The sequence below is a fragment of the Rousettus aegyptiacus genome, unplaced genomic scaffold (genome assembly GCF_014176215.1).
Source record: "Rousettus aegyptiacus isolate mRouAeg1 unplaced genomic scaffold, mRouAeg1.p scaffold_m13_p_8, whole genome shotgun sequence".
Lineage (NCBI taxonomy): Eukaryota > Metazoa > Chordata > Mammalia > Chiroptera > Pteropodidae > Rousettus > Rousettus aegyptiacus.
This window is the reverse complement of record NW_023416311.1, coordinates 71,868,188-71,990,083: the sequence shown is the minus strand read 5'-3', so window position 1 is coordinate 71,990,083 and position 121,896 is coordinate 71,868,188. Positions and strand designations below refer to the sequence as shown.

General features: G+C 38.1%; 2 protein-coding genes and 1 pseudogene across 2 annotated transcripts; 2 read left to right on the top strand and 1 right to left on the bottom strand.

The window, feature by feature from the left end:
* Window positions 1–514: 514 nt before the first annotated feature.
* Window positions 515–52,424, top strand: MCCC2 (methylcrotonoyl-CoA carboxylase 2). Its single transcript, XM_016122202.2, has 17 exons — window positions 515–784; window positions 2,481–2,547; window positions 10,006–10,090; window positions 11,597–11,698; window positions 13,885–14,012; window positions 15,829–15,941; window positions 22,419–22,532; window positions 24,168–24,232; window positions 34,272–34,371; window positions 34,479–34,574; window positions 37,287–37,359; window positions 40,121–40,197; window positions 42,536–42,602; window positions 45,010–45,166; window positions 45,854–45,968; window positions 47,759–47,844; window positions 50,466–52,424. Exons 1-17 carry the CDS (start codon window positions 656–658, stop codon window positions 50,581–50,583), a joined length of 1,692 nt encoding a protein of 563 aa, XP_015977688.2. The 5' UTR covers window positions 515–655; the 3' UTR covers window positions 50,584–52,424.
* LOC118607590 lies at window positions 36,067–36,186 on the bottom strand (annotated as a pseudogene).
* Window positions 52,425–82,899: 30,475 nt separating the features above from the next.
* CARTPT (CART prepropeptide) lies at window positions 82,900–85,128 on the top strand. The gene is made up of 3 exons (XM_016122092.2): window positions 82,900–83,243; window positions 83,681–83,764; window positions 84,599–85,128. Exons 1-3 carry the CDS (start codon window positions 83,085–83,087, stop codon window positions 84,704–84,706), a joined length of 351 nt encoding a protein of 116 aa, XP_015977578.2. The 5' UTR covers window positions 82,900–83,084; the 3' UTR covers window positions 84,707–85,128.
* Window positions 85,129–121,896: the final 36,768 nt, after the last annotated feature.

Genomic DNA, 121,896 nt, shown 5'->3' with positions numbered 1-121,896 from the left:
ATTTATCCACTATTAGAATTTTTATTTTTGCTCTTCCTGCTTTATAAAAGAAGACACTGTTCATTGTACCCCCAGCATCAGACGAGCAGCTGACACAGGAGATATTAAGGAAATATTTGCTTAATGAATAAATGTGCTCTTAAAGGTTTTATTTCTTAGGGCAGCTTAATATGTGTTCAATATCCAGCTCTCATATAAGCATAAGCTTTTCCAAGTCCTGGAATACCCTTTTTATTAGCAGGGGAAGAAGTTAGCACAATAGAAAATGAATTGAGTCCTATTCCAAAGAAATTGAATGGCAGTTCATCAAACCAGAGCCCCGGGAAGCAGGACGGCCACGAAACTGTCGTTCAGCATCGGGACTCACAGGGCTCTTGGGCTGGCGATGACACAGGACCTCACGGGGTTAAACCCTGTCCCTTAATGGCTGAATTGGGGCGGGAGGGCGGTCGTTGCGTGTAACGTCGACCAATCACGGGCGACGTTTGGAGGCACGTACCGGGATTGAGTATCCTGACGTTTCAGGCATTGGGTTGCGGGGCAAGAAAGCCTGTTGAGCCCTAACCCCAAGCGGGTAAGCGGGAGGTGAAAGCACCAATTCTGTCCCGGCTCAGGCAGCTCTCTCGTTCTTCTCCCTTGTTCTGTGCCTGCTGCCATGTGGGCCATCCGGAGGTTAGCCCTGTGTCGGTGCGCCCGTGCTGTTGTCCTTGGGCCGCGTACCTATCACGGGGGCTCGGCGGACACGGTGGGCACGCAGCCGGACAAGGGCTCCGCCATCTACCAGGTATGCTGGGTGAGCAGCCCAAGCCTGCAGCCCCTGGGCGCAGTCTGTGATTCTCCTATTATGTCTCCGCTAGTGCCAGACCCACGGGACTAGGCGCTGGCTGGACTGGGAAGTAGGTGGAGGGCCGGCGCACTTGAACAGCTGTTGTTCTTTTCTCTGGAGCCGCAGCCATGATTCTGGGATGTACTAAGTGATCGTGAAGTTCGAAAAAAAAGTTTTTCAAATTAAATTGATTTTAGTTCACTTTTAGCATTAGCACTATACTTTGCATCTTTGAAATTAGTGCATCTCAAAACCGAGCTTAGCAATGTCACCCTGGGAGCTCGTTGAATATACAGCTGCTTTAAACCTCATCCTGGATCTTTTGGGTCCGTGAGGTGGGGTCCTGGTGTTTACATGTTTAATGAAGTATTGAGAGCATGGTGGCAACCAGTTTTGGGAACCACTAGCCTAAGAGAGCCAACCTTAAACCTTAAAAGTTGTGCTTATCAGACTTTAAATATTTGTTTATATTAATAGAAAATACGTGTCCCACTATAGCTTTGAATGGCTTTTCTTGACCCTGAGAGCTATTACAAGGCCAAAGAAGCTACTTGCAGCTTGTGAAATATAAGCTGGAAAATTTCAGTCTGTCTCAATGATTTCCAAGCTTTTACTGACAACATTTAAATTGCGCAAATAATTTTCAGAGAAGACATTTTAAAGAATTCCTGCCTTTGGCAAAACAAAATTGAAAGAAAATAAGCGATTGAAACAAACAATATCCAATGAGAGGCTTCCAAAAGTCTTTGGATTTCCTGGGGTTAGGAGAGAATGTTTAATTCAGAAACATTAAGTGGTTACTTTGGTCTAGGCACTATTTTAGGTATTTGGATAGATGAATAGGAATGGAATTATAATTCTGTGGGGAAGGTGAACAAGAAAGGAGGTAACTATAGTGCATTATGGTAAGTGTTGTCGAAAGCTTGAAAAGGTGTTTGCGGAAAACCACATAGGAGGAAATAATGAGTGCTTTGAATCTTGATGGTTGGAAAAGAGGTGGCCAGGTTCAGTAGAAGATGAGAGGCAAGACTGTACAAACTAAAGGAGCTACATGAACATAGGTACCAAGTTGTGAAAGTGTATAGTGGGTACGAGGACTTGGAAATCATGGCTAGGATGTGGAATTCATGGAGTAGATGAAATTGTGTGGCCAGATAAAGGAGCTTTGAGTGCAGAAGCCACAGGTAGATTTTATTTTTTAAGTATAATTTGTCAGTATTTCTGCATTGGGTAGAATCTCAGGATAGTGATAAATGGAACAGAAAAAATAAGATGTCATTCTAACCCTTTAAACTTAAGGAATATACAGCTTATAATCCTTATGATACAAAAGAAATAGAGATCAATTAAGTTCAGTAGATGTTTAAAGAAGAAAGTTGTTAAAATGAGTAAAAGTGGCCATAAAATGGTATTGGAGATGAGATGGAACACACAAAATTGGATAGATGGACAGAGAGGAGTGGTGGTAGTAAAGAACTTGAGCAAAGAGAGGGGCAGAAATTAATCTTTTCCATACAATGGAATGGCGATCACATAGGTGGGCGCGCGGCCTAGTGTGGACCCACATGGGTTGGCACATGATTTTCTCCATAACCCTTATTTTGGTACAAAAAATAATTGCTTTCTAATATTGCTCTCTTTGTTTCTGTTTTAGGAAAACTATGAACAAATGAAAGCACTAGTAAATCAACTCCGTGAACGAGCACAGAATATAAAACTAGGTAAACACTCATTTATTCTCCAGTTTATGCTTTTATTAACCTAAAAATAAAGAGTCAAAGTAAGAGGCAGCAAGCATTTGAGATCCAAAAGAATAGCCATTCTGGAAGCACTGATTCAGGCCAAAACCCAAATAGTGTTTCAATTAGGAGGTGAAGATGAGGAGTATTTATTAGAAAGTTAATGGGAATAATTACACAAATAGAAGGCATTTCTCTGGATGTTAATAAGCTAAGGAAGGAATTTCTATAGATGCTGATAAACTAACATAGAGATGATAATTCTAAAGAATGTCTTTAATTTTCAGTCCAGTAGTCATGTCTGCTTTCCTATTAGCTTTGCAAATAGTTACTTAGCAAACAATTCTGTTTTATGCCCAAGTCTAAAGGTAACTTGGGCCAGTTTTAACATTCCAAAGGTTTGAAGAATTGTATGCGCAGGGCAGTTTGTCTGAAATTGTAGTTCTGACTTCTTTTTGAATTGGCTCCATTTATGTTTTTCACACTTTTAATTAAAATATACCTTTACAAATTATTGGTTTTAGGAAAAACTAAACTTTTAACTCTTCAAGACTGTATTTGTTGGTATGCAGCTATTTTATTTTTTTCCTATTACTTGGCCAGATTTTCTGCTCATATAGCACCTCTACCATTTGGGGAAAAGTAGAAATTCAGGTTCATCAATTTTTAAACTATTGCTTCTTAAGGTTTCTTTCATCCACAGCATTACACTGAAATTTTTGTTTCACTTGAGGCAATTAAAATGTTTTTGGTTCATTAGTCATAGTCATACTGTTGTGCCCCGATTCGGAACCCCATTATCCGCGAAGGAAACAACAGGCGATGCAGTCACACAAGGGAGTTTATTAGCGAGCTCGGACCCAACTCCACACACAGCCAAAGCAGTGTGCAGGAGAAGGGCCCCTTCCTTAATCTTACAGACATATTTAAAGGGAAAAACTACAGAATGGGGTGACAGGTCTTGGCGTTGCAGGATTGGTGGGCAGGTAGCTGCAGGGGAGGTCTAACTAGCAAACAGTAGAAGGGGAATTCCAGGGCCATCCTTACAGGTTGACTAGGGGGTGGCTACCGTTTCCATAGCGTCCCTATAGTGATGGTCACACATGCAGTCTCACGGTAATTTCCAGGAATGGCTAAAACGGAGGCCCGTCACAAAATGGAGTCACTTTGGTTCTTCAATACTATATACTCAGTTTTTTAGTAATTATGCATTTTCTGCTGTCATATAATTTGGAAATAATTTATGGGTTTATTGCTAATTAAATAAATGAGAGTTCCTAACAACTAAATTGTCATTATTTTCTTTTCTCTGATTTTTATTTATTTATTTATTTATTAAATTCCAGTTCATTTTTTTCATACTCTCTCTCTCTTGCGCGCGCTCTCTCTCTCTCTCTCTCTCTCTCTCTCTCTCTCTCTCTCTATATATATATATATAATTTTTTTTTAACATTTTATTTTCCCCCACCCCTCTATTTTCTATTTTTAAATTGTGTACATACCAGGCACTCATTTGCTTAGAAGAAATAGCATCACAGAGAGGAATGTAAAATATTAACATGTAAACAAATACCACATTGTATGCTGTTGTACTGTTATTGCTCTATACTGCATTTTGAAGACTATGTGACTTGAAACTAAAGGCCATTTCCAAAATATATTACAAATACCTAACTTGAAAGGAGCTATATGAATTTTATAGCCTTCATTTAAAAAGAATTCTTCCTAATATCCTTATAGATAAAATCCATTTTATCTGTAAACCCGTGGTTTCGGAGTATTATTGCATTCTTAGGTATGAACTTATCACATTCAGAGGACATTCCCAGTAGAAGTCATTAGGGAAATAATTTAGATAAGTCTTGATGGGGTTTTCTTTAAATAAAAAAATATTTCTTATATTATTTTTTTTCTTCTGAGGACTTTAAGAATGGAGGCGAGATAATTGATTAATGGCAGATGAACAGAGCCCATCTAAAGTTGTCTATTCATTTGTTTAGTGTATTAGAGAAGAAATAAACTCAGTATTTTGGTCCTTTGTAGAATTTTGAGAGTGGTGGGCTAGATTAGTTTATTATTCTAATAATTAAATATCCTTGGTCTAATTATTTAATCCCTCTCAAAAATTTCAGTACCTCATGTATAACCTGGAGAATGGGTTCATGAATTACAGGCATTATTCACTTCAAACATGTATTTCTGTCTTCTTTTGACTTAACAGATTAATCAAATTTGATTGACAAGACCAGAAAATAGAGCCATTTGAAATAACTTGGTTTCTTGGTTCTTTATAGAGTAATTTAGTGTCAAATCAGTTAAATCCTCTAACAGTTACCATGACATGAACAAACAGATAGGAAACTCAGTGTGGGACCAGTTAAAGCAAAGACCTCATTCAGATGGCAGTAATTGCTCCCATTCTATCTATAAGGGTATTGGGGAGAAATTTTATTTTATTTTATATCTTATTATTTTATTTTTTTGTATTTATTTAGGTGAGGCAACCTTTGGTTGTCCTCACAGATCGCAAGGACCTTGTCAGTTTACAATCCCTTGTTTTTTTTGTTTTTTATGCCTACCACACCTGGTCTTCCTAGGTGGTCTTCCATCTAAGTACTAACCAGACCCGGCCCTACTTAGCTTCTGAGAGCAGATGGGATTAGGCTTGTTCAGGGCGGCATGGCCTTAAATAAGGGTAGACTTTTTAAAAAAATAAAGGCTGTAAATTTCACATGGCTCCTTCCAGGATAGGTACTCAAAACATATTAAGAATGTTATTTTGAAAGTGGATGTCGTGTTCGGTCTCTGGTTTCATGTCATAGAAATCCAAACCAAACTTGTTTAATCCAGAAGGCAGCATTTAGTGGTTATTGTAACCATGTCTTGGAAAGGCAGTGTTGACTGGACCCAGGGGCTCCCGCATTCCAGGACACACTGTTTCTGCCACCATCTCTCATCTCAGGATGTGTACATGTAGGTGTGGACCTCATGCTCTTCAGGCTTCTCCTTGAGGTGGGGACTAGGATGTTGACAAGGCCAGCGATTACATCCTTATAGTTTATGACCTGAAAAAGAGCAAGTTATCCTTTCATCTCCAATTTGGAAAATTCTTATCGTTTCACTTGTGTTCCATGTTCGCTTCTTGGCCCAGTCACTATGTTCACGGGTTGTGGTACTTAACTATGCCAGCCTGGACCCAGGCTCATCCAGGGCTTTAGGATGCTGCGACTGGCAGCTCTTAGAACTTACTGGTGGTGGCAGTACCATTTTCAGGAGAAGCAAGCAGTCATAAGCAATGAATGTCAGTTATACTGGCCCCAGCCAACCTTAATTTACCTTCTCTAGCTAGGTAAATAGGAGAATTACTTATAGAAACAGCATTAGTGGACATTTGTCATTCTTTTTGACCAGACAGCTCTTGAACACCTATTCTAGTGTGGAGAGATTATGTTCAAAAGTGACTTGAGTTTTGGTTGTAATTTGAGGGGGGCAAGATAACCTGCTGGTAGGCTTCTCTGAAAGATAATTGTAATCATACTCTTGAAGCCATTTTGGACGTTCAGATGAGTGGGTTTGAATAAGAGGAGATAAAGAGTCTTCTGGTACTGAGCACCTGCTGAGGATGGGGTGAGGAAGGATAGGGGGTTGATGAATCTAGGTCTGAGTAGGACTCTTTGGGGGAAGGAAGAGGGAAAGAAGGCGGAGAGGACAAACTCAGACTTCTTCACAATTTTGCCTAGAATCGGTCTTGTTATGCCATGAAAATGGATGTTACATCAACAAGTATAATTTAAAAGTATATATTTACAGAAATTTTGGAAATTAGAGAAAAACATAAAGAAGAAAAGGAAATAATTACCCATAAACAATTCCTCCATACATATATTTTTTTATGTAATTCTGGTCAGTCTTATAATAACTTTAACAACAAAATGTGTGTACGTGTCTGCGTTTGTGTTTTGGGGGGGTTTGTGCACTTTGTTCTAGATAGTTATGATTTTACTATGCGAATGCTCATTGGCTAGCCTTGCAGTTATTGTGTTGATCAAGAGTTGGGAATATTATTCATTTTCCTATTTTTCCCCCCTTGTGCCATTGTAGAATTTGGACATTCTGACATTTAAATTAATAAAATTTCTTAAATTTCAGACAGGAGGAAGGGACAGTGTTTCAAGTTACTTCGCAAGTTAACCCCTGAGATTTTCATTTGAGAGAACTTGTGATAAATAAGTTGACAAAAATTAGTGGACTTTTTGCTCTCCTTTTTGTTTTGTCCTTTCTTACTGCCTCACTTCTGCCTTTGTTTCAGGTCGTTTTCTCAGGGCACTATCTTTAATCTCCCCTTTGTTGCTGATTGAGCATGCATGTAAGATTGCTCCAGGAGTGGCTTAGTCATTTCTGTAGGTGGAAAAGGATTACCCCTGCTGTGTTATTTATAATAGCCAGAACTAAGTGCTTTGATTAACACAAGTTAATTGAAGGGTTGTGTTGTGATAGAGTCAGAATTGCTTAGTTTTTATAAAGCTGAGTGAGAACTTTAATGATAGAGTAAAATCACAAGCAGTTTTGGTGGTTGAAACAGGGGTCTTTTAAGGACCTAAAGATAAGGCTTGTGTAGTTTTTGAAAACATTTTAAAGTGGAAGTTAAATTTTAGGCATGTAGTTCCAACAATGCAGGTAGAACAGCTTAAGTGACTATAATTAGACACTTGTGCTGTGCATGCCAACACAGATAGTTGTGTGGTGACTGTCCCCTGGTGACAGCGACTGAAAGATGCTACAAACTCTAAAATGATTCCTAGCTTCGAGGATCTTAAAAAGTGAACAAAATGTATGTCTTAGAAATGATGCAGTATGATAAATGGAGATGCAATATGGTAAATGAGATAGAAGGAAACAGGCTTATCTGGCTCAGGGTATGTGGGAATGGAGATAATTAACACAAAATCTTTAAGAGTAATCCTTGGAAAACTAAGATGCTTTGTCTTCCTCTCTTTTTGTTGGTGGTCACATACCTTTGGCTAGTTTAAATGCCAGAGGAGCTTAATTCTGTCATCTGAGAATCTGCATCAGAATAGCCCTCTTTCTGGTTTTTCTTAATAAAACCAGAATTTACTAGCTGTTCCAAACTGCAAATTCAAACTCTAGGCAGAATTAAGAAAGATGATGTCTAAGTACTTAAAAAATTTTATCACTTCTTTGTCATCCCAGCCTCTCTTGCCACCCCTTCCACTGCTAGCCCCTTAGTAGGTACTTATGTTACCTGACTCTCCAAAGACCCTCACCAAGACCTGGTCTTCCTTGTAGCGTTTTAGGTTCATTTTTCTTTTACCATTTATTTTTAAACAGATTCGGTAAGGTATAATTTACACAAAATGAACCATATCATCTAAAGAGTACACTTTCAGTTTTGACATATGTGTATATACCCATGAAACTATCGCTGCAATCAGCGGAATGAATGTTTTACTCCCAGAAGTTTCCTCTGCTCCTTTGTAACGCCTCTGACCTCCCTTACTTCTTATATCCCTAAACCCACCTCAGCAGGGAACTTCCCTGTGGTTGGGAGAAAAGAGAAGAGATTTGGTTTAATTACACTACATTGCAACTAAATCTTTCCTTCTCAATTATTTTCATTTAAAAATAAGATTACGAGTATGATTTTCTTATAAACTTAAGGCAGATTTAATCTTAAAAATATACTATCCACCACTTAAGAAGAAAAAAAAATTCCTTTAGATACAGGGAAGGGTCCTGGTGTGAAACATAAGGCCATATACTTGGAAATAGTGTGAAATAGTTTGAAATAGTTTGAACTTATTTTCTCACCTAAAAAAAAAAAAAACAAAGAAATAGCTTTCTTAAACAGCTGAATATTTTATTAGACAGAGTATGTTAAGATGAAATTCTTGAGCAGCAGTCAAAATAAGCGTATTAAGGTACAATTTGATTCTTCTGATCTGTTAGCTTGGTTTCCTGTGAGTGGGTTATAGATATTTCCAAGACCCAGAGCCCAGTAGCCCTCAGGCTGAGTGAGGTTTGGTGGGCCTCTCACCTCAAAGGAGCCTCATCAGGTTACCACAGTGGACTTTTAAATTATTGTAATTTTCTTTGTCTGGAATAACATCAGGAAACACCAAAGACCAACCAACCTCTGAGTCAAGATACTAACAAAAGGAGACTTTTAATTGCTGTGTGAATTGTTTAATTGTCTACTATTTGGAGACAGCCTAAAAAATTATGGGTTACTAATGGCACCTTTACGTTTTGCTCTAATCATGGAAGTCATTTCTAAAATAATGCTCATTCTCATTAGATACAGAGAGTATTTTGATTGTTGACACCTTGGGGGTGGAGGAATGAGTGAGGGATGGGAGAGGGTATTAAGAGGTACAAATTGCTGGTTACAAAATAGCCATGGAGAGGTATAACATGGGAATACAATCAGCTGTATCATAATGACAATGTATGGTGACAGATGGGTACTGGATTTATCGGGGTGCTGGAGCCAGCCGGCTGAAGTCTATCAGTACCTGAAAGAGGGGGGTGAAGCCTAAGGGAAAAAAGAGAAGACAGGAAAGATCTTTCCGGGAGGGCATACAGTCAGAGCTGCAGCCCTGAGTTTATTTAGCATAGCCTTTTTATGTGATTTTTGAATACCATAATCAATCACCACGTTGCCATAGCAAAGCACACCATAAATATCTAAAACAATGCTTGTCAATTACATAAGATCCTACATGTTCTTGTTTCCATGGTAGGATAACATTCCATTACCTTAAAAGGTGACTTTATGAGGCTTACCGAGGTGACCATTGTTTTAAACTCATCAGCCATACCATGGCTTTTAGCTACGTGACTTCTTCAGTGCCTCATAATGGCTTCTCAAAATGGCTCCAGACTTCGGGGTGATCGCTTTGTAAGTTATGTAAATGTCCAATCACTGTGTTGTATACCCACAAGTAATATAGTATTGTTTGTCAACTATAATTGAAAAAATATATATATATAAATTAAAAATAAAAGAAAATACAATAGTTCTTTTTACCTGGTACAAAGGAAGGTAGCAATTTTTTAAATTTTATTTAACACAGTGCTCTATATTTGTAGTAGGTATTTAATAAATGCGATGAGGATGAGGCAGTATTTGCAATGCATGAGTTGCAGAGAAAGTACTGTGTTATTTCATTAAATACTGATGAATTCAGAAAATGTATGATATGCTGTGAAATCCCGGATAGATTGACACCAGTTTAATTATTTACTTCACAAAATTGACAGCTTGTAAATTGAGCCATCTGAAAAATTAGCTATTTCTCATGATATGTTGAAATTTTCAAAGCTCTATATTTTGGATTAAGTGTCTTATGGTTTTTTGGCATTACGTTAAATGGATACCTTGTATCATGTTAACCTAATCTGATTTTGTTGTCATCCTAGGAGGTAGCAAGGAAGCCCGAGAACTCCACAAATCAAGAGGAAAACTATTAGCCAGAGAAAGAGTCGATTGCCTTGTGGACCCAGGGTTAGTATATACCCAAGTGCTAACTCAGTGTTCTCTATTCCATGGCACTTTCTTAGATAGTTTTTTGTTTGTTTGTTTTTAGACACTTTTATAAATCAGCGATTTTAACTTCTGGTTCTTATGGTAAGATTTTCAATACCAAATGTTTATCAAGAGGCTACTGTATGTCATGCACTGTTCTAGGTGCTAGTGATAACATCAGTCAGCAAAATAGACAAAGATCCTTGTCCAACTGGAGTTTACATTGTAGCAGGAGATCGAAAATAAATGATAAATGTTGTAAATTATATAGTATATTAGAAGCTGGGAAATGGGAAGAAGAAAAAGTAGACTAGAGTAAGGGAGCAGAAAATGAGGGTCAAATTGTAGTTTAAAATAAGATCGTTAGGGTAGGCCTCGTTGAGAAGGTGACATATTTAGAGAAAGTTCTGTAAATATATGGGGAAAAATGGTTTCAGGCAGAGGAAATGGCAAGTACGAGGGCCCTGAGGTGGGAATGTGCTGGATATGCTGATAGGCTCAGGGAGCCAGGAGGCCAGTGTGGTTGGGGTAGAGGGTATGAAGGAGAGAATACTAGGAAATGGGGTCAAATTCCACAAGATCTTGTAGGCCAGTATAAGAGTTTTGGCTCTTCCTGTGAGAGAAATGGGGAGCTTTTGTGGGGTTTTGAACAGGAGACTATTTGACCTAGCTGATTTATGTTTGAAAAGAGTTATTCTGGCTTCTGTGTTGTAAGTAGACTGCGGGCAGCAAGGGTGGGAGCACCGAGACCAGTTGGAGGGCTATCGCAGTGATTCAAGAGAGACGTGATGGTGACTTGGACTATGTTACTAGTAGTGGAGGTGAAGAGAATGTCAGGTTCTGGATGTGTTGTCAAGACAGAGCTAACCCAACAGGATTTCCTGAAGGATTGGATTTGGGAGGCGGGGGAGGTGGAGAGAAGGAAATGAATATTCCAAAAGTATTTTTTATGACATCCACACACACACCCAACCGAGAAACAAACACTTCTAACACTTACCATATGTCCTTCTAGACCATATATATTCGTATGTGTAAGTTAGAGCTAGAATAATATAGTGGTTAAGAGCCTGGTCCCAGATTACTTATTATAATCCAGCTCTGTCACTTACTAGCTGTGTGACCTTAGACAAACGACTTAATCTCTGTGTTTTAATTTCCTCATCAGTCAATAGAGATCATAATGGGATCCATCACAGAAGGTAGTTCTTAGGAATAAATGACTTAGATTTTCAAAAGTCCTAGAAGAGAGCCTGGCACCTGGTAAATTTTAGGTGCTATTCTTTTTCTATATTAATAAACATATTTGTACAACAGCTTTTAAAGTAAGTACCTGGTTTTCTGTTGAATGTCTATGCCTTATAAATCCTGAAAGTATTCATACTAGATTTTGTTTTAGTTATTCTTTTTGCAGATTTTATATACAACATGCATATTTGAAACACTGACTCATTAAAGAAAAAAAAATCATTTTTCCCCCCTCAGGTCTCCATTTCTGGAATTATCCCAGTTTGCAGGTTACCAGTTGTATGACAATGAGGAGATTCCTGCAGGTGGCATTATTACAGGCATTGGGAGAGTATCAGGGTGAGTATTCTCCTTACACTCCACATTGTGGGGCAGGGAAAAGAAGTAATTCTACCACTGCGGCTGCTAAATTTAAACAAGAGAAACCAGGAATGCCTGCAGCCAGCTCTGCATGAATGGTGATAGCTGATCTCCTGAAGGCACAGAGCTCAGGGAGATGGTAGAGAAACACCATACCAGCATCTAAGGGAATAGACCTGAGGCCTGAGCCCATTGCTGAGTCACAGTGTGGACTCTTGAGTAGAAAGGCCTGGTTCTGTGCCCACCTTTGAAGGCAGGCTTTAGGGTTAGTCCCACTTGAACCATGTGGATTAAAAATATAGAAGAGCCAGTTTCTGAAAGAAAGTTTAGTTCTGTTTGTCAACATAAGAGATACTGGGTAGGCAAACAAATGTACAATACAGTCTTTTGTGGACTGATTTTCTTTCTCATTCTGTAACATGTTTGTGACCTTTTAATAGATGAATAAAAGTGGCTGTGTCTCTTTTCCAAGGTCAGATATCTAGCAAGTGGCAGAGCCAGAATTTCAGCCTGGCTTTGTCTCACTCCACAGCCTGGCCTCTCTCCATTCCTGTGCAGCATGACCAGGGCAGGGAAGTGTGAACACACTCTAGAGGTACTGGGTTATGGCCCAACCATCTGCTCAGAGCCTAAAATCCCTTTGACGTCTAGTTTGTTTAATGTTAAAGTCATTAAACATTTTCATTCCACTTGTGGAAAAAGACTTTATATTTCCTGTCCACGTAAGAAATTCCCAAACCTGAAGAGAGTTTTTCTAAGAGTTTATTTGAGCCAAACTGAGGATATATGTTGGGGAGCAAGATATCAAATACTCGTCAGAATAACAATTTTGCAGCTTTTTTTATGCATTTGAAATTAAGGAGCTAACGAAGATTACATGGAGATGGGAGAAAGCAAGGCGAGGATTGGGTTACAGGGTAGTTAACAAGATTATGTGAGCTCTTGAGGGTGGTTTCACTTATTTCAAAGGGGTGTTAACCTAGATGCACAGAAACTGTGGACAGGGCTTGCTTAAGGCAAAGATAAACCTTTTACTAAAAAAGTTATATGCCTGGGGTGTGACTACCCACCTTGACCTGGCCAGTTAGAAATTTATGATGAGATCACCCTGTGAGGTTACTGTCCCTAAAGCTCCTTTCTTTTTTCATCCACAGAGCTAGTGAATAAAATTGATGCTCAAAGGAGAGGAGCCCTGTTAGTTGTGGTGAGAGCACTGCTGACCACATACCCTAGAATGATAAGCACAGCACTACCTGAGGCTGTGTGCTCATGTCCTGTTCTCTACTTTGTTTTCAGTAGGGATTTAATGAGTTACTTTTTAGAATTCTAGAGAACGAAAAGTGAGAAAACAGGAAAATCATAAATATAAAGAAAATTAAATTTTGTAAAGAACATTTTATTGTTCTCTCAAGCTTCAAGTGAACCTCTGATCTTCAGATTTCCTGGCAGTGTTAAGGAGTTTCCCTAACCGACTTTCTGCATTCACCACCCTGCTCTTTGTGTGTTACTTGTGGGCTGAGGTACCCAGCAAATTGATTTTGGTGAGATAGGGCACCACCATTGACTCATTATAGTATTTGTTTTCAATATACTATTTTAAAGTTTGCATCTATTGTTACATTAAGCAAAATAAATGTTGTATTTTAAAATTCTTTTTGTTTTGTAGAAAAGCAAATGGCAATAATGTTGAACTTCCGAAAACATGAAAAATAAATACTCTTGATGCGTCAGCTTTCATTTTTGCAAATTACCTTCCTTAAAGGAAACTTTAAGGAAGGTTTATTAAGAGGGATTTTCTCACCCTTGAGACTTGGATTTTAAAAATATTATTATTATTATCTTGTTAGGACCCTTTCATTCAAATAGTTATTATGAAATGTGGCTTAAGTTACTAATTCTTCACTGCTAATATAGGATTGATGATTTTAAAAATCAAGTACGCATTTGTAATCTTGTTCAAAGTGATCATTTTATGTTATATAAATGAATATGTGAACTATGATTAAAGCTTGCTTTTATATCATATGACTGTCTCCTAATGATTGTTATTGGTGATATGTACTAGAAGTTGAAGGTGGCATTAGAATGTCTTAGAAAGCGATATAATTGGTCTAACTTTGAAGAAATCTCTCATATTCTCTTCTTGTGAACTTTCTGCCTTTCAGAGTAGAATGCATGATTGTTGCCAATGATGCCACTGTCAAAGGAGGCAGCTACTACCCAGTGACTGTGAAAAAACATGTACGGGCACTAGAAATTGCATTGCAAAACAAGCTCCACTGCATCTACTTGGGCAAGTGACAGTGTTATAAAATAAACTATTTTTAGCTGGTAAGATATAAGACTGTTTAAACAGCGGTCCCCAACCTTTTCGGCACCAGGGACCAGTGCTCCTATGACAATCTAACGCCTGATGGTCTGGGGCGGGGCTGAGGCCATGATGCTAGCGCTGGGAAGTGGCTGCAAATAAGATGAAGCTTCACTCGCTCACCACTGCTCATCTCCTGCTGTGTGGCCCTGTTCCTAACAGGCCATGTACTGGTACCAGTCCATAGTCCAGGGGTTGGGGACCCCTGGTTTGGAAGGCTATATACATAACGTTATCAATTTGTAGTTGTAACTATTAGTTTCTCCCATAATTACAAAAAAAAGCATGTTTTTTGCTGGAAACTTGGAGAAAAAGTAAACTAGATCTACAATAATATCACTGAGAAATAGAATTCCTAACAGTATTTTGGCATACCAGTTTTTTCTCTACAAATGTGTGTTTTTTTTCCTTCTATGTGTTTTGTTTTTCTATTAACCACAGTGGGTTCAAACTGTGAAAAACTAGTAGCTAATATTAGTTTATGGATCTGTTGAATGCCAGGTACTATGTTAAATGCTTGAGTATGTATATAATCTGAGTAGATATAATTTGAATAAATTTAATTTTAATTAAATAAGTTTTTTTCAATTATAATTGACATACAATATTATGTTAGTTTCAGGTATAAAACAGTCATTAAACATATACTTTATGAATGATAACCCCAATAAGTCTAGTAAGAAAATTTAATTTTCAATGAAAACAAATTTATATTTAAAATTAAAAGACATTTAAATCTAAGGATATTTTGAAAAGAACATAAAAGCAAGGCAATATAAAATTGTTGCTTCCTGAATACTGGTTTAATTTGATAAAATACCAACATATATTGTTCATTTATGTGGATATTTGAACAGATACTGATATAGAGATTTTTTTTTTCTATAAAAGTGACTTTACCTGGTGACTTACAGTGTAAACTGCTTTGCATATATAGAATAGAGCAAATAAGGACCTATTGCTAGCAGGTGCTGTGCAAATACTGCAGGGAATGCAGCGAAGAGTATTATGTTGTTCCTATCTCGACTGGAGACAAGATATAATATACCATATGACAAAAAAAGACTTATGGTTGTAGGCAAGAGCGATAGGTATAGGACTAGCTTCCTTATTGTGGCATTAATATGTGTGCTTACAGTATGTGCTGAACTAAGTACTTTACACACATTATTTTATGTCCTCCCAATAACAACTCTATGAGATAGCTTCTGTTGTTATCTTCATTTCCGAGGTGAGGGGACGGAGGCATAGAATGACTAGGAAACACAGCTCTGTAGTAACCACATAATGTTTTGAACTCAACTGACATTCTAATTCACCACTCTAATCTGCAGTAAAAACAGTACCAGAAGGTAATATGTGATAAATTGCCACATGAATTCTGTAGAGAGTATTTGTATTGGCTTTAAAGAGGGAAAGATACTTTTTGTTTAGCTGAACTGGTTAACATTTACGGTGTTTTGGGGACTTTCGCTGATCCTCAAAGGAGAGAATGTCCTACACATGTCAAGTAAATTTTTGCATAGGGGTAGGAAAGCCTATTGGATTTGAGGAAAATTGTGAATCCTTTTGGCTGTATTGGGGGATTGGAGAAAGATGCTGCAGAATAGATTAGAGAGATAGGGCAAATTTTTTGTGAATGTGATTAAGAACTGATGCTGTCATTGATAGAAGCCTTCTTACGTGTAGCATATTTTGTTCATAGAGATGTACTTATTTCTGTCATTTCCCTTGTTTTCAGTTGACTCAGGAGGGGCAAACTTATCTCGACAAGGAGATATGTTTTTAGATCGAGACCACTTTGGCCGAATATTCTATTATCAGGCAATTCTGTCTTCTGAAGGTCTCGCACAGGTAATTTCTCATTTAATGAGATGTTTTGCCTTTTGCCCTAAATGACTTTGATAATTAGGTACTCTGAGTGACTTAAAACAGAAGTTAATTCAGAATTTAGTTTTTTTCCCACAGAAAGTAATTTAAAGTTGTCTCCAGACAGATTCTTTGTTAATTATAGGAATACACTTATACTGTTTTAATGGGTATTAACCAAAAACAGTTGTTGTTTTTTTACAAAAGAGTGGGCACTGAGTAATTGTATTTTTTTTTCAGGGCTATACCCTGAGGAAAATCTAGTATATGTCTGAGGAGACATGTGCAAGAAAGTAGCTGTTGTGTTTATTACAGCAAAAATTGAAGAGCAACTTAAATGATCATTAATGGGGGATTAATAATACAAATTTTAGCTGTTACAGTGAATGAATAGAATTGCATACATCAGTATAAATAAATCTAAAAAATATGTTGAGTAAAAAATAATGGAATAAATAGACAGCCAATGCTATGTATGTAAAGCTTAAATATGTCAAATAATACTATTATATATCTAAACATGTACGTGTGAACAATACACTTAGCTTTAAAGCAGTGGTTACCTTTGAGGTGGGAGAGAGGAGAAAGGAGTCAGGTAGGAGGTATGTAGAGACATTAATTATATCTGAAATGTTTTATTCCTTAAAAAAAAATTTGAAGTAAATTTGGCCAAATGTCAAGATTTATTAAGAGTTGGTATTAGGTTGAAGGATATTTATTTTTTCATTCTCTAATCTTTTTTGCATGTTTGAAATACTTATAATACTGATGCAACTCCTTCGTTTATATTTTATTATTGGATTTTAAGTTTTTATTAATATTCTAATTAGTTTTCACTTGCAATTATTATATCTCTTATTTTTTATTTTCTATTAATAGAATGTTATTATGTATTTTACTGTTCTGTAGTGACCTTGCCCATCTCTGTGCTTTATTTATCTTAATAAGAACTTCAGCTTTGCTCAGTTTTGCATGATGGCTCTTCCATTAGCTGATGTGAAATTCTTATTGTGATCTCTTGTTTTATAGGGGAAATTAGCCCATTTAGTCTGGTATTATAATTTATATAGCTGTACTGACCTTACATGGGCTTCCTAGGGCTTCCGTAACAAATTACCACAAAGGGTGACTTAAAATAATAAAAATACTCCCTCAAATTCTGGAGGCTAGAAGTCTGAAATCAAGGGGGTGGCAAGGCTGTGCTCCCTCAGACTGCTTTAAGGAAAATTCTGTTCCTTGCTTCTTCCAGCTTCTGGTGGCTCCAGACGTTCCTTTACCTTGGGGGTACATGACTCCAGTCTCTCCTTTGGTCTTCACACAGCCTTCTCCTCAGTGTGTCTGCGTCTTCTCTTCTCTCATAAGGACACTTGTCATTGGGATTAGGGCCCACCCAGGTAATCCAGAATAATCTTATCTCAAGATCCTTAATTACATCTGGGACTTTTTCCAAATAAAGTCACATTCCTAGGTTCTGGGGATTTGAGTGTGGACATTTCTTTTGGGGGCTACTATTCAACCGACCGTAAACTGTCACCTTGCAATCTCATTCTTTCTCTTTTTGTTCGTGTAGCTTTTGTGGAAACTGTATAAAACATTAACTAACACTGTTTTTTTAAATTTTATGGAAAGTCTATTGTAAACCAGGCACTATGCTGGTCAATGAAACCAGGTATGGTTTCTGCTCCTGTGGAACATAAAGGTTGAAGTGCTTTAGAAACCAGGTCGTCTTAAAATTAAAAGGGTCCATATATTTTTGAATAAGCGGTACCTCCCTGTGATAAAAAAAAATCTAAAATGTCTAAAAGGCGTTTGACTGAATGTACTTTCCTTTTGCCTATTTTATTTTTGTTTCCTAAACATGTTCACATCAGTATTTCTTTAACAGAGCCAGTTCTCTTAGCATTTTTTTTTCTTTTTCACTCCAGTAGGAAGTTTATGGTTGAGGTTTGCCTTTCAATATTTTTATGAACCTCTTGGAATTAAAAAAAAAATTAATTGTTATTACATACTAGTCTCTATAGTACCTGTTCAGTATGTGATCTTTTCAGTATATGAACTCTAAACCTGGTATCTGCACTGAAGCTATTGCTACATGCTTTACTAAAAAAGTTAGGCTATGTGTGAGCCATGTTTAGTTGCAGCTCCTCAAGCCTTTCACTTTTTTGTTTGTTTGTTTCTGCCTATTATTTGTTCTTCTCTTTGGAGATGTACTTATAATATTCTCGGGTGTTCCTCTTTCCCACCTTGGCTTAGCTCATTATTTTTGAAATTATTTTCTTCGCTTTAGATCTTGTTAATTGCTTTGAGGGGCTTAGTTAGGACAGGCACTGTATATCATTATTTTTAAAATGCATTTCAACCTGTTCATGAGGATATATAGAGTCTGAGGGGGACAAGTTACTCTGTTTGACTGCTTTGAGGCTCTCTGATAAAAAGATTAAGGAAGAGACACAACATTCTGTGTAAAACAGACTTTTTGTTTTCTGTATACATTTCAACCTATCCAGTTAACACGGATAAGCATGAGTATTCTAGAATCAGCAGTGTGATCAGTCACAATAGTTGATAATGTTCTTTATTCTGGACAGCTCTATAATTGACGTGTATTTTGTGGCTTTTATTTTGTAATGGTTCCTCAAGTACAGTAGGAAAAAAATGTGATACAGCCAGTATTTGCTTTCCACAATTACTTTGAAATACAAAAGATGTAAAATTAGAGATTTAAAAAACATTATTATGTTTTTAATGGCTTTTCCATCCAGCAACTGAAACTTTTTTCCCCTCCAAGTTGTAATACATTTATTTAGCACCATATGCTTTTGAACTGTTGGTAGTCTTCTGCCATTTTTCAGTGGAAGGATAGAGATCTAGAGTTCACACAGCTTTTCAGAATTAGATATAAAACCTCTTGACTTCCTTTCAGAGACCCTTTCCATAGGGCAGGCTGCTGCTGAGTGACCTACAATTTGTAATTTGTTTTGGGTGCGTGAGAACCAGTCTCTATTTGTTCAGGCAAGACATGGAGGATAATGAAATTTTGTCTAAAGATTTTTAACGACTATTATCTCTCTTTTGTAGCATCTCATTTCCGTTTGCTCAAAATTTTGCTTGTGCCTTTTGTGATAGTGGTGACAATTATCGTTCCTCTCGGGCACACATCATCCTTAGCCTTCTTGCAGCAGTGGACTCAGTGGCAAAGCTCGTCTTGGTCTACATGCATGCTGTTTTGTGAGAGAGTAAATGGCTTCGAATTAAATGGTGACATTGTGTGACAGTGGCAATTTATCTGTGTTCTTTTATTTAATTTTTATTCCTATTATTAGAATTTGCTTTAGCAATATTAAGTTTTGTTCCCGTTAGATACATGTGACTGGAAGAGCCTTTCTTATAGATGGAAAATTTGAGAATTTTTATTTTCGTGTACTTAGTAACTCTAGCTTTTGCTTTAAAAAATTTTGTTATAGCAGTTTGTAAGATGTAATTTACATACCATACAATTTACCCATTTAATATGTACAATTTAATTGTTTTTAGGATATTCAGAGTTGAATCAATTTTAGAACATTTTTATCACCCCTGAAGGAAATGCCTGTTCATTAGCAATTATTCTCCATTTCTTTCCAGTGTCTCCAGCCTCTGCCAACCACTAATTCATTTTCTGTCTCTGTGGATTTGTCTGTTCTAGACATTTTATATAAACGGAATCATATAATAAGTGATCTTTTGTGACTGGTTTCTCTCAGCATAGTGGTTTCAAGGTTTACCTATGTCTTTCTCTTGATTTTTTTTTATCATTCTCTGGGATGGTATGGAATCCTGTTTATGGCTTGAGTCACCTCTCTGGAATAGAGGAGTGGTTTACGGATAGATCGAAGAGTAACAACAAAGTATTTGTAAATGAAGACTGTCCCAAGTCTTCAGGTATGCTTTGGTTATAGTCACTTAGGGTAGATGGTTTTGATCTCTGTGTTAGCTATCTACTGCTGCAGAACAAATTACCCCAAAACTGAGCAGTTCAAAACAACAGCATTTATTATCTGCAGTTCCTATGGGTTATGAGTCTGAGCACAGCCTAGCTGGATCCTCTATCTCTGGGTCTCTTACATGACTGCAGTCATCTCAAGGTTCAGCTAGGAAGGATCCACCCCCTAGCTCACAGGATTCAGTCGCTGGCAGGATTTAGTTCTTTGCAGGCCTCACTCAGTTCCTTATGAGCTGCTGGCTGGAGGTCTTTCTAAGTTCTTTCTAATGCGGGCCTCTCTGTAGAGCATCTCACCATGTGTCAACTGCCTACATCAAGGGCAAGAGAGAGGGCCAGCAAGGTGGAAGAGACAGTCTCTTATAACTTGATCACAGAAGTAACATCTGCCATTTGATAAAAGGACATCACCAGATCTACCACACACTCAAGGGGTCAAGATTACACAGGACTTGAATACCAAGAGTTAAAAATTATTGGGGGCCATTATCAGCTGGTCTCAGAGAGGTGGATTGTTGATTTCCTTGGCTGCAGAAATACTGTGGAGAAAACACATCTGAAGTGCCCTTAGGAATATAATAAAATTCTCTGATGTCGATGTGCTAATAATTTGTCAGCTATTCATTTGTGAGATCTTTCTATTAAATTGGTAGATCTTTTCTCTCCCCTGAGATGGCATTCAGTTTTATTTCCCTCGTTTTTTAAAATATATATATTTTTATTGACATATAGCTGACATATAGTCATTTCTCTCATTTTTGTCTTAACTACATTTTGATAAATTAACCCCTCTTTCTTTGTCTCTTCTATCTCCTACCCCCATGTCCACGTCCACCCTTGGTCTCTGAATACTTGCTGACAGGGCTTAATTTTTCTCCTTTTGTTCTCTGGTTGTTTTCATGGAACCCTGCTATGCCTATTTAGTTCTTTACGTATTACTTTTGAAAATTGTCCCCTTTAAGATTCTTGCATCATTGTGACTCCTCTACTTCCTGGATATGTGTGTGTGTGTGTGTGTGTGTGTGTGTGTGTGTGTATTTTTTTTTTTTTTTTGAGTACCAAAGTAGTTTGAGCAGAATCTGGTATTCTAGTACAGAGAACTACAGGCTGATAAGGTGAAATTATGTCTTTTTCTACTGACAGAACCTTAAAGAAAAAGCCCATAAAATATTTCAGACATGCAAAAAATACAGAGAATTATAGAACAGAAGATTTGTACCATTCACTCAGATTTATGAAGTATTAACATTTCATTTGTTATTTTTGCCTCAGATTTTTAAAGAACTTATTTATTAATGTCATTTATCCATTTGAAATGTTGTATTGATGGACATGTTGGTTATTTGCATATTTTCTCTATTATGAATACTGCTATAATAATGTATTTTGTGCTCATGATCAAGAGTTTTTCTAGCCATAGATATTTTGAAAACAAACTTCTGGGTGATTGATGAGCCAAAATAATACGTGATAAACATTTCTGTAATATGTTGATAGAGAAATACTACAGCCATTAAAAAAATGTTTTTATGTTTCAGGTACAGTCATTTTTAGTAACATACATGAAATAGGGAGAAATGTTTTTTTGGCAGCGTTTATATGTAAAAATGTTAACTCGTGCTGAATTCCATTTTTGGATTAATACTAGTGTGACATTTTTTTTCTCAAAACAAATATTTGTATGACCATAAGAAAATCTATTGGAATATTGGGATTAGTAGCAAAAACTGTTTTAAGGTGATAATTTAAGAAAATATCCATTACATTCTTCTTTCCTTTTTCTTTGCGGTATTATTTATTCCTGTCTAGGGGTTATCTGCCAAACCCATATTTATTGTTCTTTGTGTCATATTAATCCCTAAGTCAGAATATTTTTTAAGCTTTTATTATGGAAAATTTTGAACACACACAAAAGTAGAGAAAATGGTACTGTGAACCCTCCTGTGTGCATCACCCAGCTTCAACACAATTGACTTTCTTTTGAGCAAAATTTTCAACTGTGAGGCTAACGTTAGTTTTATATTTAGAACATATCATATTTGGGATTACACAGAGTATTAACAACACTGATCTGGAGAATTATTTCAGTATTCCTATGAAGTAGGTGGCAGTTGTTTACAGGATTTATTATTATTAGATTTAAAAGTTATCCTTTTAATACAGTTTAACTAATTTATGTGTGGATCGTGAGTTTCTTCTCTCCATTAGTTGCTCAGGCTCACGGTCTGTCTAGCCAGTCTTCTCTTTCATAGGGAAATTGCCCATAAACTTTGTGAAAGTGTGACAGAAGCCCTTCAAAACGTTTTGATACAAGAAGTTAAACTATTTCAGAAGTTTAGAGGGCTGCATTTTTTAAATGAAGTACAGGGACTAGCTAGTAATATCTCCTGGTACTGCAACATTTATGGCATTGTAGATCCAGAGTATGTATAATTCACAGTGTGAGCTGTACCTCATGGGTTTCTTGTATGCTTGGATTCCAGATAGCGGTGATCATGGGCACCAGTGTGGCAGGAAGTGCTTATGTGTCTGCAATGTGTGATGAAAGCATCATTGTACACAAGCAGGGTACCATTTTCTTGGGAGGACCCCCCTTGGTAAGAACATAGTCTTCATCGATTGAAGAAAAATATACACAAAATAAAATTTACCATTCTAACTATTTTTAATTATATAGGAGCAGCAGCAGCCTCATCTGCTTAAAAATTCTAAATTTTGACACTTGTTTTGCTGAAAATTGAGGAAAGGCTTTGTAGGTTTTCCACATAATATGGGGTTGAATTGTCATAGGTAAGACAAGTTTTTGAAGGAGCTTTTTGTTCTTCTATCTTTTGTTTGTCTTCTGAACTTGTTATTTAGTAGAATGAACTATTTTAATTTTCTCTTTGACTTTTATCATCTTTGCATTTGTTACAGTATCAAACATGTTGTGGGTGTTCAATAAATATTAGCCTATGACAAATCCTTATTTTTTTAGTCAGATCCCTGAAAATAAATACAGTATATTGGTTGTTTATTCCCTTTTACAACTTAAATATCCAGACATCTGTTTTAATTAGTTATTGTCTGGATCGCATGCTATTATACACTGAATTTTTGGGGGAAGAAGAGACCCAAAAATTTAGTTCTAGGTGTGGAACAATTTGAGATGAAAATTTTAATTACTTCTCCCCATGGAATAATTTTTTATTTATGACATAGCTTTCTATCTAGTGAATAATAAGTCATTTCTGTGCTGTATTTTAGGTTAATGTTCATTATTCTAATTAAAGATTTTCCTGTTTGAAGAAAAAGAAACCAATCAATCAACTCAAAGAGTAGGAATCAATGTGCAATTCCTAAGGGATCTTGTTAGCATTTAGCACTAAATGATTTCTCTTTTTCCTGTTAGAAATTCTCAGGCTGTAATTAAGACATTCTTAATTTATTTCTTGAGGTTTCTTTCTTTTTGGTCCTATTCTCCTGAATCTTAGATGCGAGTAATCTTAGATATTTTTTCCCATCTTAAAGGTACACCTTTAAGAGTTCGTAATAATCGCTGGAGTTTTTCAGCACAGGTTAAAAAAAGTCATTACTTCAGTACATTTTTGAGTATTCAAAGATGAATAAATCACAATTCCTGCCATCAAGGAACTCACAGAGTAGAGGAGATGACAGAGACACATGCAAATTACTGAAATGTAGTCTGGCAAGTGCCATATTAGAAGTGTAAGTGGAATACTCTTGGATTAGGATAAACAAGCATAGCTCTGTTAATACTGTGCAATACCATTAATGATGAAAAGACCTGAGTAGGTCAGGGAAAACCACACAGGGCAGGTGGATCTTGAAGGATAAGCAGGGATTCACCTGGTGAGTGAGAGGGAGAAGGGAGCCTAGGCAGTGGGAACAGCATGTGCACAAACACAAAGGCTTTGACGAGTGTCAAAGGTAGAATAACATCTGGAAGAGAGGCTTTCAGGCCAGAAATGCCTGGGTTCAAATCAAGTTCCATCACTTGCTCAAGGGCTGTGGGCAAGTTCTTTGTGATACTGGGTTCAGATTTTTCATCTGTAGTCTAGAGACAGTATTATCTAGGTTTGCTAGGTGGGTGGAATTAGAAAACAAAATGTTCTTTAACTCTATGGTAGAAAGAGTTGTAGATATAGACAGGTTGGGAGATGTGCATGTTAGGAAAGAATTATATATTTCAGATGGGCAAATCTCACCACTGACTTTTCTCCTTGCTGTAGGTTAAAGCAGCAACTGGACAAGATGTATCAGCTGAGGAACTTGGAGGTGCTGATCTTCATTGCAGGTGAAAAAGAAGCAATTGTTTCTTTCCAAGTGTTAAAGTTGCCAGATCAAACCACGGTTTATTTGTTCTCGATCTGCTATTTTAGGGTTCAATTCTTTGAACTGTAGAGTTGCATTTCTAAACTAGAACATCAGTTTTTTCATTATAGAAAGACTGGAGAGACAGGTTTCTCATTTAACAAACATCCATAAGCACCTGTCGTGTCACAGGCACTGTTCTAGATATTTAGGATAAGACATTCCCTTTGACCTAATTTATACCCTAGGTCAGGGTGGCCAATAAACAAATAAGACCCCAAAAATTTTATAAATGTGTATATGTGGTAAGGCCAACGAAGGAGAAATATAGGGAGAGAATATAGGAAGTGGATTGGATCTAGTGGTGTGTAACTATTATGACTTTGTTAAATTAATATTTTTAAGTGGAGCACAGGATGCCAGATGGTGAACCACAAATCAGGAACAGCCAATAGAAAAATAGAAATAGAGAAGTTTAATACTCAAAGGTTTTGGAGGAGGTACATGGCATGCTTTGAGGGACCACACAGAGAGCTCAGGGCAGAGTACAGAAAGACAAAAAGAGAAACACAGAGAGACAGGACTTGGGGCACATTTTTTTAATAGGGTCTTAGGTTGAAGTGCTTTGGGGTTCCTTGGCTAGGGCCAGAATGTTCAGTTCAAACCAAAAGAGTGGAATTTTGATAAGCCCCGTGGGGTCTTATCTAAGGGGTACATAAGGCATAAACATGCTGGGAGGCAGGGGAGACTGTTGAACACAAGGGCTGTTAGGAAAGTCATATCAGAATTTACATTCGCTTGTGACTCTGCAGTTGCTCTTTAGGGCTTGCACTTGTATGGAGGGAGCTAGTGTTGGTTTAAGGTCCCTGCAGGCCCCTTGGTCAAGCAAAATGGATGTTGAGGAGCAACTAGGAAACCATTAAAAGCTTTAAAAAAAAAAACTCTTCTGGCTGCACGGAGAATGCTTGGAGTGTTGGAAAGTGTCTACAGGTGTCTACATGGGGGACCAGTTGGATGGTTGTATCAATAGCATAGGTGAGAGATGTGCTGGTGGCTTAGAGGGTTATGGTGGTAATGAAAGTTGGGGGAAGTGAACAGACTTGAGCTCTATTTTAGATGTGGAATTGAGAGACTTGTTGATGGATTTTATATAAAGAGTTCAGGAAAGTGAGGTGACAAAGATGATGACATGAAATTGTTTTATTTCTTGAGATTGGGAAGATAGAAGGAGGAGCATATTTGGGGATGGCCAGGGAGATTGAGCATTCTTTTTGTACTTGATAAATTAGATATGCTTGAGACATCCCCAACTTTTTGTACTCGATAAATTAAACATGCTTGAGACATCCAACTAGAGATGCTGAGAAAACAGTTAACTATAAGGGTCTGAGGCCTACGTCAGGGTGGAGATCTTTACTAGGGAGTCCTCAGCATAGAGGTGGACTTTAAACCATGGGACAAGGTGAGCTCACCTTGGGGTGAATGTAGATAAAAAACAGGGCCCAGGACCATACCGTCAAGAACCCAGACATAAATGGCAAGTATCTAAGCATCGACCTCAGTGGCCTGGCAGGTGCAGTAAACCTCTCTTTGATGTGCCAGACTGCAAAGCGAGGGAGGCAGATGGCTATGGGAGCAGGCTGGTAGATGGGAGAAGAAAGATAGGTATATTTCTACTCTCCTATCAAAGAACAGTGCCTGTGTTTTGAAGAGTTGGTTAAGGGACCTACTTTTGCTTCAATTTTTCATTTATTTCTTTTTCATCGAATACTTATTATGAATAGATTGATTATACTAGTGTTATGAGTAATAGAGAAGAATTTTAGGCCTAATCCCTACCCTCAGGATTTATAATTTAATTAGGCGGATAAGAGAAATAATTAAAAGTAATTAGAAAATAAATATGCTAGCATGCTTTCAGTTTTACAACTAGAGACAAAAGGAGGAATGATTAAGGGAATGACTGGAGTGGATTTGAGGTAAGCATAGGAACGCTTAGAGGGAAAGCTTGAGTTTCTGCCTGAGTTTGAACAGAATGTTAGTTTATTTAGGTAAGCACAACTGTGTGAGCAGAGATGGAGCGTCACTCTGGTATCTGGCCACTTACTAACCTTTACCAGGGGTACATTGGAGTCAGTTTTTCAACACGGAGAGAAAGAGGACACAGGTAGAAGTGGGTGAGTGGGATGCAGGATAGAGTAGGTTGCCATTGTTCGTAGGTGCCTGATCGGGGAAAATAGATGAAGATAACATTTGAGGATCATGAAGTTTTTAAAATTTTGACTGTTTAAAAAAAAATAATCTGGTGTCCATGAAAGCTGTAGGCAGTATATCAGTTTAGGATGTAGGTCCTAAAATTCATCTTTCATTTGCTGCACTCATTGTCTTTGTGACTAGACAAACTACTTAACCTCTTCTAGTCTTATTTTATCATATGTAAAATAAAGATGAAAACAGTTCCTACCTTGCAGCACAGTGTCTGGTAGATACTAAGCATTCTATTAATAAGCACCCTGCTTAAAATTATGGCAGTGATTAGGTGGTGATGGCTTTTCTTGGAACAATGTCACAAATTGTTTTGGGTTCTGTCTTTATAAATACATATTTATAACTGATGAGTCATCCTTAGGAGTTAATTTGACACAAAGACTTAGATAAAATAGTGCTTCATCAAAGGTTTCTCTTTCCTGCTGTTATGGTAAATACCAGGAAGTTTTTATTTATTTATTTATTTATTTAAAAAATTGTTCTATTTTTTATTAGTTTCAGGTATATAGTACATTGGTTAGACATTTATATAGTTTATGAAATGATTCCCCCGATTACTCTATTACCCATCTGGCTCTGCACATAGCCATTACAGTACTATTGACTGTACTCCACAACCTCATACTACTTTTTAACTACTAATTTGTACTTCTTCAACCTGTCACCCTTTTGTTCCAGCTCCCACCCTCACTCCCCTCTGACGGTGATCAGATTGTCCTCTGTATATGTGAGTCTGTTTTTATTTAGTTTGTTCCTTAGATTCCACATGTAAGTGAAATCATATGGTATTTATCCCTCTTTGTTTGACTTATTTCACACAGCATAATAAACTCTAGGTTCATCCATGCTGTTGCAAATGATAAGATTTCATTTTTCAATGGTTGAGTAATATTCCATTATATATATGAATCATAACTTCTTTATCTAATTATCTGTTGATGGGCATTTAGGTTATTTTCATATCTTAGCTACTATAAATTGTGCTGCTGTGAACAGAGGGGTGCATAGATCTTTACAAGTTATCATTTTGGTTTTCTTTGGATAAATACCTAGAAGAAAAATTGCTGGATCAAAAGGTAGTTCCATTTTTAATTTCTTGAGGAACCTCCAGACTGTTTTCCATAGTGATGTACCAATTTGCATTCCTACCAACAGTGTATGAGGGTTCTCTTTTCTCCACATCTTCGCCATCACTTGTTTTTTATTTATTGGTGATAGCCATTCCTATAGATGTGAGGTGATATCTAATAGTGGTTTTAATTCCATTTCTCTGATGATTTGTTATCTTGAGCATTTTTTCATATTTCTATTGGCTGTCTGTATTTCCTCTTTGGAGAAATATCTATTCAGGTCTTCTGTCCATTTTTTAATTGGATTGTTTGTTTTTATGTTATTGTTGTTGAGTTGTATTACTTTTTATAAATTTTGGTTATTAACCCCTTATCAGATGTATCATAGGCAGATATCTTCACCCATTCTGTGGGTTGCCTTTTCATTTTGTTGATGGTTTCCTTTGCTGTGTAGTCCCTTTAGTTTGATGTAGTCCCATTTGTTTATTATTATTTTTTTGTTTCCCTTGCCCATGGAGATAGAAAAGAAATTACTAATAGCAATATCGGAGGGTTTACTGCCTATGTTTTCTTCTAGAAGTTGTATGGTTTCCAGTCTTACTTTTAAGTCTTTAATTCATTTTGAGTTTATTCTTGTATATGATGTAAGAAGGTGGTCAAGTTTCATTTTTTTGCATGTATCTGTCCAGTTTTCCTAACACCATTTATTGAGTAGACTATCTTTACCCCACTGTATATTCTTGCCTCCTTTATTGTATATTAAATGAATGTATAGTTGTGGATTTATTTTTGTTCTCTCTATTCTGTTCCATTGATCTATGTATCTGTTTTTATGCCAGTACCATGCCATTTTGATCACAATAGTCTTGTAGTATAGTTTGATATCAGGTAGTGTGATACCTCCAACTTTGTTCTTTCTCAAGATTGGTGTGGCTATTTGAGATCTTTTATGGTTCCATGTAAATTTTGGATTATTTCTTTTTTTTTTAATTTATTTTTTAATTTAAGTATAGTTGGTACGCAGTCTTATATTGGTTATATTAGTTTCAGGTGTACAATATAGTGATTCGACATTTTTATACCTTACAATGTGATCACCCCACTAATTCTAGTAATTATCTGTCACTTTGAAAATTTATGAAAATATTATTGACTATAGTCCCCTTTTCATTTTCACCCATCCCCTTACTCCCTTACTCTGGTGACCATCCCTTTGGTCTCTATTTCCATGAGTTTGTTTTTATTTTATTTGTTTTATTTTGTTTTTAGATTTCATATATAAGTGAAACCATACAGTATTTGTCTTTCTCTGTCTAAGTTATTTCACTTTGCATAATAACCTTTAGATCCATTTATCCATGCTGTCACCAATGGCAAGATTTTATTCTTTTTAATTGCTGCATAAAATTCCATGGTATGTATATATATATATATATCACATCTTCTTTATACTTTCATCTATTGATGGACACTTAGATTACTTCTATATCTTAGCTAATGTAGAAAATGCTGCAGTGAACATAGGGGTGCATATATCTTTTTGAATTAGTGTTCTCATTTTCTTTGGATAAATACCCAGAAGCGGAATTGCTGGGATGTATGGTATATCTATTTTCAGTTTTTTGAGGAATCTCCATAATGTTTTGGCTACACCAGTTTGTAGTACCACCAACAGTGCACAAGGGTTCTCCTTTCTCCGCATCCTCATGAACACATATTATTTGTTGACTTTTTCATAAAGCCATTCTGACTGGTATGAGGTGGTATCTCATTGTAGTTTTGATGTACATTTCTGTAATGATTAGTGAGTGATGTTGGGTGTCTTTTCATGTCTTTTGGCCATCTGTATATCTTCTTTAGAGAAATGTCTTATGTCCTCTGCTCATTTTTCTATTGGATTGTTTATTTTTTTGTTATTGAGTTGTATGAGTTTCTTATATATTTTGGATATATCAATCCTTATGAGATATATCATTTGTGAGTATGTTCTCTCATTCATTAGGTTGTCTTTTTTGTTGTTGAAGGTTTCCTTCGCTGTGCAGAAGATTTTTAGTTTGATGTAATCCCATTCGTTTACTTTTTCTTTTGTTTCCCTTGCTTGAAGGAATGTGTCCAAAAAGATATTATACAGATCGATATCAGATAGTTTACTTCCTATGTTTTCTTCCAGGAGTTTTATGGTTTTAGGCCTTATATTTAAATCTTTAATCTATTTTGAGTTTATTTTTTATATGGTGTAAGAGAAGTGGTCCAGTTTCAGTTTTTTTTTTTTTTGCATATATCTGTCCAGTTTTTTCACTACCACTTGTTGAAGAGACTGTTATTACTCCAGTGTATATTTTCACCTCCTTTCTCATAGATTAGTTGACCATATAAGTGAGGACTTATTTCTGGGCTCTCTATCCTGTTTCATAGATCTTTGTGCTGTCTTTTTGTATCAGTACCATACAGTTTTGATTATTATAGCTTTGTAGTATAGTTTGAGATCAGGGAGTGTGATACCTCCAACTTTGTTCTTCTTATCAAGATTGCTTTAGCTATTCAGGGTCTCTTGGGATTCCATAAAAATTTTAGGATTATTAGTTTTAGTTCTAAGAAAAATGACATTGGAATTTTGATAGGAATTGCATTGAATCTGTACATTGCTATGGATAGTATGGTCATTTTAACATTAATCCTTCCCATCCACGAGCATGGCATATCCTCCTATTTATTTGTGTCCTCTTAATTTTTTTCTTCAGTGTCTTACAGTTTTCAGAGTAGAGGTCTTTCACCTCTTTGGTTAAGTTTATTTCTAGGTATTTTATTCATTTTGATGCAATTGTAAATGGGATTGTTTTCTTTTTTAAAAAATTAGTTAATTTATTTTTATGGTAACATTGGTTAACAAAATCCAGTTTCAGCTGTACACTGTAACAGTAAGGCATATATATATATATACTGTATGTTCACTTCCCATAGTTAGATTTCTTTCTGTAACCACATATTTGACCCCCTTTACCCTGTCTACCTCCCCCCTCTTTCTCTCCCCTCTGGTAAACACTAGTCTATTGTCCATGTGTCTCCATTTGTTTGTTCTGTTCATGTGTTGCTTTTAGGTTTATATCCCACATGTAAGTGATATCATGTGATTTTCAACTTTTTCTGTCTGGCTTATTTCGCTTAGCATGATTATCTCAAGGCCTATCCAGGTTGTCACAAAGGGCAGTATTTTATCTCTTCTTATGGCTGAGTAATATTCCATTGTATTTTTGTACCATAGCTTCTTTACCCAATCATCTATTATAGGACACTTCAATTGCTTCCATGTCCTGGCCACTGTGAATAATGCTGCTGTGAACATCGGTGTGCAAATATCGTTTTGGATACACGTTTTTAAGTCTTTGGGGTAAATACCCAGTAGAAGGATTGCTGAATCATATGGTAGATCAATTATTAGTTTTTCAAAGAACCTCCATACTGTTTTCCATAGTGGCTGTACCAATTTTCAATTCCACCAGTGTAGAGGGTTCCTTTTTCTCTGCATCCTCTCCAACATTTGTTATTACTTGTCCCGTTGATTATAGCTATTCTAACAGGTGTGAGATGGTATCTCATTGTGGTTTTGATTTGCATTTCCCTAATAGCGGATGATGTTGAGCATCTTTTCAAATATTTGTTGGCCATTTCTATGTCCTCTATGGAGAAGTGTCTGTTCGGGTCTTCTGCCCATTTTTTGATTGGATCATGTGTGTTTTTATTGTTATTGAGTTGTATGAGTTCTTTGTATATTTTGGATATTAGGCCCTTATCGGAGGTGTTGCTTCCAAATATGTTTTCCCATTCGGATGGTTATCTCTTTACCTTGTTGATTTCTTTTACTGAGCAGAAGCTTTTTAGTTTGACGTAGTCCCATTCATTTATTTAACTTTTACTTCCCTTGCTTATGAGGTCAAATTCATAAAATCCTCTTTAAATCCAAGGTCCTTGAGGGGATTGTTTTCATTTCTCTTTCTGATTGTTATTAGTGTATAGGAATGTGACAGATTTCTGTATATTAATTCCATATCCTATTTTATCGAAGTCATTTATTCTATTAATTTTTTAATATTTTCTATATATAGTATCATGTCATCTGCAAATAGTGACAGTTTTACTTCTTCTTTTCCTGTTTGGATGCCTTTTATTTCTTTTTCTTGTCTGATTGCTGCAGCTAAGACTTCTAGTACTATGTAGAATAATAGTAGTGAAAATGGACATTCTTATCTTGTTCCTGATCTTAGAGGAAAAGTTTTCAGCTTTTCACCATTAAGTATGATGTTAGCTGTGGGCTTGTCCTATATAACATTTATCAAATTAAGGTAAGATCCTTTTATACCTACTTTGTTGACAGTTTTTTTTTTTTTATCATAAATGGATGTCAAATTTTGTCAAATGCTTTTTTTGCATCTATTGAAATAATCATAAGATTTTTATCCTTGGTTTTGTTGGTGCGATGAATCACAGTAATTATTTTGTGGATGTTGAACCACCTTGCATCCCTGATATAAATCCCACTTGATCACGGTGTACAGTCCTCTTAATGTACTATTGAATTCAGTTTGCTAGTATTTTGTTGTTGAGAATTTTGGCATCTATGTTCATCAAGGATATTGGCCTGTAGTTTTCTTTCTTTGTAGTTAGTGTCTTTGTCTGGTTTTGGGATCACAGTAATACTGGCCTCATTGAATAAGTTTGAAAGTTTTTTTTCCTGTTCAATTTTTTGGACTAGTCTGAGAAGGATAGGTACTAATTCTTCTTTAAATGTTAGGTAGTATTCACCTGTGAAGTCATCTAGTCCTGGTTTTTTGTTTGTGGGAGTTTTTTTTTTTTTTTTTTTAAATTACTGCTTAAATTTTATTGCTAGTAATTGGTCTGTTCAGATTCTCTGTTTCTTCCTGGTTTAGTCTTGGAAAGTTATATATTTCTTTTTCATTCATTTATTCGAGATTGTCAAATTTGTTGGCATATAATTGTTCATGGTATTCTTTAATGACTGTATTTCTGTGGTGTCAATTGTAATCTCTGCTCTTTCATTTCTGATTTTATTTGTGTTCGTTCTCTTTTCTGCTTTATAAGTCCCTCTAGAGGAGTGTCAATTTTATTTATCCTCTCACAGAACCAGTTCTTAGTTTCCTTAATATTTTCTATTATTTTTCTATTTCATTTATTTCTCCTCTAATCTTTACTATTTTCTTCCTTCTGCTTTGGGTTTTGTTTGTTCCTCTTTTTTCTGTTTCTTTAGGTTTAAATTTATATTGTTTATCTGGGATTTTTCCTACTTCTTAGGTAGACATTTATAATTATAAACTTTTCTCTTATAACTGCTTTTACTGCATCTCATAGATTTTGTAGGGTTGTGTTTTCATTTTTTTTTTTTTTTTGTCTCAAGCTAGGTTTTGATTTTCTATTTGATTTCCTCTTTGACCATTGGTTTAGAAGCATGTTGTTTAATCTCCATGCATTTGTGTTTTCTTTAGGCCCAATAATAGGTAGTTTTTAAAGGAAAGCATTTTATTTTAAATATTTACTGATTTGGAAGCAGTTTCTTCTTTTATTTGCTTAGTGAATTGCTATAGTGTAGCCAGAAATGAGCAGTTGTAGCTAGTATTATATATGAAGCATTTAAAAGATATAGTCAGTTGTGAAATGTCATATTAAATTACAGAAATGGAAGGATTTTCCATTTGCAAAGTCATTGGAGGGTCCTAATGAGGAATAACTATGGTCTCTGTTCTTATTTGGGGACACCCAGTCCAGAAAGTGACACAAAACCACTGCGTGGGCCCAGTTCTAAGAAATGTCTCCCAAAGATTTGGCGTTTTCCCTAGACAGGACATCAAAATTTAGATAGCAGCAGCTTAGTCCTTATTCATAAAATGAACCAAATTCTATTTTTTTAAATGTATATTTTTGCCTGACTTTATAGTTTTTTTATACTTTATTAGAAAGTCATAGTATATCTACACTTGAAATAACAAACCATCTACTCAGAACAGAACTAATAACCAGAGCAAGCCCATGCCTTCATTCATACTGAACCCGAAGTTGAACAGGAACTTCCATGGCCCTTAACACGGAACCACTTTATCAACACCTACTTTTATCGTGATCCGAGGGACAGTGTCTACAAGCCTTTGTGTTTGTTACCCTATTTTGTCTTACTCTGTACCTATGTAAGAAGGGGACTCGGCAGTCTCTCATAAATTAGAGGCCATCGCTGGCATTAGGAGCTCAGTTAGGTACACTTTTTGTTGTTACCAACAGCATCACAAAAGTGTGCCATCTGTGATTGAACTTTATCGATAGAGTTTTGTTAGAGGTACGTAAGATGAACATTAAATAGAAGTCCTCATCAGCAAGGCCCTGTCGTCTAGTAGAAGGAATTCAGACTTGAGAAATAGAAGGCATGGATTCTTATGCAGCCACTGGTGGTCCTAGGGCAAGGTTCTTATGTGTGTCTTCGTTTTTCCTGTTTGTAAGATAAGAATCATACCAGGGACATTACCATGTTGGCAAGAACATTATCAAAATCAATTAGATGACATTTATGAAAGTGTCTTGGAAGTAAAAATGATGTCATCCTTAGATGAAAGAATATATTTGGGTTTAAGATATTTAATTATTTTCCTTTTCCTGTTCTGATTATTGTGTTTTACTCTGTAGAAAGTCTGGAGTCTCTGACTACTATGCTTTGGATGATAATCATGCCCTTTACTTAACTAGGAAGATTGTGAGGAATCTAAATTATCAGAAGAAAGTGGATGTGAGTGCGATATGTTCTTTTATTTTTTTTTCCTGAACAGCATTTTAGCTTATGTTGTCTTAAAATAATGTCTTAGATTGATTAAGATGATTTTTCTATTCCTGCAGGTTACCATTGAGCCCTCTGAAGATCCTTTATTTCCTGCTGATGAATTGTATGGAATAGTTGGTACTAACCTGAAGAGGATTTTTGATATCCGAGAGGTATTTAAACCTTGAAGTGTAAACCTTTCTGTCAATTTCTTTATATGTGTGTCCATTTTCAAAACTGAAATCTGTTTAGGTAAGTTCATGTCTAGGAACTGTTGGGGCTCTCAGTGAGGAGTGACATTTAAGGGAAAGATAACTTTCCATAGTGTAGATATCATTGGTACACAGTAAATACTAAACGAGAGAGGGGGGAGAAAACCCTTTATTATTGGAGAGCTTTCATTGCACAGTGACAAAGCTTGGTTTGTTCATAAATTGTACTTCGTATTCCTATGGACATTATCAATGACGTAGTGCAACGTCAGCTATTTCTTTTCTATGTTTTCATTTCAGAAAATGGATGAAATGTCAGTAAGTTATTGAAAGAAAAAACATACCCTTTTGGTTCAATACTATATTAGCAAAGATTAGAATTTTGATTACATTAGATGTTGCTTTGGTTACAAATTGTTGGCATAGTCTTCTGTAGTCTAGATGGACAGTTTTTAGTGTTTACATATAGAATGTAGTATCCATATCTGGCAGAGTACTTTTTAAATTAAGAAATTATCATAATACCAGATTCTCTGCCTTAATATTTTGTTACTTTTCCTGTTGACTATAAAACTATTATCGTACTAATTGTGAAAAATGTAAAAAATATAGAAAAACATACAATTGCTTATAATTCCACCATTCATAGAAAGCTAATATTTTGGTATTTGACTTAATGTGTATATATACATTTTTTCTGTAGTTGAGATATATATGTATGTGTGTGTGTATGTAAATAAAATTCTGCTTTTTCCAGTTTAAACTATAAACATTCCTCATTTAGAAGTTTTTCATAAAATACTTTTCATGGCTAGGTCCTAATTCCTATACTAGTACCTGGCAACAAGGTAGGCACTTAATAAATATTATTTTGAATGAATCGATGAATATAATATTTCACTTATGAATGTACACAATTACTTATTTAGGCAGTACCCTATTATTGGTATAGGGTCTTAAATCCTGGTTTTTTGTGGAGCTTAACTTTAGCAAGGTGACTTAGTAACTCTAAGTTTTAGAATTAGGATTTTAATTTGTCTTCGCAATTGATTACAGGCATAGAAAAAATGGTACTTGCAATCTGATGTGCTTGAAAAATGAGTTTTTTGAGATAGCCAAGTTTTCTAGATGGCTAAGAATTCATTCTTTTAAGCATAACCACTTTTACATTTATTCAACAGTATTTATTGAGTACTTACTTTTATTAAATACAACAAAACTTTATTGAAGGAGTAGAGGTGGAAGAAACTTGACCCATCCAGGTTCTTTGGGTTGATTCAGTAATTACATCTACATGAGGCAGATTAGATTAACGAGAGACAATAACCAAATTTATTTATTTATTTATTTATTTATGTTTTTTTAATTTTTTTTTTAAGGCGAGGCAATCCTTGTTTGACCTCACAGATTGCAAGGACCCTGTCAGCTTACAGTCCCTTCTTTTTCATTTTTATGCCTACAGCACCTGGTTTTCCTAGGTGGTTTCTCATCCAAGTACTAATCCAGGCCCGACCCTGCTTAGCTTCCGAGATCAGATGGGATTAGGCTTGTCGAGGGTGACATGGCCATAGACGACAATAACCAAATTTAATGGCATGGCCATAGATGACAATAACCAAATTTAATTACATCTGTACATAGGGAAACCCAACATACATGAGAGAATCAGAGATGTCATATGTATGAGAGGTTCAGAGACAGAAAGTTAAAATGAGATATGTATAGCATTCTCAGGTAAGGATGAGTAAGGTACTTTGGGGCTTCAGAAGGGAGGAAGGTCATTTGCAGGATGATAAGAAGAGCAGATGTTCAGTAATTAGAAGTTTGCCTTCCCTTATAGATAGGTCATAAAAAGTTATTTCTGGTGATTACTCTTATTACGGGCAAAGCCCCAATTTAAATTCTTTAAAGGAGAGATAAAAGTTTTTCGTGAGCCTGCAGAGTCTCGGTTGTCTTCAGCTTAAAATAATCCGCATGCCAAAGTAGCACATCTTGAGGAGGTCTGTTCTGAACCCCTTCAAAGACTTAATAATAATAGCTACATTTTAACGAACAGCCAGGAAGTATGCTATAGTTAGCACTTTTTAAGTATTATCACTTTTGAAAAAAAAACAATGAAGAAACTGAGGCTTAGAGGATTTTAGGTAACCAGCCTGTGACTCCAGTTCCTCAGTGGTAGAGCTGGGAGTCAGAGTTGGTTCTATATCTCAACATTATTTTCTTAGGTTCCTTTACTACTAGGTCATTACATCCGCACAACTTTATCTCATCCTTTTGGAAGTGAGAACTTACTCCAGGACATGTAAAGCATATGTGATACCTTAGGTTGGAGCTTAAGTCTTCTGACTCTGAGCTCTGCTCTGTACCTTGCTTTCTGATCTAATTCCCGACCTTTGGCAGATACATTTGAACAGCCACCAAAACTTTGAGTCTAGCAACCAGACCATGGAGGCTCTCTGCTTCTCTGGTCTGCAACAAAATAAGGGCTCAGAATGACTTCAGGGCATTAACCATGCATGTAAAGTGAAACTCTAGTGGGAAGATTTTCTTTGGAGGGTGATATTTTGTGAAAGGGACAACTTCGCTATGAATTTGTTTTTCTTATAAATAACTTAAATTCAACAATTTTTTTGTAATACAATTTCTCAGAGACATTGTTGTTTTTCCTCCTAGGTCATTGCTAGAATCGTGGATGGAAGCAAATTCAGTGAGTTCAAATCCTTATATGGAGACACATTAGTTACAGGTATGAAGAATGAAAATGTGAACATTTTTGGAAAATAAGTGATATCTTTTCTCAGGGTTTGATGCACTGGCATGAGCTTTGTTATTTGGAGCAGTTCAAATTTGCGAGTCAATATTCCAAGGATGCTGCTTTCTAAAGATATTTGTAGCTGAATGGTTTCATGGATCCACATTTTAGATAATATTTAGATGCTGTGGTATAAGCCCATTGTGGCTGTGTGGCATCAGTTGTACAAAAGGTTCTTATCATAGCAAAATTAACAGGAAGATTTATAGTTCTTTTTGTTCCTCTGGATAACTATACTTATTTCGAAAATTTCGGTACTGTCTCCTTTATTCTTTAGTCTTCAATTCAACTGGGAAGTTTTGTATGATGTTTAAGCTTCCCAGAGGGATGCAGATTGAGTTAAGCCTTCTCACTGGCCTCTGTGTAGGTTGTATGTTGATTTATGCAAATACTAGATTAGAATACAGAACAGAATAAGGATGTTTATAAAAGTTAATTCATTCATCTGAAATGGTAAGTTTGTAGGTCTTTGAAGAAAAGTATTTGAAACATAGATGCTAGACCCATAATACGTTTTGGTCAAATGGCAAAATAAATGTGGGTCTTATAAAAGCTCGAAAATGTAGCAGTTAGTGTGAAGACAACATATCAGAGTAGAAAACATAACTAGCTGCAAAAATCCAAATTGCAAACATACATTGAGGCTTAAGGATAAGTCACAACACTCTTCCTGGTCTGATATATGATCAAGAGAAAGGTTCACACTGGAAGTGGAATTTGTATTTTTGTAGTTAGGTGATTAAATGATTAAGGGCTTTTGGTTGATATATAGATGGGATTTGTCACTAAGTAGTTCAGGATGTAATATTCATTGCGCAGCAGTTTCAAACAAGTCAAGGCTGTTACTGCTTATTTTTCAAAGATGGATATACAGTCCTTGTCATTTATTTTTATTTGTTTGTCTTGCATTTGTTAGAAGACTTGTGGCACCTTTGCCCCTGTGAATAGTAAGGATATATCCAATTTCCTCCATCTTTTTTTGACTGTACTGGAATTCAAATAAGTTTGGGAAAAGGGGAGGGGAATGAGAAGAAGAGAGGAAATGAGAGGGTGAGGAGGAGAATTAGTGGGGCCATCAGCAGGGAGTGAGTGAGGAGCGAGAAAAAGAGATTTTTCTGAGGATCAGGTATCCCTGGCAGCTCTTCAGGGTCTCCTCCTGCCTCTGCACTTGCCATATATCACCCTAGTAGTTTCTTGGATATTTTGCTTTCCTGTTTGGCCCGTAGTAAGCTGGTGAATGTATATCCCTCGATGGTTGTCCCTAGTTTAGTGTCTTACTCAGTAGGGCCCTGTGCCTAGAGAGCCCAGGCAGGGCTAAAGAAAGTTTGAAAGTCCAAATAGCTAAGAGGACAGTATACCTTCAGGGGTAGCACCTTACTGCGATTCCCAGGTCTTTTTGTGGGTGAGGCAGGACTCAGAATGGATTGCTAGGCCTTTTGGGAAGTTCATTCCTCTCTGCATTGCCTCTGAAAGTGGCAGTGATACTTAGGGTATGTAGCATAGACTTTAGGGTGGGATTTTAGGACTGAAAGAGTAAAGAAATCTAGGTGACCATCAAATCAGTGTTTTATTTTATCACATTAAATAAACAGAATGTGACAATTAAAAAAAAAATCAAGACAAGGCCAAAATAAAGAACAAATCTTTAAAAATTCAGTGTTCTGACTTGTCCATAGGTTGACATTCTCCCGTATCCGTTAATTTTTCGAGCTCCTGCTTCGTGTCAGGCATCACACTGTGAGTGTCTTAGTGGCACGCTTTGACGGCATGCTTTCTTTGACCTGCGTTAGCCAGCACAGCTTGCTGACTCTTGGGTTCCAAGTATTTAACATCTATATAGATGTCATTGAAAAATCATCAAAAATTAATGAAAATCATTTTTGGGAAGGTCTGTCTAGTCAAGTTCTTTAGGTGCACAAAATAATTAGCCTCCTGAAATCATCCGAAGTGTCTACCTCATAAAATAACAGCTTTTCCTCTTTTTCTTCTCTTTTATTTCCCGTGTGTGTGTATGTGTGTGTGTGTGTAGAGTGGGGATTTGGAATGAGCGTAAAAGTGGTGGCAAGGTATAAATGAAACTTGTGGAAAAGAGAAAGAAAAAGATACAGACAGAAAACAGAGAAAATGAAAGCGGAGTGATTTATTCTTCTAAGTGTCGTGGGATTTCTTTAAACTTGGTTACCACCAGGCTTGATGGTGTTCTTGCTTTAAAAAAAAAAAAAAATTTGTCTTTGCTAAGTGTATCCCCTTTATTTCAAAGGCCTGTCGTTACCAGAGGCATTTATTTTCAGGCAAGCTAGTCACCTGAAACTGGCCAACAGCTCTGAACATTGAGCTTTAAAGGGCTCTGCATCTTTGTTTTGTTCTATTTCAGAATATCCTTTGTGTCTGGTACGTAGTAGGGACTCAGATATATGTTACAGGAATGAATGCATGATGCACTAAGTGAATAATCCAGCCAAACTAACCAGTCAGACAAGTAGATAATTTTACGTCTAACACATCCCTTGAGAAAGCAGAAAACCCAGACTATGGTACCTTAGAAATAGAATGTGATGTGAGCTGTTTTGTACCATAGACAAAATTTCTACATTTTAAACTTTGATTTGAAATTAAAGAATGTTAAATATGTCTGTTCACTGTGAATTAAAAGCCCATTGAAATAAATAAATATTTTTTTCAATTTTCTTTTGAGGATTTGCTAGAATATTTGGATACCCAGTTGGTATCCTTGGAAATAATGGAGTTCTCTTTTCTGAATCTGCACGAAAGGCAAGTACTGTTTGACATGTTTCAAGATTTTCTGTTTTAATTTAAACATAATGAACTTTCAAGATCAAGTAATACATGAAAATGTATTACATAAAATATTTAATCTTGTTCCTTAGCAAATGGACAACTGTATGTGTGTGCACATGAACATGTATACATATGTGTGTGTTAGTGTTTGTAATAGCTTTTGTCAAGATTTACATGAATAGGATGAACTCTCTTGTGCACTATGAAAAGTTCAATTTTTTTTTGAAAGTTCTTATAAGATGCTTGAATTATAATTGTTATAGATGACATGTACATATTCTAAGAATTCAGGAATAATTGTCTTGAAAGTTTCACTCTAGTGCTTCATGCTCTTGGGGAATTCAAAGATACTTTCCTGGTAGTTTTGAGACATGATCTGTTTATTCTGTTCTATCCTGTCATCACTTTAATTTGATACTGTTTTCATTTTTTTTTTTTTTTTTTTGCAGCAAATGGGAAAATAGTAGGTCTTGTTACTGAAGCTCTGGTTTTAAGGGAAGGAATTCATGAATATTTTTTGGCTTTGCATTCAATTTCATACATCATTGTCTCAGATTTACCTATACGTGGATAAATGTAATTTATGTACTTATTTGATAAAATATTTTCTTAAGGAAAAAAAAGTCTAACCTTGTTTTTCTTCTTCAAATGATAGAATAAATAACAAGGTTAAGGGTGTTTTATTGATGTAGATAATAAACAGTTAAGCTCTTTCAGACTCTAATTGAGGAAGAATTTGTCTTCAGTGGAATGTTTTACCAGTCAGGTTAGTTTCTATATTCTGCTGTTCATTATTGTTCCTCCACTGAGATTAAAAGATGAAAACAAGAAAGGAAAAATAAGGGAAAAAAAAATCACCTACGTTCATACCAGAAATAACGTTGTGTGAAATTTTATTATGGTTCTTTAGTTTTTTACTGTCTCCCCCTAGCCTTTTTAAAAATAAAATTAATGCTATCATATGCAAGTTGTCTCTCAGTATCTGTTGGAAGGAATTGGTTCCACAACCCAGCATGAGTACCAAAATCTTCGGTTGCTTAAGTTTCTATATAAAGTAGTGTAGTGTTTGCATATAACCTGCACACATGCTCCCTTATATTTAAATCATCTCTATGTTACTCAGAATACTTAATAGAATGTAAATAGTATGTAAATAGTTGCTATACTGTATTGTTCAGGAAATAATTACAAGAAAAAGAAGTCTGTATATGTTCAGTGTACTGTAGGCCTAACTACATAGTACAGCAACAAAGTAAAAAAAAAAATTTTTTTTAATATTTTGGATCCATAGTTGTTTGAATCCATGAATGTAGAACTCATAGATTCAGAGGGCCAACTGTATATAGAGGTTTCTTGTTTTCATTTAGTAGTATATATAGTGAGTATTTCCTAAAATGTTAAATATTCTTGAAATAATGACTTTTAATGAATATATAATACACTATGTCAATAGAGGAAGTGTCAGACTGAGGCCAAAAACTCCACCTAGTTTCGTTTGGTGGCTTGGCACAAATAAACCCTGAGGAGTTATGTTTGGCCTCACTCTGACATTTCATTTGCAGAAGTAAGCCCCAAAGGTCTATGTGAATTCCTTATTCTTATATTTGAGGTCGAACAATTCCTTTGCAATTTTGTTGTTCTCACAGAGGGATCTGCAGCTAGAGAGTAAAATATAGAGGAAATAGTTTATAAGTGTTTTCTTACTCATATAATCTTCAGAAGATAGAGAAAAGAATAGTTATATTTTTGTCAATGAATTTCCTAAACTCAAGGTTCAAAGGTCTCTAGCACTCATCTATAAAATCCCATTTGTAGTATGTTGGTAAGAAAGAGATATTTCACTATAACCTTGGTGCATGAAAGAACTTCAGATGATCAACAAAACATAAATGTCATCATAGATCTCCTTGAAGGGTTTATAGTCTATATTTTTTTAAATTAGAGAACAAGAGAATTATTTTATAGTAAGTCTCAGAAATTCTTATTGACAGCAATCCTTTTTTCTCTGTTACTTAAATTTCACTTGCTGTTTGGAAAGTTAGTGATTGACTTTACCCTTGACACAGCAGTTGTTCACAGCTGTGTGCCAGTGATCACACAGATGACTATGCGAAACAAGTGCTGCACAAATGACAGTCACATGCCCCATTGATAATGGGTCCACACAGTAGTGTTGTTGTTACTGCTGCTGTAAGGTCAGACTAGGGTATTTTTTCTTTCCTTTGACCCAAGTGTGGTATTTGTTTGATGCATGATGATTACAGATTTGTTACCCCCACTTTAAAAAGATTTTTATCGTATTTGCTTATAGGGGGTTCACTTCATCCAGCTATGCTGTCAAAGGAAAATCCCTCTGCTGTTCCTTCAAAACATTACTGGTGAGAAAATAAGTTAATCAGTTTGTTTGCATTTGTTCTAAAGCTGTACTGTCCAGTAAGGCCCGTGTATTAGGCAGGGCAGATATAGAACACTTCCGTTCTATTGGACGTACTCTTTCTAGAGTCTCCATAAGAGTTAATGTTTCATGAATCTTAAATATTTTGGGGAGTTTATCCACATTTTTAAGTGAAGCAGTTTCTGAGTTACGGGCATCACAAACATTTGAGTGCCTGCCTTTATTTCTGAACATGCATACCCACAAACCTAGGAAGCAGCACCACTGTCCTCGGCCAGTAGCACTCTGAGCACTGCCAGATGGTATTGTCTGACCCATCGTTTCTTTCTCAGTACTTTGTTTTCCTTAAAGGATTTTAAGCACATACTATGGTCCTTCCCTTTCCTCATCTTTTATTATGCAATTAACTCTACTTGAAGGAATATCTTTTAAAAGTGTAAATGCACATCCTGAACCAAAGTCTGGGGGTTTAACTTTGACTCCAAAGAATGATATGACTAGTGTCGACCCTCTGGATTTCATGTTCTGTAGATGATCTTAACATAGTGGATGGAGTGATTTTTAAGGTCTCTTATGGATCTAGAGTTATTTTTCCTAGATGTCCATGATTCTGTTATTTATACTTTGAATGTTGCATGGTGCCTGACATATTGGAGGCACACAAATATATAGGGTAGCTGAAAATGTCCTTTTTTACGCAGTCTTCTAAGTCGTCCATGGTTATCTCAGGTTTGAAGGAAGGAGAGGCTCTTAATTAGTTGTTGGGATCAGGCAAAGCTTCATAAGAAGGAGTTTGGCTCTTGACAGGCAGCAAGGCTATAAATAGTACTGGTGCTAAAGCGTTTTCATCTTAAGTTTAAGATACTTGGTTAGATGAGTTTTGCGAGAAGTTATATCCAGACAGAAGCCTGAGAGGGCCCTTTGCGGCAAACCTCATAAAAGGGCAGATAAAAATTACTCTGAAGCTTCACTAGTGTAGCAGCCTTGTTTCTAACAATGATTCATAATTTATGAACCACCAGTAAGTTAAAATATGTGCTGGGAAGAGTCCTACATTTTTGTTATAATTTAGTTAGTTAGTTTTTCATTCATTCATTCATTCCTTTATTCATAGGTCGAGTTTGGATTTGCAACATTGCATTTGAGGGACCTGTGTGACATCCATTTGGAAATACATATAATAGGCGGTTGAAAATTTTTGAGCACAGAGAGGTAGGTTAGTCAGAGGTGAAAGTGCAGATATCATTAGAATATGGAGGTAGAATTTAAGGCTATGCGAAGAGATAAGAATGCCCTGAGAAGAGGGCTCAGGGACAATCTGTGAGTGTCTCTAATTTCTTCCATAGAGATGAGAGTAAAGGAAGAAATGGAATATGATTATGTTTGTTTTTTTTTTTTTTAAGGTGGGAAGGAGGAGGACTAGAAAAAGCGAAGTAAGATGGCCTCAGTCTTTTTTTTTTGTTTTAAAGGCAAAATCATCTGCAGGAACTAGAGGGGCAACAGGGTGGTGGGTGAGAGCTTAGTCAATATTTGAGATAGCCATTGTGAGAATATTATAGGCAGTCAAGATAAGGTAGATAAAGGAGTTCTGAGCTATTCTGATGGCCCTGCTCAGAGGGGTAGCTGGAGGAAGCAGGTGGTGCCTGGTAAGGGTAAGGGCTACCCTGTCACTACTTTTATATCCATAGCAAGTACACGTGCTTTATAAAAACTGGTTGAATTCATTTGGATGGTCTACTGATGGAGATCTGCCAAGCGAGAACAGTGATAGTCAAGTAGGGAGACACTTGAAGCCTGACTTAGTGTTTATTAGGTGAAGAGGAAGGAGCCCAAGGCCTGGAGGGCCCAGTGTGGCTGCAGACCAGTTGTAACAGAACTGGGAACTTAAAGAAGTAAAGAGATCCCTAATGATAATGAATTTTTTTTTTTTTACCTTGCTATTGAGTCACTGACAGGGACTCTTAACATCTGTATGAAACATTAATCTTATTTCATCAGCATTTTAAAGCAGCACTTCAGAAGGAACAGTCTGTATTTTTAAACCAGGTCAGTGAATACTGAAGCCCTCACAGTTTGGCTTGCCATGTCATGTTCTTTCATCACCAGGCTATTTTAAGATAATTTCTTGAAGATAAATTGCATCCTTATCTTGTTTGAAGATCTTTGTGTGGGCATCCAGATAAACTGTTTTAAGAAAAAATCTAAAGTGATTAAATTTTATCTTTTAAAGCAAAATTTGGGAGATGTATTTCACAGATAAATATTTGGTTAGGATAGGAGACCTGTAGAAAAATAGAATTTGGCAAAATGTCCTTCTCATACCTTGGTGGAATTGACCTCTGCACATTAATCCTGTCCCCCAGAGACTCTCTGTCTGTTCTTTCTCATAGGCTTTATGGTTGGTACAGAATATGAAGCTGGAGGAATTGCCAAGGATGGCGCCAAGTTGGTGGGTGCCTTATCCTGTGCCAACGTACCTAAGATAACTGTCATTATTGGGTCATCTTATGGGGCTGGATACTTTGCGATGTGTGGCAGAGCATTTAGGTAGGTGATTGTCATGATTTTCTCTGAAAGAATCATACTTCAATTCAGGTTTATTCAAAATATAGAATGGCATTCACAAGTTTTGATCAGTTTTACTGTAGTCTGTATCATCGAGAGCAGTGGAATAAAGTTTAATATTAAGGGTACTACTTGGAAGAAGTCCACAGCAGGAATCAGGAAATATTTTGAAATGGCCGATAATGAAAATACTAGATATCATAACTTGTGTGATATGGCTAAAGTCCTGCTTTAAGAAAGGTGTGTAGACTTAAATATACATCATGGGAAAGAAGTAAGGTTGAAAATCAATGAGCCAAGTAGCCAGCTCAAGAAAGCACATATAATCAATATCAGGAATGGAAAATAGACATGACCATACATAATAAGAGGATACTTTGAATACTTTTATATCCAGTAAATTTAGATAAAATGTAAAGACACAATTTGTCAAAACAGATCTCTGAATTGCCTGGAGAACTTAAAAACCCTAACCATGTTCAGGCACCACCTCTGGAGATTAGTCTGGGGTGGGTTCTAGGCATTGGTGTATTTTCTTAATCCCCAGATGATTGTAATGTGCAGCTAGAATGAAGAACCACTAATTTAAAAAGTAAACATGGGCCTCTGAAAATCCCCGTGTTGTGCAATGAATTAATTTGATCATTCTTTCTTTTTATTCCTCTGTAGCCCAAGATTTCTTTACCTGTGGCCAAATGCTACTCTCTCAGTGATGGGAGGAGAGCAGGCAGCCACTGTGTTGGCAACAGTAGCAAAGGCCCAAAGAGCAAGGGAAGGGAAACAGGTAAATGCCATTTCTCCTCAGTCTCTGAGTTTGGCTTTCAGATACTCTGAAGCCAGTGAGCAATGCACCCAGACCTATTGGAGGTGCACTGCTCGTTGGCTTCATGGGTCAGGAGTCCAATGTGCAGGGCCTGGCTTTTTGGAAGATGCTGACCTGGAGGTTGTTTCAGGAATTTGGATTCTTTTTCTCTTTTTAAGAGCCATTTCATTTGAGGTACCTTTTTGCCATAATTTACAAAATTTTCAGAATCCCAAGAAAACACTTCAAGAAACTGCCTGCAAGTGCCTGAGGCATAAAGATGTTTGATTCTTAGTCATTCGCAGTCAGCGAGCTTTAAATAAATCTGATTTACTTCTTTGATTTTATGACCTAAAGCAGAAGAATTTTGTTTTTTCTATTTTACTTTTAGATTCTTATTAAGGGTACCTTGAGTGGGCAGGCTCAGTCATCTAATGTGAATAGATTAACATTATTATACAGTGAAAGTATAAATGAAGAAAAATGGAAAGGGCTCTCTGGAAGCTTCATGAAAGGCACATCAGCACGTCATATTTTTAAAATGAATTCCTTTGTGTTTCTGTTAGTCTTCTGACATTTTGCATTAATTTTTATTGGTTATAGCTTTTAACTATTTGCATAAGCCTCAAGTCTTAAAATGATGTTGTATGTTGCTGAAATTGTTATGTGTACTGTTTCATCATAACAAGACAGAAAATGGAGGAGGCCCTGTCTCCTCAGGCTCTCAGTCTTGCCATTTAGGTAGCAGCTGGTCAATCGCCTAGTTTGTGGAATGGAAATAATATAAAGCTGGAGGCTGGTTCCTGCCTCTCTGAGTACATTTCACGTATGCCTCACATCCCCAGTCATCCTTTCCAAGTAGCAGGCACTTTGCAGACTTAAATTGAAGGTTCAGATTCACTTTAGAGCCCAAGCAAAAAGAAAGCTTTACTTGTGTGTGTGTGTGTGTGTGTATGTGGGTGGGGAGTCTAATATTTTGGAGATATGTTTGTTTTAAACTCTAGCCTAGTATGGTAATCTCTTGTTAAATAATTGTTCTTTGATTAATTTGATATACATATGTATAAGTTCATCTTTTTCTATATACGAAATGAAAGTACAGGATTTTAATGGTTCTCTCTGAAATCTTGACTTATGAATGATAATTAAACTGTGAAACTAGATAAAAGAAGGTTGGATTTATTTGAAATAAGTTGAAAATAGTTTTCAGGGTTTTAGAATTAATATGCATCAAGTTTTTACATCTGAGTTAATAATCACTTGTTTCTGGCAATACTCATGGACAAGCCATTAAATTTTTAATTAGAGAAAAATATCTCAGCTATCTGGGAAATTAAAGAGGTTACTCAAAGTGTGGTTGAGGTTTTACCCTTTTAAGCTTTAAAATGTTTAAAATTTTGGCTATTTTGGCTGAAAATTTCCTCCTTTGCCACTTTTTTAAACAGAAGCTACTAAATGTAATCTAACCCTTTTGTTATATTGGATAATTCACATCCATGTTTTACCCTGCTAGAATACATGATACCCTTGTTTTTAACCTTACATTAAACAGCCTCAGTTGTCTCTGATAAGGACGATAGAAGGGTGCACTATTTGATCCTTATAGCTCAGATGAGAATTATGTATGTTAAAGCAGCACTTGTTATCTATACACCTCTGTGCAGATGCGGTTGTGATATTATTCGTGATACCGGTTGCTCCTTTTTTCTCGAGGTTCTTTTGAGTGGTCTGTTCTACTGCAACAGACTTACTCGTGGCCCCTTTTCTTGCAGTTCTCCAGTGCTGATGAAGCTGCTTTAAAAGAGCCCATTATTAAGAAGTTTGAAGAGGAAGGAAGCCCTTACTATTCCAGCGCAAGGTGGGAGCCAGAGAGAATAACTAACTCCTTGACGGGTGCATGTTGGCAGTCAGGGAAGCAGCTTTACAGGGATCTGGGTGTCGGGCTGGAACTAAAAATAATGTTTAGACAATTTTGTACTGTTGTCCCTATCATGGGAATGCCTGCTGTGAAACACAGTCCCTCCTCCTACCGTTGGTTTGATTCTGCCATCCTTCACTCCTCTTCCTTTATCCCATTCCTCTTTTAGGTGGGCCACAAGGGGGTGGGAAGTTAAGACTTATAATTCTGACTGTGTCATTTTCAGGAATTCGTTGTTATAATTTTTGTTAAACCCATGGATTCCTGGCATCCCCCTCTCTTTGATTATTTTGTTTCTACCTCATTTTAAGCATGAGATTGGTTGATTGATTGAATACTTTTGGGCACTTGTTAACAAGTATGCTCGTGCATTAGTCACAGTGAAGGTCCCTGTGTCAGTATCAAGTAATTACCTCTTACACCTGTGCAGCTCTTGGTTTTGTTTGTTTCTTATCTCACTTAATAAAGTTATAAATGATCAATACCTGTCCCAGCTGGAAACTTGCTGGCATGTGCTTTTGGACCTCTTTTTCCAATAACTTTAATGTTCTTCATTCTGAAGAGTAAGCTTCATGGGTTCCTTTTATCCCTTAGGCAGATGGAAAAGAGGAAATAACTATTTTTGTCTTTTGAAATTAGGCTATGCTGTGATTTATGCCATTTAATGGTGAAGGCAAACTGGAGAGGAGGGAGAAAAGAAAATCAAAGTTAGGATCCATTTCAGTCTTTTGAACCTATGTTCAAAGACCAAACATACTTATTTTCAAGAGTATAACTAGTTTCAGAATTCAAATAATACCATTTGAGATTCTTTAAAAGCCTGTTTCTCTTCTTGTTAATATCTTTTTTAATAACCAATTTTGTTGAGGTGGGTCATTGATTCATTGAATTAAGGACAAAATATTTTATAGCCTCTGATTTGAGAAATAAACATGTGTTTCTTTTTTTATGGTAGCCAGTAGAAGCAAAGAAGAAATAGAAAATCATACAAAAGGTTTAAGAGAAAATATGTATTGTAAATACACCGACAGTTTTTATAACATAAGATTTTAACCGAAACTCACGACAGCTGAAATAGTAAACTTTGAAAAATAGCATACTTTGTGTGAGCCATCAATTTATTTTTCAGCCCCGGCTAAGCTGTTTTTTTTTGAGAAAGACTGAATCCATTATTATTTTCATACTTACATTATTTTTTTAATGGATTATATTTAAAGCAGGAGAACAAATGGCCCAGATAGACTTATCTTTGGAAATAAATATTGAAAGACAATTATAGTTTTCTGTTACTATCTGTGGATGCTTAACCCTTCCATTGTAACAATTGGTAGCACGGAGACAGCAACTTTCAAAGATGAAAGGATTTTCAAGCCAGTTTATGGTACCTTCCTTGGGTTTAATAAATCTCAATTTAACAGAAAAATTCTCTGGTCTGTTTAGGCTTCCACATAGCTTGATCTGTCTTTTCAGAGAGTGCTGTCATCGTCTGCCACTGTAACTTCCTGTGCTTTTCGTAATCTTTACATGTTACATATGTAGCATGCCAGTTTTATTCTCAGTTTTTATAATTACACTTTTTAGGCATTGGATTAAAGCCTCTAATCTGGAGCAGTCTTTTTAATGACTGTCATGAAGCAGTACCTCCACCATACCTCTGCATCACTGTTTTTGCTGTGTTACTCCGCTGTAGGCTTCAGAAGGGATTGTAATCAATTGACCTGGTTACAAATTACATGAGTGGCCTTTTTTTAATTGGCTGTTGATACCGCAGGGTCCCTATTATGAATGTTTTATGAGCAGAGATTTGATTCATGGTCTGTCAATGTTAAGTATGGTTTAATAATTGATATTGAAGACAGTTTGTTTAAAAAAAGCAAGACTGCCACTAACTAATGACCTTTAAAAAAGCAGTATTTCTCATTCATATTTCTTTGTAAATTTGAGGTTGTTAGTGAAAAGTAAACTAAAATTTCTACTTAAAAGTTTCTTTTGAAAGCAATTTAAAACTATTACTTGTATTTCCTAATGTAGCAAAAAATAAAGGACTACATATGATGGTATTTTATTAATAAAGTATACTGAAGTCTATTCGATAATTTTAATAGTTTCTTAAGAGATGGGGGAATTTGGGGGAATATACCTTTTGCAGTAGAGACTATTGTCTGGATTTATGTGGCTCTTCATATTAACAGGAATACATCAATTAGACTTATATGTTTGTGTGGGCAGAAGAGGGACAGGAAAGTTTTTCGTCAAATAAGTAAAAATATTTTTAAACTTGGGATTATTTTGTGGTTTCTTGTAGCAAACTGTTCTTAAAGCCATAAACTTGATTTGACATTCTGTTGGGATCTGGGTTGAAAGTCTTTTCATTTTTCTTTCTCCCTTTTTCCCTTTTCTTAAATATGGTTTCAGCTGCAAGATTATAATACACAGAAGCAAATCAGTAAATCTATATCTATATGAAGGAAAACCCTCTGAGCTTCTGGGTAGGGATTGTATAAATGATAGTTTAGGGGTGGGTTCCTACTCACTCGTGTTTTGTTTTGTTTTTTTATCAGGCTGTGCGATGATGGGATTATTGATCCAGTGGATACCAGACTGGTCTTGGGTCTCAGTCTTAGTGCAGCCCTCAATGCACCAATCCAGAAGACTGACTTTGCTGTCTTCAGGATGTAACTGGAATATCAAGACTCTCCATTGGACATTTAGAGAGGTTTTTCTGTGGCTCAGCTTTACCACCCATAAAATGAAAAGAATACCTACCATTATTCTTTCTAAACCACAAGTAGTATGAAAAGTTCTGTAAGTTTTAAATTCTAAGTATTATCAAGACTATTAAGATAAAGTTGTATTTCTACTGAAATGATTGTTTTGCTGATTATGTACAATATTTTAACATACTTATTATTTTTAAGTACCTATTTTCCCTCCATCCACCGTGCTACTCCTTCCCATAATAGGCTTTTTTGCTGTCTGCTCTCAGGGCTCTGTCTCCTACCCATTCTGTCCTCACCTGACCCCTTGCTGGCTTCCACTGCAGGCAGCCCTCTCCAGGGCCACCATTGACCTCCATGTTGCCGAAACCAGTGGGTTCTTTTCTGACTTTATCTGACTTAATTCTGTGTACATTCAAATCATTTGAACACTTCCTCCTACAAATGCTATTTTTAGCTTCCATGTTGTAACATTCTAGGTTTTCAACTAACCTCTGTCCATTCTTGTTCAGGTTCCTTTGCAGGCCCCTCTTCCTCTGCTGATTCTTTCACCCCTTCACCATTTGTCCTGATTTTTCATTAGTAATAATGAATACATTCTTATTCTAAAAGATACAAATAACACAAAAGTATCTTTTTAAAAAAATTGTGGTAAATATACATAACAACACTTCCCATTTCAGTCATTTTTAAGTGCACAGTTCTGTGTCAGTAAGTACATTTACGCTGTCGTGCAATCATCACCACCATCCATCTCCAGAACTTTTCAGCCTCCCAAACTAAAACTGTTACTAAACACTAACTCCCCATTCCTTCTCTCCCAGCTCCTAGCACATCATATTCTTAAATGTACGTATTTCTCATGGTTTGATTTAGTCTTGCTGAGCCATTTCAGCCCTTCTTATGGCTTCTGTTGCCATCTAAATGTGGATGATTCTTATGTCAGCAATTCTTAACACAGTTCATCCCTGAGCTTCAGACCTGCACCTCTAACAGGTCTACTGGATACCTGCACTGATTATCTTACAGGAACTGCAGATTCAGTTAGCAGGTTCATTTGATTTTGCCCTTATCGCTCGAATTCCCCCAATTATTTTTGTCTGTAAATAACACAGGCATTAGAAGTGGTCTATTTGCATGCAGTCTTACTACTATAATTTCTCCATCACTCTTGAATTAGGATGGCCATTCTAAATACACATCTGGTCATGTTGCTTCCTTACCCAAATCTTTCACTGGTTCTCTGTAGAATTGCCAGGCCCCTAGTGCCCTCTGTGATCTTGATCTTCATCTCTTCAGTCTCATTTCTTTGACTCCTTTTTACACTCGGTGCTTTAGTCATTCTAAACTTCTAGTTCCTTAAACTTGTAAAGTCCTCTCACCTCAGGGTCTACAAAGTTCCTTCTGCTTGAACTGTTCTACTCTTCCTTCTTCTTAAACACTTACCTTTTTGTCTCTGTGACTTCCCCAGGCTGGGTAGGTCACCTACAATGTGCTCTTGTAAAGTGCCATCTATTCCTTCTATTACTTCTCTGCCTCATATGTTTCTAAAAAATACAAACATTTCTTCAATACTGTCCTCCTGCTAGAATGTAAACTCTGTGAGAGCAGGGATCCTCTTGTTTTGCCTGTATCTCCAGTGTTTGGCACTTGTAGGTGCTCAAATATTTGTTGAATGAATTTTAAAAAATCCATATTTTAATTGATATCGTCAGTCTATGTCATTTTAAAATTAAGTAATTGGTCACTTGAGCTAATGCAAATATAAAGTGCTTTTAAAATAAAATTAGTATTTTAAACATTTGTGTGTGATGTTCCATTTAGGCTGCATTTGCATATGTATCAGAAGTCAATTTAGTTTGAGGGTGTTTTGAGATGTGCACCAATAGATGATATCAGTTCAGATGTAATTTGCATTCTTAGAAGAATGTCGGAGGCGGTCATCAAGGGGACTTTAACTGTTTCCACTTCAGTCAGCAGGGCCGCATTCCTTCCGGAGCCTTTGAGGGGAAAATCCATTTTTTCTGTTGTTTGTTTGTTTTTTAGCTTCTAGAGGCCTCCTGCTTGCTTTGTAACTTTTATGGATTTCAGTATGTTATCAAACACATATATGAGCATTCCAGAGAGCCATTTAATTGACTCAAGAGAAGAGTTTACCATAGTACAGGGGCAATTTTATTTTCTGTAGCACCCAGCATTCCAGTATGTCTGGCAGTTTTTTCTTTGACAGAGGTGCTACTCCTTCCTGTTATAGAATAGAAGTATCTCAGGGAGAACAAAGTTTTAGAAGGTGGGGATTTAATAGAGAATTTACTGGAGAGAAAACATGAGCAGAACTAATTGTTAGAAGTAGGGTGGAAAAACATTTTTTAATGTGTAATTCAGTGATAAGACATGAACAGGTAGAATTTTGGAATATAGCAGTCCCTCAAATGACGGCGTTTTACGTCATGTCATTTGTTGTTTCGTTCAGCATCATTTTGTTATGACACTGATGGGGGAAAAATGGATTCTGGGCAAGAGCCACTGCGTGTATTTTCTCCTGAGACTCTGGGGGTTTCTTCCCATGTCTGAAAGATGTGGGCATCAGGTGAATTGGCATGTCTCAGTGTCTCAGTCTGAGAGAGAGAGAATGGCACCTGACTCTGGTCACCTGTGATCCTGAACTAGATAAGTGGGTAAGAAAAGAATCATCTCTTGTTTTTGTTAATCTTTTGTAAATGTATGGATAGCTCACACTTCTTTCAGTGTTGAATATTAGAAGTGTTTTGGGTCTTTATTAGAAGTTTGGCGATGTTTCATTTTAAGTCCTTTGCTTCGAGTCAAAGTTTCTGATAACATATCTATGACATTCAAAGGACTTACTGTACCAAGAGATTTCTACAGAAAACATATTTGACATTTTTTTCAACCATAGCTCTATTCATCACATTCCTACAGCTATAATTAAAAATTAGTTTATTTAAAAATTATTTATAATTTAAAAGCCAGCAATGTTATTTATAGAAAAATTAGAATAAAGAAAATAAAGTAAAAATTTTCCATAATCCCACCATCCAGAGATAACTTTTTGGCAAAAGTTGTTCTGTAATCTGCAATGTAGTGTAAACGTATTAACATGTTACATGTCTTTTAATACTTTATAATAATTTTGATGTTGCATGATGTCACATTGTATGGCCACCCTATTTGATTTCCCTACTTCCCTATTGTTGGTCATTTAGGTTATTTTGGGTTTCACACTATTATCATTAATGCTGCAGTAAATACCCTATGATTTCTTTACATAACTGATTATTTTATTAGTACAAATTCTGAGAAGTAGAAGTGTTGAATCAAAGTATATGTAGATTTTTAAGGCATGTTGCTAAATTCTGCTCTATAAATGTACTTTTATGCTACAAATATTGCTGGATATAATGATGACCCTGATTCTTTGATATACTGAAATAACTTCCAGTGGAGTTAAACTGTTTAGTTGTGTCTAAGTGATAATGTTACATTAGTAACAAGTTGTGAAAACTCAGCACAAATGCATGGGAGGCACCATGGTCACGGAAAGAGCCCTGGACTGGGAGAAAGAACTGGGAGAAGACCAGTTCAGCCCTAGTTCTGCTACTAAAAAGTTAGGCGAACTTGAGGAAGGTGGGAGGGGAAAATCGGCCTCTCTGACCCAGCAGTTGTTTTCCTTCTGTCTTTTCAGATGTCTAAGTTCTTTTTCTACGTCCCTGAGTTTCCTTTATTTCTACCAGTACTGGGGCCAGTGTACTGAGGGGGTGAGAATTAGAGGGATGGAAGGTTTTTGAAGGTGGATGTTTAAAAGAGAACTTAATGAAGAGGAAACATGACCAGAACTACTTGTTAGAAGTAAGCTGGAGGAAAAAAAAAAATAGGGCATGCTAACGGCTTTTTATTCTACGTATAAGTGTGCACCAGATGACTTGGCAGGACTGATGGTGGAGACCATTCGCCAGGATGATGCATTCTTCATCTTTGTCAGAGTTCATTTTATTCAGTTGAACTAATATCTACTAAAGGTCTACTCTGTGTCTGGCTTTGGGGTGGGATACATTGATTAGGGATTAGTGTAGCATTGTGCCTGTCCTTGAGCAGCAGCGAGCCAAGTGACTTGAGAGAGTATTTTCACCTGCACAGTAACCCTCCGTTTTTTGGGAACTACCCCTCCCCTGTTCTGTGAAGTCTTGGTGAGTGTTGAGCAAAGAGCCCTGGTCCACAGCCGAGAGCTGGACACCACACTGAACTTCGGCCAGGCTAACTCCAGTGCTTGACTCTTGAGCAGAGGGACAAAGATGAAAGACAACTGGCCACAAGTTGTTCCAGGGCACTGTTACAGGCTGTTCGTTCATTCTTGCTCTGGGCTCCCTGGCGCTCTCTTTACTGAGCTTCTGTGAGCCCGAGGTATCCTGGCATCCTGCGTTTTTCCAACAATCTTAAAAAGAAAATTGCCAGAGTCAGGCTCCAGTGCTTATAGTCTAACTAACTGGTAGAATGTCCTTCAAGTCAAAAATTAAAATAAGTTTCTCTGTATTTTCAAACTTAATGAAAGCTTTACTGCTGCCTGAATTATATAAAACTCTTCAGAAATGAAACTACTGGAACATTGAAACAAAGTCAAAAAGATAAAGGCGACAAAAGAGTAAACCGAGGGTATTGGCCGTCTGGTACACAGGGCATTCAAAGGAGGCTGTGACTTCACACTACTGTCAATAGTGAGGATGGATCAAGTATTTTAATTGTCATAAGGGAAACTTGATTTATTGCAACCTTTTGATCACTGAAATATGTCACTGAGCAAGATTTTAAGTTACTCTTAATTGGAAACCTGGCTAAAAAATCTGACAATCTTTCACTGGGAATAATAAAGACAGCCATACCAAGAGACAGAAGATAAAACTAAGTGACTTCTTAGATAGCCTTAAGTGATCTTTTGGGCAGTCTTAAGACCACAGTGCTGGCCTTTTATGAATGGTGAAGAAATTGTCCATAATTCTCTTGAAATGTTAATACTTTGCAAATATTCATGAGGCTCCTGTTCTTATTTTGGAACTATTGATGTTTTTCTTTTAACTTTGTCTCAATTTTAATATGGCATGTCTTCTAGCCTCTTTCCACTATGAGGGATAGAGGAAAAGTAACTTGAGGATCAAGTTCCTAGAGCTAAACATTTTAAGTAAAGAAACAGTAGAGTCTTTGAACTGAAGCTTAATTTAAATCTATAACCAGAATGGATTTCACATTCTGAGTAAGAGAACCAGAATTTCTTTCTGGACAGAGGGCTCAATTTCAAATCAAGGATTTGGTTTTTGTCTAGGTGGTGGTACTAGCTAGCTGCCTAACCTTGGGCTAGTCTTTCCTTATCTCTTAATACAGGGTGGGACTAGATTAGTGGTTTTCTCCTCTGGTTTCACATTAGAATAAACCGAGGCGTTAAAAAAACAAAACAAAACACAACAAAACAAAAAACTTCTGCAATCAGAATCTTTGGAAGAAGCAACAGGATATTTTTTAAGGCTCCCTATAAACTGCTTTATAACAATGGTTCTTGAAATTCAACTGGCATCAGAATTGCCTAGAGAGCTTCTTGAAACACGGATTGTTGGGCTCCATCCCAGGTTCTGATTCTATAGGTCAGGAGTGGGCCCCACAATCTCTATTTCTAACATGTTTCCAGCTGATGTTACTGGTCGAGGGATCACCCCTGACTGCTCTAGATGATCTTGAAGTTCCTTCCTAGCTCTAAAATTTTAGGATTCTGAGATCGATTTCTGCTTTGGTGATGTTATCACTCTTGTGTATTTTTGGTTAGGTCATCGCACATTTATTTCCCTTTCTTTCCCTTCCCATTTTCAGGGTAGGGTGAATCTATCTTAACTTCTTGGTCAGTGATTCATAGCCCCACTGAAGACTAGATTCACCTGAGGAACTTCGCTTATGAAATATCCTGATGCCTAGGCTGGGCTCCAGATGACTAAATTATACTCTTTGAAGGTAGGTTGCAGGTATCAGTTTTTAAAGCTCCCTGAGATGATTCCAATGAGAGGCCAAAGCTGAGTCATTTCACAGGATAAGGCTAGATCAGAAGACTTCAAAATGGAGTAATTGGTAATTTCGAGACACTTCTATGAATTTAAAATCTTAAGTTGTATATACATTTTTTAGGGACAGCTGATGGCCTAGATAAAAGTTTACCTTATTTAACTTCTGTATGTTCCTCATTTCTGGCTACTGAAAGTGGTTACCAAGAGCTGAAAGTTTCCAATGAGATTCATCCAAGGCGATGGAAAGAAATAAGATCAGAGCAAAAACAAACAAGCAAAAACAGAAGTATTTTACATAATGGGCCATAATGGCAGCTGACATTTTGTTTCCACTAAATTATTTTCTGAGTCATTTCTTTATGCCCTGGTGCCTTTGTTGTAACTTCTCAGTGGATTTTAAAGAGTTCTTAAATCTCTTAGGACTTCTGTCAGTTCCTCACTACCAACCAACCATAACTAGATAAAAAAATATATATCAGCTCAGGTGGTTGATAATTAAAGATGACATTTAAATATTCTTATTATGGCAAACTATACATAACAAAATATATCATTTTAACCATTTTTAAGTGTTCAGTTCCGTATATTCACAATGTATAGCCATCATCACAATCCATCTCCAGAACTTTATTATCTTCCCCAATTGAAACTCTGTATTCATTAAACAATAATTCCCCACTTTTCCCTTCCCGCCACCCCCCCCCCCCGCCAATGAGTTTGCCTATTCTAGGTATCTTATGTAAGTGGGATAATACAATATTTGTACTTTTTATGTCCGGCTTATTTCACCTGACATAATGTCTTCAAGGTTCATGGAGATCTTTTTGGTCAAATGTATCCATGTCACTATTGAATTAGGTTCTTAAAGGTGTCAGTCTTATTTCAGTTAAACAAACATACAAGAAATAGAGAGTGCTTCTATTTCCCCAGAGCATTTAGGCAACCCTGTGGGATAGGCCGCGGTGGTGTGCGTTAGTCCTGCTTTCAGCAGCAGCATCCACCGGAAACATGGATGTCACTGTGATTCTTTCCTCTTCCTTACCCTGACATTCAATTGCTTGACAAATCTTATTGATTCTACCTCTCATATTCCTCCCCAAATCGTCTTTTTTTTTTTTTTTAAGTCCCTGAACTAGCCTAAATCAGATTTCCAGCTAATCTCACTTGAGTGAATATCAAAAACCTCCTACTCAGTGTTCCTGGTTATCACTGCCATTAGTCATTATTTCATTAATTTATCCAACAAATGTTGTATTGCACAATACTTCTTGCCAGGCACTAAGCCGACCTTGTAAGTTACAGGGTCTTCTACATAGGCATTTGAGCCATTTGTCTCAAATAAATCTGATTTTACCCATGTACATCTGATTCAAGAGCCCAATTTTTCCCAGTCCACTCACTACCTTCCAATAGAGGATGGAATAAAGATTCAGAACTCTTGGCAGGAGAAATTAAGGGTTCAAAACAACAGGAAATTTAAGAGTAATAAGTACAGAGTTCTACATCTAAATTCAAGAAAATGAAGATTTATGTACAGAACTAGGGAAATCTGGCTTTGTAGCAGTTCATATGGAAAAAAAAAAGACCCTGGAATTTTGGTGATCAGAAGGTTGATATAGGTTAAAGTGTGATGGGACTCTATAAGAGCTAGGCTAGCCACATTCTAGGCTGCACTAATTTAAAGAATGTCCTAATCATGGGCTATAATAATCCCTATACTTTAGTCTGATTATTGTCTTCAGTGCTATAAGCCATATTTTATAAAGAATATTATTGAACTAGAGGAAGACATGCAGGGAGGTGTTTCTGAGGCCTGAGAAGTCTCCTTGGCTATACTTAGGAACTATGAAAAAAACACAGATTCCTGGGATCTACCCCTGGGTATTTTCAGGTGATTTTAATGCACATCTTAGTTTGGGTGCCACTGATATGAACAATGTGATCAGGAAAATATTGAAGGAAGTGGATATTTAGCTTCAAGAGAGGACCAGCAATAGATGTAATATACTTGGAAAAGGTATTTCCAAGATCTGGAGGTCTGTCATTTGTAAGTTGAGATGGCAGAATGAGGGGAAGGTGTAGAAGATTAAAGAGAAGCCTGGATGTCAGGGATGCTGTAAGGCAGTACATTATTATTGACTAAAGTCACAATTCTATACATTTGGTCTCCAGCATGTATTCATCTTCTAAATGAAAATTTATACCCTCTGACCAAAATCTCTCTATTTCCCCACCACTCAGTCCCTGGTAACCACCATTCTGCTTTCAGTATTGATGAGTTTGACAATTTTAGATTCCACATATAAGTGAGACCATGCAGTACATTCTTCAATTGCAGACCTCCCGGACCTTCCTTAAAAACATTTTTTGATCATGCCATTCTCTTGCTTAAATACTCGTTTTGGCTCCCTATCACTTAGGGATAAAATTTAAATATCTTTTCTTGTTAACCTTGAGTGTTCTGGGCCTGGCTTAAATTCTTTAAAATTAAAAAAAAAAATCAAATAATACTTACCAATAGTTAAAAAGATAAATAGAACAGATAGGCTCATAACAGTCCCCTGATCCACCTTTCTTGTCCATTCTTTATCCACAGAGGCAACTGCTTTTAACCGTTTCTATTTTGTTCTTTTGGTGATATATATATATATATAGCTTTTCAGCTCTAGAAATTATTTAATTCTTGATATAATAAATCAAAATTTTAGCTGACTTACACAGCTATTTTCTTCTCCCCTTGATATGGTTATATTACCACAGGTTCATAATCTTTAGTCTAAAGTTTCAAAATTCAAAAAGCCATGAAATCCAAATGCTTTTGCTTTTGTTGTTGGAAGTTTGATGTCAAAATCTGTTTGGTGGCACATTCAATTTCTAAACTATCACATGTGGTTAATGGTGATGAAGCATCTACTGAAGCAAGCATCTTTGGGGGAGGCTGCTGCACTTGACCATTGTGGCAGTAATGATGACTACAAAGGACAACAGCCTGAGATGGATCCTTCTGGGCACTTTGGAGCATGTAGAGAAAGAAAATGTCAAGAGTAGACTTTCAAATTTTCAGCTCTAGTTACTGAGAACCAGAGAGCTTCTATGGCATCCCTAAAATTATCTTATTTTTTATAGCCACAGAGCCAATCTTGCTAAAAATGAAACACAGAATTTAACTGAATTCACAGCATTATCATGTCTCTCCTGTGAAAGTTAGGACATTGACTAAGAAAGAATGAGACTTTACAGACTTGCAATGGGGATATCTGATGGGATCAGATGAAGCCGAGAATTTTGAATCCCCAAGTCACTCTGAGTTTTATTATTGCTTTGGGATATAAGGACTTACGTATGGCCCCATAATGCACTGAGACACAATATGGATGATTAGAGGAAAAAATCTTCCACTAAAAACCAAAGAGGGTGAATGCCTGGAGTTTAATGACCATGGGATAAAATGTAAAAACAAGAGTGAGTCGGAGGCCTACAGGAGAAGTGGGGCATAAGATCGTATTGAGGCTTGTCAGAGGGAACTTTCCACACCCATGGTGAGCTTCCACCATCTTGGGGAAGTTATCTTATAAGAAGATGCCTATGCCCTCAAGACCCACTCCAATCTCCCTAGATCCATAATTAGAGAGACAAGCACAAAGTCTGACATGGGAATAAATAGCTAATACCATAGAAGAACTACCGTGGTGCTGTTGAGTACATAGAAGATGTAAGGTGCTGATACTTACTGCATCTTCATTTGACTCACCTTTTTGGCTTTTGCAGAAAGCAGAAGAATCTTGGAGAATGACCTTAGATGATTACAAACTTGACTTTAGTTTTGCTTGCTCTTTCAGGTATGGTGTATATACAGTCTTGTTTCAGGACCATACCACCTGTCTTGCTCTCTGTCATAATAATAGTCCACAAAAACCTTGGATATTTTGACATCCCATATAACATTATAATGGACCACTGTTTTGATGACTATGTTTATTAGATCTGATGAACAGGAAGTAGCATGCTGCCTACTTAAGATACCTTAATAAGACATATGTGAACCACAGGGGTGGGACATAGAGCCTATGACCATTTAGGGGTCTTTTTGTGAGGTTTCTGTAAGGTGAAAGACACGTTTTTATACCTTTCATTTTCTACCAATAAAGGAAGGCATACTTGGTAGGCTGTTTTGGATTTTGGAGGAAACATAGTTGAGTGTGGTATTTCCACCCTTTTACTTTGTGATCTTTCAATTTCGGGTGAATAACGGAGTAAGAGAAGAGTAATCATCTGGCTGCAGACTACCATGCGTGGGGTTCTGGGAAAGTGTGAATTGGTTTGGTGAGCTGAGTTTCAGCTAATTTCCAGTAAATTCCTGTTTCATCCTGCTATCCTTCACACGTATCATTCATCGGGTCTGGAGCCTATCAGAGCAGAATCTTTCGATGCCTGGAACCACATCCCCACAGCCTGGCTTTGCTCCTGCCACAGTTCCAGTTCCTGTAGATACTGGCAATTTCCTTTCTCAGGTACCTGCCTCTCTCTGCATGAAGGCTTTCTCCCAGGAGAGCTTTGCTCAGCATATAGGGCAGTAGATTTAGTGCCCCAGGGACAACCCTCTACCAGGGAGGGATGGACTCTGTTGCTCTGAGGTCTGTTCTACATCCGTACTGGGATCCAGTCCCAGCTGCTCACAGCAGTAACCTTCATATCAACATGTACTTTATTGGATTTTTCTTACCTTCTTTCCCATCTTACTTTGTCCACTCCATGCTTTGGGGGGATTACCTCCCAAATAAACTACCTATAAACAAGTCTTTGTCTCAGGGTCAACTTTCGGGAAACTCCAAACTTGAATGACTGTCAAGCATTCTGAACTTGGTTTTGTAATTTAGGGGCAGGTTACTCAAATTCTCTCAGCCTCAGTTTCATTATATGTCATAAGGATTAAGTGAATATATATTATTTTATTTATCTATAATATATATGTATATGTGTGTGTAAATATATGTTGTTATTAGAGTCCACAGAAGGCACATACTAAGCCCTAAGCATTAGGTATTATTAATATAATAACTACCAGGTGACTGATACAAGATTTCAGGAGGTCAGGTGGCTTGCCCAAAGCCACGAAGGAAGTCTAAGGTGAGTCTAGAAAGATAAATACATATTTTGAGATTCAAGGACTATTTAAAAAATTCCAGCTCCAAGATCCCTGTAGCCACTGGCTTGCCTCACTAAGTAAGAGGACTTGTCAGAGACACAGTGCTGTGCCTGGGTCCAGGCAACAGGATGGGATGATTCAGAAAGTCTGTTTGATTTCTGTCACCAGAGCTCTGATATATATTTGGCACCCAAAGCTGAATGTTTCCTGAAAGGCTCGTTCAAGCCCAAGTCACTGTGTGTTCGTCTCTGTGGACACAAAGATGCCAAAAGAAACTGAACCTTAGAAAAACCGATCTCTCGATATTGGAAATGCCAGCATGGTTCCACTTTAGTTATTATACATCAAACTGTATTAGGAAGTGAATCTAAAAATATTTCTTCAGTGGTGATGCTATTGTTAAAACTGAAATACAGGTGATTAATGTCAAAGCTTCAGATTCCAAGCTTCTCTGTTTAGGCCATGGGTTTATGACAAGAATATCTGGAGTTCATCTAGTTTATTTCTCTCCGTGGGTCCCTCTGGGCTATTTGTTTATGTCCAATTTTCTTAGGTATTTGCTCAAGTGGTTGCTTGCAAATTCTGAATTGAAAGGTGGGATTAAGGAATTAGAGTCCAGTTGTTAGAGGACGTTTTTATTTCCGGGAGAGCAGCAAGTGAAAATAGTGAAATCAGCCTACATCTTTCAGTGAAACATCCTTCCTTTTCTTAAATTCCACTGTTGCTTTGAATCATGTGTTTATCATCTTATTTCATATTTTTTGTTTTAATTATTTAGTAGTTGCTCTAGGGGTTGCAATGGGCATCTTAACACATTTTTTTTTCAAATAATATTATATCACTTCATGAATAGTGTAAGAATCTCACAACAGATTGCTTCCATTGTCCCTGCCATCATTTGTGCTATTATTGTCATACCTTTTAATTTTACATTTTATAAAACCCATAATACATTGTTAATAATTTTTGCTTTAAATTGTAAATTATCTTTTGTAGAAATGTAAAACAACCAATAAAAGAGTTATTTGTCCACATATTTACCATCTGATGATGTTCCTTCAGTCCTAAGAACTTCCTTTAACATTTTTAAAGGAGTAGTGTAGGTCAGCTAGCAGCAAATTTGCCTGGCTTTCTTGTCTCTGAAAATGTCTTTATTTAGCCTTCTTTTTATTTTTATTTTTTTTGTGTGGGACAGGGCAAATAATAGTTAAATATATACATTTATAGAATGAAATGTATGCAAGCGTTTAATGTAAAAATAGATTTAAAGACATTTGCTATATAGTAAGTGGAAAATAGTTTATAGAAATGGCTATATAATACAATGATGTCATTTTTGTGTTAAAGTTATATGTGTATATTTAATCGTAGAAAATCTCTGGAATAATAAATATGGGAACGAAAACAGTGGCATATCAGTTCAGTGTCTTCTCTTTTCATATTGGAATTCTCTAAAGTTTCTAAAATGAACCTGCATCACTTTTATTATAAGAAAGTAAAATTTGTTTTAACCTATTTGGTTTTTTCTTCTAATCTTTTCGCACTGTTACTATGCATAGCTTAATAAAATTTGTTTAAAAGTTAATGTTATTTAAGTGCTCTCCTAATAATGCAAATATTAATTGATAGGATTAAAATTAAAGCATGGTTCTGAATTCTGGGCTTTGCATATATAAGTAATAGGGAGAAAATGTGCACATTTTATAAAAGTATTGGGAAAACCAAAAAGGTAGAATATTGACCTCATATACTCATTGAAGTTGAGGAAATCTTCAAGAGATAAAAGAGACATTTAATCTTTTCTCTCCTTCCCCATATCTTATTTCCCTCTCTTTCCCTAATGAACCACTCTCAGGAGCCAGGTGTAGCTTCTTCCAGTCCACTTAAAAATATTTTTACATAATACATTTATATATTAATAGCTAATGCACAGTATTATTAGAATACATATGTGTTTATAAAGTTTCCATAAACAATATTTTATATAAAATTCTGCACTCTCCTCTTTTCCTACTCATTTTATTTTGACATCTATCCATTTTTATTCCAATAGAGAAACAGACAGCTAAGTGGTTAGGATGACGGGACCTAGAGTCAGGCTGCCTGGGTCGAATTCCAGTCCTACCATTGCCAGTTGAGTGACCTTGGCAAATTCCCCATCTTCTTTGTGTTTAATTTCTTTATCTGTGAAACGTGGGTTCTAATAGGCTTTATTAGGTTGTTGGGAGCATAAACTGAGTTGAAACATGTAAAGCTCTTGGGACAGTGCCTGACAAAGGAAGTGCTCAGTTAACTGCCGTTTGTGTTGCTGCTGTTATTAAAGATGCCCCTGGCTGTTCATCCCTAAGACTAAGATGTTGAATTGTTTATTTATTGTGGAGATATAGAACTCTACTGAATCCCTTTTGTGCTTTCAAGCAAGTATTACCAACATTGCTGCATGGGGGTGGACTTGAAATTGTAGAACAGAAACTTGTCCAGTTATTCCATTGTAAGCACTTAATAAATGTGAGCTATTGTGTATATCTAGATCACTTCTTTTAATTCTTGTATAATATTACATTGTATCAATGCATTTCCTTAGGGAGGGACATTTAGGTTTTCTGTTTTTCTGTTAAAAACAATGCTGTAATATTTATCCGTGTACATGGTTCATTATGCACATGTGGCAGAATAGAATTGCTGGGCTGGAATTGAACCCAGGCCTGCTTAATGCCAAAACACTACGTTATGCTTCTCTCACTTACAGAGTCATATGTAGAGACAAATTTAATAAATGTCGAAAGTGGTGATGATCCATGGCTAATGGAAAAATTCCCAGAGATGAACACTGTCTTTGAGAGGTAGCAGTCGTCTAGAGGGCCTTTCATAGGGGAGACATTAAAAGTCTCCTCACTCCATAAATAAATCTACTGTGAGCTTTTAGCTGAATGTGATACATGTGAGACCAACAGGGGAAAAAAATCACTGGAGTGTTGTCAGCGTAAACAGTTTTTGTTGCTCCAGGAATTAGGGTTTATTAGAAAAAAAATTAATTTTATTCATTCAATGAACACTTAATCGTAGACATTTGTTGCAGGATTAAAAGTGTAGTGATTTGTGGGGACAAACAGATATGAAACATTATTTCTTTTTTAGTCTGACATAGTATTATTACTGAGCCGAGAACTATTTAATTGTCTGTGTATCAAGGAGCTCAAGGAATTATTGGATGATGTGACTAAGTTTTAGACAAGTGGTGGAATATTTCAAAATGTCAAATTAGCGAAGAATTGTAGAGAAGGAGAAAGAAACAAGCAGACAGGAGAAAAGAAAAGAGGGCTTCACTGGTGGTGGGGCTGGAGCAACAGCAGAATGTCCTGATGTGCTGTAAGCAAGTCCAGTGCCCGGGAGAGAGAACCATCTAAAGTTCATTTCCAGAGACAGACTCAACAATTTTCCTCAAGCCAACCTTTCTTAACTTTCAGCAGGGTCCCCGCACCCCAGCACCCCCTCCAAAATTTTGAAAATTTATTTCCTCTTCTTCAGGCCTCTGAGGACCCAGCTCGTAGCCCTAAAGTTGGGTCTTGTATATGCCTCTTGAGGCCCAGAGGGCCTTTTCTGTGGCCTTTAGTCCCCTGCTCTGTCCCAAGTCCCTGGCCTTCTTACTCCTCATTATTCTACCTGGTATGCCCAGACACCGCCTGCGGTGCTCTGCTGGCAGAACTGTGTCCTTGGTCATGGGCTCTGGAGCCAGCTTCCCTGAGTTTGCAGTGCCACTCTATGCCTCCTTTTCCTCATCTGGGTAAAGGTGCAAATGACAATGTCAACTCCATAGAGTTGCCAGGTAATGCTGGTAAGGCTCAGCATGGTGTCCAGAAAATGCTGCACCATTACGGTTTCATGAGACACAAGAAGAATATTTCAATATGATTGTAGAGGAAGAAGGGGAGTAGACTCAGCCTGTGAAAATTTGGGGCATTGCTTTGGCTCATTCCTATCCTAGTCCTAATCTTACCCCAAGTCTCTGAAGTGGCTGGAGAGACACACACACAGACAACAGGGAATAGAGCAGGCCTTCCCACTGAGTGGGTCCCTCCCTCCTTCAAGATGGTGGCGGCCTGGGACAGCCAGACACCCCACTCCAGGCAGGTCAGTTATGGTCAGGAACAGCCTGAACCTCTAACCTTACAGCCATATCCTTTTCTGTGTGTGCCTGACATTATTAAGGAAGCTGTTCTGAATAACCTTGGAGTTAGCTAGCTAACTGAAGCAGAGGGGAAGGTAGAAACTTGCCTCAAAATGTGATTAAAGGCAAAGAAAAACAAATCATGCTTTTTAATGAAGCATTTGAAGGAAGGAACACAGCTTACAGGCATTTTGTTCTGTTGGTGTGACCCAACTGTGTGAAGTCTAACCATTTTCCTCCTCCCTCCCCTTTCTCCCTTGTCTTCTTTGTAGACTATGTCTTATCCAGAAGTCTGCTGTGATTTCAATCACTAACAAAAGACAATAAATTAATAACAATATCCATAGATATGTTTCTCACAAATCCCCTTGGTTTCTATCGTTATATATTTTGGTTTAAAACAAGCCATTTAGAAAAAAGGGAAAAAGGAACAATTAGTCTATGGTAAACTAAAAAGAAATACTGCAAAACGTGAATTCCAAGCTTATGGCAAAATTACTTCACAGGATTTCACACTAAAACCAATCATTTAGACAATCCTTTTTAATTATAACCAATATGATTATAATTTATGTGATTTATAATTATAAAGACCCCGGGAATACAAAATTTTGAAGGATAGAAAACTAAAGATCAAACAATGGCAAATAAATCATACTTTATGAATGTTAGGTCTGTTTATCCTCTCTTGATTAATAGCTTTTAACATAGATTCAAGGTTTAAGAGGAAAACAAGTGAAATCCTCTCTCGTCCTATTCTTGCGGAAAGGCAATGTAGTGAGTAGAAAGCAAGTGGGCTTTGGATCACATCTGCTTCGAATCCTGCCTCTACCACGTGCCCAAATGTGTGACAGTGGAAGCATGCATTCTGCCCGAGTGTCCTATGTCCCATTAATAAACCTTGGAGGCTGATGTATGTTTCATACACACACATACACACACACACACGTAATTTTGGTGTATTTTTCCGGAAATCACGTACGTGTGGGTTTCACCTGATCATCCGCTGACTGCGCAAACATCCAGTGACTAGATTATAAACCATTCTTGTTAACGTATGAATGGTAACACTAACAAATTACAGTTAGAAATGCTTATAAGTGTTGTAGACATTTCTAAGTCTTTATTTACTTAATATTAAAATATTAGAATCTCTATAATATATAACATTAAACATTTATTTATTTCGATCTCAACATTGTGTGTTTCTACAGATTGTATGCGATTCTGGCTCTGTGACAGGGCGGACTCTTGCCTGAATCTGCTAAACCCTTTTTTTTAAAGAAAACAATTATTAGTTTCATGCAATTATCATTTGCTCTCTCAAGTGTTCAGCCATTAGGATCATTAAGCATTTGAAATAGCACAACATAGTTTGGATCCCAAAATCAGACTGTCAGGGTTTTAATCTCAGTTCTAATCTCAGTGATCTTAGAAAAATTACTTACTTTCATTTAGGAGAACTAAATGAATTAATCTTTATAGGGCTAAATGAATTCAATTATAATTGCTATAAAAGTCTGAAAGAATGAAATTGTTAATTTTGCAAATGATTTAAAATGGATAGTGTATTCATACTGTTAAGATACTATTAATAACTATCAAATTAATAGCCGTTAAAACTAATTTAGTGTATATTATTTTTGATACCGCTACTTAAGAGAAATACCTATATAAAGCATCTGACACATAGTAGATCTTCAATAAACAGCAATTTATTATTATTATTATTATTACTACTATTATTATTCTATTGGGAAAGAAACCAATGCTAGATTTTACTTAAAGGGCACCCATTAGATTCAGCTCTGTCTATAGAGTTTTGAGAAAGAGCAGCTTTTTAAAAGGGTATTATTTTCAATTAGCAGAATTGTGGTGACTAATATTGAGTACTATTAATGTTTCAAAGCCAAGTCATCAGTGTCCTGGGTGGCAGGGGGCTCTGGGTGTGGGCGATCGGTGCAGTGTAAGCAGGTGGCAGGTCAGGATCTTGTGGCTTTTGCCCTCTTGCGCTCTGTGCTCCTCACTGGTCCTGTAGATCTTATTTCAAAGTGTCGGCCTAGGCTTATTTCAAAGAGCTATCTGCTTAGGGTGGCTAATGATGAAGTGACCTAGATGGAAGCAGGGAAGGACTACAGTGAATGATGGATTTCAAGCTGGTTACCTCCCCTGGCTTTCTTGCTGACCCCCTTCAAAAGCACAGAGATGGCGGCAGGAAGAACAGATGGAGCCATGTGGCAAAGGGCTGATACTCACCACTCACGAGATGTGCGACTGCTTAACCTCTCTGAGCCTTAATTTCCACATGTGAAAATGGGGGAATAATTCCTGATGCTCATTTTAAGTGAGAGCTGCCTGTCAGGTGCTTTGCTCAATGTCTGGCCCAAAGTCAGGGCTCTATTAGCATCTGTTATTGGCATACCTGGCAGGGCTCTGATGTCAAAATCTATTGAGTGTGTTTCCCAAGAGTGCTAATGCATTTTTTTTCTTAAAGACTGCTGTTCGATAAGAGGCTGTATGGTATCTTAATTAATTAGATGATTATTCTCCCCACTTCTTCACTATACAAAATTGTAAAAGGTTTCTTTCCATTTTCCTAATGCTCTATATTTCAGAACTAAAATTTCCCCAGTGAATGCAGCTATAAAGGAATAAGCTCTCTGAGAGCAAGACCCAGGCTTAGTGCAGGAAAATGGTCCTTGAGATGCAATCAGTGGGTATTATCAACACCCATTTCAGTTCAATTTGATCCCAAGAAAAAGAGATCTTAGCTATTTCATTCTGGAGACATCAAATATGTAGTTTCCGGTTCTTATTATGAAGCCAGTGCTGGGTCATGTACAATGTCACTCAGTGGTACACAGTCACTCACTAGCGCTGTTGGGAACCATGGTCATACTTGATGTTTTGGGTGGCAGCCATAAGACTGTCCCTAAGCCTGAATTGTGGGTTTCCACAGGAGCCCTAGAGCAAAGGTCCAGCATAGACTCCCTTGAGAAACAACTTGGAGGAACCAGGGGTTTAAGATCTTAGAACAAAGCCATAATTGCACCTCGCAGGAGATGCTCTTGGGAAGTTTATGTTTTCCGTCAGTGGAACCCTAGGCATGCTTCTCCAGAATGAGTGTGTGTGTGTTTGTGTGTGTGTGTGTGTGTGTGTGTGTGTGTGTGTGTGTGAGACTGTCATCATGGGAGGTGGTATGAGGAGGGAGGGGGAAGCTTCTATTTCCATCCAGTTGGCTTTCCAAAAGCTTTTCTGGGGAGGGGAGAGAAACCAGGAATGCACTTGCAAAGGAGATTGAGACATTGCTGAACATGCCAGGCATCTGTGGGAGTTATCTGTACTTGCCTGGTCATGACTAGGTGTGAAGATGGCTGGCTGCAGAGAATATCAGCCCATTATGTCAGGGTAGGAGGTGCAGTGGCCCCGAAGGCTGAACTTCCGCTCATTTCCTCATGAAGAACTGTTCATTCCCCGGACACTCTGTACCTGGCATTGTTCTACTCAGACAAGACCCTCACCCACACTGAGTTTACAGTCTAAGGAACAAGATAAACATTTTACGAGGAAACAGTCAATTATAGACAATGATAAGTGTTCTGCAGGACGTGCAGTTCTGTGGTAAAGAGTAACAAAGGGTAACTATTTTGAGTGGCTAGAAAAGGACCCTTTGAGGTGACATCAGAGCAAAAGTCCTAGAAAATGAGAAGAAACCATCCTGGAGTAGGTGGGGGTTAAGGGGAGTGGCATGAAATAAAACAAATGAAGGCCTACAGCCTTGTAGATACTCAAAAAGCCAGTAAATGAGGGTAGAGAGAGAGGCGAGGACCAGATTATCTCACATCTCGGAGACCATGAAAGGAGTTAAAAGTTCATTCTAAGTGCAGAGGTAAGTTTTCAAGAGATCTAAGCAGGGGAACAAGACTCAATTTATGTTTAAAAAGAACACTATGGCTTCTATGTTGAAAAATGGGATTTGAAAAGGCTAGATGCACAGCTTGTGAGTTCTGCTGTGGAGCGTTCTGTGTTTTCCTCTTTTATAGCTTATCTCACACTGTGCTATAAGTTGTTGGATGTCCCCTTGCTCCTCCCCCAATAGCCTAGCTATTACTTAAGGGCAAATAAGTGTTCATTATTATCTGTCAGCAGCCCTGTATGCATAAAGGCTCAATAATTATTTGCTAATAAGATAAACTGCAATGAACCTTCCAAGAAAGGGGTGCAGGTTTTTAGGTTTTAAGTGTACATATACTTTTTCTGAAAACATTTGCTTTGAAAGAGATCGTTAGGGAGAAAAGACTTTTCTTCCACTCTCTTAGGTTCTGTGACTGGGACCTGTGAATTTGATTGACATTAGGCAGATGAACAGGAGAAAAGGTACACAATTTTTATTAATACTTACATGCATGTGTTTCACAGAAAAATTGTAAAACTCAAAGAAGGAGTTAGACTCAGGAGCCTATGTACCCTCCTTAACAAAGGAAAGAGCATTTGGGCTTCAAGGGAGGATAAATTGTGAGGAAGTGACTAGGAAATATATGCAGGAAGCTAATGGAAGATAAGAGCTATTTTACTAAGCTTTGTTTCTGCACACTTATCTTGGTGCCAGGCTCTTCATCTTTGGTAATAAAGTCGTCCTCCTCTTCCTTGTACAGGAGAGGAGGACACCCCCATGAAGGGAAATGTATGTCCTGCTTTTAGGCTGATAAGGGGAAGGCAGGTAACTTTCTGCCTTATCCAAATAATCCTTATGCTAAGGTGTCATATTCTGGGGTAGCATATCCTGATCTCCTTCAAAATCCATTTGGACACAAAAGCTCTTTATTTACAAATAATCACTTATATTATTGAATAGTCCTACTCATTCTTCTTCTGGGCCTGGGAATCTAAATCAGAGATGGATGGCTTGGTGAAGAGGTACAGAACAGAAAAATATTAATAAAAAGCTGCCTAACCACTGAAGGATTGTCATTCCCTCAAGCAAACTTGATATATAATCTTAATACTGTGGGAGCTCAGGCAAAGGGCTGTATATTGTTCAGCTTTTCCTCCTCAGGTCTTGAGTAGAGTGGTTAGAGATAGAGAAGTCACCGCATGTTTGTGGACTTAAATTGGACATAAATAGATGTTCTGGCAGACAGTGAGCCATGACTGTAGCTGCTTTTCAGAATACAGAGCCCACCAAGATGGGAAATGTGATTTCAGAACTTGTAGTGGGTGCTGGAAGCAAGATGGGACTTTGCAGAAAGAGGCTGGGTGCCTTGGGTGACATTTCCCTCTTCTGGGTGACATTTTTCTATCTAAAGAGGATGAAAAGATGAACAACACACAGTCTCTTCCCTAAGTGTAATGTCAGGCGACTATATGCAGATTGCTAAATTGTGGTGTTTCATATCCTAGTGTGCTGAGTGCCAGATGATAGATTAATACTGCGATATACTTGAGGTATGTGGAAGGTGGACAGAATTCAGAGGGCAACAGAATCACTAGAGCCTCAGAAAAACACTGGAAGGAAGAAACAGCTATGATGGATGAAGAATTTGTTACCTGTGCTCAATACATGGAAGGAACGTGTAAGTGTCAGCTGTTGCAGATAAACAAAAGTAATTTAGAATTAAATTGCATATTTGTAAGAGCTCTCTACGTATGGGGTTTAATTAAATTACCAAAGAATGAAAATGTCTTTCCCGATAGGGAATTTATGGGATGCATTTGGTGTGCCAGGCACTGTGCTGGGTGTTCTATATGCGTTATTTCCAATCGTTGCAGCTCTCCAGGAAAGGCACGTTTATGCTCATTTTACTAACGTGGAGTCTGATGCTCACGAGATGATTCAGTTTGCCCAGTGCTGTACGGTGGTGTCCAGCTTCAATGCCTGTGCCCTTTCCCATGTACCATACTCTTAGACTTGTGAGCTTAACAGAAAGGTTCAACAATGATCTTTTGGGGGTTCAGTTATTCCCCTTATTTTTAGTGGGTTTTCTCTGAAGTCCTGGACCCAGTGGCACATCCTTGTCTAAGGCCTGATGAGGCTCCTTCAGGTCAGGGTCACCCATCTTGGTTATGGGGATATTCTTTTGCCTTCCCTGTAACCACAGTCCTATTGAATGTCACTTAAAAATACATGAGTATAAATGAGAACCACACCTACCCCCTGACTGATGGGGGCCAGTGTTTCCCAGGTCACACAGCCATGCTCTGCAGATGTGCTCTGTCTTTCCTCAACTTTATTCCTGAGAGAGATACCCAGGTCAGCTGAGGACCCAGTGTAGGAAACACTATGAGTGAGAACCAAGGGTGTTGTCTTGTGAACCTTCAGAGTTTCGTTTTAAATCAGTTGTCAACGTTTTAAAATCAGAAAGTTTCATGTACACATCAAATTTCTATCTCCTATTGAAAAAATTCTACTACTTGGTTGCCTTATATCTGGCCCTCTTCAACCCTCGCCTTGCTTGCTGGCCTCCATAGATGTTGGAGTTTGAAACCCCTAGGTGAGAACAAAGCTAACAAAGTCAAATGGCCAGTTCAGTGTGTAGGTACCAGGAGGACCATACTGATCATTGAAAGAGGGAGATACTTCCACCTGAGGAGCTTTTAAATCAGCAATCCCCAACTTTTTTGGAACCAGAGACCAGTACACCTATGAGAATCTAATGCCTGATGATCTGAGGTGGAGCTGAGGTGGTGATGCTAGCGCTGGGGAGCGGCTGCAAATACAGATGAAGCTTCACTAGTTGGCCTGCTTCTCACCTCCTGCTGTGCGTCCTGGTTCCTAACAGGCCACGGATGGGTACAGGTCCATGGCCCAGGGGTTGGGTTTCCCTGGTTTAAATGACCCTGGCCTGGGTACCACTCCAGGCTGATTGAATCAGAATCTATCAGGTGGGCAATGTTTGCAAAGCTCCCCAGGTGGTTCCAATCTGCAGCCAATTTAGAAACCTCTGCTTAGGGTTTTCCCATAACCAGCACCTCAGCCTCTGGTCTCTGTATCAGAGAAATGGGTTTATGAAGTTTTGCATGCAACATTGCTGTTTTAATTTGTCTCCCAGCACCTCTTGGGCAGCCCCATTCACCTCATCCTGATTTACTGACATGTAACTGGGCTCTTATGACATTTATGTCCACACTTCCAGAGCTAAGATATATTTTTACAGCATTCTGAAGGAGAACAGATGAGAAAGGAACAAGGAATTATTTCAAAGATTCCCTTTGAAATGCTTGAACATCGATACTATCTTAGGGCAAATGTTAATATCCTTAGAAAACAGATAATGACATTTAGAAGCTACTTGCTCTTATGTGCACTCTTGCTTCAGAAATAAAACATAATAATAAAAAAATAAAACAAACTTGACAGGTTTCTGTGAAATCTTTTTCATCACCTCAGGGGAAACTTTATTAGCAAGCACAGGGAGGGCTTGGTCTCTGTGGGTATCTGACAGCTGCTGTGGGCAAAGCTATAGTTATAGTCCATTTCAAACCCTGCTGCAGGGCTTTGGGCAAAGGTCGTGTCCATCAGTGATGTCTTCATCCAGGTCTACCCTGGTCAAGAGTGCAAATGGCAGAAATGACATTAGCATCTGGGCAAAAGCATCATAAATGCTTGTAGCTGTGGCTCCTCAGGTCTCTCCTCGCCAGTCAGGCATGGTGGGTTTTTGTCGGCACAGGGTGAAATCTTTACCCTTTCATCAGCCAAAAGGCCCCTTAGGGCCTCTCCAGCCTACCTGGGGGATCTCCAAGGTGACATCAAGGTGGATCTCGGCCCAGAATTTAAGGTCTCGGTTGTAAAACATAGTTTCATTTCACATTTGGAAAGTCAGAGCTTGCACTTGGAGACTCACTCTAACATTTTTGCAGCTTTCAATGGGAAAGGAGTTGGTTTTTCAGGGAGCAATGGGGATCTTAATCATTAGGGAATATTTTTTACAATATTTAAAATTATTTTAAAATTTAGATTTTAGTTTTCTTACCTTTTAAAAATGATAAAGTTGATAAAATGGGACAATATAAATAAGATAACACAAGATTTTCAAAAGATCTGGGTCCAACTTTCTACCTGCCTGGGGACATGGATCCAGTTACTTAAATGATTAGTTTTATCACCTACAGAACTGGGAACACAATATCTACTCAAGAGGGTATAAATAAGTCTTTTATTTTTTTTAATCAAGTTTTAACTACTTATTACTATCTTGGGGGCTTATATTTGCATGTTAGGTGCTCTTGGAAGGCCCCTTGGGGTATGTTCGTGACCTTTTAAATGAGGGGACAATGGAGATTCCTGTTGAACTGAAAGTAACTTGACTTCATCCATCCATACTATGTTAGCGATCGAGCTATTTCTGTTTTAGGAGGGAAGGGTATTGGAATACTGAGAAGACTCGGCCTTGGAGATCTTTTAGGGCGCAGTGTGCTCCTCGACACCTCACTGGATGGTGCAAAGATCTCCTAAGCAGTGCTTCTCAACCAGAGGGTTAAATCAGTCAGGTTATATCAGAGTCACTTGGGGAAACTTATTCCAGTGACATGACCTAGATAGACTGCCCCCTTCTGCAGAGATTCTGGTACCCCAGATTATGGGGGCGAGATATAAGCATGTGCAGTTCGGTGAACAGAAATTTCCAGTTGATCCTGATACTCCCGCCTCAGGCTGGGAACCTCTTCTTTAGAGGTAAATTGAAGGGTCTCTCTATCTAGCCTCTCCTCTGTTGCTCGATGTGCCAGAGATTGCCTGTTTAGAAAATGTCATCTGGTGAATTGAGATGGAAGAGAGAAGGGTAACATCCCATGTGATTCTCGGCAGTAGTCCTGAAGAAGCCTCAGCTTGGCCAGTCCCTTGCCAAAAAGACTTTTCCCTTCTTTTCTGCTCAGATAATTCCACCCTTCAAAGCCTAGCTCATGTCATAACCTACATTTTTGGCTGCCCCAGCCTAAAGAGCTGGCCTTCTCTGCACTCTTAATTCACTCATTGTCTGGATGATTTATTTGAAAATTCAATTAGCAATTGATGGTCTAGCTTCTGTCTCAGTTGAATGCAATTTGTTTTATATCGCTATTTAATTTTTCGCTTATCTGTCCAGAGAAAATAGCGCTGACCTGAATTTTAGTTCTGGCTTTACTTCTAACCATATATCCTAGGCAAGGTAGTTAACCTTTCTGGGTCTCAGAGCCCCAGTTATAAATTTCCAGATTTCTTTTCTTTATCTCGTCACTTAAGTTTAGGTTCTTGCACAATTCTTGTCCATTTAATTTTATTTTTTTTTGACAGACTCATTGTGGTAGACAGTTCTAAGACGATTCCCAGAGATCCTTGTATCCAGATATTCACATTCTCATGAAATCCCCCATGCTGGAGTGTAGGCAGGACCCAGTGAATATAATATGGCAAAATAATGGGATGTCACTTTTGTGATTAGGTTAGAAGAGACTGTGACTTCTGATTTGCTAATAGCCTCTCTCAGACTCTTCTCACATGCTTGCTCTGATGGAGAGTGCCACCAGGGAGGATTAGCTTCTGGTCAAGAGCCAGCAAGTAACTGAGGCCCTGGTCCGACAGCCTTCGAGGAAATGAATCTTGTTAAGAATGACTGAGTTGTCTTGCAAATGATCCTGCCTCAGTTGAACGTTGAGGTGACTACAACCCCAGTCAGCAGCACCTTTTGACTCCAGCCTTGTGAGAGACCTTGGCCTGACACATTGATTGTAGACTCTGACAGACTCTGAAGCAGGGACCTAGCTAAGCCATGCCTGGATTCTTGACCCACAGAAATAGTGAGATAATAAATACATGTTGTTTTAAGCCACTAAATTTTGGGGATAATTCATTATGCAGCAATAGGTTACTAACACTTTCTATGATATAGGTTGATGGACAAGGTAGTCTGTCTGCCTGAATTGGTTGGAATAAGCTAAATTAGGCTGCAGTAATAATCTCAGTGGCTTACATCCACAAAAGTTGATTCCTTGCTCACACTATATGTCCACTGAAGGCTGATCGTAGTTGTGCTCGACATTGTTTCTCCAGAACCCTCTATAATCCAGGCCAACAGAGCTGCCTCTCTCTGGAACATTGCCAGTCATCATGGAAGAGGAAAAAGAGAACAGGGAAAAGTATGCGCTGGCTTTTTAGAGCTTCACCATGGAAACAGTGCGTCATACTTTTGCTTGTATTTAATTGGCCAAAGCGTGTAATATGGCCACATAGTTGTATAATCCTCCTCCAGGGAGGGGCACTAAATATTTGTGAACTGTAACACAGTGTGTATACCATTGTAGAGTGGGTCAAGGGGAACGGTAGCCACAAACTGCCATGGTATGCAGAAAAAAAGAAGGAATAGTTTACATCCTCAGATGAATGGGTGTAGTGGCCCCAGAGCCTAAGAGAGGAGAGTACAAGTGAATGGCTATCTTTCCTAGAGATGAGTGAAAGTTAAGGGGATTTGGGGCACTGAGGATAGTTGAGGGTTTTTTTTAGTGTCTTCAAAATCTCCATTGTTACCTCCCTAAGGTCCTTCTAAAACACAGACTCTATATGGCAAATGAAACTTTAAGACATGCATTCTCACACCCTCTTGGAATTGGATTGCCTTCCCTAAGCTCTTGAAGCTTCTTCTGTTTAGAAATATAAGAGCCTCCCTTATCTCTTAATTCTGTTTATAAGGTTAAACTGGGTTTCCAAATAATTGTCTTCCGGCAGTCAGTTAATAGGAGAGGAAAACTTGATACATGACCTTGGGCAAGCCTGCCATTCTGTGGATTTCAGTCTTCTCAAAGGCTCACTCTAATCTCACCTTCCTGAGTAATAAGCAAAGTCCCTGTGGACTTCCTGCAAATGTTGGAGGAGCTTAAGGAATGGTTGCTAGCCATCCATCTTAGAGGCCTTGCGAGGCTGGCTTTAGAGAGGCAGTTTGATGGGAAGTGCAGAGATCTGAATACATCTAACGTGCAGAGCAGAAGTTGGGCCTGACTTAGCTGGCAAGCCAAGCAAACATGATGGATCTGCCATTAAAACCAGAACCAGATTAAACTTTGCCTGACACACAGTAGAGAAATGTCAGGGCCAGAGATCCCCTAAAAAGTAAAGGAGAGTCTTGTTGAGGATCCTTCTTCCTATAAAATATACGTTTGCCCTCAGGCGCCCTGCCTTTTTGGATCTTGCCAGATGGTATTCTCTTTCTCCTGAGGTTAGAGTTTATGTCAAAAGAAATAGACTTCACTTCGATGAATTCTGAAGGAGGCATAGAAGAATCCCAGAATTGTGGTTTTAAATGTGACCTTAGATGCCATCTAAGCCAAACCTCTGCCCAGCACGGGAGTCACTTCTTCGCGTCTCCGGGCCGGAGATTGGTGATCAGGAAAGGGGTTTTAAATTTCCCAGAATTTCTCAGGATGTGATCCAGTCCCAGTTTTCTTCCCATATTGTACTGCAGAGAGTGGGAGGAAAGGAGTGAAGTAGAAGTCTGTGACAGGAGTGTGGAGACGATACCCTTCTCCTTAGTGACCCAAGTTTTGCACTAGGGAAAATTTTTCCATTTTGCAACTAAAATGCCCTTAGCTGTTGGAGGAAATGTTGAGAGAGGCCATAGTCTGTACCTCAAAGATCCTATTTTCAAACTGACTACCTGTGAAACAATTTTATACCTCTCTGGCACATTTTCCCCAAAACAAGGGTGATAATGGTGTTTCTAGATAATAAATCGGCAGTGCCTATAAACTGCCTAATTAATCTATTCTGTAATAAATTGTATACTTTATTGAAAAGTCACCTAGTTAGTATCTAAATGCTATCTTCATTTTATAGCAACTAACTTTCCCTTCCTTGTCTGTGTATCAGGCACCAAACTAAATACCGGAAATAGAAAGGTGATTCAATACATTCCTTGTCCTCAAGAATCTCCTTGTCTAGCAAGTGTGACAGACACACAATAAGGCGGTATCATACATGTTAGGTGTTTTAATAAGTCTATGTATAAAGTGTATGTATGAAGCTTCATGGAAACAAAGGCAAGGCAAACACGGTAGTGTGATGAGGCAGTGGATGAGGAAGGCTTCAGATGGGGTATGTCTGTGTGTTTTGAAGCACAAGCTTTTTAGATGTTCAAGGTATGTTTCATAAGAAAAGTCACAGACAAAGGCAGAGTTATAAACATGTAGAGTGCATGTGGTAGTCATTGATGCATTCCTGGTACATGATAACACCACACTTTGTAATCCTTTTTATTTGGGAACCATGTGACTAGTTTGGGCCAATGACTGGGAAGCAAAAGGGAAGTATCATTTCTGGACCAAAGCTATTGAATAGCTTGTTCAACGCTGTCCAGAGATTTTTTTTGTCCCGTTGAAGCACAGCCAGCAACATCAGACACAATGGCTGTTTGGCCAGTCTGGGCCCTTGAACGACTACGAATAACACAACACTCCATCAACCCTTAACACACTAGTGACATGAGTGAGAAATGTATCTCTTTTTTTTTCAAGTCATTGAGATTTTGAGGTTGTTTGATATAGCAATATAACCTTGTCTATTCCTCTAATAGTGCAAAATTAAGAAAAAAATATTGTATAACTGCAACTTAGATATGAGATATCTGACAGAACTGGTTGAAGTTAGAGGAAAATGAGATTGGAAATATGGGTCAAGACCAAACTATGAGAACTTTAACATGATGCTGAGAAATTAACTTGAAACTATAGACATTGAATAAACAACTGAAGGATTCAAATTGCTCTTTCTTACGTCATATAATTCCTCTCTTGGGACATCCTAGTCTGCTCTTTTAGTGTGAATCCTACTCTTCTTAAGCTCAGGAGATATGGATCCAGTTATAGGAGTTATAGGAGAAGATAGGATAGATGTGGCAGAAGGAATATGGTTAGGTGTGTCACTCCTGCTGTACTCTAGGTATGCCAAAAGAAACCAGAGAAAACTTTCTTCCTACTGGGGCAAGTATTTCTTCATCAGTGATAACTCTCTATATCTGACATAGACTACTTTTCTTAGGCTAAACGTTATAGTTCAAAAAGCTTGCTTCTAGTATTCGTATTTGAAAAAATGAATTCTCAGCAGCTTATATGCCATTTTTTTCATGAAGCTTCCTCTCTTTAGAGAGAGTTACTCTCTGACTTCTCTGGTTTTCCCTTTTCTATTAGGACTTTCACCTCACTGAGTTGTTGTATTATAGGTATTTTGGGGCATGACCAGGTGCAAAGTTCACGGACAAGAACTGTGTCTTGAATATCTCAGTAGTCTTCATAGTACTTAGCAGTGTTGTGAATGTATCGGGCATTCAGATTCTTTTTAATTGAAAAACTTGAAATTGAAAACCTTTTAATCAAGAGCTTTAAAAAATTAAAGGAAAGTTTTATCTAACGTCCCATGTTTTACTCCTTCAGAGGCCATCTATGAAGGACATATTCTTGCTTCCTGCATCCCCAGCGCCCAATGAGCACCAGCTGAGCACCAACACCAAGTGTCCTTCGCTTGCAGATTCTGTTCTTCCATATCGTGATAAAGGCGTTTAGTCAAAACAGCGAGCTACAGTTTCTTTGGAAGGCTATGGATTGAAAGTTGGTAAACAGAAAATGAATGTCAAGAGAATTGAATCTATATTTTGAAGGCAGGGAGGGTAGAGAGCAGACAATGTAGAAATGAAAAGTGTGCCACTTCAGCGATAACGAATGTTTACTGAAGAGAACTGAGTGATGTTTAATTTGGAGGAAAGCGCAGTGGAACACAAGAGAAACAATCTTAAATACAAATATTTAAGAAGTTAGTGAAACTGAGAAAGTTTTACTATTGAACAAGAGTTGGTTGGGGGGAGGGAAGAGGAGGGAACTAATGGATAACAAAGTAGCCTGACGTTTGAGCAATATGATAACCGAAAAGGCCAATACCATTTCGGTCCATATAGAAAAATAAATTATTCAAAGTTTAAAGGAGGGGGAGAAAAAACAGTACTGGAGCTTGAGAAAAACATAATTTTAGTGTCTGATTCTCTATGGTCTTCCATTATTCAACATCTAGGGCTTTAGAATTATCATTTAGAATTTTCACATCATTGGTCAATATTGACCAACCCCTATATTTTAAAGGATTTAAGACCAAAACCTGGGTAGACTCTGTTTTCTTGCCAAGTCACAAATAAATTACTGGGTTTTTTTTTATATAGTGAAAGTTTCAGAACTTCAAGAGATAGACATTAATAAGAAGTTTTCTCAACCTTTTAAATTTTCTTCTCAGATAGTAGTACATTACAAGTAGATCTTACTGGCACTAGTTTCTCAGCTCTCTGTGGTGAGATTTCTTTCCTTGCTATTCCAAAGAGCAGAACTGGAGTCGTACTCTATCTTAAGAGGAATGGTTAGAGAGGGTTATCCACAGTGAATCTCTGTAGATGCATCCTGGTTAAGGCTTCCTTTTGCAAGAAGAACTGCCTCCCTTTTCTGTATTCGAGATGAGAAGTAGTGATTAAATCCAATTATGACTTTGCTTCACTTGCTTGGGGACATAAAGGTGGGCTTTTCTTTCTAATGGAGTCATTATAAAGTAGCAAGAATATATGAATTCTCCTGACAGGGTATGATATAAAAAGACTATAGAACATTTTACGCTTTTGAACCCTCCCTTGTTATTAACTTAAATAAGTTGTCTTTGGGAAGAAAATGGCCTAAGTCTTACTCTACCAAGCTTCTCAAAGACAGTTTATCAAATCATTCTTTTCAAAGATGAAAAAAGTATTGTGACTTGAAAATGAGCAAGATACCCCCAGCTTGCTATACAGAATTGTCCAAGGGCCCCTTTACCAATCTCTCAACTCAATGAGGTGTCTCGCTTACATGAAGATAAGAGCACTAACAAAATATCAGCAGGACTTGAACTTTTAAGTTATTTTCCCAATAAAATGGTACAAAGGGAAAACTATTACTCATTTCAGGGTAGAACACAATTTGAGGGAAAGTATTGCATTGGGAACCCAATCTTTGAAGAAGGATGGGCTAAAATCTTATTTGGGGCTACTTTTCTTCTGAAGCTTAGAATGTTTTAAAGATCACTGAAAATGGTTTAGCAATGAGTGCCAATATGTCTCTGTAAGGTGTAAACAGTAAAATATACTGCTGCTGAAGTTTTGTTGTGTAGAATCAAAAGGTTTGTGTGAAAGGCAGAGCTGGATATATTTTCAGATGGATTTACCCCAAGGGAAAATATTTTGATGCTGTTAATATGTGTGCTATTCATCAGAAGAGACATTACTTCTTAAATTACTTCTCAGTGTGTATTTGAGTAACAGTTAAATACTTGATAAATGAAATGTCCAGACACATGTCATGTATTAACTCTCCCAATGACCTACACCATCTACTAAGCAATAAATCTGTGGTAGAATAATTTGGTTGATACTTTGGATCGGGTGGCAAGGACATTTAAATTGAGATTTAAATGACAAGAGTCAGCCAGCCATTTTGAGATGCAGGATGACCTTTCCAGGTAAGTGCAAAGGTCTCAAAATGGGAATGGGCTTGACTTGTTAGAGGACCAAAATGAAGGCTAGTGAGGGTGTAGTGGAGGGACCTGGGGCAGAGTGGTAGACCATGAGATCGGAGAGGGATGCAAATCATGTAGTATTTTGTAAGTCAGGATAAGGAATTCAGTACTTAGTAAGATGCAAAGCCATTAGTATGTTTTAAGGAGAAAAATACGCTGGCTGATGGTGAATTATGGGTTAGAGGAAGGCAAGAGAAGATGGAGTGGAGGTTAGGAGTAGGTAAGCAGTGGGTTGGGGCACCTGTTGAGGACTGGGGTGTTAGTAAAGGGCATGGAGAAGAGTGGATGGATTCAGGAACAGTTTGAGAGAAAGAGGGTGTGGTGAAAGAAGCCAGCTGGGCAGGCAGGTGGGATAAGCCTCTAGGTCCAAGTGGGAAAACATCACCTCTCCTATAGGAACTTCCATTTGCATTCAGGCTGTTAAGGATCCCAACTTTTTAAAAAAAACAGTGTCTTCACAAGTCACTGAAGGCCTTGCTCACCACTGGCATCTGATCTCTGGAGACATTTCCATAATCAGGAAGTCGCATTTTCCCCACCTCATTTACATTATTATCTTCCTTGGATATTAAAGGTGAGTGGCAGGTTGGAGGGCTTATGAGGATGGTTGAGTTTGTCCTAAGGAAAAGCTGAGACACTGCACATAGCCACTTATCTGGGCAGCCTCAGAGTTCAAGGGGAGAAGTAGAGAGGCTTAGTGTTTGTGGTGCTAAGGGCCAGGGGTTTTGAATACACTTTCTTTCATTCTATCCTCATAACTTCAGGAGGGACAACTTTTAAATTCCAGTTTTACAAAAGAAAAGGCAAAGCTCAGAGAACTTTATTTTGCCCCAAGTTACATAGCTTCTAAGTGTTGGAACCAGGACTGGAATGAGAGTCCAGCTCTCTCCAAAGCACCCCTGAATCAGAGTTAGTCCACTTTCTTTTCTCATTATTACCATGAAGATTTCCTTGAAGAACTCATTATGGGGAAGGGTACATTTGCTTTCTTTTATGTATTTGTTTGCCTCTTCAGTCTCACAGAGTGCCTAGTAAGGTGCTCAGTGGACAGGCCTGCCTGGAGGCAACACCCTCTTCCCGATGCCACATATGGGCCTGGGACAAAATTCAAGGCAGGACTGGTGAGGTGGACTGAGTTGCTGCTGCTGCTGGTGATGGGGAGGGACTCTTCTGCTTGTGCCTTGCCTCGAAGGCATTTTTCATTTCCTAGCTCCTTCCCGCTCCCCATCCCTCACCTCTCACCCCTTGACTTCAGCTCAGGCCCCTCGGAGAGCATCCCTTGCCGCGGGGCTGTTAGCATCTGGGGGCGCAGGGTCCCTGGTCTCCGTGCTCTTGCCCATTTGTGTGCAGAGCCTCGTTCCCGGGCGGCTGGAGCCCGGCGGGCATTGACGTCAAGCGGCGGCGCATCGCTGCCTACAGACGGTTGACCTGAACCCTCCTCCACAGCCCCTTCCTTCCTTGCCCCCCTCCCTCTTCCCTGCACCCGGGCTCTGGCTCGGTATAAAAGGCGAGAGCGCGGGGGGCCCCAGCAGCGACGAGTTTCAGCACCATGGAGAGCCCCCGCTTTCGTCTGCTGCCCCTGCTGGGTGCCGCTCTGCTGTTGCTGCTACCTCTGCTGGGCGCGCGTGCCCAGGAGGACGCCGAGCCCCAGCCGCGAGCCCTGGACATCTACTCCGCCGTGGAGGATGTCTCCCATGAGAAGGAGCTGGTTGGTATTCCCCACCCCCCAGATTCTCCTGGGCTGCCGCGCGGTCCCTTCCTTTGCACGCGTCCCTCCTCTCTTCCCTCCTCCGCACCCCCATTCCCGGAGTCAGGGCGCGGGGAGATGAACGCAAAGTCCGGGCTCCCGCCGTCATCCAAAGACCATCTCGAGCCCCACGGACTCCCGGAAATTAGTTGAATCTCTTGTCCCGGCTCCTCCGAGCGACACGAGCCTTTGGGACCCGTGGTCAGTATCTGGGACTGCGCTCGCTAAGTTTCCATCCCCTGCTCCCCTCAACCCCCGAGCATCATTTTTGTCCGCAGAGTCCCAGGGCGGAGTGTGCGTGGTACTGGGGCTCCTTATAACTAGGGCTGGAAGTGAATACCTGGGCTGGGCTCGCAGCCAAGGCGGCAACTTCGGGCTCCGGGTGCCGTGTGTTGCAGATTGAAGCGCTGCAGGAAGTCCTGAAGAAGCTCAAGAGTAAACGTATTCCCATCTATGAGAAGAAGTACGGGCAAGTCCCCATGGTAAGGCTTTGGGGTCACCCCCTCCCCATGTTTTCCCAAGAGGAAATGTACCACCTTGAGTCTTATACGTGCCTTCTTTCTAGGATGTGGCTAAACAATTCAGGTAATAGGTTTGCAGAATTCTGTGAGATCCCTTTTGTTTCCACTGCCAGCCCTGGCCCCTTGGTCTGTGCCCAAAACCAGATCTCGGGTCTGTGTGGAAAGGATCATTTCCTCAAGATGAGCTTTTTTCCACTTCACAATGAAGTCCCTGAGTGGGAAGAACCCTTAAATTTACTCAGTTCTTGTTCCTCCAATTTTTCTGCTGCCTTCTGAAGCACAGTCGTTGTTGTTTTTAATTTAAGTTCTAGGGCCAAAATTCTTGATCAGGGCCTGTCACTTTCCTTGGAGAACACACACACACACACACACACACACACACACACACACACTTAAATCTTCCTTCTTGGGATGAGGAGGCAGAAAGCAGGGAGCAGGGGGTTGTGAGTAAATACAAGTCTATTGTTTATTCTTGAGCAAAAAAAAAAAAAAATGGTATGGTTAATTTTTTCTTTTGGATGAGCGATGAAAAGAGCCAGGAAATATAACACACTCCCCAAAGCTGAAAAAAATTGGGAGGGGCTCATTAATTAAAAGATTTTTTTAATGTTCCCTCACTGGAATTTTAAGCACAAGGCTCTCTGCATTTCAGTCTTGACTATGCATAGACCTCTGGTGATGGCGATAAGGTCCACCCAGCTCTCCCGCAAGGCAGAAATTGTGTCCATGGGGAGATGTGCCTGTCGGGAGCCTGGACTTGCACTTGCTGACGACCACACATTGTGTTGTTTGCAGTGTGACGCTGGCGAGCAGTGCGCAGTGCGAAAGGGAGCAAGGATCGGGAAGCTGTGCGACTGTCCCCGAGGAACCTCTTGTAATTCCTTCCTCCTGAAGTGCTTATGAGGTGCCACCCTCCTCCAACAGTCCCCATTTCCTCCACTTCCCAGAGAGGACCACACATTCATTTATCCCTGGAGCTGGGCTTTAGCGACAAAGTTTCCATTTCCCTCTAAGGGTGATGAGGCTGTTTTCCTGCTGTTTTCAAATAAAAAAATACATTAGATGTTACTTTGTGAAGGATAATGCCTTGTGTGGTGTTGATGTGTATACAAAGTATTTTTATTTTATTTGTCTGAGAGACTCTTGTGCATCTTTGTGTAAAGTAGGGGAACTTTGCTTTGAAAATTGTATTTTCGTATGTGGCATGCAGGATAAAAATTAGATCTAGGTAATGTTAGTAGACGATGTCACAAACTGGAAAATAAATCACCCCAAGCATCATGAATCGAAGCATGTACAAATTATACATAATAAAGTGTTTTTAATAATTGGTCAGAATGCTTTGTTGTTTCTATATAAAATAATTTAAATAGAAATGGTGGGGTTAATCGCGTGGTTGTTTTCAAAGAGAAATATTTTTAAAATAGCAGTCTCTTGGGAGAGCAGCACCTTGACACCAAAGAGCTCAGTCATTAATTAGGAGTTTGCCACACAAGCTTTTGTGCATTCGTTTTCTTTTCTTTTCCCTATTGCGGTGGTACTGTGTGTGTGTGTGTGTGTGTGTGTGTGTGTGTGTGTGTGTGTGTGTGTGTGTGTCTGTGTCTGTGTCTGTGTCTATATTTGAGAGATGAGATGGAGATGGTTGGAGTTGAGCTGATATGATATTGTTTATTAAAAACTTCAGCTAGATCCCTTCATTTTTAACAGTGAGACCAATAAAAGATAAATTGTCTTGTGCTTTAGCCACATTGAAAGCAATTTGAAAAATAGACTTTTGGCAACTCTGTTATTAGAAAATATACATTGATAAAATGTAGACTCTTTCGGGGTTGTTGTTTGTCCAAATGAAGGGAAATACCTATATCAGGTGCCCTCTAGTAAATACAAAATTTTGGAAAAATTATGTTCAAAGGAAAAATAGTCATTTTAGTAAAGTTTTGAGGGGAACAACTTAAAATTGATGGGGGCAGATTCAACTCAAGAAATACAAAAAATCTTAAATGTACGGTAACCTTTAAATATTTCTGAGTACTTACCTGAGGTCACATTTCTGAGGGCTGGAACCAGTAACATTTAAGAAGCAGCTTCATGTGAAGAAACAGATGCTTACAGCTTCTTAATGAAAACTCAAGAGGCACCTGTGTAATAGAATCTAAAAGAAAGTCATTCCAATGATTCATGGGGAGACAGAGGATGCTGAAAGAAAATATTCTCATACACAATTGCTATTCGAGTGTTCTTATTGTTACTATTAGCATGACTAATTCCCTTAATAATCTTGAAAACTAGATACTATTGCCGTTTTTCAGAAGAGGAAACAGAGGCCAAGAGAGATGCTGGAACTTGCTTGAGTCGAACGATTCTCAATCATGATTGTAGCTGTCATCCCTCTAACTCCAAAAATTTATTTGTCTTTTACCTCCATGTCACTCTGGGCATTTGGACAGGCTGTTTAGACTCCTAGATTCCCCAGAAAATTCTTCTTTCTTTAATAGACGTTAACTCACTGAGGTACCACTGTAGTTTTGGAGGGTCACATTTCCATTTGAAGTCCTTTATGACAGACTTAGTTGTGATTAAAATGTGTTAATATTTAAAAACTGCAAAGAGTTACTTAATTGTTTTATAGTCTGCTACTTTTCCAGAAAGCTTTTCAGTTAAAATCCTAACCTTCTCCTTGAGTCTCTTAACTGTTCCCCTTCATGTCAGTCCTAAATAAATAAGATCAGGAAATTGCTTTAATCATTGATTGGACACAAGCAAGACTCTCAGAGATAATACTTAGAACAGCTTCTTATTTCAGCCTGAATGTTTCTCTGAAAGCAAGAGATGCTGGAGGGATCTGTGGTCCCAAAAAAAGGAGCAAGAACTCTGCTCTAAACACCTTTAACGTGTCCCCCGTACTCCTACCCCTATCGTATCATCTCTTCTTTCTTGTTTGATACATTTAACTTATGGGGGGATTGGTGATGGGGAATCCATGGTCTGGGTGTGTAAAAGCTGCCCCCATCAAGTTTTGTCTGGGGCCTCAGATTTTAAGTTTATTGTGGTAATGACATTTATAGTAAGGACAGCAATGCTTAATCTTAAATAGCTTGTTAGAAGTAATTTTGCCTTTTCATTTTATCAATAGTAGAGTTTTTCTTCAAATAGAATCCCTTAGTGTGTTTAATGATTGAAGCCCCCTGTGGTAGAAGACAAGAATGTTAAAGATTCAGAAAATTTTAATGAGAAAAGTACTCATCCATATATGAGTCCCAGAGACCTTCAGAGATTGGTTGAAAGATCAGAGGTCTGAGAGTTGACAAGCAGCTATATCTAAAGATCTGGGAAATACTAATAGGCATAGGAATGATGTACCCACAGCAATGGTTCTCACAGGGGCCTGGAGGTGATACATGAAAATTACTGGAGGATTTCGCTCATTTTATACATAACTACTCCCCTTCCCACACTAATTATTATATTACACATCTCATTTTATGCCAGAATCTAGAAGGCTGTGAGGGACACATGATATTCCTGTGGACCTATATCCTTTCCCAGTCTTAATAATGGTACATCTGAGTCTGGGTATTGACCAAGATTTTTTTGTTTGACCAAACTTTAGTCAGTCTCTTGAAACTTCTCCTAGGCCCACCTGTGCATTTTTCTAAATTTCAGTTTTAGTAAGAACCTAGCTAAGTCAGTTTATCAAGAACCTACCACCTTACATATCTGATCAGGTTCCTCATCCTCTACCATCCCTCAGATGACATCTGATCACTCTGGCTTGTCTTCAGCAAAGATCCTGTTAGGTCAGTTTAGCCAGAATCCTCCCTTACCTTTGATGTTTCCCTTTAGTAATTTTTCATCCATTGACCCTCCGCCCACCCTCTGCTCTCTGGTTATAAATTTTCACTTGCCTATTCTGTATTTGGAATTGAGTCCCATTCCATACTGAGGTCTCTTTTCCCTTTTTGAAATTGTCCTGAATAAAATCTGTTTTTATTCCTTTAACTATTGTCCAGCTTTGTTTTTTTCTTTGATATAAAGAGGAGTGTAGTTACAGAAGAAGATTTAAAATTGGATAGTTTAAATAAGATCCTTAGGCAGTTCTGCTGAGCTTCTTACCCTAGATTCACTGCAGTGCCAAGCTAGTTTTTCATATATTCCATTAATTCCACACTTTTTCATATGCTAGATGCTGAGAAAATAAGGATAAACTAGACAGATATAATCCACGTTCTCATGGAATTTATAGTTTAGTGGTGAGAACAATTAAAAGAAACAAACAAAAAGTAAAAACCATGAGAAATTCTATGAAGGGCATTGTGATAGTAAGTGAGTGGTCAGGAAAGGTGATATTTGAGTTGAGAGTCAAAGGGTAAGGAGCCAGTAATGCCAAAGACAGGGCAGATGGGAGGAAGAAGAAAGGAAGAGTGCTTCAGGCAGAGGGTGTAAAAGTTGAAAGGCAGAACAGATATTGACATGCTTGAGGAACTAAAAGAAGACCACGGACTTCTAGAAAATGAATGCTAGATGAGGAGAGGTCCAAGTGGCTACCCTTGTAAATAGTTCATCGGGCCCCCTCACATGTATGATGTTGCATTGATCAAGTACTAGGTGGAATTAACAAATATTCATAGATCAGGAATATCTCAAGGGAAAAAAGGGCTGAGAGGAAGAGGATGGTTATCCTGGCATCAACTTTCAAACGTTTTTTTCTCATTGATAGATGCATATAATTCTCTCTTGTCTGACCAATGGGTGTTTCTGATTCCCCCCACCCCTACTTTCCTAAGTGTGGGTGTAATCTTCACAGTCTCTAGTCTTAAAGATCTATCAGCACAACAGTTCTAGCTTGAGAATAGTTTATGTAAATATTCTAGCTTGTCTTCCTTGAACTACTGTGAAGAGGAATCAAAAAGGAAGTGTTTAACATTTAGAAGAAAGGGGAGGTAATTGATGGAGCTAGGTTCTTGTCATGGAGGAGAGGATTGGATCTTGAGCTAGAAAAAAGGTTAGTTTGGGGGAGGAGAGAGAGGGTGGGAGGGCACATGATACATCAGATACAGGTGACTTTGTAGGTGCACTGGCAGGAAGTTGGGGTAGTTATTTTACGGCTTCTGTTTTTCAAGGGATGTAGCATATAGTCATTTCTGTGAAGAAGATGAAGTAAATTATCTATTCAATAATTATATATATATATGCATGTGTGTGTGTGTGTGTGTGTGTGTGTATAAAATATAGAAATTGATGGTAGCCAAACTTCTATTCTAAGGTGACTGACTCACCATAATAAGACAATATATGTTAAGTACTAGACAGAGAGAAAGATGTATTTAGAAGGCACAAGAGGCGAATTATCAAGGCTCATAGATGAAGTGGTATTTGAGTGTTCTTTGAAAAATGTATAATATTTTAAAAGGTGAAGTTGGGGGAAATTTGTTTAAGGTATGGGAAATAGTATGAATGATTATACATTGAGGAAAGGGGAGGCAGTTAGAAATAACTTGAGTGCTGAGTTCGTGGGTGTAAAATGGTGAAGGCAGAGATAAGAGTGGGTCAGATTATGACTTAAGGAGTCAAGGCTTTATTCCTCATAGCAGAATGATGTGATCAGAGCTGTACTTTAGGAAGCTCATTCTGATAGCACACTAAAGGAGGGACCTGAGAGAGAAAGCGAGAGAGAGAGAGAGAGAGAGAGAGAGAGAGAGAGAGAGAGAGAGAGAGAGAGAGAGAGAGAGAGAGAGAGAGAGAGAGAGAGAAACAGACAGACAGACAGAAAGAGAGACGGAGACAGAGAGACAGACATGGGCACAAACAGGACAGGCAGGAAGACACTGTGGTAGCCCAGAAAAGAAGTGACGAGGGCCTGGATGGATAATGGTAGTGAAGATAGACAGGAGGAAGGTAAAAGACATTGTCCAGAAAAAGTCTGAAGCAATAGTTTCCCCAAACTCTTCTAGTCTATGATGTTTTCCTTCATCTGTGGTAAAATAGTGTAGGGGCAGGGAGACCAAAGCTAGATATAGTCAATTGCTAATTATTTTAATTTAAAGTTTAGTATACCTACATTGAAAAAGTCAGGTTTATTGAGGTATAATCTATATATAATAAAGTTCATTCTTTCAAGTGTACACTTTCTACATTTTTAGTGTTAAAAATATCTTTTTTTTAAAATGAAATTATAGCGAATCTAGATGGTAGTTTCCCAAAGTCTCTATTAACAAAACAAAATTTAACATCTCTATTTTGGGATGCCAGAACTATGGGGGCAATTCGACTGGTCTAGAATATTTAAAAATCTGGAAACAATTGAATTCATAGAGACTTATGACTTGAGAAATTTGAGAAGATAGGAAAATGGTATGCGTCAGAGAAAGGAAACTCAGGGGCAGGTGCTGAAAGCAGGGAGATGACTGAAGTTTTGAATATCTAAGTGACCTGGAGTTTCTCTAGATTCCCTCTAGATTCCAATCCAGAAGTGCCTTCACCAGAATGGAGCCAAGTCCAAGGCAGTGTTGTGGTGGAAGCAGGAACCCTGATCTCCAGTCGAGCCTGGTTTCCAGTTATGGCCCTGCCACTCATTAGCTGTGCAACCTACAGCAAGTCACATAGTCTTGCCGGGCCTCAGATAGGCAGACATCTAAGATTCTCTTTCCAGCTGAGATATTTCATGATTAAATTCTACATTATTTGATCATATCTAATGTTCCATGCTTGAACAATTGGGAAGCAAAGCAAATATGTTCCAACTCAAATTAGTTTTGACTACTTGAACTGCAGGCTTTAACAAGAAAGGATAAACCTAAAATCACCTCAATTGCATGTTTGGATTTTTAAGATGCTAAGCAATCTTGTGACTAGCCCTAAGCATTTGGAACTTGAAGAGAATTGCTTTTAAATTATATATGTACATATTATATATATAAATTATATAAATATTAGTTATACATTTAAATTAGAAATGTGTATTAATATATAAAATATAAAATAGAAATATATAATATATATCATAATTATAATTTAAGAATTATATATGTATATTTTGATATATTTTAAACATATATTACATTTATATCATATATAATATAATTTATATGCAGTAATTTTCTCCCTTTTGCATTCTCATTTCCTAGTTTGTTTAGGGGGGTAGGTCCCAGCTGGGGCTTTGAAAAGAGGCACACTCATGTAGCCTTCATAAAGACTGAAAACCTCTGTAAAGATATAACTGTAGAGTGTCTGTAACTTGGAAAACTTTATACTAGAAAATGCTTTCTAGGGCTCTGAAGTTTTAAAGCTATACTTCTGCTGGATCGAGCTCCTATGTCTCAGCCGAGTTTTTGAGTGTTCACAAGCCCCTACTTTTACACTCTGTCATCTTTTGTGGTTTACAGTGCCTACATAAAGTTCTGAAGCGGTGGGATTTTGCGAGTTTTATCAGGAGTTTGCTAGTTATTGCCGTATAGCTTCCTAACTCTAGTTTACAAATTGTCTTAATTTGGGGATTGATCACAGAGTTCCAGAATTGAAAGGAAATTTTTAGGTCATTTAATTAAACCTCATCTTATAAATGAGGAAACAAAGGCCCTAAAGGTACTTACTGATTAGTGCATTTCTTATGCTGACTAAGTGAAAATTCAGTTAAGCGATCAAGTTGTAGGACATTTTATTTAATAAGTCGTAGGACATTTTATCTAACAGAATTCCTCTTTGGAAAAGCACTGTCTTAGTTTGGGAGAATGCTTAGAGAATTGTTTGGGGGAGAAATAAATTCTCATTGATTACACTTCATTTATTAATCTATTTCCTATTAGTCTGTATTAAAATCTGATTTCCTTTGACGTAAATCACCTCGGACGTTTCATTTGGTGGCAAAAAAATATAAGTCAATTCTGAGTTTATGTTTAAAGGAGAAATTTATTATATGGTGATTCCAGAGCAGGAAATACAGGTGAAGGAAAAAAACTGGATACCCAAAGCCAGCAGGAGTCATCTCCTCTCTCTTTCCTTTATCTCCTTCATTCCCTTTCTTACTTTCTCACTCGCATTTGTTCTCTCTCTCTCCTCTCACTTCCTCCTGTCTCTCCCTCCATCCCTTTCCATATTGCTTTCTGTAGGTTTATCTAAGATCTAGTAGTGGAATTGCTGAGTTGTACAGTGTGCGAAATATCACTTTACTAGATATTACCAGGTTGCTCTCCAATTTATATCCCTCCAGTCATGTACAAGATTTCCCATTGCCTCACCTGTGCTTGGAATTCTTAAACTTTTAATTTTTTTTTTTTTTGGCAATCTGATACCACTTTGTCAATGGTATCTCATTGTTATTTTAATTCGCATCCCTCTGACCACTTGGGATGAACATATTCTTATATTTAATCAAATCTTCTCTTTTGTGAATTCTCTTCATGCATTTGCCTCTTTTTCGTTGGGTTTCTTATCTTTATCTAAACAATTTGTAGGAGTTCTTCAAAATATATGAAGAACTATATGTATTGCAAATATCTCCTCCTAATATGTAGCATATCTTTTTACTGTAGTGTTTTTTGCTGTGCAGAGTTATAAATTTTAATGTACCCAAATGTGTTCATCTTTTCCCATTTTGTGCCTTGTTTAAGATATAATACCATCTCAAATCATAAAGACATCCCTCTATATTTTTTATAAGTTTTGAAAGTTTGTACTATAGTTTAAGATTATTACTTCATTTGAAATTTATTTTTGTGTATGATGGTATAAGGTTGGGATTTAATTCTATCTTTTATATGGAAGAGCCATTGTTTTATCAACATTTATTGAAGTTTCTATCTTTCACTATTGTTATATAATAACACCTCTTAATTTTCAAGTTTTCTTTTATTTGTGGGCCTGTTTTTGGACTCTCTATTCTGTTTCATTGAGATATTAGTTTATTTGGGTGTCACAACCACTTACTGTTTATAGAGTATTTAAGATGAGCCTTGATATCTCTGTCAACATCCTTTAGTCGAAGACTTCTGGGAACACACCTATAGTTGATAAAAATTAAGTTTATTAGTAGTTTCAGTTTATGTCAGGGAACTACATGCCATTTCAGTGAGACTGTGAGAAAAAAATCTTATTGCAGGAGTGGGCTTTGATTGGATGCTTCTGAGGATGGCCTAAGGAAGAGAGGATTCTCTCTAGATCGGGTGTTATCAGGAAGTGGGACCAGTTCTATGATTAGATGTTTCAGTAATTATTATCTATAGGGAGAGTAGGCTAGAGTGAGGACAAAAGTATACTTGGTAAAGAAGTAGTAGTCACTTGTTTTAGCCGAGAAAGAGAGGAATGCTTAGTATCTTATGGGTTGCGCAGGGACCTTATTTTTGTCTGTGCTTAGGCAAAATTATCAAGTGGCTTTGCTTTGACCCATTTTATCATGGTCTCAGAGTGATCTTGTCTGAGAGTGGTGTTCTAGGAGATGTACGTCCTACGAGAGTATAACATGGGCAAGCTGTGAAGACCAGGCCAACTTCCAAAAACACTGAGGCCAGCTCTGAGCATCAGACCAGTTATTCTTCCTATTGTATGTTTAGTATTAGCTTGTAAAATTTTTTCAAAAGCTCTTCTGGATTTTGATTGGAATTGCAGTGAATTTGTAAATTAAATGAGAAGGAACAAAGATGTTTACCTCATTTCATCTTTCCATCCATGAGGTGATATGGTCTTTCCAGATATTTAGATATTTTAAAATGTTCTTCAATAGCTGTAATAATTTGCTTCATATAGGTTTTGGATTTATTCTGTTTTAGATTTGTAAAAACGTTTTAGATCTATTATTTGTTGCTAATTTTTTGTTGTTGTTAACATGTATGTTTTTAAATTCTATCATATTTTGTAACTGATTTACTGATATATAGGAATACTATAGACCATGTTTATTGATGACATCCTGTAACAGCTCTAAACCTTACTATTAGTTTTAAATATTTATATATAATCTATTGGATTTTCTATGTGGACAATCATGTTATCTGAAAATAAAGAGAATTTTCTCTTCCTTTCTAATTCTTATACTTTTATTTATTATCTTACTACATTGGCTAGGTCATCAGTATAATGTTAGTGATATATAGGGGTGATGGCAGGCATTACCTTATTTTTGACTTTAGTGACAATGTTCCTAAAGTTTAACAGAAAATTTTTTTTTTGTAGAATGTTTTAAACATGTACCCTTTCTTAGATTGAGGAATTTTGCTTCTATTTATGGTTTGATAAGTTGTTTTTTAAACATAGATGAGTACTGAATTTTTAGACTTTTATCCGCATTTATTGAAATGATCTTTTTAAAAAACATAATCTATTAATGTCTTCCTGAATCTTTTAGTAATCTGACTTAATATACATCCTAGAGAAACAGTCAGTCTCCAGCAGAGGACCGCGGATACACGCTAGTGGCTGGAGATCTCAAAAGCTCACACATACCCCTACAGGAAGGAAGAGTGCCAAGGGCTCTGAGATGGCGTGTGGGAGTGGCACATCTCACTTTTCAAATCACATTATGATTATAAGAGAAGCGGGTTTTTTTCTTTACACGTGAAATAACAAAGAGAATTTTTTTGTACTTAAGGAGCAGGAAGGGAGAGTGAGCGAGCTCCCGTCTATGAGCTTTCTTGGGGAAAGGTTGAAAGAGAAGACATATGGAAAAGGAATTTAGGGAAAGAACATAAACATCTGTGAGCATTCATCCAGTTATTTGCTGTGTGGTGGTGTACACTGGAAGCCTCTTTCTCTGCCCTTAAATGAATTCTTCAGTAAATTCTTTGTTACTCAAACTAACAAATGATGTGGTTTTATTGAAGAAAATGCTTATCAACATTTCTGTCCTTTAGCCAGTGACCAGCATGATAAGATAACTGTATCAGTTCATTCATCCCTTTATTATTCAGCGAACACTTTAAGTGCCTACTCTGTGTCAGGCACTGGGCTAGGGTCCAGGATACAGCAGAGAAGAAACAGTCAAGATTGTCACCCTCAAGAAGCTTATGATCTTATGTAAGAAGATCATTTAAGTGGGACCCATACAGGAAGACCTAGGGATGGGGAAAGCTTCTTCTTGTGTCTTTGGATCCCTCTCCTCTGGGTATTTGTTTAGATCATCTCTTCCTTCATGTGTTCCCACATGATTCCCTTCACTCTGATTTTCCCAGGTTACCTGCAGTTCTCTCTGTGTATCTCGCCTCCTGACATTTATTTCCAACCCTTTGGCTCTGATAACTCATTTTGGATACACTCTCCAGCTACACTTGGGCATCGATCAAAGGCAGTCCCCAGTTTTACCCTCTGGCCCCCAATCTCCATGATTGCTCTAATAGACCTACCACCTCCTCCCACTAGCTTTCCACCAGCTTTCTGGGACCATGCTTAATTCTCACTTAGGCATTCAATATGGAGAATGTGATATATCCACCATTTGCTAGAGAGACCTGCTCCCAGTTTCAATCCCCTTCTGCATGAAAATACAGTCCTTTTGGATGAGAAAGGCTGAAATTGTGCATGCAGATTCTGGAAGGCAGAGCTACACACACACATGGCTCTGATTCTGTGTCTACTGTCCCTGTTTCCCCAGAACATTTCCACACTGTCACCAAGGACAACTGCACATGGGAGCTGTCTGCTCTCCGGATGATTGAAACCATTAATAATTTACCAAACTCTGACTGCTGCTTTTCATTAATTATCACTATGCTAATGATGTCACTCAGGAAAAGAGAAAAGTAATTCCTCCTCCTATTCAGGCTCAGTGAAGACAGACTACATCTCATAAATAAATCAGGGGTGGGCGTTTTGCTTTGAACTCCTTTAAACTCTTTCTTCATAGAGATAGAGGAGGAAGAAGTAGGCATAACGGAATAAAACGAGGCAGGCGAAGATGTTTGAATGTCAGTGTCAGTCAGTGTGTGTCAATGTGGTTATCATTCAGCCTGCCTATTTTTCAGCTAGGAGATACGGGACATTTTTACTCAGATATCTTCTGCGTATAGGTGGAGTCTTTCTTAAAACTTGGCATCAAGAACCGAACATGGCCTCTAAAACAAGATAGGCTCATAAAGTCAGTCATGCCCTGTTCAGATGACTCTCGCTATCTAAGAAGGCAGTTTTTATTTTCCCCATTTGATCTGACCTTGTTGACCCAAGAAGGACTAAATGAGTTAAAATGTATGAGCAGTATCTGAACACAATAAGTATTCAATAAAGATTAGTTATTCCAAAGAATAAAGAAAAATCTGCATCATTTTCTAGGCTCTATGTGTTGTCACTGGCTTCTGTAGTTTGCCTCAGACATTGTGGGACATAATAAATAGTGAAGTTTCACAATTGCATCTGAGTGACTGTCATGTCATTCCTGTCATCTTAGCAAGAGGCAGCACCTAGGTGTCTGGAAGTAGTCTCTCAAATGAGGTATCCCACACCAAAACGGGCAGGGCAGCTTGAGGCCGAATATGCCACAGATATTACTAGCCTTTTGGATCCAGTGAGTAGTTATAGGATTCTGAAATTGTTCTGGAAGTTTGGCAACTTTTCTTGGGTGGGGAAAAGGAAGTATGTATTTGTCCAACAAATATTGAATAATAAGCACTGTCCTACATGCGTAAATTATTATTTTTTTAGTTTTCTATTTTTGACTTCATCATTATTTTTATGAACCATGAGTAAAATAGAAAATAAGCAGAAAGTCATGACTTCTGCTTATTGTTCAAGGCTTTTGGGGGCTTTTCCTTCCCAAATCTTCCCCACGAGGCTGGCTCCTGGTGTTCCCCGTATGTGTTCTAGCTGGAGCTAGAACACTTTGGAATGCTCTCTTAGTGCAATGAGACAGGCTGGAGCCTTCTGTTCTTTGGAGAGCTTCCTTCTCTCAGCCCTAGGAAAACTCCAAGGTAGGTAACTTTACACCAACACTGGGAACCTTAGGGGAAAAAAAGATTCCCCCTTTTTGGGGTGTGTTTTTCCACGGGGTTATCTTTTCTCCTCTCTTCTCACCACTGGTGAGAACTCCAGGACTAAGACAGGGTCTGGGCCTAGGGACAGTAGAACAGGAATGGTTTTTGACTTAGGATACTCAAGTTAATCTAGATCGGCCAAAGCAAGACCCTCTGAAATATGGTTCTGTCTACCCATTCAGGGTTCCTTAGAGTAGGCTGAGGGCAAAGTTCCATCTGGTAATACTATTTTGACTTTATCCTCTTAAGTTCATTTCTCTTATAGAAGTCTAGTCAGGTTCTCTTAGGTCTTACCAGGTAGATGCTGGAGAGTTTAGGGGTCTCATTCACTTTTTTTTTTCCTATTTCTTTTCTTCTTAGACACACACTAGTATATTCTGAGCTGTGTGTATGTATCCTTAGGGGGAAAGTTCTACATAAAAAGTGGGGTTTCTGCACTGGGAGGGCCATTTCCCAGGGACACTTTAAACTTCACCAGCCGCTGATGCTTTTGGGCAATGCCCACCACAGAGCTGGTCATATATGAATTTTGAGAGGAGAGGAAGTGGTTTTTGGCGGAGGACCAAAACTCATACTATCAGTACAGATGCATTTCCTTATAGATCCATTCCTTAAGAAATGGATCCTGGCTCTCATACTAGGAGAGAATGTGATAGGTGGGATCTGGTTCTGATGAGACCAGGGATAGATACATTCTGGAGCCAGAGTAGGCTTATCCAGAACTGCAACCTGCTGAACAGGCATGTTCTCTGGGGCAAGGCTGTTGCAAATGGTAGAGGGTTCTGATGTCTGGTTAGTGGGATCCAACACTGGTATTCATGTCTAGGATCACAGCAAGTTTCTTCAAAACTGAACTGGGCTTCTGGGCTTAATGTCAGGGATTTGAGCCTGATTATTTTTTTCTTTGCCTTGCTTTACAGCAATCTTATTTCTGATTTGTCACTCCAGATGAAGTAGATTTGCTGCAGAACAAAAACGAGTAATATAGAGGATATATGCATTTGTAGTGTCATAAAGAAATGTTGCATTAAAAAGACAGTGAACACAAAATTTGGATCCTTATGGCCCCCGTTTGAATCCTAGCTTTGGATTTGCTACGCAGATAGATAATTTTTCTCAAATTACTCAACTCCTCTGAACTTCATTTTTTTTTTTCAATTGTAAAATGGGAACATAAATGATAACTTTTAGGATTGATGAGAAAAAAATATTAAAGTGTGTTAAGTATTTAAAATAGTGCCTACTTCAGTATTTGCTTTTATTTTTTATCTGTAATTAATTGTTCTCTGCTTCTTTCCCTCGGTAGCTTTCCAAAGACAAAAACGATATCTAGTTTGCTCATCATTTGATCTCCAGATATAAGTACAATGTGTAGAACACAATAGAAGTACAAAAAATATTTGTATGCCATCGTACTTTTAAATGATTCAAGATTCTTCAAAGTCATAGGAATGAAATAGTTGAGGAAGTGCAGGGTTTTGGAGTGAAGCACTGGCCAAGGATACGTTATGTTTCTCTGGATCCCTGAGGAACAGCGTTGGCATGTACCAACAGCTACACCAAGGCCTTTGTGTTCAGCTCTATTTGGAGAAATAGAGAAATAAAGAAAAAGCAAACAAACAAACAAACCAGGAAATGCAATTGTCCCCACAATTGTTATGAAGGGCTGTGTATGCGACTCACAAGAGAATGTGAATTATGTTTGCAAGCAGAGTCTGGCAGTCAATTCAGAAAACCCATTTCCTTGCCTTTCCAGCTTCTGTAGGCATCCCACTGTCCTTGGCTCATGGCCCATCTTTAAAACCACATCAGGCAGAATCTTTCTCATGCTGCCATCTCTCTGGTTCCCTCTTCCAGCTTCCTCTTCCACTTTTAAGGACCCTTGTGATTGCATTGGATCGGATCATTGGGTATTGTTTTCCTTGCCTGGATTATCTTCTGTCCTCAGCTGCTGGACTGAGGTGTGGCTCTGCTCTTCTTGGCAGTGAACTAAAGCCATCAGCCTCCACGATCACTCTGCGCCTGGTCAGACCCACACTCAGGCCGCTCAGGCTGGGCCCCCACAAATATGCCCACGTTTTGCTGCCATCATGGATTTGAGATCTCGAGTTTTCCAATAAAGTGTTTACTTTCTTAAAATGAAACTAAGTAAACCTTTTTTAAAAGGAAAGGAGTTTGGGGATTCTTTTAGAATAAAACTAAATAAGTTGCTTGGTGATGACTCAGGCCACTTCTGGTTGAAAAGCAATGTCTGTGGACGGATATGGCCTAAGTATCCCAGCATCATGTTGCCAAAAGAAATCAATAGTATCTATTTTCCATTGTATTTGGCAAGTAAGAGGATTGATTATGTTAGCATGAAAGGTGAAACACATATTTGTACATGGAGAGTGAGGGAAATAGTCACTGAAACTTACTCTAGCAGTCAATAGCCCAGCTCATGGATTTTAGGCTCTTTCCTTTGGAAGGTGAACCAAACTGCAGGAGGCCCCAGGGCCTGATGAAGCTGAGAGCCCTCTTCACTCTGACCACTGCTGATGTCATCCAGGTTTCTGCTTGTCTTGATTAGACTGAGAATAGCCAAGCCTTGCTCATTGAAACAGATATTGATTTTGGTCAGGAAGCTCTGTCAACAGCAGTAATTACAATTGCTTGTTTTAATTTATTAGATCAGGAAATCTAATAAATTTTCCATGAGTCCTCTCCCCGCTTTTTGTTGCTAGGTAGGAAAATATCACCAAGTTATTTTTGAGACAATGGGCCCTAAAACAGGACTTAGATATAAGAAGCAAACTATTGCTTTCCTCTTCATTGATGGTGATAGGAAACCACCTTTGTAGCTGTGGTTTGGGTAACCAGTTTAAGCAAGCTATTTAAGTAAGTGCCATACCTCCTTTTCTACATTTGTAAAATGAGAAAATAATTGCACCTAACTCTTGGGTTTTTGTAAGGATTAACTGAATTTATTCACTAAATACTTAGAACATAAGAACACATAGTAGGTGCTTAAGAAATGTCAGCATCATTGTTTCTATTATCATTAATAAATACATGAAAAAACTTCTGAGACATCTACTGTAGAGAATAGAGATGGATCTTTTTTAAGCTTTATATTGAGGTGGTACAGAGATGAACAAAGAGTTTGGGGAATAATTGAATATAGCAAGTTGAATCCCATATGCACTGAAGATAAAAAGAAGCATATTTGTCTAATTATAAAGCATTGCATATTTGTTATAGAAAAGATACAATTATACAAAAAGAAAAAAAAAGCATACCCCAACTCCACAACCCAGAAATATCCACTGCTAACATGCCAATATTTTTTCTTCCAGACTTTTTTCCTTTGCATCTATAAATACACGTATTTTTTTTAACATATTTGAGATTACGTGCTATATAGTATTATTTTAATTTTTATATATTTTTTTCTTTATTGTCCTTCACATATATGTGATACATCAAAAGGATATAATATGACTCGTATGTAATTTATAAAGCATAAATAATGTAGCAAACACGTGAAATTCTCTAACCTTCTCTCTATTCCCTGAGGTAACCACTGTACAAAATTTTGTTTTTCATTTTCTTGCTTTTAAAATAAAAATGGTTTTTAAAATTTTGTTCAAATAATATATTGTTTGTTTTCTTTGTTGCCTTTCAAATTCAAATCCTTAATCTATGTGGATTATCATCTCATGGGGTCTCTCTCTTGAGTTCTCTCTTCTCCATGATCTCTCTAACACTCTCCAGCTGATTGGGGTCCTAGTCTTCTGTCCAGACATCTGGGGTCTTATTTCCCCCCTGCTGCTGTGCACTTGCCTGCATCTCCATTCAAGGTCGAACAGTGGGTGAACAGAGAGAGAGAGCAAGGGAGAAAGGAAGAAGGTACAAGAATTCACCCCATTTTCTTTCTCTGGTCAGAGAAAAAGATTCTTCTTTCTAGGAATTGAAAGTGCCTGTCAGGCCTCTGCTACCATCATGTTGCTGCTGTGGTGCCACCCCTGAGGGCTGAGGAGAGAGAGAATGGAAAAGACAAAAAAGGACATGAAGACGGTAAAGGGTGTCATGGTAATGGAAGGAGACTAAACTTTGGGTGGTGAGCTCGCAGTGCAATATACAGATGATGTATACAGATGATGTACACCTGAAACGTATATAGTATTATTAATTAATGTTACCCCAATAAATTTAACTGAAAAAAAAATTAACAACAACAAAAGGAACATGGGTTTCCTCCTATTCTCTCCGACTTTTACAATTCCTTTTCCTACTCCTCAGAGGAAGAGAGGGCCTCTCTTTGAGCTCTTATTTTCCTCATCCAGCTTTGGGCTGCTTTTGAGTCTAGGTTTGGTGCTATTGACAAGGAAAAAATAAAAGAGAAACTCACTGCCAGTTCATTTCTTAAAATCTTGACCTCCTTCCGCAGTTTTCTTGTTAGATTCCTCAGATAGCTGCTCCGTGCATTCTGCCCATGGTTTATGGTTGCATTCAGTGAGACAGAGTCGAGTGTGTTTACTCCATCTTGTCTGAAGGCAGGACTCCAGTCAATTTCTGAATGATCATTTTGTTACGAGTACAACTCTGAGCTATTAGTTATTTCTCTCTCTTCTAACTACTTACTGTTGCTGTTAAGAAATTTGCTCTCAGTCAGGCTGTCGTTATTTGGAAAGTTATTTGTCAATTCGCTCTGGCCACTTTTCTTGTCTTTCTGGTTCTGTTTCACCACAGTGTGTCTAGGTCTGGATTTCTTTGTATTTAGGGATATACTGACTTCTCTAAATTTAGGGATATGCTGAGTTCTCTGAATTTGAATTTAGGGATATGCCGAGTTCTCTGAATTTGATTCATGACTATCACCAGTTCTGATAATTTTCCAGTCATTATCTCTTCAAATACTCTCTTCTATCTTCTCTATTCTTTTTCCTTAGACTCGCATTGGATATATAATAATGCATTAATCATGGTTTTTAGTTTTTGTATTTCCTAATGCTCTGACATCTTGTAGCCTCTCTGAGACTGACCTTGGAGAGACTGCCCCTCCCAGAGCTAGCCAATTCCTAGAGATAATAGATGACTCATCCAGGAGCATGACTTTCATGTGCAAACTAAACAATCCAGAGCCTACGCACCCCACCTCCTCTGCTATTGGGCTCTTATACTCAAGGCCAATATCCCCCTGTACTAGTCACCCCAGGGCTAGGCTCCAGACAACTAAAGACAGCCCCTACACTCCAGAGTCTGCTGAAATTATTCAAAGCAGCCAATCTTAAACCTGTTTATCCTACCTTGCCCATTCTTTCCCATTCTTGCCCACATTTCCCCCTCGCTTCCTCTGCCTCCTGACCAACCCTGGCGCTTCCCTATGTGGCTGGCTCTGTGTGGCATGCTGTGCCCCCTGTTTGTAGACATCTGTGAGTATAACTTCTTCCTTCATGACAGTCACTTTGTCTCTGCATTTCTTACTATACATTATTAAAACAAATCCTGAGCACCTTCAAAAATATGTAAACATTCTTAATCTATCCTGCATATCTCTTATCTTTTTGTTCCTATTTTCCATAAGCTTATCTCTCTGTGCTTCACTCTGAATAATTTCTTCATCTCTATTTTCTGGAGTACTAGTTCCCTGTTTATTTTTACAAGTTCCATTTGGTTCTATTTCAAATGTGCCTGTTATTCCTTATAGTATTTTGGTTTTTGTTCATATTTCTGATTCTATTATTGATTAATTAAATAATTAATTTTTACTTTAGCTATTCTATATTCTGAATCTGACAATTCCAATATTTCTAGCCTTTAGAAGTCTAAATCTATTATTTGTTTCCGTTGACTGTCATACAACATGACTTAATTTCTCTAGTGCTTAATTCACTTTAATTGTGAGTTTATTGCTTGACCTTAATTCTGCTGTCTTTAAATGAAGATGCTGGGAACCAAGAGGTGCCATTGACATGAAACTCCTTTAACCTCACTATGTCTTCCCTAAAAAGAGATCTGGCTGTTTCCCTCAGCTACTGGAGGGTACTCTCTAGGCCCTTGGAATGTCCTGCCTGATAGGAATGTCTTTGTTTGCTTAGGGGGTTTGGCCACTAAATAGTCCATAATGTGATTTATAATGAAGGTTCTGGACGACATGGTGTCTGTTGGCTTCTCAAAGGCACTAGAGATTAAAGGTACCAGCCAACTTCTAAGAAAGGCTAGAGACTAAAGTTCAACCTAGTATATAAGAGAAGCTCAATAAACAAGCAGCGGTCCCTTAGAATGGCTCCCTAGACATGGGAATGTTTGTCTAGGCTTGATGATAACCAAGTGACGATGTTGGTTGTAGGGGAAGAACACGTATCTTTCTTCACCCCACTCAAGAGCACTGACCTCTGTCCACTTCAAGAGTTGAAGACTTGCTAATCTGACAATGGAACAGAGTCGCAGACAGTTCCTGGTGGGTGGGGGTCATGTGCCTTGAAAGGTGCCATTTTTGGGTCCTCCACCTCTTTCTTGTTCTTTCTCATTCACTTCGTTCTGTAAAATTGGTAAACTGACACTTATTTCTCTTTTATGTTGAGTCTAAGGAGTTGGATGGTTGGATCCCAGTGGGCCCTGAGGGTCATTTATCTCTTTAACCCTCTCCATGAGCACATCTGAGTTTGTTAGTCCTAAGATTCAAGTTTAGAGGAGAAGTAGTAAGTCTTGTTAAGCAGAATTTACCTATTCTAACTCAGTATTTTTAACAAAGCTCTTTTCGTAATGTAATGCATTTGAGGTCTGTTAATAAATTTGATTTTTATTCTCATTCTACTATTGCGCCTTGCATATATTTTTCTAGAATCTTGCTACAGGGAGCAGATAAGATTGCAATGTCAGTCCTGGGTCTCTGACCATATGACCATGAAGAGAATGGAACTACCTCACCCTTCCTCCTTATAATCATTATGAAGTAAAAACTCATGCATTTATGGTTTCTAACACTGAGTGGCTGTCACTGCTGCTTCCAAAGGAGAAGGAACAGGGAGGAACAGGATAAGAGAGAGGGTGAGCTGCCAGAGGCAAGACTCTTATAATCAAATGCAGCCTGCTCCTGAATGCTTGATGAAGGTTCCGTAGGTTACCTCCAAGAATATTTCTTTGTGACCCAAGGCAGGTTCAAAGTCACTCAGGAGAGGGACAATTTATTTTAAGTGACTCCAAGCAACATGACAAGTGCAGAGGAGCAAGTTAAAAGACTGGCTTACAGCTGAACTTTTCCGACCCTTTGGGCAGGCAACAGTCTTCACTGACTACTCACTCGCTTCTGTTGACCATGAACCTCTCTATAGCCCCTGAATCTAAAAAAACTCTGCACAAAACCTCAGCAGTATTAATGGAACAAATGCCGCTGTGTTTGTTGAGCTGGCAGTGAGGTGATGATGTCTGGCTTTTATTAAGTATCTTAAGCAAATTAAGTATCATTGTAGGAAATAGAAGCACAGGCATTATATTGTTGTGAGCTGTAACGATACAGTGAGTGGCCCCTGTCCACACAGGGGTCCTCGTGGAGCTTATAGTCCTGTGGGTGTCTGTATTCTCTGCGTTGCCTGCTGTGAGCCACTAGCGTTTCTGAGGGGAGACGGGACTGACAAGGACGTGCTGCTCCAGAGGACAGCTATCAACTGCTGCCAAGTTCCTCGTTAGGAACTCTTCGACTTGGCCCTCCCTGGGGGCCCCCAGTGTTATTCTGCAGTGGAGGAAGGTGAGGTGGAGAGAGAACAAAGTCCCAGAGTGAACCTGGGACACAATCAGAATTGGGATTCGATGTTCCCTCTGCCTCCTACTGGCCCGTTCCGACACTTGGCAGCTATTACCTGTGGGCAGTGGACAGCATGTTCTCTGTCATCACTAGAACCACATTTCCAACTAATGAGCTTCTCACTCAGGAAACTTAGCAAGTAATTGGTCTATCTTTGGCCCTGCTGCTCATCTGATACTCATTGAAATGGTAGGAATATATACTTGTGTGCATAGTTTAGTATGGTTTAGTAAGGTGGACTATCTGGGACACGTTATCTATATTTCTGTGTAATATTGTATCTTTTACCCTATGGGATAGGACAATAAAAGGTCAATACTTAGGACCTGAAGAAGCAAATTGAATCTGATCATTGATGGTACTTAGCAACATCCAGGTTTTGAGGAAGGAGATCCAATATCATTTCTTGGAGATGCTGATATTTAGATTGACAGACTGACCATTCTTGCCTATTCACCTGAAATGGAGTGGCTAAGGGCAGGAGGGAGGGGACTGGGGTGGAAGCAAAGGACCACGTATGCATAGAATAGTATCAGTGTAGATAGACACACCCTGCATCTGCTCCAGGCTGCATCCGCCTTCAATCCGTGGGAAACTGAGGCAGATTGGTAGTTTGGCCAGGGCCAGAGATGATCATCTCCTTTCCGTATATTCAGATTATTAGCAGAGCCCCTGGTTTGGATTTCATTTCTACCCTTTTTGTTGGGGACAGATGATAAGAGTCACAGGGCTCATCTCACTGTCCCTGGGGCTGTTTACAAATGGGGCTGGGATTCCCTGTGCGGCTGCCTTTGCATTTATCAGGTTTGGTCCAGTACCCTTCAGACCTTAGGGAATTGTCCACAGGCTTAGATTAATCACACAGGGCTGTTTCAAAGTATTCTACACATCAAAAGATTCTACAAAAATGAAGGAGCGTGGTGATGTCTCCTGGGCTTTTTTTTTTTTTTTTTTTAAGCCCTCTTGAAATCACTTTTAAAAAAGACAACATCAAGGAACTGTTCCCTAGGTGATATATGACACACAGTGTTTTCCAAGATCCCTGATCATTCATCACAGATCAGGCCACAGGCAGTGTGGGCTCAGCTTGGTCCGGAAACTCGGAAACTCGCTTCAAGGCTAATTCTTTATTCATTGAGGGGATCATCATGGGCCAGGAGTGACAGGCGATGGCCTTGGTGGAGAGGATGTGGTGGGAGGGAAATGAGAGGATGTTTGTTATGTCTGAGTTCCAGCAAGAAGATTATTGCAGCCTGGAGACAGCTCTCACATTTACTTTGTTAAGTGTTTGAATTTTCTCTGTTGACTTGTGATTGAGACGAATGTGTTGATATGTCTGTTCATGTTATTAAAAAAAAAAAAGTGGTGAAAAGACTCCCATATTGTAGAGGCATCAAGGCCCTCAGAAAGGCCAATTAGGACAGCACCTCGGAGCAAGTGTGAGCGCATGTGTTATCAGTGCCGTGGCCCCAGCTCCCTGGCATGATTGCATCTCCCAAGGCAGAGAGAAAGGAGGCAGGGAAAAGACTAAACTGGCATGGGGCATGGTGGGCTGGGGAAAGTGACCGATGGGGTGACAGCACCAAATCCCCAGGGCAAGGAGGCGTACTGACATGTCTGATCTTGCTCTAAGGTAGCATGGAATCAGGGCTTCCGGAAGACGGCTGTGGCTCTTGGTTGCATCTAAGTGTCCAAGGTGTAAATCGGAGGTTTACCTAAGCTAATACAGGGAAGCAAGAACCAGCCCCAAGGAAGGCGGATGGCAGGAGCTAGCTGAGGGAGTCCAGGCCCCCATTTCATTAGGTTGGGACATGGGTCTGGGCCCAATCTCACTGGGGTTTTATCTGGTAATTTGGGACATGAACAATAGGACTACCAAGTAGTCTGACCAACCATTTTGGGGTATGAGCTAAGCACTTTTGGTGTATTCTGTGGAATGTGGACTCAGGTGGCAGACCATTCCTGATGGACCAGCTGGTGTAGAAGGCACTCCTAATGTGCTTTTCAGCCCATAAGCATTAGGGCCTATAGCTGGGCTAATCGGGCCAGGCGGCAAGGGGGAGAAGGAAAAAGAAAGGCCCTTCTGCAAGCTGTTATTTGCCCCTTTCCTTTGCTGAAAACCATCTCCCTGACGTAACCAATGACTTCATTGCAGGAGGTTTGAAGGACTTCTTTCCCTTCCCCACAGTGAGCCCTTCACCTCAGTCATTCGGCAAGCACCTCTGTTTTCTTCAAATCTCTTCGCTCTTGACATAGTCCTAATTCTTTTTTCTGACTCTCCGGTGGCTTGTTTGCCACTTCTCTGAATCTCTTTATTCTGTCTTACCTTAAGTGCAGGACTGAGCAAGGTTCTAGTCTAGCTGCATTTCTCAGCTCACTCTTGGGTGCCCCTTTGTGTAATCCGGTCTGTTCCCATGGCTCTTGTGTTAGTCAGCTTGGGCTGGCATAACAAAATGCCATAATAAAATATTGGTTAAAACAATAGAAATTTACATTCTCACAGTTCTGTAATTTGCAGTCTAGAAGTCCAAGAGCAAGGTGCCAGCATGGTCAGTTTCCGGTGAGGACTCTTCCTGGCTTGCAGCTAGCCACCTTCCTGTTGTGTCCTCACGTGGAGGGGAGAGAGAAAGAGAGAGAGCAAGCTGTCTGGTACCTCTTCTTAAGAAGGCATTAATCCCATCATGAGCTTCCCTCAATTTCTCTTGAGCAATTCATCTATGTTTCTACGTGAAACAAACTGACATGTAGTTAACCCACACGCTCATGGGGAATCACGCAGAACACATCTGCTCAAACCAGCCATGTTTCCCACCATGTTTCCTAGATTAATTAATGGCATCACAGTTCTTCTAGGCATAAGACTCTTCTCTTGTGGCATTTGGATTTGATTTCCCTTTCAGGTCTGGCTTTAGGTGGCCCAGAGCGGGTCTCCACCCAGGGCTGGGCTTCTGAGCATAGCAGTTAATAACATGGGTAAGGCTGTGCCCGCATCTCTTCTTTCTATTCCAGCTAATGGGCTCTCAAGCCTCTGTTCCTCAACCCTAGCTTCAGGTTAACCTGAGAAATTTTTTAAAAATACCGATGTCCGGTCTCTACCTCAGGCCAATGAATCCGTCTCCCTGGGAAGGAGTTTCCACGATTTGCACAGTGAGAGTGGAGAGCCTGCTCTAAGCCACAGCACCTGAGGACTCTTGTAAGGTGTCTCAGGGCTGTTACAAAACACTGGGGATCTTCCACTCTGAAATAGCAAACTTCCAGGGCTTGCCATGCTACACTCGCTCCTCTTTTTCCTTTCCAGGTCCATCCAGGCCCTAAACCTTAGCTTGTCTCATATCTTTGGCCCTGTTCTTCCCTCTGGACTTGTCAACTGATCCCTTTTTCCTGGATTGATCATGGCAGTCTCTAAGGGCTTCAACTTGGACCCCTTCTAGGCTCTTTTGCCCTGACTGGCTGGTCTGGTCTTACTTAGCACTACTGCCACCCAGCCCTCCCACCACTAGGAGGGTCTAGAAGGCCCTTTGCTATCTTCTTAAGGCATCATTACTGTGCACACAGAGAGTGTTCGATACGTGCTGTTGCTGTCTGAGCCCCAAACCGATTTTGACCACTATTGATTGCTGCTGATAAATCCAGAAGCTGTTTTTAATGATCAGTCTCCTCCTTTCTTTGGACAGCTTATTTAGAAGAGGAAAGAAGAGCCATGTGGCACTTACTGGAGAAGATAATTTATCATTTGGCAGTTTTCTGTGCTTTATTGTAGATGCACAGTACAGACAAAGGGCAGGCAATGTGCTAACCTCAAGACTGGCTTGGACAAGAGTTTAATTTAGGTTGCTGCATCAGATTATATTTGCTTTCTGAAAACTGACCACTTTGAGACCTCTAAACAATAGTAAAGCTTAAGAATTCAATAATAATACAAATAAGACAAGCAGTGCAGTAGAAAAACTGGCAAAAGATATAAATGAACGGTTCATAGGAAGAAATAAAAAAATGACCAATAAACATTAAAGAATGCTTAAACTCTCTAGTAATCAGGATATAAATTAAAAGATAACGAGACATATTTTCTCAATAAGCTGAAGATATTAATAGACGATTAATAGAATAGAAAATGTAAACTGACCAATAAACATTAAAAAATGCTCCTTGTCACTAGTAAACAGGAAATCACAAATTTAAAGACACTATTTTTCACCAATTAGATTGGTAAAAATTAATGTTGGCAAGGATGTGGGGAAATGGATATGTACAAAGATATATTGTACACTACTGGTGGGATTGTAAATTGTATTCTGGAGGGAAATTTATCAATTTATATTAAAAGTTTTGTCAGTATATGTTAACATTTTGTCAAGATAAACATTATTGTGATTCGGGGTTATTTTCATAACTTCATTTTCTCCTGAAGCTTCTTATCAGAGCCGGTTAGAACAACTTTGTGATCAATACTAACTGGTAAGTTGTCCAACACAAGATTCTAAGTAACGTCTCTTGTTAACCCTTACCTGGACATATTTCAGACAATTTTTGACCAAATCCATGAAATAGATCCACTGCTCATTTTAAGCATATGAAAAAAGGAACTAATTAGAACATTTTGATTTTTCTATTTTGCGTAAAGAGCCCCACACAATGTTAGGCTTTTAAAAATAAAATTACAAAAATTGTGAATTAGTAGTCTACAATATGGAATGGCAAAATTTTTCTATAAAAGACCAGATAGTAAATATTTTAGGCTTTATGGGCCATACAGTTTCCATTATCACAAAACAACTCTGCGGCTGTAGCATGAAAGCAGCTATAGATAATATCTTGGCTGATGAATAAGGTGGTGTTCCAGGAAAACTTTAGTTATGAACACTAAAAATTAAATGTCATATAATGTGTACATGTCATGATATATCCTTCTTCTTTTGATTTTCTCCCCAAGCATTAGCAAGTACAAAAACTATTTTTTGCTCACGGGCTATACAAAAACAGGCAGTGGGCTGAATTTGGCCTGTGGGTCTTAGTTTGCCAATCTCTGCTTTACGGTGTTACTTGTTTCTTAAAATTTAGAAATTGTTGTTAGCACGATTCACTATAATTAAAAAAAAATCATTATTCTAAACAGAAAATTAAATAATCACTTCAAACAAGCAAATTCAGGTCTATTACAATTATTTTAATTAATTATTTTTTTAAACAAAGGCTAGGGTTTGAAAAATTCCTTATTATGTTTCATTCTTGTACATCCTTTTCCTAGAGCTCATTCCCAAATCCATTTGTATGGTCACTCCTATGGATAGCTGATCATCTTGACAGTTGACTTAGTTTTGCAATGGTATGTTTCACCATGTAATAGTTCAGACAAACACTGGATATTGGTTGGTTGAGCTGCATTAGCTGTGTATATGGGGTATATATACTGGGATCTAGTGTCTCAAGAAGTTTAGCAGCTTGTACTCACTGAGCTGGGGTCATTGCATGTTGTCTATCAATCAGCTACCCAATGAATGAAAGACTGAGAAAATCCTTGTTCTATCTTCTGTAGGACTTAGGTGGTATCCACGACTGCTTCCTCAGGATTGCCTTTATCGTTCAGAGGAGGAGCTGTGTTGTGGCACCAGAAAGGATCTCAGTGAGGAGGTGAGCTTTTGTTGCCAGTAACTAGCAGCTGTTTTACAAGTGAGGTCCATAGCTACGCTCAGCTCTGTGAAATAAGCTTGAGTAGCCTTTGTCCACTAAGGGTTTTCAAAGATCCACAGTGTAGCCCCCTTCGGATATCATCAAGGGAACAGGCTCTGCTTGCCATGGCAGTCTACATGGTCTTAGACCTACTGCAGCTGGGCTCCTTGGACTTTTGTCCACTTGAGCTGCCCCTCACTCATTATTCCCAAGGTCAGGCTCAGAGAGATTTAAAGCCACATTAAACTTTTGCACAGAAATTTTACTCCTTAGATTTTATTGTAGCAAAATATTTACAAATACATAGCTATTCACTCTATCATTATTTACAATAATAAAAAATTAAGAGTAATCTGAATCTCCGTCAACAGGGGAGTGAGTGCTTACGTAAACAACGTGACAGAGAGAGAACGTTACACAGCAGGCTCAGAGTGTGAGGTAGATCTACAGGTCTATAAGTTGCATGAGCGGTATCTGAAACCTGTTGAGAGGCACAGATCAGTAGGTAGAGTTTGATGTCATTTCTGTAAAGTAATGATTAACAACAAAATAAAACTACGTATTTTGATAAATATAACTATATTAATATCCATGCATAGAAACATGGAAGGATTTAAGGCAAACGGTAATGGTGGTTCCCTCTGGGGAGGGACTGGGAGTCGGGGTTCTGGGAAAGGGTTAACTATATGTATCCTTGAATATATTTACCATGGAAATGTATTAGTGCTCGCTGGTGTTACTAAAAGTAAAAAACAATTTTTAAAAGGCAAATAAAATGAAAGAGATGGATTTAAAAACATTCGACACTGAGAAATCAGCTAGGTGGACTCTGGTCCCCACCTGCACGGACAGCCCCACATCGGCCACCTGGGCCGCCCCAGCACCCTCCCACCCATAGCACCCAGGGCTGTTCCGGAGCCATGTACCTGCCCGGGATGTGAGGCTGCCTGTTCATGGCTGAAAAAGTTAGACAGACAACAATAATGATGAACTCTGTTTAGCATGAAGGGGGTGAAGGAGGGGCGCAGGATGTAGGAAAGAAAAATACTTTTTCTCTACTCATCTTAGGTTCATGGACTGGATCTCTGCAAATTAGACTGACAAAATTAACAGGAGGAAAAAAAAATCAGTTTATTAATGCGTGCATCCATCCGAGTATACACACACAGGAAAACTCAGTGACGAGCAACTCGAAGGGGTGATTAAGAACTTGGGGTTTTATAGCATCTTAATAAAAAAAATTTGTAGAGAAGTTTTAACGAAGGAAAAGGATTTTGAGCTTCCAGGGGAGGCAAATTGTGCGAAGGTAAATAGATAGGGGACACTAATTGGAAGATAAGAGTTGTTTTTGGCAAGGTTTGTTATGTAAATTTGCCTAGTCCAGCTCTGGATTGATAAGACCTGTCTCTGGTGATTAAGAATAGTCCTGCCCTTCCTGATAAAGAGAGGGAGGGCAGGAATTTTTCTTGTGTCTCCCTCTTTTTAATTGCTTAGCTCAAAATAGTTCTTACACCAGAGTGGCATACTTTGGGGTGGCATGCTCTTTACCTCTTCAGAGATAGCCTGAGAGAAGAGACTACAGTTAAAATCTTATGTGTGTAGAAAGAAACAAAGTTATCACTCTCAAGTGTGAAGAAAGTTATGCCACAGACTGGAAGCAGGAAAACTGCCTCTCAGATTTATCTCTACAACTCCCACCCCCAAGAGCCTTCATAGTCACCACTTCCAGATTTACAGAGCTTGGCAGGGCTCGATTATTTTTATTCACCGGCTTTTGCTCTTTCAAGACTGACTCACACAGGAAGAACAGGGAGGCAGGCCCAGTCTTTAGGGCTACAGAAGTCTTTAACCTCACCGTGAACCTGCTGTGGAAGAGTTGTTACTTGGCTTTGAAACAATGACGTGGTTTGAGGAGTCCTGTTCTCTCAGAAGCCTGTAGCCGGCACTGAGAGCCTGGTCCTCCACTGCCCTCTGCAGCAGGATGAGGACACTGCCAAGAATCCACCAAAGCTAAGTGGCTTTAGTGGTGTTTTTGCTTTTCATACAGATGTTTTAGCTGTTAGCTTTTGTTATTACAAATTTCTTTGCTTTCTCTAGTTCTGCTGCTCTAATTTGTTTTGTGTGTAATGCATGGTTGCTGCAATGGACTGAAAGTCATGTGTTGAAACTCAAATCCCAGTGTGATGGTATTAGGAGGTAGGGCTGTTGGCAGGTGATTAGGTCATGAGGGCAAAGCCGCCATGAACGGGATTCGTGCCCTTATAAGACACCCCAGAGAGCTCTCTTGCCCCTTCTGCCATGTTAGACTACAGATAGAAGTTGGCAATCTGCAAACTGAAAGAGGGCTAGCACCCTAATCTTGGACTTCTAGCATCCAGAACGGTGAGAGATAAATCTCTGTGGTTTATAAGCCTCTCAGTCTACAGTAATTTGTTGTAGCTGACTGCTTCATTAAATTGATTCATTAAAGACTCTTAAAGAGTAAATATAATGCTCATGACAACTGGATCTCTGTTGTGACTTTTTCCATCTTCTTCATCCCTGACTGTACACATGGGAAGGTGTCTCAGGACCATTTGAGTGTGTGTGGGTCATATGATATGTTTTGGTGATAGGGACTGGTCACCTGACTTGGCTTAGAATAGGTACAAATGCTACCTTATTTTCTCAATAGGGGCTACAATCGATCAACAGATGTAATAGTGTAAATGGCTAAAGAAGGACATGGCACCCATCAGTGCAGTGGAGGGATAGCCATTTATTTCATGGTCAATGGAGTCTTCTTGGGTCTGACTGTGGGAGCAAGCCTGAGTCTCTTTCTGCTTTCTGGTAAAGATTGTGTCAGTCTGCTGAAGCCCAGCATGTTACTTCTCAGTCCACTCCTACCGATGATGCACTGGCCTTTGTGAGTAGTCTTTTTGTATCATTAGTTACAGTATTATTACCAATATAGTCCTTTTATTGTTGTTGGATATCTATGAGAAGTTGAGAAGCATTGCTGGTATGACATCATGATACTTTGTAAATCATGATGGTTTTATTGCTGTAACAACTGAAGTATTTATAATCTAAAAGCCAATATGGCATTTGGAGATGTCCAAGTCTGCTGCTTTAACTGTACCCCCTAAAGTCAACCAGTCATCAGACTCCACTGACACACATACAATTTCCTATTGGTAGAATACACCTAACAGGGAAACAGACCTACATACAGAACAGTAGGGAAAAATCTTTGGTGGTTACGTACTCTCTCATCCTTAAGTATAAGTGAACAATCAAAAATCATATGAGTTTTGGATATAACTGACCATTAAAAACAAAACAAACTGACTGGTTGACGGACGCTAGGGGGCGGAATGGCAGAGGAGCAGAGGAGAAGGGGAAGGGTAGAACTGCTGACATCTTCCCTGTCCCTGGGAGGTAGGAGGAGGCATGAACAATTGGCTCCTGGAAGCTGGCTTAAGCTGGCTTCAGCACACCATTGGACCAAAAGCTTTTCTACTATACCTTTCTTCTTTACGCTAGACAGTGGTAAATAACACCCAGATGCCATCCCACTGTTTTTTTGGTTATCTTATGGTGAGACAATTTTTTTTCTAATGTCGCAGTATATTTGTTTATTTGTTTTTTTGCTTATTTACCTTTTGGGTGGACACAACCAAGTGACTTATTCAGAACAGGGTTTCTGACCTCTTTTATTTCTTCCCTGAGAAGAAATGAAGAACTATGGTGGCATTTGGGTATCCAAATGTAACTCGGATACCTCATTTGAGGCAGATTTAATGGCCAGTTCCTTCTTTCTTTATTTGAAAAATGTTTTTATTAAATCAGTCATCAAGTGTAATTTCTAGTCTGAGAGGTCTCACTAGAATTTGGCAAGCATTAAATGATCTTAGCCATTGTTGAATTTTTGTGTAATTTATTTTCTGAAAAGTAGGAACTCCAGGAAAATAAATAAAACTCATGATTTTTTAATCTTACATGTTTCCCAAAGAAAAGGAAAAAAAATCACTAAGGCTGTCTAACGGTGGCCATAGTATCAACACTGACATCAAATACCATTGTTTTATTGCTGACTTCAGATAGGGCCAGGAGTTGGTTTAAGAAAGTGCAGATTAAATATGGCAGAAATGCTGTGGCTAAGAATATAGTTGCAGACTCTGCAGGCCTTAGATGGCTCTGAAGGTCCAAGACTCATTTGAATTTGCACATCAAGTTGAATCCTGATGAGGGGAGGGTAATGACCATGTGTCTTAAGTTTGGTTTCCCAGATGCAGACACTGAGTTTCCCAAGAGAAACTGGTAAGGGAGCAGTGGAAGTAGGGCAGGGAAGGGAAGATGCTGTATCGGGTAAGGTCTCATGGAAAGTAACTTCAGCCTGATTTATCAGGGGGCCTCTGGAGCGTAAGTTACCTTTAGAGTTTGTCCAGATTCAGACCATGGACCTTGGTTTCATATTTTGATACAAGTCGATCATTGGCTAAGGGTCACTCGGGGAGATGTAAATTCTTAGGTGTGTCCAGCTCTCTACCTACTGTGCAAATTGGCTTTTGTAGCCTAAAAATGGCAGTCCTCTAAATGAGTCTCAGATAGGGGCTGTTAGAGGCAAAAGCACACAGAAGCTGGAAGAGTACACAGAAATGGTAAAAGAAATCCAGGGGGTTTGGTTGGAGCATTAAAGTGTCTGCTACATGATGGTTACTAAAAATTCCTTAGGATACTGTAAGAGATCATCAAAGGAGGAGGGGATGACATCAGCCTAAAGAGATTTTTAATGTAGGTGCAACAGTTCAATTAAAAAAAATATGCCTGATAGAATATAGGTAGAGCAAGAAGAGTAAAAACAGTTTTAAAGCTTCCAGGGGCCAGCTCATACTAATTTAATGATAATCTATCCAGGGGCTGCAAGCTTGCCTCCTTTTTGGCCAGGTGGAGAACTGGACTATGGGGGGTAGGGAAATATGGGACCTCACCAGCAGGTTTTTGCTCAAGATGACTATCTGTCTGGGAAATAAGCTTTGAACTGGACGCATGTGGCCTATTTTTTGGTTATGGATTTAGGTAAGTTATTTGATTCGTATCTAAGTAGACAGATTGGAGTCAAGGGACAATGCCTGTCTTTTAGCTATCAATGAGTACTCAATTTGAGAATAAGTAAACATAAAACAAAATATGGGCCTAGTTAAAAATACTGTAGAACAAAGGACAAGGGACAGTATCCTAGAACCTCAGAGAAATTTCCTATCTCTGAAGAATCTAAAGGATCCAGAAGAAAACTGTAGGATATTGTTTAGAATCTACAATGATAAAATTCAGTGAGACACTGAATGTTGTGAAACAGGGTAGAACAACAGGCTGAAAAGAAAAGACAACGAGTTGAGTTATGAAAAACTTTCAAGTAAAATAAGAGCACAGTAACACAATTGGTACATGATTGGCTGCATGCAAGTCAGAATCAGTTACGTGGGGAACAGATCTGAGAAGCTTTTCTAGGATGCAGGAGAAAAGCACAAGCAGAAGGAACAAAAGATGAAAGCCTGAGTAAAGACTAACATGAATCTTTTGTGTTTCTGGGGGAGACGGCATAACATATGAACTAGAAGCAATTGTAAAGGATGAGATAAAACCTAAGTACACAGACTGAAGGAGCTCACAATGTTTCAGACAAAAACAGAAGGCACCCACATTTAGATATATCCAAGAAAATATTTTTTGAATTATATGAGTTTAATCCTACAAACAAACATCCATTTAGAAAAGGCAGTTTATCTACAAATTGGAGGGACAAATTAAGTTTTATTATTATTATTATTTTTTTTTTTTTTTTATTTTTTTTTGCTAAAAGCACTCTGATACTATTTTGGGGAAATGCCTCTTCCTCACTTGAGTTAGTGCAGTGGAACTGTCAGATACTTTCATCTTTCCCGCCAAGAAATGGGAATGTGAACTAAGACTTATAGAACAGTCTCTTTTTTTTTTTTTTTGGAACTTTAACAGAACTAACAGAAAGACAAGATAGTTGCTCATGCTCATTCACTCTAGTTGTGATGACATAATGTCAGTTCCTCTAGCTGAAATTCCAGGAGTGGCTCTGTTTTTGTCTTTTCAAGTCTGTTGGTCTTCCTTTTCGATTTTGAGTTATCTTATACCTTTTTCATAAATCCTACTTTTGCTCCAGTTGGCAAGAGACCCCAAGAGAAAGATAGACTTTGGGGGACTGGAGAACTGGCTAGAATGAGGAAAAAGGCAGTTACATTCTCTTTGGTACAGCAGGTCTCAACAGCTACAGTATAAGAGCAGCAAAACTATTATGTTTTCCCTAGATACACCAGAGGGTGGCGCTCTGACAAAATGACAGTGAAATTCACATTTCAAAAAAGAAATAGACATTCTGGAACAGTGGGTTAAGATGTCTTCTGATGGTATTGCATAACATAAGCAAAAGAAGAATAAAATCAAATCTCTAAATGATCACCTCAGGCTGATTTGCTGTGACCTTACTGTTTGAGGCCTTCGGCATTCACAATTACTGATGTAATGGTCATACTGCTGTAGGCATAGTTCATGTGGAGTTCCTTCCTTGTCTGATCACTTTGGATAAACTGAGACTGTATCAGATCGGACAGTTTGGCTGCCGGCCATTTTAACGACAGAGAATGCATTTACAGTTTACTATATTTATATTCTATACACATGCACACACACAAGTCGCCAGCAAAGAAACCAAAATCGAGTTGTCTGCAGAATCACTATAAGCTAGAAGGCTTTTAAAACTGCAGTATTGACAGGATTTGGAGGAAGAAAAGGCAGTGACCCAAGCATGTAAAATAAGTTAAGTTGACTTTTGTATATGAGGCAATAGAAAGCTATTCTTAGACATGTTAAGGGTGCATGGATCATACCACTCACATACCCTTCCTGAAAAAAGTGCTTCAGCCAAACAAGAGAAGAAGCAAGGGAGAGAGTTAAATGAGGGGACCCATGGTCTGAAAGGACTTGTGATTCTAACCTAAGCCTAACCCCAAATCAACCATGAACCCAGAACCTAGGAACCCTATTGAATTCTTTGTTAGTTGAGGGAATTTTGCAGACAAAAGGTGAAGCCTGGGACAGCAGTGCTTCCCTAAGCTGCTTCCTTCTTCAGCTGCTCACTTTCCTGTATCAGGAAATGTGTCTGCTGTGACACATCCTTTGCCCCTCATACCGACAGAATCTGGGTTGATAGCATCTAAATGCCTGGTTTGGTGAGCACTTATAATTTTATTTTGTTTACGTATTTGCAAGCAAAGCTTAATCTTTTCACAGGGCTCTGACTCAGAGGTGAGAAATAAATACATTTTCCCATTTCTATCAAGTAGGAGGGTTAACGCCACATAAAACCCCTTTTTATTGCCAAGCAAAGTAATGATTTTGCGCATCTTTAAAATTTGGATCGAACAATTTTATCCTATAGAAATAAAAGAATTGTCTGTAAGTATATGTACAAAGATACATTGGGCAGAAAAAAAGGAAACAACTTGAAAGCTAATGATAGAGAGTGGTTGGATAAATTGTGCTATTTCCATATTTTTGGAATATTATTCTGTAGCTATTACAAAGGAAGGGTTAGATTGATATGTGTTGATCCTATGGGAAAGGCCATGGCAAAGTAAGTTGCAGAGAAATGTGAGTAGAATCATCCTCGTTTTGTAAAATCAGAGAAAAACCTTTTATTGGTGTGAAAATTTTCATTTGTGTCCATTGCTATGAACATAGAGAAAACTGTGGACATTAAGCTATTAGTATCTATCATCTTCAAGGAGAGGTGGTCTTGGCAGTGAGGGGCCTGGGAAGGGGAATATTGTTGGGTTTTTCTTTGATACCTTTAGGATTTGTTTTTGGCTTGTAATAAAAGGCAATAAAACTATGTATTCTTTTTTTTAGTTTGAAAGAAAAATCTAATAAGGTAAATAATAATAAAGATGACTTATTCTAAATGACTTCAGTATTTTTTAATTTGAAAGGAAAAATAATTGATTCAGGGACAGATAAGATATCAAATTTCTTTGCATGTTATTTTCTGTCTGTGGTCTGTGATTGTTCCAGTGCTGACTGTGATTAAAAATTACTATATATTAAATGTTCTCAACTTAATAATTCACATACCTTAAATTCATCCCTTAAAAGTCAGTAGTTTTTACTATATTTGGAGTTGCACAACCATCACCACTATCCAATTATAGACCATTTTTATTATTAAAAAAAAATAATCCCCATTAGCAGCATTTCTCCATTCTCCCATCCTCTGGGCCTCTGGAAACCACTTATCTACTTCTGTCTTTATGGATTTGTCTATTCTAGAACTTCATATAAATGATCGTACAATATGTGACCTCTTGTGTCTGGCTTCTTCCAATTTTCATGCTTTCAAGTTTTATTCATGTTGTAGCATGTGTCAGTATTTAGTTCCTTTTATAGACAAATAATATTCCATTCTATGAACATACCACTTTTGTTTATTTACTCATAAGTTGATTGACATTCGAATTGTTTCTACTTTTTGTCCATTTTGAATATTTGTACCATGAACATTTGTGAATAAATTTTTGCGTAGACCTAGTTTTCAATTCTTTTTGGTATGTACCTAGGGTAGAATTGCTTAGCCATGTGGTAGGTAATTCTATGTCTAACATTTTTGGAAACTGCTTGTTTTCCAGAGCAGCTGTACCATTTTACACCACCACAAGGAGTGCACGAGGATTCTAATTCCTCCACACTCTTGTCACCACTTGTTACTTTCTGTTTTTCATTTTAGCCATCCCGGTGTGTAGGAAATGGTTTTGATTTACTTTTTCTTAATGTGTTATGATACTATTTTTATATTCTTTTGATCATTTGTAGTCTTTGTCAAATAAGTATCTTTTCATCTCTTCTGCCCATTAAAAAAATTGGTTTTGTCTTTTACTGTTGGGTCGAAAGAGTTCTTTGTATATTCTAGCTAGAAGTCCCTTAGCAGAGATACGCAATTTGCTAATATATTCTCCCATTCCGTGGGTTGTCTTCATTTTTCCCTTTAATTAGTGCTTTAGTTCTGTCCCAAACGGTTTGGTATGCTTTTAAAATTTTTCATTCATCTTAAATTATTTTCTAATTTTCTTTGTGGTAATTTCTTTTTTGATCTATTGGCTATTTAAGAACATGTTGTTTAATCTCCATATTTGCAAATTCCTTAAATTTTCTTCTGTCATTGACTCCTAATTTAATTCCATTGTGTTTGGAGAATTTATTCTATTTTCAATCCTGTAAAATTACTGAGACTCGTTGTATGGCTTAACATGTGGTCTATTTTGGAGAATGTTCTGTGAGCACTTGAGAAGATTATATATTTGCTGTTATTGAGTAAAGTTTTCTGTTAAGGTCTAGTTGTTTTGTGGTGTTGTATATTACTTTATAATGTCAATTTATACAATCTTGGATATGTTTCATGGTTGAAGTTATAGAAAAATTCTTAACAAAATATTGTGAGGAAATCATAAAGATTTTAATAATTATTTCTACCTGGTTAGACTATGGATGGCTTACCCTCTTGTTCTATTTCTCTGCATTTTCTATGTTTCTTGTGGTGATCATAAATTATTTAATAATGGTAAAATAAACTTAAAGATGAATTAGACAAAATGGAAGAGGACAGTAGGAAAGTCTGGAGAAGGTGACGAAATTGTGGTAAGATTTATCTAGATGCATTTCTTACCCCAGAGCATTGTGCAGATGTCAGGTCTTCAGTAGCTGTTTGTTGAATCAAAAAAGACAGGTTTGTGAGGGAGATTTGGATTTCCATCTGTCCACATGTTAAATATAAATATAAGGAATTGACTGGTTATTTTGGCTTTCCCATTAAACCTGTAGACTTAGGGTAGCTCACAAGTGTAAGATGTCAGTAAAAAGACCTGAGAATTAGAATCCTCAATCTTTCTTTATTTGAGATTAATCTTCTAATCTGCCAATAGCCTCTTTGCTGTTTCAGTAAGATTGCTTATTTTTGGATTTGGCAGCTCTGCAGTCAATATTTTTAAATTTTATACTAGAAGAATCTTAATTAACTAAAGTTTTGCTGGCTATGTTTTGCTAGTTGTTTAACATATTGGGTCATTTTAAATTCCCATTCTATGAAATAATTATGTGTAATTGTGATTAAATTAGAGAGCAACAAAGATATTTATCGGTTTAGATCTACTTTTGGTCCAAAAATATTTGCAATGACTTGAAGAGAATAGAATTATTTCTTATAACTTTCAAGAACAATTTTAATGTAAATTTTGTTAAGCTTAAACAGAATATGTCACTGCTGTGATTTCGAAGTGCTCCGCTCTTGTTCATAAGCAGAGTATTTGTGGAATCAGCATTTCTTGTAATAGGATTGGGCTGTGAATTGTGGTGCCATCTGCAAATAGACTAATAACATGTGAGGCAGTGCCAGTTTTTATGCCTTATAATTTGGGATAATTCTCATCACAACTGTGAGTGGTTCTATTGTGAAAGCAACAGGAACATGAAGATTACAGTCTCATTTCTCTCTAAATTCTAGTCTAGACTACGAAATTTATTCTGGGGCAAGCTTTAGCTTCCTTACACAGAGAAATAATAACCTAAAATACATTTCTCCCAAATCACCTTTTCTTCATATTTCCGAAGAAATATTCTTTCCAAGGAGCTTCTAATGCATGAACATGTTTTTTTTTTTTTTTTTTTTTACAATTTATGCTATGAATTAAATTAAAATGTCCTCTGTCAGTGTCTGCCAAATTCCTGTTCCGAATAAATCTGCTGTGTTAGGGAGTTACAGGAATCTATACAACTGTTTTTGTTGCATCCTATTGAGTTAGAACGAGAGCACAAATTAGGATTTTTCTTATTTTCTAAAATGCTTAGTGATAATTCAAATAAAAATAAAAATTGATGGGAATTTAAAAAATACCCCAATTTTAATTAAAATCCCCTTTCTCTATTCTCTTGCTGCTCTTAAGGTTTTCGATGATTTTTTTCCCTAGTTTTATTATTTTTTTTCTATAACCAGACATTGAGGTAAGAGTGGGACTTTAGGAATTTCATGAATTTCAGACAATGGTTATATGCCTAAGGAAGGTAAAGTGACATGTTTCCCTTCAACGGTGCCTTTTTTTAACTTACACAGGGAAATTATGTATGAATATAGGTGTGCGTGCGTGTGTGTGTGTGTGTGCGTGTGTGTGCTATTAGTTGAAAATATTTTCCTTTCTATTCTTTATTTTATCTCTGAAAATTTAGTATTGGAATTTTTCAGTTATTAACTTAAGAGTTTCAGGATACCAGCAGGGCCAGAAAAGCTGATGGTTTTGTCCCCCTTAAGTTTTGAGAGCGAATGTTTCAATGTAAGAGCTGGAGGAGACATGAGATGCTCTGGGAAGAAAAACGATTTGACACATCTTCAAACCAGTATTCTTGATAACTGTTTGATTTGAGTTGATTTAAAGGAAAGTCTGACCACTCTGTGGAGGAAGGAGGACACTTGAGACCGCTTGTTTATTTAGCTCTGGACCTATTGCACATTGTACTTCCTATAACAAAGATCTTGTGATGAACGAACTCGACTTCCTTTGCTTTCAATGGAGTAAGGAAAGGATAATATGGAAAACACTATGTAACTACCATACTAAGTAAAAAAATATTTG

Excerpts from the sequence above, each read along its gene's own strand:
- MCCC2 (XM_016122202.2), top strand. The coding sequence starts at position 656 with ATGTGGGCCATCCGGAGGTTAGCCCTGTGTCGGTGCGCCCGTGCTGTT. Across the intron at positions 15,942-22,418 it reads CTTCTGAAGGTCTCGCACAG|ATAGCGGTGATCATGGGCAC; the intron begins GTAATTTCTCAT and ends CTTGGATTCCAG. Across the intron at positions 34,575-37,286 it reads GGATTTTTGATATCCGAGAG|GTCATTGCTAGAATCGTGGA; the intron begins GTATTTAAACCT and ends TTTTCCTCCTAG.
- CARTPT (XM_016122092.2), top strand. The coding sequence starts at position 83,085 with ATGGAGAGCCCCCGCTTTCGTCTGCTGCCCCTGCTGGGTGCCGCTCTG. Across the intron at positions 83,244-83,680 it reads TCTCCCATGAGAAGGAGCTG|ATTGAAGCGCTGCAGGAAGT; the intron begins GTTGGTATTCCC and ends CGTGTGTTGCAG. Across the intron at positions 83,765-84,598 it reads AGTACGGGCAAGTCCCCATG|TGTGACGCTGGCGAGCAGTG; the intron begins GTAAGGCTTTGG and ends TGTTGTTTGCAG.